Raw genomic sequence first — 137,544 nt, 5'->3', positions numbered from 1 at the left:
TTAATCAATGTTAAATTTTAAACCTAACAGTTGCCCTGTATACCTAAGATAGCGTTGTCATTTTTTGTTTAATTCTAAGTTGCATCCACATGTTCTGCCCCAAATCTTGAGAGGAAAAAAATCAGAATAGTGATGAAACCCACATTTTTCATTTAACTTTATTGAAGTTCCTTATTTTTTGTTGAGTTAGGATATATTTGACAGTAGTGATTGTCTGCTGTTTTCTCTCTGCTATTTTAATGGCTATGCCAGTTAACGAAAGCTAACAATCTTTAATGAAAATAAATACAAGTGCCAATCAAGGTTAAAATCTGTGTCTTAAATTAAGGTTTCTGCTTGATGCTTTAAATCCTGTTTGGAATTGGGGACTGAAGGGTGTTAAAGTGAACAGATTGATTGCACTGACTTAAGATGGGTTTGAAGAGTGGTTGGCTCAGAACACATGGATGTAGCTCCACGTCTGCTTGTGTCATTAAATGAAAAGGTAGGTGCAGTTTTTTGGTGGTTGGTTTGTTTGTTTTTTTTTTTTTCAGGGAAGTAATGGATGTCTGATAATTAATTGATTTCTGTTGAAACAAACAGTTGGAGTTAGCTGCTGATCATGTCACATTCATGCTGATACAGAAGAACTATTCATTATGGGGAAGAAATATCCTTTTGCCCATGAACTATATTTTAATAACAGTGCCTAATAGTCGCGTGAATATTTTTTTCTAATGTGATTAGGAAGCAATTTTCCAAACCTCATGCATCATGAGGCATCACGTAATGGGGAAAACTGAGTACTAATGATACTAAATCATGTAATACAGTTGCAGAAAACGAGTATAAACACAGGAGGCAAACATTCTGATGGAAAGAATTTCTGTGGTGGTAAAAATCTCATCCATTCAAACTGGGAATTACTAAACCCCTTAGTTTCAGACTGTCCTGAAGAGCATAAGGCATGGCAGAAGATGTTCAGATGTAACTTGGGACCTAGGAATGCATGCTTTGTAATAGCATTTCAGCACTTGAGTATTGATTAGGTCTCATTTTGTATCAAGCATGAAGTTTGCATTTCAGGAAAGGGAAATTATGTGGCGAAGCTGGCACAATAGTTACAGCCCTTGCTCAGTCTATTGGTCCTGCTCTCCTAAGAGTTCAAAACTCCTGATTTGTTTCCTCTTTTGTTGAAATGACAATTCTGAGGAGAGCTTTGAAAGTCTGGGTGAAATACAGAAATAAAGTGTCTGTCTCCTGGTTTCTGCCTGAAGATGGAAAAATCTTGTCCCAAGGAACGGACAGCTGGCTGGCAATCCAGTGAGTGGCCCTGCCACAACAGGGCTTCTGCGCTGAGGATTTCATCTTTCTGGGGATGATATGGGGGCTTGCTTGTCCTTTCTAGGTGGTGTGAAGATGAGCGTTTAGCAGATATTCTGGGATGCAAGGCTGCAGTGTTGGTGCTGTCTTCCCTGGACCGCTGCTGTGGTATGTCTGTGCAAGGGAGGTCCAGCTTGTGGGAAGACTGCTGAACTGTTCTTGCAGGGAATGGCTGGGATTAGTGTAGTGAGAAGTTTCTGGAGTGTTTAGCAAGGTTTGCCACCCCTCTGTTCTGAGGCTGACTTTCTCAAAGAAGTCTTAGGGTTTAATTTGCGCTGAAGTGCTTTGAGAGCTGTAAGGAGCGTGCAGCAGCACGTGTTCTGGGCTGGCCTGTCGCAGTGTCTCTGCATGCGGTTGTCCTCTGCTACCCAAGTGCTAAAGACCCTGGGGAGCATCCCAATAGACTTGCCTTGTAATGGATGTGAACAAGCTTAAATACTGGCTGTAGCCCTCATGAGGCATGCTGGTTCCTGTTTACTGTTTGATGTGACTAAAAGTATTAATCTGCAAAGTCTCTGAGCAGAGGGGTTTTCCCTTTCCATCAGAGAGCCTGACAGGTAGCTCCATCTCGATTACGGCTCAGCTTTTTGTTCTATCTGTCACGTTCCTGGGCCGAATGACAGTGGCAAGGTGCTTCTGGTGGGTGCATTTCCTACCTGTGCAATGGGGTTATAATTAATGGATACAGCGAGTCAATTGTGCAGAAGCACAAGCCCAGAAGAGGCAGTCATGTTCCTGCTCGTTCAGCCAACCAACTGTGCCTTGTTACATCACTTCCAATGTTGTTGTAGTTGTATATTTACTTAAATTTGGAGGCATTGCTATATTTCCTTTTTTTTGTTTATTTTGTAATTTATTATAGTGAGCATTTTTGCAGTTTCTGGATCTTTTTATTGCCAAATACCTTGTTGAATCAGCGTGGTGTCTCGGATGAAGAACAACGCAGTGTGTGGCCAGGCAGGTTCTGTGTACTTCGTTTATCATGGGATTGCAAGGTGTGATGCCTCTGACCAAGGAGGTCTCCTGGTCCTGTGTCTCTGTCTGTTGCTTGTGTCTTGCTGCAGGTTTCATTCCAGTGAACTGAGCATGCTTCTAAGGGGCTACCACCAGAATCACAAAAATGCAGTTACTTATCTGAAAGTGTTTGTTCAATTCTCGCCCCGCTGCCCCTGAGTTCTTTAGTGAACAGGTTTGTGTCTCGAATGCCTACCGGTGTACCTGCTGTGATGGGGTGCTGTGAAGGATGGCGAGGGCGAGTTGTGCCTGCTCAACCCAGCTGTCATCATCAGAGCATGAGGAAAGCCTCGCTCTTCTGCCAAGAACAGGGTTGTTACCTTTGCTTTTTCAGGATGAGCTGCCCTCTCTAGCTCCTGGCAAGACTCACGCGCTGGGGCTCTTGAGGTGCCACTTAGCACTCCAGCTAAATGCTCGAGTCTTTTGGGACGACGTTACAGAGGAAACTGGAAACACTACAGCATGGTGTCAGTGCTGCTCCTGCGCTATTAACCGGTTTAATGAGCCTCTTAAATTGTTTTGGGAAAGACCTCAGTCTCCTGCGTGACCTTATTGTCGCTGTTTACTGTCTTGTTACGTGGCTGGGCTGACCGAGCAGCGGTGGCACTGGAAACGGAGCAGCCTGCTGCGAGCACCGGATTGTGGTCCTTCCCTTCCCAGCTGTGCGGTGCCTGCACACGGACATGGGCATTCTGGAGGCAGAGGCTCCTCGGGCCCCATGACAGCAGAGGTGAGTAACCATGAAGCTGTTTGCATTAGTAAAAAGGGTTTCCTTTGCTCAGTGGATGGAGTTGATTAGTGCTGAGATCCTGCGTTCTCCCCCCGGTCTCTCAATCTGCACCTCGCTCAGGTGAACCTGCATGTTTAGTCTCCTCACCCCATGTACTTTGCTCACTGTGCTGCCATCCCCTCTCATTTCCAATTTCACACCGACATGGTCTTGACATATTTATAAATGAACTCTCTGATGTCAATCCACTAAAAAGCAACCTAATATGTTCTAGAGAAATATTTTTTTCTCCTCTGTCTCCTGTTGCTGTGGCAATCTCCTGCTGCTGAGTAGGATGGGTGGGAGAAGCCAGCCTCAGTGCAAAAGCATCCTGCTTCCTGACGTGGTCAGTGCTGTGAAGGGCATCCAGTGCCTGCTGCTGCCTGTCTTGGCAGTGATTTTACCCCTGTATTGTTTTTATATGCAAACCTTTAAGGTTTCTACCCAGAGAAGTAAATGAGAACATGCTTGATTACTCAGTTGGGGAGGTTGAGGCACAGGAGTGCAATCATCTGCCAGAGACTGAGCTGTGCCTGTTACTCAGCTAGAAATGCCCTCCTTCCTTAACTTAGCTTATATTCTGGACTTCAGGGCAACTTAATTTTCCTTAAGGTTTTGCTCCAGGGTTTCAGCTACGTCAGAACTTCATCTACACCTCTCAGCATATACTGCTTTCTTCAGCATTGCCCTCTCGTCTCTTCTCCATCCAGCTGGACAGGCTGAGGCTCAGTCCAGAGCAGGAGACTAAATGACTTCTGGAGAATGAGTTACATTTCATACATTTCAAATTGGCTACATTTTTTAGTTGACTGCAAGAAGCTTGTTGCAAATCCAAAGTAAAAACGTGTTAGCATAAACCATTGGAAGAGAGCATGTTTTCCTTTGCAGTAGGTGGAGAACGTGGGGATGGTCTGTTAATCAGATCTGCCAGTGATCAGCTGACAGATGGCAACTCACTGGAGATAATTAATTATGTGCTCGTGCAGGATGTTGAGTATGGAACGACAGTGTCTGTAAAGATTCTAGCAGAAGGGGTTTGTGTGAGACTGCTCGGAGAGATCCTGAGCCTGCTGGAAAGGAGGATCTCGTCCTCTGAGGTGGAATTTGCTAGCTAGAGACAAGTCCATCTTGCTGGGGGATGACAGGCTTTGTGCCTACCACCTTTGGCTCTCCCAGGGCATCACAGAACTCAAGGCTTGCAAAAGGAAGGAAGAAAAGCTAGCTGATGTCTGGGCTTTGATCTGTGGTGAAGTTTTCTGCCCCCAGCCTGGGGAGAGGCGGAATGTATTAAAAAAAGCAAATGCTTGTAGGTCTGGCCTGTTGAGAGCATTGAAGTAAGGAGTACATCCCTCAACTGAATTTTCTCCTTCAGAAAGTATAAGTTGCTGTGGGTGAGCAGCAGCAGAGTGATGTGGCTGATGGCTGGTGTCACTGAGGAGCTGAGCATCCTCTCTAGCTCTGTGCTGCCTGCAGGGCTGCCTGTTGTTTTGAGAGGAGGCATGGCAAGGGTCGTGTTTGCAGGCAGCACTCTCCCTCCCAGCACACCTCAAGCCCCGAGTGTGAGGGCAGAAGTCAAGCAACCTCTGTGGGGTTTTTTTGCAATGCTTTTCCATCTCAAAATCCTTCGTTCCAAAGGCAGCTGTCTCGACAGGGAGGGTGAAGCACAAGTAGACGTGGTGCTGGCAGGGTTAAGGATGATCGATGAGGGGGGGCCCCCCTCCTTTCCCAAGACTTTGAGGACTCTGTGTACATCTAAAGTCGGGGGAGAAAGGCATCGGTACCATGGATGTGTCAGGCTTGTTCCTGGCAGATAAGTTGATTTTATCGAGTGGCTTGGTGTGTAATTCTATGCAGCATATAGATGTTTGTCTGATGTTTCCTTGGAGGGAAAGCTTTTCGAAGCATCCAAAAAATTAAATTTTCTGTAATGCCGCATTCATTTGGGGAAAATGAATGTGAAGGTGCTGGAAAAATATCAGGCTTGTCTGGAACAAGGGTCCTGCAGAATAGAAGCAGCATTACTATATTAGAAGATGCTTCATTTAGAAGTAATGAAGTCCCCAGCCTCTGAGGGCCCCATTAATTGAACTGACAAGGTTACAAAGCCCACAAGGGGCATACTGGCCGCAGCTGGGAAGGCAGAGACACTTGCAGAGGGAGAGGGTCAGAATAGGTTATTTCTACTGTAAAATGACATCAGAAGGAGGTGAAAAATTGTTCCGAAATTACATTCTTCCACGTGCATTGTTCTAAGGAAGTCAGTAAGGCTGGTTGGTTTGCTTCTAGGTAAGAAAGGGGCTTGGGTCTGAGTTTGAATTTGAAAGGTGCTCAAGGAAATAAAACGTCCTCTGCTCTGTGAATTATCATGCAGGTTTACAGGACCACAGAAATGAATAACAAAAAAAAATAAAATTTCAGGAGACTTCCTGCAGCTTCCACATTCGTAAGGCTGCAAGTCAGCATACTTTCTGTCCTCGGAGAAAAACTCTTGCTAAGAAAGTGCCTCCTTGCAGAACCTGAAACTGTGGTTCCTTTACACCATGCTTTTTCTTTCCCCCCTCCCACCCCTTGCAGGGTGCAAGGACAGGGTATTTGAATGGAGATGTATTTTCTGCATGCAACACTGAGTGTGGAGTTCCTCTTAGTAACTTCATTTTGGTATTAAAATAATTTTCCAGATAACACAGTTTCTCTTCTGAAGGCTTCCAGGCTTTTACAGCAGTAATTATTCCATTTATGAGGAAATTGAGGCAGGGGATTGCGGTTGCTGCAGCCCGTGCTCAGCACTGCTGGCAGAAGCTTGCTGCTTCCCCCAACTTTCCAATAAGCAATAAAACTGCATCTGTTAATCACCCTTCCTTTTCAAAATCCACTTATTTCATCAACACTAACACAAAGTTGTGTAACAGGAGGGTGAGTGGATGTTGCTCACGTTGAGGTTTGGCCTTGTAAATACAGCCTGCTTGCTGGAGACCTGTTGCTGGTGTTAGGGGTCAGTATAAACAGTGTTTAGAGCTTGCTTTTTCAGGGGGAACTTTCTGTTTAGGGATTATTATTTTTTTTTTTTTTTTTACCCTTGGACCCCTTCTCTTCTGCCACAAACTTAACAATATCCTTTGTCATTCTCCAGGGAAGCTTTCAGACTCGCCACTGTGGTTTTGAATTGGCTTTAAATAAAAGGTGTTGTGCTTCTGAAGTGCCCTGCCCAAGGGCTCTAAGAGCGCTCCACATGCAATCCAAACAGCCAGCAGATGAAGCCATTAAATGTGAAGTGCCCATGCACGATTACCTGGCAGAAAGCTTCAGGAGAGTGGTTGTAGCTGAGTCCCACGGGAATAGGCTTTGTCTGAAAAACCACCCTCAGCAGGTGATAACTCTGTTGGAAAAAGTCAAGGTAGGTCTTGCTGATTCATCAAGGTGAGTGGTTTAGTCCTTCATTTCAGTGTAGTGCAAAAGAGGTAGGAACAAGCAGAAAAGATATTAGGGAGGCAGGAGGAAGAAGTTTTAAATGTGCTTCTGTGTTTTCTCCTTCTGCTAAGGCATTGTCTCCCTGCATGGTGGAGCTAAGCCACGTGTCTTAAAGCAGATACATAGCCCTGAGAAGTTGGATTCGATTTCTTCGGTTACATTTCCAGAGTTAAACCCGGTAAGTGTAACTCCTATACTGCCTCGAAGCTCCTCCACCCTTCCATCTCCTGACATCTCTTCAATTCTGAACACATAACTTCATTTTACCTCTTTGTACCACACCAGCTGGAGCAGCTTCTTCCAGGGTGGGAAGTCTTGTGTGCATGCTTCACTGAGCGAGCAGAGTGCTTGGAGATGAATGTGTGGTTCCCTCCTGTGGCTTAGAAGGCTATATCGGTATTTTTAGTTGTTTTTTTTTTCTTTCCCCATCTTACTGAGCTAGGAAGGGAAGATTATGGCACTTGATGATTTAATCAACATAATCTCCAGATAAAACATGCTCATGTTACACTATTGGGAGATATTAATTTATGCTGGTTTGCTTCTCCTAATGTAAATTAAATCATTAGTTTTAAGACCGGATTAGGTGCACGTGTCCCCTGCCTCTTAAAAAGGCAGTTCAGTAGTTCTTAAAAGCTTCTTGGCTTGGCATTTCTTGGGAGTCATCAAATCCCTTCAGCGCAGGTGTCGTGAGGAGTGGAGCCGAGATGCAGTGCTTAAAGGTACAACCACTAGCTCTGTGGTAGCTAAACGCCTCCACGCTGGCAGAGGCCCTGCTGATGCCTGGTGCCTCCTCCTTTACTCAAGTAGTGTTTTGCCAGCTCATTAATCCAGTGAGGAGGTTTTACCACAGGTCTGAGGAACCAACAGTTGCTCCTGTGCTCAAACCTGTATCTAGAGCATCTGCTGTCTGTTGATGGAGAGTTAAGCTGGTCGGTGTGTGGTGGAGACCTGGACAGAGCTTGGTGGTGTCCACATCCCTCTCCCGCTGGAGAGAATGCGGGGACATCGAGGATGGTGTGCTGACTTGTGCTTGGCAATACACCTGAGCAGAGCTGTGGGTGCTGGGTGATCTTGGAAATGCCATCAGCACGTCTGAACTGGCTGAAAATTCCCCAAAAATGTATAGGTGAAGCTCTTGAGTGCGCAACAGAAATGAAAAGTGAAATATCTTTACTGAGATGGGTGGGAGATGTCATAACTCTTTTCATACAGGCAGGGAAACTGAGGCATGGTTTCCCATCACGAAGGGCAGTAGCGGGGTGTGGGGGTAAATGCCTGATGCCAGTGGCCCCTCCTACAGCCAACTGGTTTAGAGCAGAGCGCTGAGCCGAGCCAGCGTTGGCTGCTCCTCTGTGGCTCCTTGTAGGAGCACCCAGTGGAGATGCAGGCTCCGAGCGTTGAGGTGCCCTGTCCGCTTGGGTGGCCAGCAGCTCTGGCAGGGAAGCCAGGCCCTGCTGCTGAGACAGACGGGGACGGCTCCTTGTGACCCAAAGGGGAGGAGAAATGACAGAGGCCCTAGCAGATTTCAGGGCTATTAAGGATGTGATAATGAGCCTTTGCATGCATCATTTTTCAGCACTTCACTCCCCCACCCCCAGTTCAGCCCGTGCATTAACACTCTCCGTCCCAGGAGGACAGTAAACACTCCGCTGCTGCTGTAACTCCATTTGTTATGCATCTGGGCATCAACAGGGCTGGTGCGTGCAGAGGAGGGGGCGAGGAGAGAAGGTGCCTTCCCAGAAAGCTGGCTTTGTTCTCCGTCAGCATAGAGATGCTCAAGGTACAGGTTTGACCAAAAGAGCAATTGCTGGTCCCCCAGACCTGGGTTGGAACCTTCTTGCTGAATTAATGAGCTGGTAAAATAATACCAGCGGGTAAAGGAGGAGGCAGAACGTAGAACTTGCTGCTGTGGGATGCTCTCTTGCAAGTCGTGGCCTTCAGGTTATGTGCTTGCGGAGGATCTCGTGTGAGATGGTCTCAGTGCAGCTGGGGAAGGGCTGTGCTCACTGTGCTGTTCCCTGCGTTTCCCTGGTGCTGCCTTCCTTGGTAGGGTCAGTCTTTTGGTCTGGTTCTGCATGGCCCGTCTCTTGGAGGGTGAAGTCTTCCCCCGCGTTGCTATGCCTCCCCGGGTCCTGCGGGCCGTGTGCCGTACGGTGGGTCCTGGCTGGTGGTGGATGTGCTGGGGGCTGCTCTGGACCAGCTGCTCTGAGCCTGGCACAGGCAGGAGCAGGCAGGCAGCGTTCTCCTGCAGCGCAGAGCCAGCTTGCTCCTGGGGTGGGGGAAATTCCTGATCACTCCTGTGAGCCAGTTAATATCTCCATGGAGGTCAAAACAGGGATGAATCCACGAGGTTATAAATTGTGTGTGTGTAGCTCTTCCTATTATGCTGCTAGATGGCGGTGCCTGTGCGAAGAGCCGGTCCTTCTTGCTTTCTGATTTCATTTTTCCTGTTGGAATATATAGAGGCTTTTTTCTGCCTGAATATTTAGAGGCAAGTGTCTCTCTCTCCGCATAGTAGGCTTGCAGGTGATTTATTGTGTGGTGCTCTAGCACTGGGATTAAATGTTAATGCAGGTGGGCTGATGCAGTCTGCTTTGAACTGGTCAGCTCCTGTAGGTCTGTAGGCATTTGGGCAATAAAACCAGCTGTGTGATACGGCCCTTTGGCACCCTGTAGATGTGCCTGTTGGTGCATTGAGAATTCTCCGTCTCCACCTTGCCACAGGCACCCTCAAGAGGCATCCTTGGGGCTGAACTCTTGACCTTTGGCTAGCTGTGATGGAGGACCCTCTGTTGCTGTGTAATTGTCAGTGTCCAGCTTCTCACGGGCTTAGTTTTAGAGCTGCGTGTTTCCCCTGGGCAATGCTCAGGCTGGGGATGCCTTGCAGAAGGCAGAGATCACCTCCCTGCTGCCATGCCGTGGGACAGACAGGCAGGTATCTTATCGGGACAGGAGACGAAAAGATCCCAAATTGGTATTTGTCGTTTCTGACAATATTCTGTCACGGACAGAGCAAGAGGGGAGCAATATTATTTTTGGTTGGATTGGGCTGTTTTTCCTCTCCTCTCTTACTGCAGCCGAGCCAACTAGACATGACATGCTGCCAAATGCTTGCTCAGGTTTGCTTTTGCCTTAGTGCAGGTTTTTTGCAAGGGGAAGAAGTGCTTTTTTTGTTGTAAAGAAAGTGTTTGTAGTCTGTCATGCTGGCAGAGACCTGGGGGAAAGCTGATATGCAAAATGTGTTTTGACTTGGTTTAATGTCTCTTTCAGGGTGCTGATGCCTCTCCTGTGTCTCCCTGCCAGTCATCCAAGGCTTGTCCTGCAGCTGTGGAGCATCAGGCAGGTCTGTGTTTGGGAGCAGGGACCTTGGTGTCACAGAGGGGTACCAGGAGAGCTCCAGACTCCAGTTCTCAGTCTATGGCATGGAGGAGGGAGCCAAAGCAAGTGGGTTTAAAAGCCGGAGCAGGAGAGGAGGGAATCCCTCCCTTCTAGGAGAGCAGGCATGCTGCTGGCAGCACTGGGAGATGTCAGACCCCACAAATGCTCAGCCATTCCCCCTTTCTACACCCATGCTGCTTCCTAACAGAGAGAGATATCAAATCAAAGATGGCAGGATTATTTACTGAGGTGTTTATTTGAAGTTGAATGGACAGGAATCACATTTCAAAATTGTAGAGAAAGAGCTTTTTAGCTCTCTTCCTTTGTACAAAATAGCAACCGCATCACCACGCACCACGGGGATGTCAGGGCGAATCTGTTTCACTGACAACAAGATTGTTCTGTCTAGACGGGGAAGCATTGCTGAACTGAGTGAGTCTGCAGAATAATTTAAAGCCAAAATACTTTGCAGACATTAAATTTAAAATACAAACTGGCTTGACAGAGATGATGCTTGATGGATAGTTTGTGTGTGGGTGGGATGGCGGCTGGCTTTGGACAGAGCTTGATGGCAGTGACTGACAGATGTCGCTCAGGGTGATCTGGTAGTGCTGACCTGTCACCTTTCCCAAACAAGTTCTTCTACCAGAGTGGGTCCATCGAGGCATCCTGGTGGCCCCATGGAGCTTGGTGTGTAGGGCTCCTTTGCAATATCTTGAATACATCTTTAATTTTGTTGTTCCTAGGCAGCCTGTCCAGCCCTCCCCAGCCTCTCAGTGCCTTGTCCCCGCTGTGCTGCCGACTCTGTTGCAGCCTGACCAGTGCTGAGGGATGCAGGAGCAGAAAGGGGTGTTTGGCGGGGGGGATATGAGGCTTGCATTTGCCATCTGCCTGGGGGGGCTGGCAGCCAGGGCTGTCTGAGACAGAGAGATGTGGTGGTGAGATTGCAGCCCAGCTGGCATAAGGAATTTACTCTCTTCTGGCAGAAAAAGAAAGCTGAAATATTAAAAGCATGGCTCAAAGGCTGGAATGTATATATTTATTTTTTTTTTTTCCCCTTTCTGAGGAGGGCTTCTGCTCAGCACTGCTTTGGTGTTGCTCAGAGAGACGGCAGCCAGTCGGAGCAGGAGGGATGCCAGCTGTCTGGAGGGAGCAGGGAGTGTGGCTTAAGTAAGGGAGGAAGAAGAAGCATGTCTCAGGTGGGCTGATCTCGGGGCTCAGGGTGAATGCTGACACTTCACCATAGCCTTTAGGACTTGTGCTTTAGTCTCATTTGGGTCCTGTTCAATGGCAGGAAATAATTCTTCTCTTGTCTCTGTCTCTATAGATGAGGGCAGTGCCCCTCTGAAGTAGGAGGACATCTTTATATTGACCGCTGTCCTTGGATTAGGGCGGCTGCAAGAAAGGAGGAGCAGAGTGCTCAGCCAAGGCATCTGTTGTCTCTCTTCGGTGAAGTCCTGCTGGCTCCCAACTTGCCATTTCTGGTGAGTCCAAGTGTCCCCAAGAGTACCTGATGACTTTCTGAAGCGGTGGTGGTATGAGGTTTCTCTTGGGGCCAAGCTATTCCATTTGCTTCTGCTGATGGCCTTACAGGCAGGCTGTCAGGGGAGAGCATTGCTGTCTGGCAGCAAGGCATACTGACAGAGATGTGCGATGTCCCAAACTCAGTAAAATTTGAGGCCTCCTATTTTTTTCTGCAAGCAGTCACCAGACTCGGTGTGCCTTCGTGCAGCAATTCAGCTGTCGGGTGGGAGCATCCCAAACGGGTACACTCGCAGGGAGTGCAAGAGGGATGGCTGTGAGATACGGCAGGGAGGGAGAGCTGAGGTCTGTGCCTTTGCCAAGTGAGGAGCTGAAGGGAACCGGTTCAGAGTGTTTAAAGCTTTTCCTACTGTTTCTTCCTTTGACATTTCTCTTCCATGCTCACTCTGTGTTCGCGCGTCTGGGCCAGATTCATCTTCCTTTCCCACGTTATCTCTGAAAGTTCAGCGTGGCGGGGAGTGGGCTTGGAGCAATCTTAACTTTACACCTCTGCAAACCCTGGCAGTGAGTGCTGCTTATTTCTGGTCAGGGATGTACCCGATGCAAGCCTGCTGGGGAGACAGTCACTTGCTCGGGCTCATGAAATGGGTAAGCAGCGTAATGGAGTTTGACCTCAACTCCGACTCCAGCTCTGCCTTGGCTCCTGCATTGTCCCTGGCAGGACAGGGTGGGGGCAGGCAGCAGAAGAGGGCCCTGATGTCGTACCCCCCCACTCCAGCCTTGCCTTCTGCATTCCCCTGCCTGCCTCCCCGCTGCTGCTGCTGCCTCGTGAAAGACCCTGTGATTAATTATACTGCTCCGCAGCCTCCGAGAATTTATTTAGAGTTTTATGTTTGCTGCTGCTGCTTATACAATGGCGAATCTGCCGCGGCTGCGTCCCGAGCAGGTGGCAGCTAATAGGTCAATAAAGTGAATTGCACCATTAGAGCTGTCGAGCTGGGCTGCCAGCAGCCAGGCAGGTAGAGGAGAAAGCTGTGGAGAAGTCAAGACAGATCTGCTTTAGCAGAAATGCATCTGGCTGTGCTGGCTTGCAGGAAATTGCTTGCTTCCCTGATAGCATCCACTGCTTTAGTAGATCAATTTTTCCACTATGGTTTGTTTAGTTTAATCTTTCTTCTCCCTACATCCCATGCTCTCCTAAAAATTAGCCTAATAGGACCTTTTCATCTCAGAGAGCTTTAGAAGTTATTTTCCTTAAAGATTTTCATTGTCTTTTCCTTGGAGTGTACAGAAAAGAGGGGCTGGGGGTGTTGTCAGCTGAAGGAAGTGGAGAACTTCAAACCACAGAGGAAGTCCCCCCCAAAAAATGCTGCCAAGAGCGTGCAGAATCAAGCCCAACCTGAAACAGCTCACCACCACCCAAGCAGATTAAGAAATCGCCTCTGCCTCTGAGTGTCTCGCTCTGTGCTGCTGTCAGGATGGGGGATGGCATGCCTTGAGCAGATAAAATAGTGCTCTACCTGCTTTTCAGAAGAAGAGAACGAGGCAAGTGTGAGTCCCTTGTCCTGCGCAAGGTCTGTGCTCTTGCCTGGAAGGGAGCAGGCTTGTTTGTACGTGCTGCTGATTCATATGCAGTGGGAATCTGTTCCTGATGGCCTGGTGCAGAGATGCCTACTTTGTACCGCTGCCCAGAAGGAAGGGAAGTAGGAGCTGTGTGTCTGTGTGGCCATGCCAGCAAACAGAACTGCATTCAGTTTGCTTTGTGCAGCGTTGTGAGCTGGGGCCGCGCACTGTGTCCTCATGGATAAAATGGGGCTGGAGTCAACAATTCTCCATTGAGAACATGCTCTGGGATGCTCTTGGGCCATGTCAGCGGGATGCAGAGCCTACGCAGGCAGTGGTATCACCTTGCAATGCTAAAGCTGCTACATCCTCCGGCTGATGTACTACCTATGTGCGAGGGAGTGTGTGCTGCCTTTGCGTGCTCTATATTCAGTGCCTCCAGCAGACTGCATCCTCGCTGGAAAGGCAGTTGATATCCTGGCTCCTCCTGTTTCCTCCCTGTTAGTGCCGTACTGTTAGGTTTTAATGTTTCTGCGGAGATGGTTTGTATAAACTGAATCAGGTTGTGTTTATTCTATAAAACTTTGTAGGTATCTTGCACTGGATGTCACCTCCTAGTTGCACGGTGACCAGTTCAGCTTAAGGAGTCCTCACCAATGCCATTCTCTTTATTGCTAGTCCTGCCTGATAAATCTGCTCCCTCCGATATGGCCAAGCCCAGCCCGTAAGCTACACACGTATGCTGGGTGTGCTGTTCAGGAGACAGCAGAGCTTACGCTCAGGAGCTGCTTGCAGGGTTCTCAACAACAGGCACTCAGAACAACCCCAAGGGATGCTTAAAAAGCATTGAATTAACAGAGCTGTCGTGCAGCCAGCCTTGGGCATCCCTGGGCTTTTTCAGCTCTTTGGGAACTAGGGTTCAAGTTCTCCTGCCCAGCCTGGAGGGGTAGAAATTTGCTCTTATGAGCCGAGGGCCCTTGTTGCCCTTTCCCTGACCCAAAGCTGTGTCATTCAGCTGCACATCAGGTGTTGCAAAACCCAGCATTGAAACGGTGACTTTTGATGGACTACAACTTTCCTGAGCGCAGGGTTGCTTTACTAAACTGTCCCACGTGAGCAAGGTTGTCAGATAGCCAGTGGCCTTTAGGATAGAGCAGGGGTACGTGTTCCCAGCACATGGTGCCCCCCATCCTGTCACCGGCAGAGCAGTGGCCTGTGGCATCTGAGCAGGACTAAGATGGGCTTGGAGGTTTGGTTCAGAGATCTTTGTCAGTGGTAGCATCTTCCCTGGAGCTCAAATGGCTGTGGGAGCCAGGAGCTCTCGTCTCACGGAGGCCAGCTGCCTGGCTGTGTGCTGTCTCTGACAAACAGCCTTTCTCCTTCCTCCTGCTGAATTGCTAGTAGTGCTTTGCCTCTCCATTTCAGGTGTGAGTGCCTTAAGGGGATGTCCCTGTGGTCTCTGAGCTCCTGGAGATGTAGATCACAGCTGGCTTCTTGTGGAGGCATGACAACTCCCTGGGCAGAAACAGTCTCCCCAAGCCCTGGCTCCACCATTTGCATGAGCTGGTTTCTATCTGGCCTGTATGGTGACCCTGCCAAACTGTGCAAAATCACCCGGGGACTGCAGGTACAGCCTTGTCTGTGGCTTCCTTCTGGGCAAGGGAGCTTGCTTTTGGCTTAGGGCATCTGATTGAGAAACAGGTCAGATACCAACGTCTGCAACTGCTGCGTCGGCTCTTGCTGAAAGACAGAAACAGTTGGAGAAAGGTCTCCCCCTTTGCCACCATCTCCAGGCAGAAGGGGCTTGGCAGGGGCAGGGGAGCCCTCTGGAGAGCAGGGGGTCCCAGAGCTCCTGGCTCTGGGGTCTGCTGCCATCCTGGCACTGGAAGAGCAGGGTTGGGCTCTGCCCCATCAGTGCCCTGTCCCCTCCCTGGGCCAGCGGTGGGGCTGCCGCAGGCGGGAGAAGGGCTTTGAGCAGGCATTGCAGAACACAGAAAGCTGCCTAACAGCTCCCTTCTGGGGCCACGGGACTCTGGCGGAGAAAGTGACTTTCATAGAGATAAAGGAGACTTCCTTTTGGGTCAAGTGCTCTGGAAATGAATGATTTGGAGATGAAAGCCTTTTTACTTGGGTAGTACAGATTCACTTTGCCTAGAGGGAAGTCTGCCTTGTGCTGGGATATTTTTCCCTCTGGGGCCATTGTGATTGCTTTTGAAGATGAATTTTCAACATACAAAGGAGAAAAAGAAAGCTGAGGGAAAGGAAGTGCTTTAAAAAGTATCAAGGGTTCTCATGGTCTGTTTTAATTTGTCAGCATGTCTTTCTTGCTTGTAACACCCTGTTGGGTGCAGGGCTTGTTCCTCCTCTTCCCTTTGTGACTTGCTCCTTCCCTCTGGCATCTTTGTCAATCCCAGTCTCTGGATTATTCCCCCCCCTCGCCTTTTTTTGTTTTTTGTTTTTTGGTTTTGTTTGGGTTTTTTTTTCCTTTCTAGGCCAACCTTCTTGCACCCAGGGCTGCTTGGCAGAGCAGCAGCAGCTCCTGTGTGCTGCACTAGGTGGGGATCACCTTGTGAGGTGGGCTGGGAGAGATGGCTGAGCCCCCTGAGGGTCTCAGCTAGCAGGGGGAGAGGAGAGACCCAGCCCTTGGCGTCGAGTCAGCAATATGTGTGCTGGGGATAAGCCTCCAAGTAACACAGCCCCGCTCTGGCTGGTCCCCGGGTATCTGAGAGCCAGCAGATCACTACCCTCCTCGTGACTGGTGGGAAGAGATGTGCATCCCTCCCACCCCCTTTGGATGCAGTGGGGTTTACCAGCCTGTCGGGCTCCGTGGTGTGGTACCCCTTGGTGCTGTGCTCAGGTGCTCCCCAAGCCAGACTGAACCGTCCCAGGGATGACTTGCTGTGCCCGAGCTGTACCCAGGGCAGAGACAGGAGAACAGCGAGGTGGAACTCTCTCTGGAAGAGGTATGGAATGGGCTCTTTTCCTATTAGTTTATCATCTGAGGGATCTCTTTTTGAAAACATGTTACGCCCCGTGGACTGGAGGTGTCCAAAGCCAATTCTGGCTTTGGTAAGACTGTGGGAAGCATCACAGTGTCTCACTTCTCTACTTTTTGCTGGTTTCTCCTCCCCTGCCCTGGAGGGATGAGGTGCATGCAGGGCTCTTCTCTGCTGCTGCTGCTTAGTGTGAAATGCTGTAAAACTCAAGCATTGATTTCTCAATCGAAGGTGTCTGTTTACTCCTTGGTCTGGGGCTTTAATGCCTGCAAATCCATCTTTCACTCCCCAGCGGTTTGCTCTAAGATTTTTAAATCGACTGTTGTGCTTCAGAGCTTTGGGAAGGGAACAAATTCAGTCAAGCTAATGTTGCTGGTGCTGGCTTGCTGGTGGGTTTTGAACAAGACAGAAACCAGACAGAGCCCGTGGGGGCTCTTGAGTCTCAGGTGAGACCTTTGCCTGTGCCTAGCTGTGGGGACAGCACTGGTCTGTGGGGCTTTGGAAAGCTGTGAGTCTTCCTTCTGTCCAACAGTGAACCTGGTTCAGCAGGTCTATGGTCTCCAGGCTTTGTGGATTGTAAGCTGAAGTTGCTGTATGTCCTGTCAACAGATGCTAGAAAAACCTGAAGGCTTCCTTTTTTTAAAAACAAAACAACCCCCCCCCAAAAAAACCAAAAAAGTAACACCGTGTTCCCATCTGTGCTTCCCATGTTCTCACAGCAATTGCAACGTTTGCACCCTGTTTTCAAAGCTTTGTACTCTGCTGCTCTTCAGGTGCTGTGTATCTGATGCTCGCAGCTGATGATTGTTGCTGAAATGCAGCTGCTTCTGTGGAGAAGCACAACAGCTTGGGGTAGAAAGGATTGCTGAAGCCCACGACTGCTCTCCTGCAGAGATTGCTGGTGGTGACCTGAGCTGGGAGAGTTGGCTGCAGCTCCTGCCGTCTTCATCATCTCGGGTGGATTGCTGCTGCTGTTTTAACCTCAGCTTCCCCCTTGCTAAAGGAGGGTGAATGTGATGGAAAGCCCTTTCCCGAAGGCTGGAGCCAGGGTTGGTTTGCAGCCCCGGGAGGTGCAGGCAGAGGTTAGAGGAGCGAAGGGGAGGGCTGCTGAAATGCAGGTGACTCCTGGCGCTAACTGTATGCAGCAGATTTATCTGGAAGGAGCTGAAGGAAGCGTATCAAGGATGTCTCAGCTATTCAAGTGAGAAATCAAATTAAACTTTGCATCAAATAGTAGAGCTGCTCTGTGCTAGAAGTTATGTCAAATTCATTAAAGGTTTCTACACACCAGCCCCCCAGGAGTCAGAGGAGAGAAAAACCAGTGCTGTGTGGCAAGGGGCTGTGTTTGCCTGCTCACCTGGATGTGCTAATGATGTGGGTAGAGGAAGAGGGAATTCTTGCTTTAACCTTCAAGAGACCTGTGTGTGGAGCAGGGAGGGACACCCGACTGCCCAGCAGCGCTAGTTCTGTGTGCACTGACAGCAAGCTGGGGATGTGTGTTCATCAGCCTGCACCGAGGGATGCTAGGTGAGGACTGGGGACAGGAGATCCAGTGAACTGGAGGTGAGGAAAACATTCCGGTCCCAGTTACCTGTCTCCTGATCTCTTATTGACAAGCTGGGAGATGGAGTCCCTTGGGACACACGCTGGGGTGTCTGGGAGGCGGATGGGAGCGATCTGAAGGAGATAAAAATATCAGTATCACAGAAGTATGCAGACTCGCTTCTTATCAGGCACGAGTCCACTCTTACTCCAGGCAAGGAAAAGATCTGGACAACACATTGCTCCCTCTGTGGGGACAGATTGCTCGGAGGCTGGCTGGAGCACACACTTGGCATGAGAGCACCGGCAGCCAGGAGGAAGCTGTGAGCGTGGTGGCAGGGGAGTCGTCTGCCGGGAATCTGCGATGCCACAGGATTTTGGCTGCCAACTGCTTTCCCTGCACAGCACACCAGAGGCTCGGAGAGCTCCCAGGTGACCAAGGCACGTCCATACCTGCCTCTCAGGAGTGGTGGGGCATGCTGAAGAGCTGGAAGCCATCGGGAGGAGAGGAACACTGAGATTCATCCACTGCAAATGCTGAATGCCAAAGTTTTCTCTGCCTCATGTGCTAAAGCCCAGGCTTGACTAATGCTATCTGATTTGATTTTTTTCATCCCTGATGCATGTAGTGCCTTGCCTTTAGAAGCACTCAAGCGCTAGCTTGATATTTAAAAGCCATTTGCAATACTGCTGCTCTGCTGGCAGGAGAAATTAGTCTGACCCAGAGATGTACATATCCTGGTGTTGGAGCAGGGGAGCCTGTTAACATGCGGGGGTGGAGGGGAGTCTCCTCAGGTGTTCTGCCTATTGCTAGGTCTGGATTAGGGCGCTCTACCCAAGAAAATGGCTTTCTTCCCTCCTTTTCTGTTGACTTGTAAGAGTTTTTAGGAACTTAAGATGCTAAACCTCAGTTAAGCAACACTTAGTAATTTCTGAGATGTAATTTATTTACAGTGCTCCCATTCACAGTGCTGTTAATTGCTGTAGTTTGCTTTCTAGCCTAGGATTTGAGAAACTGGAAAAGCCTGTGAACATGACTGCCAGGCAGGCAGGGCTGGCTCCCACCTGGGGATATGAGGTCGTTGCTGGGGAGCTGACCATGACCCAGGCACCCTAGCTTTTGCTCCAACCAGTCCCTGTCCTGGGGCATGGGAACAGGCTAAGGAGCAGGAATGCCTGTCCTTTCTTCGTGGCTGTATGAGCCAACCTTCCTGCGGTGTCTTTTGCTATCTCTGCTGTTCAGCTTGGTTCATTTGCTCCCGGTGTGATACGGGTATCCTCATCCTGCTCCGGTCTTGTTGCAAGGTTGAATGAGCTGCCTCTCTGTAGATCTGGAGGCAGAGGTGCAGAAAATCAGTGGGGCCAAGAGAAAATGAGGTACTACATGCTTGTCCTTAAGCTGCCAGCACCAGGGATGGCATCTTTGCGGTGTGATGGCTGAAAGTTTGTTTTGGTTTTTTTTTGTCTGGCATAGACTGTTGCTCAGAGATGCAGGGATGTTGTACTGAAGCTTTGCTGACATGTGAAGCCCTTGTCTAATTCCTCCAAAGCAGGCTCTGCCATCTACCTGTGAGATACCAGCTTGTCCAGGATGAGGTGGGATGTGGGGCAGAGCTGCCCTCCAGTTCTGTGGTCCAGGAAACAGGGAAGACTTGAACAGCTGTGATCCCTCATCCTATTTTATTTCCGCTTCTGAGAACCTGTGGCTGCTGGGGCTGGGTTCTGGCAAGGGGAGAGGAGCAGCCTCCTGTGTTTTGGGGATGGAGAAGCTCTCCCTTCTCCTGTCCATGAGCCGGTGGACTCCATCTTACTGTCTAGACTGGCAGCATCTTTAGGAGAGTCTCCCAGATGGCTTATTGGGGAAAGAAGTTAGAGACTGATCGAAGTACCTCATCCAGTGTCAAACCACTGGCTTCACCTTGTTGTGCTTTCCAAGGACCGTTTGAAAAGGGCAGAATAGAGTGGCTCCCCTTCCCCTCGCACAGGGCTGGGGGACTGCTGGGGGCGAGTGAGTTTGTGTAGGACCTGTGATGAGGTCCTTGTCGTGGTTTGGCTTCAGAGGCACTGCTGTGACCCTGACCTTTCATGCAGGCTTAGACAAATCATGGCAAAGTGGCCCTGCCTTATCTTCTGGAAGGCCCTATCTCCCTGACTGGTACCCATCTCGGCCTGCTAATGGAGCAGTGTGTTCTACACAGTGGATTTAGCCATCAGCCATCATCTCCAGTTGAGCTTGATCTATAACGCCTGTTTGTAGGCACGGGAAGCGTTCAGCACTCCCAGGAGCTGGTGGTGTGTGAAGTCTGGATTTATTAGCCATCTGGAATGCTGCTGGGCCATTTGTTACCGAGGATCTTGCAGGAAGAGCCTCTGCTACAGTGAACTCTGTGCTGTAAGGAGAGTCAGGATAACTTCTGGGAACTCGTGGCAGGGAGTCTTGGCTTTTCAAGTGCCTACAACCAGCAAGTTTGAACCACTGCCCGCCTGCTGTGATGTTCCTTTTGAACATCCTGGTCCAGGCATCCATGGAGAAGCGTGACTCACTTCTTCCTAGGCTGAGCGTGCCAAGATGCTGCTGGAGGGGCTTCTGGTTTTGCTTCTTAAGCCTGACCTCTTCCTTGTGCATTTGGCGATGCCTCGTGAGCAGGGGCTGTGGGGAATGTGCCTTCTCTCTCCATGGCTGACCTGCAGAGCAGGAATCTGGCCCTGGAGCATCCCCTGCCCTTTGCAGGGCTTGTGTTCAGACACTGAGCTGGGCAGCTCCAAAAAATAACATGCAAATGAAATGCAAAGCTGAGGGGTAAGGGCGCTGCTGACTTCTTTGCTGCTGAACTCTGCTGCCTGCAGGAGAATTGTATTCTGGCTGTTGCTTATGTTGTTCTTCCCTGATTAGCCTGGGCAATGCACTGGCAAGATAAAGGCAGGCCATCTCCTCTGCTTGCGCTGAGATCTTATTATGCATTTCCATGAAGTGAAAGGGGAGGGAGGGAGCAACCCAAGTCTCCCAGAACCTTGCCAGCTCTCGGGGAAGCAGGGCTGGTCTTCAGCAGGCGGGTGGGCTGAGGAGGGGTTACCCAGGCGCTAGGAAGCGGAGTTAATGACTCTGAGCCAGGGCACCGGCTTTCTGCTGCCTCCTGGACCGTGTGGGCAGCTGCAGAGCAAGGGCTGTGGATGCAGATGAGTTGGCAGGGAGATCAGGTTGGATGGCAGGGTCTAGCAGGTGGGTGGAGAGCGGGGAGTTTTTCTCCCTTTTCTCCTTGGTTTGAGGAGTCCTCTGTGTGCACAAGCCACGCGGAGCATGCTCTCCTGTGAAAACGGGTGACAGTGGGTGGTAGTGAAAGTGGATGGTCCTATGGGCCAAGGGGTGACAGGGGGAAGTGTCTGTGCTCCCAGGCTCCAAGGTTGCTTGCAGACAACCTTGGAAATGGCTAGATAAGGTCTTTATCATTTCTTGGTTACGGACCTACCCAGCACTCCCTCTCCACCATCCCCGTTCTGCAGAGCTGCACAGTCCCAGCCTCACCTGATCCCAAAGCCCTCAGCTGAGTTAGATGTCCTGACCACAGTCCCTTGTCCTGTCTCCCAGGCCTGAGAGCTGCTTTCAGCCTGCAGGACCCTCTGAAATCACCCAGGAGTAAAGTGCACGTAACCTGAGTCAAGAGTTGGTTTCCTTTCCAGGGCTGAGAGTTGTGCCGCCTGTTCCAGTGCGGGGAAGTTTCCCTGATCATGGACCGCAGTTCTCCTGCTTCATAACACAGTGGTGGAGAGCCCAGCTTTAAATATGGAGAGTTAATGAAAAAGCTCCTCTGAAAACCATTGCACTTTGCAGAAACAAGTGCCTGTGTTGTTCGGGTTGTTTTTAAAACCTCTAACTGCTGTGTTCTTCAGCAGCTTAAGCTTCGTGCATAATAAACCCCTGAAATGAAGTCAGGCTCTTAGGATAGCGTGAGGTTGGAATAAACTGAAAGGAGAGCAGCAAAAGGACTGGTTCCTAACAGTGCTGAGCCATCTCCTGCGATGGGTCTCCTTCCCTGGGGAGCCAGGCTGGTGGGAGGTCTGGGCTTTGCTGAGGAGCGAGGGCTGGGTGTGGGACTGGACCTGTACAGCCACCTCCCCACGGCCTCATTGCAGGCTTAGTCATGGTGAGCGTCAGTCTGGTCAGAAATGATTATGACTGCCCAGAAATCATTAGCACTGTGCCACGAGTACAAGTCCATCCCTTCTGCTTTTCTGCTGCTGGACATATGGGCGCATGGGGAAGCAGATTTCCCATGTAGGGATGATCCCTGTGGAGCTCACGGGGGTGTGCAGGTCTGGGGTTTAAGCCTGAGCCTGAGCTGTGCTGGCTGGTGGCCGTGCTTCATCGCGAGGAAATGAGGGCGTCGCTGGTGCAGGGATGTTTGTGGGAAGCCACAGAGGCGAGGGTTGCCCAGGTCGGGACAGAGGAGCTGCGAGATGTCCCAGGAGAACAAGCGCTGCCATGGCTGCTAGCCCGTGTCAGCTGGCGATGGGAACCTGAGGGTGGCTTCAGGAGGTGGCAGGGTTCCCCCAGCACCCTGTGGTGTTGACCTCAGGCACCAGGAGTAGCAGGAGGCTGTGAGTGCTGGAGCTGCGTCTCTGCCCTCGGGTGTAGCGCTGAGTCCCGACAAACTGTCGGCTGGAGGGTGCCTGGTGACTCCTGCCCCCTGATTAACACAAGGGGAAACAAGGATGACTGGTGACAGGTGGCATTTCCTCAGGGCTCCGTACTGGGCGCGGTGCTGCTCAGCACCCTTGTTGGTGACATGGGTGCTGGGACTGAGCGCCCCCTCAGCAGGTTTGCTGGTGACACCAGCCTGCGCGGTGCGTCAGCGTGCTGGAGGGAAGGGACTGTGACAGGCTTGAGAGGTGGGCCCGTGTGAACCTCGTGATGTTCAACAAGGCCAAGTGCAAGGTCCTGCACGTGGGTCAGGGCAATCCCAAGCACAAGTACAGGCTGGCTAGAAGACAGACTGAGAGCAGCCCTGAGGAGGACTTGGGGATGCTGGTGGACGAGAAGCTCACCACGACCCGGCAATGTGCACTCGCAGCCCAGAAAGCCAACCATACCCTGGGCTGCATCACCAGCAGCGTGGCCGGCAGGGTGAGGGAGGGGGCTCTGCCCCTCTGCTCCGCTCCGGTGAGACCCCCCCTGCAGCCCTGCGTCCAGCTCTGGGGCCCAGCGTAAGAAGGACATGGACCTGCTGGAGCGAGTCCAGAGGAGGGACACAGAGATGATCGAGGGCTGGAGCACCTCTCCTGTGAGGGCAGGCTGAGAGCTGGGGTTGTTCAGCCTGGAGAAGGGAAGGCTCCAGGAGAACTTCCAGTGCCTAAAGGGGCCAACCAAAAAGCTGGAGAGGGCCTTCTTGCAAGGGTCTGTATCGACAGGACAAGGTGGAATGGTTTTAAACTGAAAGAGGGGAGATTTAGATTAGATACTAGACAGAAATTCTTCCCTGTGAGGGCGGTGAGGCGCTGGCCCAGGTTGCCCAGGGCGGCTGTGGGTGCCCCATCCCTGGGGGTGCTCAGGGCCAGGCTGGACGGGGCTTGGAGCAACCTGGTCTGGTGGAAGGTGTCCCTGCCCGGGGCAGGGGGGTGGGACTAGGTGATCTTTAAGGTCCCTTCCAACCCAAACTGTTCTATGATTCTGTGACCGCCTTCTCCCTGTGCTGGGAAGGTGTGAACTGCAGCACTTGGATGGCTCTGCTCTCCATCACACGGGCTCTGCCTGGCTGGGCTGCAGGTGGCCTGGCTGGGAGCTGAACTGCCTTGGAAGATGCTGCTCTGTCCTGTCTGACCTGGGCTCCAAGGTGAGACACAAGCGCACGTGTCAAGCAGTACCCGCTGCTGCTAAATCCCTGCCTTCTCCTTGTCCCCTGTCACAGAGCGCTGAACCAAGCCGTGGTTCTCATGGAACTCATCCAAGATGGATGAACCAAGCCATGAGGGTGTTGCAAAGCTGGGACACCCGCTGTGCTTTTGGGCAGTGGCGCTAGCTGAAACTGCGTCACGTGCTGGAGAAACCTGGGTTCCTGATGGAAGCGGGCTGTAGGTAAATGGCTTTTGTTGGCTTGTTAGATATATAATTCATGTTCTTATGCACATCGGGGGTGCATGAAGCCAGATCTGAATGGTTTATTCATCAGCGGTGCTTGGTTCCCTCATGCAGTGTCCCTTCCCTCCCCGTGGTGTGTCTCTGCAGCGAGGTGGGGGTGCCTGTTAGCTTTGCTGTCTGGCCGGCTCTGGTGCCTGTCTCCCTGTGAGCTGTGCTGGGAGATAGAAGGGATGCAAGGCTGGGGATGTTTGCTCCCCCAGCAGACCCAGGGGGATGTCCCTGGCCTCCAGCCCAGCCCTTGGCATCGCAGGAATGGCCAAGGCAGACCCTTCCCCAGCCACGTCCTTGGCAGTAGCCAAGGCATGGCCCCAAATATCCCCTCTCTCCTCGGCACTAATCCCATTCATATGCTGTCCTCCACTTCTCCCCGGTGAGGCTGCAGGCACAAGAGACCTGCTGCTTCATTTAGGACTGAATTGATTAGCTCTTGCCCTCGGGAGCAGCTCGCTCGGCTTGCACTCGAGATAAGCGAGGCCGTGTCCTCCTGGCTGTGGGACTCCTCAGCACCTGGCAGAGCTGTGATTAGCCTCTATTTATGCAGGCTGTTAAGCAAACACCTGCAAGGCTCAGGGACAGAGAAGTCAAGTCATCTTTGCAAGCAAATAGTCATGTTGCGTTAAACTGAGAACACTGTCCCTTTTTTTCCTTTTATTCTTTTTCTTTTTTTTCTTTTTTTTTTTTTTTTTGTGGTGCCTCTTAGAGCCTGAGATATCTTAAGTCCCTGTGAAATCTGTAGGGCTACAAACCAGAGAGGATTGCTGCAAGCAGCAGTGACACTAATATCGTGTGATATTCTCGCAGCGCTGGGCTGATTGCTGGGGGCACGGCGTGGTTGTGACTTCTGGGGTTGCTGCTATAGCTGACAATTTCTAAACTTGTTCTGCTCTTATTGCTTTCTCCTCTGTTTGCGATTCTCTGTAGCTCACCCCTAATCTCCTGCAATAGACCCGCCCATACAGCCCGTGGTGCGATGGGTAGCGTCAGAGGGGCACCGCGATGTTGAGATCTATCTGAGTGTTAATAAAAGGGCTTAATGCTGAGAAAAGGAAATCCTGCTCTTCCAGAGACCTTGCCAGAGCATCTCATCTAATTAACCTCAGAGGTGATCATTTACAGCAGTGTGGTGTGCCAGCAAAGAGCCCCAAAAGAGTCTCTGTCCCAGTGCAGCTCGAAGGCAGGTGGCTTTCCCTCTTGGAAAGCCAGAGCAGACCTGTACCGCAGGAGGGCTGGAGCAGTAGGCAGCTGAAGTAGCATCCCAAATTGCAGGGATGTTGTTGCATATGGACACATATGCTTTGTCCCAGTGGGATCCCTGATCCCTGGAGCAGACTGAAGGGGTTGGGGTGTGAATAGCAGCGCCTTGGCAGGAGACCTGCCTCATCTGCCACCCTCAGGGTGGTGTACACATGTGCGTGGGAGGGGGATGGATTTCTTCCTCGCTGGGCACTTCCTTCCAGTCCTAAGGAAATTCCTTCAATGAAAAAGCCTTTGCTTGCTTCTTCACAGGTAACTGGAGAAATCCCATCCTCCCAGATAAAGAACATGTCAGTGCTGTTGTTGCCCACCACTGTAACACATCCCCTTCCTTCTGGCCACGGGAAGGTGAGATCTGCAGCAGCCAGCAACCTGCCGGTCTCTCCTCCATTCCCCACCCCACCATGCCCCAGGGTGTTCTTTCCAGTCTGTGTTTTTGCAGTCGGTTTGCCAAGTCCTTTTCATGGTGGTGGTGGGTGGGGATGGGGAACCAACCAGTAAGTAGCTCTGCAGCATACTACAGATAGAAGCAACTGGCAGCAGAGCTCAAGCCTTCAGCTCCACGGCCCCTTGAGCAAATAGCCCGGCAGAGTGGAGGCAGCAGATGCCCATCCTCGCTGCGGGCATCTCCTCTGGGAAAACAAGACTGCCTCCCAGGGGAGCTGTGAAGACCTTGGGACAGCTAAGGGGGTAGAAGTTGGAGTCCCGTGGGGTGAATTTGGGGTTTAGAGAATTGCTTGCCCCTTAAATTGCTTAAATTGAGTATTTGGTCTCATATTTTTTCTAAGGCACTGAGCTTTCTCTTGGCCTCGAGGGAAACATGCTGCTGTTGGATCTGTTTTTCTCCCAAAGTCTCACAGCAATCCTGCCTATAATTTGGGGTCTTTTACGTAACCAAAAATAGCTGCAGTGTTTGTAGCTCTGCAGTAAGCTGTTTATTACTCTTATTGTGCTTGTGTTTAGGTTATTTGTAGACACATATGTTCCTAAAATTCCTGTCTCTTTCAACAGTACTTCCAACGCTGTTCCTGGGCACAGTTCCTCCTTCCCTGTTCTCCCTCCCTCCTGGGAATAGTGAACAAACCCACAGTGCCTTGCCTTTGCCTTCCCTGCTCAGCTTGGTGGCTGAGCTCTGTCTCCATTCTGGCTGCCACTGGAGTATCCAGTGTCTCGGTTTGGCTGCCACTTTACTCTTCAGTTAATTACCCCTTCCTCGCTGAGGACTTCGCTCAGCTGGTTGGAAGTGCAGGTCAGGGCTTTCAGCTGTGATTTTTTTTTTTTTTTTCTTCAGTGTCCTTATCTTACTCTCCTAATGATGCTTCCTTGTGTTTCACAAGAAGTCGGAGGCAGGTACCGTAGTCCTGTGGGAAAGAGGGAAGAGGTGAAGGGTGCACGCTGATCCTCAGTTGTGCCACTTCTGTGAAGTTGCCTTTTGCTGGTGTGAAATCCTCTCCCGGCTGGGGTGTGAAGATGTGGGGTGGAGGGGAGCCTGGATGTTGGCGGTGTAGATGTACCTTGTGCTGCTCCAGCTTCTTGCCATGCAGTGCTGTCAGAGCTGGAGCGTAGCTGTCGCAACTGTGATGACAGGAGCATGACTACAGTTTGAACAAGATGGAAGAGGACCTAAAACTTTCCCTGATTCTTGAATCCCAAGACTCAATTTGCTGCCCCTCTGCAGCGCTGGGATTTTCTGGTCTTGGCAGGCTTTTGTCCATCTGAGTGGTCCTTTGCAGCTCCTGTACTGTCACCCCAAGCCTCAGCAGCCATTTCAGCAGCGATCCAGGTTCTTCTTGTACATGGGGTCAACAAAAGGGTTGCATGCTCTTCCTCGGTGTTCTGCTGGGGTCTTGTTTCCCAGCCAGGGCCAGGGGATGCAGGCAGGGAGCCTGGCTGTGCTCTGGGTGCTGTCCTACCGGGAGCAGATCCCTGCAGCGGTGGTGGTGAGGCTCAGCATGGCAGCAGCTTGGGTGGAAGTGGGGTTTGGGTGAGTTGTGGGGGAGGATAGGATCTCTCGGCCATCAGTTAGGAAGGTGAGGCTGCCAGAGCAAATATTTGCTGTGCATGTGCATCTCCAGCCTCCCTCGTGCTGCAGTGAGGAGCAAAGTCGCTTGTGTTTACCAGGACGTGAAGAAAAGACCTAGCTGTACACCATGGCTGAACCAAGCACAGTGGTGAGCCTGGGATCAGCGGGCTGATGTACCCAGAGAGGGCAGTTCCCGGGAGACGCACAGCTCTGGGTGCCTTCGCTGTCCCACTGATGCTGTGGGGCGGGATGCAGGCATAACCTGGCCCCATAGGCAGGGCTGGTGTGGCCACCTCCAGATCGTGTCCATGGCGTTTAGGAGAGTGAGTGAACACGGAGCGATGGGGAAAGTTCAGCTGTCCCTGCTCTGCCTTGGGATTCATGTGTGGTTTGCTTCAGAGAGCAGGATCTGGTCCCATGCCTGCTAATGGCTTGGAACGTCTGTTCTGCAGAGAGCTGTCAGGGTAGGGAGCAGGCTCGGCTCCGTAGGAGGAAAGACTTCAAACAGCAATTAGCTAACGTTGCCATTTCCAGAGAAACAGCTCTTGGTGTGCCGGACAATGGGCTGCAGGAGGCAAACAGGTTAAAAGCTCTAATTCTGGTAAGATACATTTAGGTGGGCTTTTTTCCTTTCAAAGGAAGGTAGGTTAAAAAGGTTCTGACTTCTTTAAATAGACTTCCCTTTCCTTAACCAGCTAGGAGCTCCATTAGGAGCACTGGCTATTCCCTTCCACCCAGCCAGGGTGGCTGTCCTGGTGCTTGTGACACATGCTGAACACAGCAGCACCTGTGAGGGCAGGTTTCCAGACACCCCCTCAGCAGCAGAAGGGCTGAAATAAAAGGGTCTGTTTTCCCTCAACAGCGATCAAAAGGAAGAAGTTATCTGCTGCTGCTTGCCGGTTGTATTATTTATTCTATTAGCTGAAGCGTAGCAGTGTAAAAGATAATTTAGCCTGGGTTAATGCAGCATAATACAAAACTCATTACCAAGCCAGAACCGTGTTCTCCTGCCACCCTGCACCTGCTGCTGTCCCTAGATGCCTGAAGGTCCCGGGTCCCCTCTCACAGCATGGGCTGGGGCATCGGGGCAGCTGTGGACCTGCAGAGGGGAAATGATGTCAACAAGCTGTGGCTGATGGCAGCAATCAGCTGTGGCTGACATGGGAATGAACGTGGAGCTCATTTCCCAGCACCTACTGCCGAGGCCGCCTCCACCATTGCCTCCTGCTGCCTTCAGTGGCTTTCAGCGCCAAGGTGAGCGCTGCTGGTGCTGCCATCCTGGAGCCGATGCTCTCGCTTAACACGGGAAGGCAGGAGCATCTGTCCCCCACCACTTCCCTGTTAGCGTGCTGCTATGAAGGCAAAAAGCCATCTGCCTGTGGAGGTTGGGCTCCGTGGTCGGTGGTGTTTGCTAATCCAAGAGAAGAGTGCAATGGGAGGGCAGACAGAGGGATGTGCAGTGAGGGATGCAACGTCGTCCTCCGAATTCACTGAAACACGGGTCTCCTGTATGTTGCTTTCCTGTTGACCAGGAGACCAGACCCACTGCTCTTCCACACAATACCAGATCTCCTGACATGCCCTTCTCACAGTTGCTGGAGAGAAGCTCAACATGGGGGTGATGGTCCTGCGCGGTTCCTGCCTGGATGCCTCCTCTTCCTTGTCAGGTCAGTGTTGCCAGATGGGGTCTTGCCTTCAGGAGGAGCCTCCAGTGCCAGGTTCACACTAATTTTGCTAAGCACCTTAACTGCTGAGGACGCTTGCATGACACGGCTGGTTCAAGAAGGTTTTTACAGAGCATGGCAATTTATTGTGGCTCAGCATTTGCAGAGTAACTCTGTACAGTTAGCTGGCTTGCTGGTGTTTGCCCTGGGATCTGTCTGGGGCATCCCAGACCTGCTGGGGGCTGAGAGGTACCTGAAGCTCGATGGTCTACTAAACTTGCTGTGGTGACAGCCTTATCTGGCCCACCGTGGGGTAGCCCTGGACCTTTGGTATGCTTCTTTCCATGATTTCACCTAAATTCTGCTACTTTTCATTGTCAGAAGGAGTGCAGGCAAGGTAACGATCTGGGTGCAGATTGGAGGGTGCATCCCCTTTACCTTGTCACATACTCATGATATTAAGTCCAAGTGCATCACATTCTGGATGTTTATAAATCATAAGGGAAACATATTTCTTCCTTAATCCCCTGAGCTTTTTTAATTCCTTCATTGTGTTAATACGTTGTTTAAGCTGTATGTCAGCCCTTGTTCTTGCTCGCTGTAGAGGAGCTGGCTTGTCAGCACTTTTGTCTCCATCCTTTTCCCATCAGCATCCGAGAGCTTGGGTAGAGCTGCTACACGTTACTTCTGCGGCAGCACCGTGATTGCCTCTCAGCACTGCCACTGTCAGTGCAGACTGACCAATACAGCAGTTCCATGAGTATGTTCTTCCTGACAAGCATTATTTGCCCTCGATAAATCAGGTAGCATACCTTCAGTTGCGAGTAATAAGTGGTAACGTCCTCCTTTCACATCATCTGAAGATTTCTAGGTCTCTGTTTCACCCCAAGGGGCTACCTTGCCTCCACCGCAGTGGGACGCAGAGATGCCTGAGCTAACTCTGAGCGAGGAATTGTGGAGTCCAGAAGCAGCAGGACTGCTTTAAATGAGGCTTTTGCTCTCTGTAATCATCCCATCTTGAGAAGTACAAGATACTATGTCAAGCTGCAGGGCTTCTTCTCAAGGTAGGCAGGTCAACGTTGGCCTTGCTATCTGGGACAGCTGTCTAGCTGTCCCGGCAGCATATGGGCTGTCCGCTTCAGTGGGGGACCACAGAGACACCCACCAATAATATACTTTGCTGGCTGGTTTGGTGCATTATACGTTCTCAGATCTGCGTTTGCCCCCCATGTTGGATGCTTTCTTCCCCCTTGGAGCAGGGGCTGGGCTGGGCAGGCTGGGATCCCCAGCATGGTGTGCAGGGGAGCATGGTGCTCCCAAGGTGGCGTTTACAGAGGGCGAGAGGAGCTGACAAGCTTTTTCACATCCATTGCTTTGGTGTATCTGGGCCTGCCTCCCCATGCCTACCTGTTTTTCCCAAATACCACTGCTCCTGGTTACCTCCTGGCAGCTGCGTCTGTCCCCCTCTTCCTGAAGCGATGCGCAGCTCTGAGCTCCTCTGGATGGATGTGATGGTCCTTCCACTGATCTTCACGTCCATTCCCTGCCGCAGTGCTTGGCCTGTTCTCTCTCTGGTGCTACGAGCCCAGCAGCCCTCTCCCTGTGCTCTGAGCCAGCACAGCCTTGTTCCCAAATGCTGCGGGAAAGCTTCCCTGTCGGAGCAGAGCCCACCCATGGGTGAGATGCTGTCATGCTCTGCCCACGTGCCTGGCAGCAGGGGCTGGATTCGTTTGCTCTCCTTCCCCCAGAGCAGTGGGGAGGGCAGAGCTCGCTGCAGGCAGGCAGAGCCACCTCCTTCCCCCCCCCTCCCCACCAGCACACGCTGTGCAAGGGAGGATGACAAGGCTCCTTTTGTTCCCGTGGGTGGGAGGTGGCACTGAGCCCCCTGCTCCCCCTGTGACTCAGGCAGAGGCTGCTCCGCACCACGAGCTGGCAGGCTGTTCCCGGGCTTTTTGGAGGGGGCATGGTGGGGACCTGGAGGCTGCATCCTCTTTTGCTTCCCAGGAGGGCTGGGAGCGGGCTCCTGCACACCTGCCCTCCCTTTTGAAAGGTGGGGAGAACTTATTGCTGTTCTTTGCGTGGCTTTTGTCAAGTTGAATCTGACAAGAAGAGTGCTGTAACTGCTTGGGTGCTGTTTGCACCTGTCCCTGCCCCACAAACCTTGGTGAGGCTCTAACTGCCCCCTACCACATCCCTTTCCCAGTTCGCTGTGGGGTCAAAGAGAGCTTTGCCCTGGCAGAGGGGAGCCTGTGGCACTGGGTCCTCTTGGCTGTGAGCGGCACGAACAGTGTTTACTGGCAGGTATCCCTCCCTGCGCCCCTGCCTGCCTCGTGCTTGTTCCCAAGAGGAATGAGCTGCATGTGACGATTTCTGAGACGAATCTGGCTCCCAGGTGTCAGGATATGCTTCCCAGCAGAAGGAAAGGAGCTGGAAAGCTGAGCTTCACCTGTGTATAAGTTCTTCCAGGCTTTGCTGCAGCAAAACCTGGCTCTGTGCAGCTGCTCATCAGCTGCCTGCGGTGCCCCCTTCCCTCTGCCATAGCTGGAGCAGAGAAGTGGGAACAAACCTGGGCAAACCGACTTGCAGTCCCTGGGGAAACAGCACAGGGTGGGAAAACGCTTGGGCATGGCTCTGCAGCTGTGCCCCTGGGCTCACAGCCCTCTGAGAGCAGCTGGGACTGACTGAGCTGGTCTGGAGGGCTGGGAGGCGGTACCGCAGCGGAGGAGATGCTGGCCGTCCAAGAGCTGTCCCTGTCCCCGTTTCCCTGAATGAATGTGGGATCCCAGGACGGCAGGCAGCAGGGATGGGCTCTGCTGCCTGCTTTAGCAGCCAGATTGGCTGGAGTTGCCACAGGTTTATCCATCAGCTGTAAGACTGATCAGCCCTGGAGGGACAGCGTGACTCTTGGTCCCTAAGGTCCCTGGGGAGCGGCACTTCTGCAAGCCAGGTTAAAGCCAGCTGCCAGGCATCTGCTTTTTCTGGAGCTCCCTTGGGCATGTGAGGCTGAATCCTGTCCCTTGCCCCTCATGAAGCCTCTCTAGCCCCCGCATCCCCATGCTGCAGCAGCATCCTGCCCTCTGATGTGGCAGCCCAACCTCACCATGCACCGGCAGCTCCCTTTTTGCTTCGGCTGAGCCTTCTCCACCCCTTGCTGGGCTGCCACAGCTTCGCATCCTCCCAGCCGTGTGCTCCGGCCGCTCTGCTGGTGCCTTGGCTGCATGGGGGGCAGCCTCCCCTCGCTCCCTGCTCATCCTGCCTTGCAGGATCAGCCTGGCTGCCCTGCTTATTTGATTTTATTTGGTTTGTGTTGGCCAAGGATGAAGTCGCAGGTATTTCTGAGCAGCGATAGGATCTCACCAGCCAGCCCTCCTTTAATAAGATCCCAGGCATCTGAGGTACCCGATTACCTTATCTCCTCTCTGCAGATGTACACTACTCCCCTCTCTCGCCAAATTGGGAAGAAGCAGCCGAAACGCTGCTACCCAGCCCAGTCTCTAGTAAATGCTACAGCCCCTCTCCGAGCCCATAAATAATGTTGGATGCTAAAGCAAGGCATGAGCGCAGCATCGCCCACTCTTCTGCAGCTCTTGGAGCTGCAAAGGGGAATGTCCCTAGCCAGAGAAGCGAGTGCCAGAGCATGTGTCCTGGCCAAAGTGGCTGCCGTGAGCAGAAAATGTGGAAAAATAAGCAGAAAGTGGAAGGGGAAGGTGGGAATCAACAGCACTGAGCGGAGCCTGGAAAATGTAGAAATTTTGAAGGGAAGAGATGGGATCAGAAACTTCAGAGGAATTTCTAGCAGTGAGGAGGAGGAACTGCTTTTTAGCATGTGATAAAAAAAAGGGGGGGGGGATAGAAAAAAGTTCTTAGCAATGCTATTGGAATTGGGAAAGCAGAGCAGGTGGTGGTGGTATCTGTGGAGAAGGGATGTGCCTTCAGGCCATGTGATGGTGAACATGTGTGAATCTGTTTCCATTCCTGCTGTGTCCAAGGGTCCCGGCAGCAGCGTTTGGGAAGCACACTGGTGGTGCAGGGCAGGCAGGTTCCCCTGGCTCCTGCCTGGGGCTGGAGAGGAGCGAGGAGCGCCGTTCTGGATCGCATACTGCTCCGGTGTGAGCCCCGAGCGGCACAGGGGGCGAGCTGCTCTCCAGGCTGGGCTTTTCTGGGAAACGGTCGATGAAGGCTTTGTGGGAGGCGATATCGTGGCTGACCTTACAGCAATGGGTCTTATTAAAGCACAGGGCCAGCTTAGCTTGCAGCCAGGTCAAGTTGTATTGCAGATGATAGCATTGCTGTTTAGAAAAATACTTTTTTTTTTGGTCCGAAAGTCTTCGAGGCTGCCTCATTGCACCCTGGTACAGAAGCGGGCCTGGGTTGCAGCTGAGTGTTTCCTTCCCCACAGGGCATCTCCTGTCCCTGGGACAGGCTGAGCTGTCGTGCCAGCATCTCCCTGGCTTCCAAAGCCACTTTGGATCTGCCAGCTGATGTTTGGGCAGGGCCAGCCCTTCTCTCTGAACCAGAGTTGCCCCTTGCCCACAGCAGCCCTGGCAGGCTGCTTGTGGTGGCAGGGCTCTTCAAGATCCCTTGGTACGATGCAGATGAACCCACACCTAATTGCTTTTAAAATTCCCAGTTGCTATGACGACTGCCCAAGCATGATGCGCTGGAGTGCTGTCTCTCTGCTCCCAGGTCTTGCGTTGCCACCAGAAAGCTGTGTGTACCTCTGTACGTACATGTACTTTATTCCAGCTTTCAAAGGTGGTTTATAATCCCTTTGGAGCATGAGCAGAGCTGGTAAAGGGTTTACTTAAAAGGTCTGATAATAAGGTTAAGGAGAGGCCACCAGCCGCTCACCCCGCTGCTGAGCACTTCGATGGCTAAATTTAGCCCCTTGAGTCATTATTGAGTCAGTAAATCGGGGGCAGGAAATCTTGATTTCTCTTTTCTCCCTTTTTTTTTTTTTTTTTTTTTTTTAACAGTGATGCGCCCAAGCTAGGCACCAGGTTGGCTTGGATTCTGCCCTAATCCAGCTTGTTACCTGCCTGCAGTGCTTTCCCTGGGAGCATCCCTGAGCCTTTCCAGAAGAAGGAAGAGCTCCTTTCTCTGACATCTGCCATGACGAGTGGCCGGGTCACAGGCAGGCAGCATCGTTTCCCATCGTTAGTGGTCTGAAGCATGGGAATGTCGGTCTGGTTAGAGTCGTCTCTTGCTGGCGAAGTGCTGATCGAGGCTGCGGGCAGGTAGGGCATCCCCGGAGCTGCTTGGAAACACAGCAGTGAGTGAAGATCCATCCAGATGCTCTTCTCCCAGCACGGCGTGCGAGAGTGCTGCAGCACAGCTGGTAGCAGCAGAAGAGCTCTGAAAAAGCCACGTGAGTGTTAAATTAAGCAACATCGGGAGATCCAGGTTTCCTGGACTTCCAGAGCTGCTCTGCACAATGCCCAAGCCTCCTCCAGACTGGCCCATCCCTGTGCCACGCGTGCAAGCAGCCAGCCCTCTCCAGAGGAGGGGCAGGCTCTGAGGTCCCCGGGGAGGCTGCGATGGAGCAGGATGGGCCAGCGCTCAGTGCCGTGCCTGCTGGAGACCCTCTCCCGGGGTGCAGCAGGATAGCAGGCTGTCCAGGCAGCTTCTCACAGTCCCCAGAAAGTAAATCCTGGGAGTGGGGTCCCCACTGCTAGCTGATTGTATTGGTGTGTATTAGACCTCACCGATTGTGTCTTACATGATTTGTTCCTCAGAATGAAGTGTTTTACAAGTGCCGTGTTTAATCACCTTGCAGAAGGCGATGAAGAACTATCTCTGTCCGTGGGGCTGGGAAATAGCTAAAAGGGATCTAGAGAAGAGACCACATCCTCACCCTGTCACATTAGCTGGGCTGGAAAGCCCAGAAGAGCTGGGGTTTGTGCTTGCAGGCAGCCAGGGGTTGGACAGGAGAACTCAAAAGGTCAAAACACACACCAGGCGTGGAGATGTCCAAGTGGAGCAGAGCCCCAGTGCCTGCCCAGGCGTTAGAGCGGAGCCCCAGCTCGCTGTGCTTGCCCTCCCGGGGAGCAGGTGCTGCGGATGCTGCACATCCAGAGCCTCTGCCGGCCACCTCTGCAAGGGCTCCTGAAACACAGCTCTTCGCTTGGGCCCTGGTGCTCCCCTTACTTCTGTTTTTAGTGGAGACACCCCAAAACCTGGCAATGGAAGTATCTTCCCAGCTGAGGGGGGGGGGGGCGGGGGGGCTGTTTCTGGCAATGAGCTGAATCCAAGCAAACTCGTGTCAGAAGCAGTGCTGATGGCACGTGAGCCGAGAGCTGCTCCTGGCCTCTCCGCAGGAGAAGGGAGCGCTGCCAGGCTCTGCACGGGACCTGGCTCTTCCTGGAGGCAGAGGTACCTCTGTTGTTCTTAAGGACTTCTGGTGAGGCACGCTTCTTCCCGGCACCTGGAGATCAATCAGTGGCTTGTTGGACAGTGAAGGGCACAGAGGGCGATGGGTGCTCCTCACCCTGTTCTGGGTGTTTGCACAGTGAGGGTGGATGCTGGGCTGGGGAGCTGCCACTCTTGCTGTCATTTTTTTTTATTCACAGAAGGCAAAAGATGAAAAAAATCAGAGTAATGGCCAAGGAGACAGCATCCACTTGACTTCTCTTGCCCACGGCAGGAGCAATTAATCTAGTTAAGGCATTGCAGCGGGGCGAGACCACAAGGTTACACAGCCCGAAGCCTGTGCGCTCCGGGAGCTGCGGATGGTGCTGGACCAGCAGCCACAAGGTGTGCTCCCCCTCCCTCTCCCTGCCTTGCCTTTGATCTGCTGCCGGGGGGAGCACGAATATTGTTCCCCACTGGGAGCTGGTTGAACCCCAGCAGGAGCCCCAACATTACTAAAGAGGCGCTTGCAGCTGGCTGGCTGACATGGCGGTGGGTGCTCAGTGCTGCCTGGGACCTGCACGGATGAGCAGAGCCTCCCGGAGATGGAGCGGCTTCCCTCAGCTGCGGGCCTGTCATCTGCTCCCTCTTACTAATAGGTTCCCTCCTCTGAGTACTGCTTAAGCCTCCTCTGTGGTGTAACAAACCCCTGAGGTCTGATCCTGCTGATGTAAAGGTGTAAAGGGAGAGCAGAGCGGGCTGTCGGAGCAGGGTGGTGGTCCTCAGGGGCCTGCGGGACATGCATGTCACCAAGGGCATGGCTGTCAGCTGCGTGGAGAGGCTTGGAGCCCTGTGCCGTGGCTGGCAGGTCAGAGAGCCACCCTGCACCGTGCCAGCGTGCCCCTCGTTGGGCTCTGCTGGTTGATGCCAAAGGTAACGAGCACCTTGGAAGGACATTTTTTGCTGGTGGCTGGTGATGCCCCTTTACTAAAGGCTGCTGGATAGGGAAGGGAGCGGGGTCTTGGCATCCCCACCTGGGAGCGTGGTCTTGTCCTCCGGACACGTGTTGCTGGCGGGTGTCTGAGCAGTGACATCCCGGGGAAGATGCTGTCTGCAGCCCTGGGCTTGAGAAGCCACAAAGGGTGGGCGATGCAGTGCAGACGGCATTGAGGGGATAGGTGTCTGCCTCTCCCCCGTTATTTATTATGCCATAAAATCCAAGGTAACATACATCAGTAAATGCTGTGAAGGGTTTCGTGCGCGTCAGCCGTGCGTATGTGATGGAGCAGATGCTCTTTCAAGACAAGGGGCTCTGTGAGCGGAGGCTGCTGTGATTGATGGGGCAGCTTTCAGCTGTCTGCGCCTTCGCTTGGCTGTAACACAGAACTGCTCCCCCAGAACGCCCCGTCACCGCGGGCTGGGAGGGCAGGGTCCCTCTCGGCAGCGGGGTCCCCTCTGGCTGGGTACCTGCTGCGAGGGTCGGCTGCCGGGGGGGCGGGTGGCATGGGGAGGCTGCTCGGAGGAGCTGAGGCTCCCACTGGCCGATTTTCCCAGGGAACAGGACGCGTGCCATCGTGCTTTCTGTGTACCTGTACCTCTGACAGCTCCCGAGCTCTTCAGATGGTCTCAGCCATGTGTGACAGCAGAACTGTCACCAGTGCTGACAGAAGATGTTCCTACATGGAGATGTCCCCACACCGAGGTGTTCCTGCGCGTCCTGTGAAACGTGCAACCAGGTGGGAGAGGGTGACGGTGAGCATCACCACAGAGGGACAAGCCAGCGTGCACACACCCCCGGGACATGAGGGACAAGTCCTACATGCCTGTGGCCCGCTCATGGGTGGAAGCTTTGGCAGGTGGTGACAACTTAGACATCAAACTTGGCTGAACCAGGAGACATAAATCCTGTTATTTGGGATTAGTGTGGGCAATTCGTTTTAAAGACGGACAAATCCCTTGACTTGTAGGTACCTGCTTGTCACGGGAGACATTCCTCATCTCCAGGAGAGCTGCTCCAGTTGAACAGATCCAGCCCTCTCTGGAGAGATGCTCTGGAGTTGCTAATCATTGGGTTTGGGGATTTTTTTTTCCTAACACTTGTGGGTGATTGCTTCCTCCTCCTCCTCCCTTTTGTCTTTTTGCAACATCATGAGGTTGGGAAGGACCATCTGCTGATTTGATTAATGGCCCTTTTCTGAAAAAGCAACAGAGACAAATGTCCTCCTGAATGTGGCAAAGAGAAATGGAGAAACAGGCTGGCTAATTTTCAGCCATTATTTTGAAACCCAAACTCCTTCCCAGTATCAATTTAGCTATTATTTCAAAAACTAATTAATCTTCACTCAGGCAGTTCTGAGAGACCTGTGTTTAGATAATTAACAGCCCATGGATTATGAAAAGTCTTGCTTTTAGGTCCTACTACAGTGCTTGCCTTCAAGAACACTCCTCCTATCGTCCTGCTTACCAACTCCTTTCATCAGTCCTTCTTTTTTTGACAATTAAGAGCAAATAATTAGCCGTGATGGATTTTGCTTGCTTTCCTGCAGCTCAGCTCTGGTTTTTTTGGTCCTTAAATATTATTCAGCCAAGCAATTTTTGTGGTGGTTTTGCAGCTAATTACACCCAAGCAGGGCAAGGGTAACTGCTGTTACCAAGAGGATCTGGAGAGAGAGGTTGTGTATGGCTGACAGAGAAGCTGAGCAATGAGGTGTGAGAAAGGAGATCCTGGAAGGACAGGGGATGGGATTATTTTTTTTTTTTCTTCCCTCTCTCCAGTTTTGCACGATGCAATGTGAACTTGCCCTATGTATTGCCATGCTGGGGCTGGGCTGACCTCCTTCCCTTGGGACTCCGCTGGCCTCTCGCTTGCCACTGCAGCTTTTGATATTCTTGCTGCGCTGGATGGTGAGGCATCTCCGAGCTGTGGGGGCTGCGGGAGAGCTCTGCACAGTGAAGCAAAGGTGATGGGGTAGTATCAACCCAGGGGCAGCAGTGGGGCAGGTCTGCATCCCGTGCAGACCCTGAGCAGTGCCTGTCCGTACCCTGCATACTCCCTGGCCACCGAGAAGCAAATGCAGGCTGGCAGTGCCGGCGGAGCCACGCTGTGCTGGAGACGGCGCTGTGCCCGAGTGCTGCCGTTCATTAAGCAGCCCGGAGTTTGTTTGCTCTTCTGCTGAGGGCGAAGGAGCCGGAGCGGTGCGGAGCTTGGCCTTTCAACCCTTTGTCTCAAAGAGATGATTCTGAGGTTTTCTTTTTTTAATCTTGGGGCCAAACTCTGTTTGGTTCAAGGCAGCTTTACCTGGCTGAGGGCTAGGAGAGTACTGGGGACGTCGCGTGGCTTGTAGGGACACTGGGGACCTTGGGGCATGGCGTTGGGGGGAAGGCCGGGAGCAAAGCTGCTCTGGCTGCTGCCATTCTCATTAGATCTGGCTGAGTCTGCAGCACAGGAATTGCTCTGGACAAGAGGTGCTGCAGAAGCAGCACTTGATCACTTTGGAGGAAACGATGAAGTTTTCTCTCTGCTTGAGTGACCCAGGGGGGAAAAAGATGCACAGAGAGGTGATGCTGGCAGTTCCCTGCGATGTTAAATGGGAATCTGAGAGGTGGCTCCAACAGGTGCCGCTGAGGGCAGTGCGAGGGGGGGATGGACGTTGGGATAAGCCCCTGCAGCCCTTCCCATCTGGGGCACGAGCTGAGCTGCGCTGCAAACGTGCTGGGAGCACCGGAGGACATGCTCAAACTTAGCTTGATGGAGAGCAGCTCTCAGTTTTCCATCAATCCTACACTGGGGTTTCAGCTCCGTAAGCGTTGGTGATTTCTTAAATACAGGCTTGACTTGCAAGCTTAATGTTCGTGGGTATTTAAAGAGCCACCATTTCTCTCTCCTAACAGGACTTTGAGCTGTGTTTCCTGGGATCGTGAGCAACTGATGGATCATCCCTGGTGCCCCTGTGAAACCTGATGCTGTCCCCACGCCGGCACTGGGAGATTTCCAACCAAACCTCCTCGTCTTGGGGTCAGTTCAGTGAAGGAAGCAAAGAGGATTTTAGGTCCTCCCATCCTGTGGTGCCTACGGGCTCGATGTGATTCGGGATCTCTGGAGCTGATGGATGTCTGGGAGAGTTCTCCAAGTCCTGCTAGGCAGAAGAGTTCGCACATCATTAGCACCATTGCTGTGACCAAACCCTGGCTCGGACAGGCGTGAGTGTAAGTTTTGCCTTCTGAAGCGGGGTTTGTATGCCTCGTGCTTTGCTGTGCAGCCTGGCAGGGTTTGCCTGGCCCTGTGCCCCTCAGCCCTGTGCATCCAGCCGATTGCAGTGCAGGGGGAGGCAGGAGATCCCCACCCAGAGCAAAGCCCCAGACACCCTCTCCATGCCCAGGAGGTGGTCCTCAGGGCTGCTGTAGGTTGTATCAATATTCCCTCAATACTGGAGGGGAGGAAGAGAGGAGATGCTTCTGGTTATGAGGACAAGGGTGTAAGAGCACCTTCCCTGGCTGGGACAGCAAAGGGCCAAAACCCTCCCCAAGCCCCTTGAGCCCCTCTCATCTCTGGACTGGAATGGTGTAAAGAGGTTTGTCAGGTTACTCTGGCTTTAAATAGTTAGGCTTGGATTCAGGCTCAAGCAGAAAGAAATAATTCCTGATGAGCTGCTTACTTTTTCAAACAGATGATGTTTGTGTCTGATAAATCTCTGCCGGTGAAACTCCTTGGTCTAGCAGTTTGACTCCTAATTAAATATTTACCAAGACAGCGCCTCGCCCTGCCTCAAGAAATATCGTCCTTTCACCTCCTCATGGCTTTCGCCTCTTTAGCAGTGTGCAGTTTAAGGAGAGCCATTTAAGACTTGGCTCCAATAAAATGGAGAAAAGCAATTTTCTCTCCACCTTTCCAATCGCTCTCCATTTTTCCCCCTCTGTGAATGAAGTTTGCTGGAGGCTGTGGAGCTCCAGCTTCTTGGAAAGCAAAGGGCTTTTGCAGGAGGGCTGGCAATCTCTCCATCAGGTAGGATGCTACCTCCTCTCGCCAGCAAAGAGAACAGCTACCTGGGGAGGGAGCGAGAGCAGCGCAGCTGATGGAGATGTCACCCCATGCATCTGCAGGGGCTGGGGGCTGCTGTGTGGGGTCACCGGTCACCCAGGGCTGGCTGTTTGGGATGGGTGCATCATTCGGAGAGGCTGAGCTTTTGGGGAAAGGGGTTTGGTTTACCCCGATTTTAACTGTTTGCTACACGATATTATTTTGGGTGGACCAAGCGTCTTCCCCTCTCTTGGGGCGGAGGAAGGATGATCTCTGGTTCGAACCAGTCTGAATCGAAGCAGAACAACTATGAAGCTGCTGCGAGGGCCCCCGTGTGAGCTGGAGCCCGTGCCTGGTGCAGCACGGCCGGAGGGCTGCTGGGGGGATGGCCCCTGGGTTGCCCACCACCCCTGTGCTGCGGCTGCCCCTTGGGGTGGAGCGTCTGGACCACCCCATCACCATGGGGACCTGCCTGCATCTGCTGATTGCTGCAGCTCTTGGGTCCCCTGTAGCAGCCATTCGACATCCCCCCTCACATCTTCCATCTGCCCAGCCAGCACAAAGCTGGCAAGACTGTGCTCCTGCATAATCCCGCTCCAGAGCCCGTGGCCTGGGTGACACCACCTGCAAACTGAGGGGTTTCCCCCATCCTCCTGCCCCTCGGGCTTCCTTCACGTAGATAAAGATGAAAATTGGTGGTTTCAGAGCCCCTGCAGCCGCCTGCCCCCCATGCATGTGTGTGCCCCTGCATCTGTTTGCAGCAGGGGCTGCAAGGAGGCGATGCATCTCCCTCGCCCTGCTTCCCCTGCTGGCCTGGCTTTATCTCCTTCCAATTAAATAAGTGCAGACAGTGGGCTTAATAAGGCCCTGCCTATGAAAGATTACTAACGATCTCATTTCCAGCACGTTGTGAATTATGAGGCAGCCTGCAAAACAAAGCCAAGCGGGGACAGGCTTGGCAGCTAATTACTGTCCCCCATGTCCCCCCCCACTGCCACCGTTGTTAGCTGGGCCCCTAATTGCTCCCTGTGCTGGATTGCATTTTGCTGCTGGTTGTGGTTCATTCACAGCTCTCGTCTGGCACTCGGCTGTTGCTGCTTCTCTCTATCCCCTCCCCCCCCCCCACCTTTTTCAAGTTTATTAATGAAAACCTTATCTTTCTGTGCAGATAATGCCAGAAATAATTAGTACTCAGTGAGGTCTGTCAGGCTCTTCTCCTCTCCCACACCCCTTCCCTGATATCCTTCCTGTTTGCAGTTTCCCAGGTGCTTGGTTAGCGCTGGGGATGTTTTTTTGGGGGGTATTAGGGCTTTCTCACCCTGTGCAGCCTTCCTGGCTGCTCTAGGCTCAGGGCTGTGCTGGGAAGTCTCCTCTGGAGGGGATGCTGGGGAGAAGGGGGACAGCTGCATCTGCAACCTCTGCTTAAAATCCAAGTTTTCCTTGCTCAGGGCAAACCTGGTGCACACGGGGACCTGCAGCCAGGTGTGCTGGGTGGGTTTGGTCTCCAGGGTCCTGGCTGGGGTGCAGGTCATCCCTGGTCCCATCCCTGCTGGAAAGCCAGGGGCAGCCCTACGTTGGCATCAGGGGGCTGTCCCAGCTCTTCTCGAGCTCCTTTTTTTACAATTACGTTTATATTCGTTGTTTCTTGGCTTAAATCTTTCAGCCTGATAAAGGATGACAGTGCTTCTCGAGTGCCTGGGATAGCATAAATAATTCCAGTGCTGAGAGAGAGATTTACAGTGATATAAATGTCAGGAGTGAGCCCAGTTTGTATTAATGGCCTTATTAGTTATGTTGCTGTAAAATACTGATACTCCAGTTGTTAAGCAGCCATGGTTTTGCTCTGCAGCATTAATTCAATAGATTGGGGCTTTTTGATATAAATCGTAAAGTCTGCTGAACCCCATTAGAAAATTCTTCATGATATGTCAGAGATCTTCAAATGGCTTTGACTGAGAGAGACCTGGGAATAAAAAAAGCTGTTTGGCGTGTAAGTATGGAGCAAAGACGGCAGGTGCTGCCCCTCCATGCCCAGGCTGCAGCTGCAGCATCCTCCTGTGGGATGGAGATGCTGCGGGACTAGGTGGGTGTTGCATGAGCACCCTGGCCACAGCAGCTCTGGTCCTGCTTAGAGCCACCCTTGCCCTTGGAGGTCTCCTGGCCATGCAGGGACTTGGGGTAAGCTTGAGTTTTTCAGCCAGCGGCTATGGAAACCACATCTTAAGCTGTCCCAGAGGTCCTGTCTGGGCATCTCCCATGAGCCAGAAGTTGACTTGGCTCTATCCCCAAGCTCGGGCTCACCAAGGCATTGAGAGAAGGTCCCTGAAGGAGAGGAAAAGGGGGAGAAGACTGGTGCTTGGCTAGGGCTGGGAGGGTGAAACTGTCTAGAGGGAGAAGATGCCCATAGTGCTGCTCTGATCCCTCTCTGCCCTCCCCTGCAGTGCCCCTGTCACCCCCTCTGCTTTGCTGCTGTAGCCTCCTTCAGTTCATGAACCTGGAGGCGAGCTGACAGCCAGGATCATTGTCTGACCCGTGGCTTGAGGTGTCCATCCTTACCCCTCTCTCACAGAGTTGCTATCCTCCTCCCAGCCCTGTGCTGCTGCAAGAGGTGCCAGCGCTGTCCCCATCACGTCTGTCCCTTCACCTTGCCCCGGAGCCACTGCTCCTGCCATGGCTCTTTTGCAACTCTGCAAACTTTCCACCAGCAATCTGCCAAGTGCACAGGGAGGGAGGGAGGAAGGAGGTGGGGAAAGTACCACAATAATTGAAAATAAATGATGCATTATATGAAATAAATGTTCTGGTGCAGCCAGCTTGCTGCAGCTGATTATTTATATTTTTTTTCTTCCTAGCGTTTGGAGATGCCTGATAAAAGGGGGATTGGAAGTGAAGGAATGGCACCGCCAGACTGGTGGGGCTGTTCTTTCACCCATGGCTTGGGGAGCACCCCGCATCCTGCAGCGATGGCCGGTGGAGCAGGACATCAGTGCCAGACGGGAGTCCAGTGCAAGAGAGGCCGCTCTTTTGGGCTGTGCTGGAGCTCCGTGGGCTCAGTGCCCAGCTGTGACACGTAAGGATGGGACAGGGAAGTCGTAGGGAGCCTCCAGAGGTGCTTCTCTGCTTGCCACTCTTCACATTTGAGGATGTCCCAGGTCTGACATGATGTCCCTATAGCTAATGGCTCCACACACCTGCCTGCCTCCTGAGCCTCCTACCCCAGGAACTGCCTGACCGTCAGCTCTGCACCACCCATAACGTGTCTTCTGCAGGGTCAGCCATGCATTGCCTTGGTGGGCACTTGGCTTGGCCAACGGCGACCAGAGCTCTGCTGCTCCCTGCCTGGGCACGCGCCTGTTAGTGCACACAAAGCAAATGGACCCTCTGCCCGAGGTGGGGGTTCTTTGCAATGTTCTTCTGGTGAGGATTAACTCCTGACACTGCTATTTGTTATGGGAAGAGGTTATGTTTTCCCGGGAGATGTTGGATTTAACCGGCAATGTGAAGCTTTCTCCTGCCTTGGATCCCCCACGTCACTGACTGACCATGTCACGGTTCTTATGCCTTGATAAGACTTACCCTGGATTATTATTTAGCCCCTAATTAATCTTGAGAGTGATGTAAAGGCTTTGAACTGGTTGTTTGAAGATTGAGTGGATGATTTCTGCTCTTGTCAAAGAAAAAGGGATTTGGAGGCAAGAGCCTAGCTCTGAATGATGTTGAGTTGCTCTCGCCAGGCAGGTGGGACTGGCTCCTGACTCCCTCCCTGCCAGCGCCTGCGGGGCCCCTGCAAGGCAAATCCCCTCAGAAATGGGATGCAAAACGGTGCTCGGGAGGGATGCGAGCCAGGATGATGTCTGGCTGGGGACTGGATACGCCCTGTACAAACAGTCAGATGCCAGCGGGAATCCCCCCACGGGAGCTGTGAGGTTTGGGGTTAACAGCCCGGCCCTTTTCTTCTCCCACAAGCGATTTCCCCTCATGTATCTTGTTTGCTTGCAGACTCCTTGCAGCAGCCAGCAGCTCGGTTGTCTCATTAATCACCACTGACAATGGCCACACAGCGTCTGGTGAAGCCAGGACCTTGTCCCCCAGCCAGGAAGGTGTTGGGATGAGCCGTATTGCTCCCTGAAAACTCCAGCCGAAAACGGGGAAAAGGCCGTGTCGCCCATGGGGTTGAAGCTCATGGAAGATGCTCTTTCTCCATGCCAGCCTCTTGTTCCTGCCTGCAGGCAGGCAGTGAGTTACGGTTAGCCCTTGTGAACCTGTGTCTTTTTAAAATGCATCTTTTTAAAATGCATCTTTTCCTTCTCCCTGCTCGCTGGGATCAAGGGCAGCTCTGTGGGGGGCTGGTGGGTTTGTCTGCCGCTGCATTGATTTGGCAAAGGCTGGGGATGAAAGCACCGCAGCCTCCAGCTGAGGCTGTGGAGGGTTTTAGGCTTGAGTTTTCCCGAATTCTGCCCATCGCAAAAGTAAACAAACGCCACTGGCCAGGGGCAGCTTGGAGCTGGAGAGGGTTGGCACAGGGGCTGAGCATCGATCACGGGCTGCTAGGCAAGACCTGACCAAAACCCCACTGGTGTCAGGAGGCAACTCCAACCCTCCCAGCTTCCAAATGTTGGGCCGGGCAGAAAAACCAGCCTACTTAGAAAGCAGTCGTTTGACGTTGTGCTGTCAGACTTCAAATGGCCATCACTGTGGCTCATGACCCCGAGCAGAAATCCTGGTGGACCTCAGCCTGTTTCAGGTCTCGATCTGACCTGTTTTTGTGATGCCCTGAAAATGGCATCATCCATCACAGCCTGTGGGGGTGCAGGAAGGGGAGGGCAGGTTAAACTCCTCTCCCTTACCCTCTGCCGCTCCCCGCCACCACTTTATCTCTCCAGAAGCTGCATTTGAGTACAGCTCACTTTGTTAGTCATTTCTTTTACACAGAGGCTTTTAAAAGTGCCTGGGAACAGCGGCTTGTGTCAGGGAGATGCTTTTCAGTCCAGCGACTGTAATATTTAAGTGCTGGTTAAATAGCCACCTCATCTAAAAGTAACGGGCAAAGAGCTGAAAGCTTGCCGGAGCCGCAGCCTTCTACCTGCCTATTTGAACAGGTCCTACAGAGATGATTTAGGAGACCAGGGTTTCTTCCCCATCAGCTGCCTGGGTCACATCAGGGATGGCATGGCATTTTCCTTGCACCCCCATGGAGCTCTGCTGCCCCAGGGACTCTGTGCACCCCACGGATGATCCAGCTGGCTGATGGGGGCAGTTCGGGGTTGGGTGGCTGTGGCCCACGGGGGTCTTCTCAAATGGGTGATGTGTCTTGATGAGCCCAGGTGCCTCGATGTTCCTTCCCAGTGGAGGAGCAGTCTGTAATGCTGCGGTGGCCCTTCCCTGGCCACGTGGGTCCCGTGACTGCAGTCCCCAGGGGAGCCCCCCCCTGCAGTGCTGGAGCCACAGGGCTGTGTCCTGAGCTGGAGAAAGCTGGCAGAGGGGCTGTCAGCCTGGGGAGACCCTGGCTGGGGATGCTGAGGGTATCCTGAGGTGCCACCACCCCCCCGCAGCCCATCCTGTCATGGTACGTGGTGGCGCTAAGGAAATGGAGATGCTGGGACCCTTCATATGGGTCTTATTTGCTTTTAATCTGATAGTTAAATTGTTTTCTTCCCAAATGTAGTAAATGAGAGGTTTAATCAAACCCAGCCAGCCAGCACTGATGGAATCTTGGCAGTAGAGGAAAACACTGCATTTTTGTTTGTGTCCCACCGTGCTCCCTTGGAGACATCCTGGCTCTTGCAGCAGCTCCTCACTCGACGGCACCGGAGGGCACGGGCTTTGCTTAGCTGTTAATCCAAGTACTGTGCCCTATGTGGGGCCATCACAGCGGGACCCCTGCTAGCCCACCTGCTCCCAGCCCCTCTCCTTGGCCAGGCTTCGCGGTGGCAATGGTGGGACTGTCCTGCTACACCTCTCCTCAACCGCTTTCTTTCCAGGAGGAGGGTCTCGCCTGGTACCCCCATCCCAGGAGTTGGTGTTGGGTTCAAGCCCTCCACCCCAGGTTTCCTATCATGCGTGACAGCACCAGGATCTGCTCTTAGAGCATCTCCATGTCTGAACTTCTCTGCCCAAATCTTAGACATGTTGTGGCCCTTGGTGGGGGAAAAGATGAGCATCTTCCCAGGCCCGAAACAGCCTTGGGCAAGGGTGTGAGTAGGGATAGAGCCAGCGGGCTTCGCTGGCTTTAAAATAGGGAGCAAAGCACCCCCAAACGTCCAGCTGGTCAATGCTTCTGGGAATGAGGGGAGACTCTGCGTTCCCTTATGCATCAGAGCCCTCAAAACCCACTGGCTCCCGGCGCGAGGCCAGCTGATCCTGGAGACGCGGCTCCTCTGCCTCCTTTTTCCAGATGGCTTTTCTCAATCAAGGCTTTTCCAGAAATAGCTTGCATACACCGAGCAGCCGGCTCTGCAAATAGCTCACCTCCCGAAACAAGGAGGCAGTGCGGTCGGAGCATCGTCCCCTATGTCCCTTCCACGCTCCCGACTGCCTTGGTGCTGACTCCAGCATGCAGAAACCCTCTGCTTCTGCCGGGACGCCTCTGCCGGCTGGGAAATGGGGATGTGCCAGGGTCCTCTGTGTCTGGGCTGTCCTGTCCTGCACAGGGGCAGCCCCAGCTTTGCTGTGGGAGCTGACCGGCGGCTTGCTTGGCCATGTGCATCCCGCATCTCTGCAGGGAAGGGTGGCTGGTGGCTTCCAGGGGCAGGGAGGTGGCCCAGGTGACACAGCACGTGGTCCGAATGTCATGGTGGCGGGGCACCACCGCTCCCAGCTGCAGTGCTGCCTCGTGTCCCTTCTTACATGTTTATTATGCCAACTTGAAGGGGGGGGGAAATGCAATTTTTTTTCTGTGGGTTTAGCTGATTTATTAATGGTCTGTAATGCCAGTAATAGCTCATCTATAAATCTGTTCTTAAGAATTTATAGGGCAAATATTCCAGCGCCATACTAAAGACACAACTCATAAATGCCTGTGAGCACCAGCCCAATGGCTCTGGCAGCAGAAAACAGTTATCTGAGGGGAGGGAAAGGCGGCGAGCTCACCCCAGTGGCTTCCACCTGGAGCCTTGAAAATATTTGGAAAGCAAATTATTTCGGGGACTGTTCCCTCCAGCCAGGAGGTGCCTGTGGCCTCCTGCTCCATGCTGTGCTGGAACCGAGCCTGCAGTGGGTGTCAGCACCATCCCGATGCCAAGGCACTGCTCCCATCCCTGCAGGCTCCCAGGCCCGTCCACCCCCAGCGCTCTCCCCAGGGACCCCCGCCATCTGCCATCACCTCATCCCCAGCCCAGGGTGACAGTATTTACCGCTGAAGTGCGCTGAGTGTAATTGCTAATCAGATACAGGCAATCAATTCATCCCCCCGCCGCTGCCGCCTCGGGGAGGGGCTGCCTTTCCCTGCTGAAGGTGACTCCTGCAGGAATTCAGATTTAAAAATAAAGGCGATAATCATCAGAAGTTCATTAAATTAGCATCAGGCTCATTTGCACTTGGGGGGTGGGGGGTGGGGTGGTGGTGGCAGGGAGCAGGACCAGGCAGAGGACATCTCTACTTGCCTCCCCTCAGTCCAGGGATGTCCGCAGGAGATGCCTCCAGCGGGACAAGGGTCCAAACGCTCCTGGGAGCTCTCCCTGATTTACTCCTCCTGTCCCGGGGTTGCTGCAGTCATGAGTCAACAGTGCAGTATATTTAAATGCAAAACACCATTATCCTTCATTAAAAGCTCTGTCATCACCCAGACTGCACAGGAAAGAGTTATTATGCCATTATGCTCCCGGTGACACACGGCTTCCCCAGCCCTCCAGCAGCCACAGCGATGCATGTCGGCCGTGCCAGGTGCCCGTGGTGGGTCGGTGGTGTGTGGCCAGGGGCTGTGCCCTGTGAGGTGGCTGGCATCCGATTTTCCCTCGATGGTGGCCTCAGAGCAGGGAGGCGAGGCGCAGGAGAATGGGGCCTGGGGGGTACGAGGGTACCACGGTGTGGGAGGGATGCTGCTGGCACGGCAGGGGCGGGCACCATGTGTGCTGGGGATGGTCGAGGATGGGCTGAGCCCCCCGAGCAGGGAAGCACCATGGGGGCTTTGTGGACCCATAATTTGTTGTTCCCAAAGATGGACAAGCCCAGTGGAGCCCCGGTGCTGTTTCTGGGAGGAGTTTCCCCTCCTTGGGACAGGGCACATGCAGGAGAGCGATGCCTGGGCTGGTGCCACAGTCCCCCAGCTGTCCTGTGTCCCCCAGCAGCCACAGCACCCACCAGGGACACAGGGTGGCTGCAAAGAAATCACCCCACAGCATCACTCCGTGCTTTGCAGCCCCGTTCTGGGGGCTTCACGTTCGCTCTCCGTGAGACCACCAGCATGCAGGATCCATGCAGGAGCTCCTGTGCTCCTCATAAAATCCAGGCAAGAGCAGAGCTGGCGTTTCGTGTAACTTCAGGTGATTCCCTGTCACCAAGATTTGGAGACACTGTTTCCCTCTTGCTGGAGGAAAAGCGAGTGAGGCAGAACAGCTTTTGTAGTGGCAGGGGTGTTGATTCACGGCTCGTAATTTAATTAAGAAAGAGACGAGATCAAAAGGGGACTGTATTAAAAAATAAATCAGGTAGAGGGAGTGGAGTTCCTTCCTTTAATTATGGTGTGGATTTGTAACAGCGAGAGACTCCATCAATCACAAAGAAAAGAAAAGGTGTCAAGTGGAGAGAAACCTTCCCTGGGTTAATTACCGCTAAGGAAGGAGGAGATTATTGAGCTGGGTGTCAGAAAGCCGATATCGATACCTCCCGGTGGCCGTTCCAGCAGGGCTGGGCAGCACAAACCCCCTTGGACGCTGAACACAGTGATGTGGAGGTGCCGCAGCTGAGGAGATGGTCGTGGTGCCAGGCAGGCCAGGCAGCGGGGGGGCTGGCGGGCGGGGGGCTGGGGGGGCAAACACCCCCGGGCAGGGGCAGACAGCACACAGCCAGGTCCAAGCCCCGCAGTCCGGTTTTCGTGGGCCGCAGGCTGTGCCATTGGCAGCACCGGTGAAGACCAGGGCCGGGCTGGCTGCAGCCCGATTTGTGGAATAATTAATTCTCTTTTGATCATCTGCTGCGTAAATCATCAGTGGCCAGGAGTTAATCATGCATATGAAATGAATCCTTCTCCTGCCTTAATGAGCGCTGAATCGTGACCAGCATCTGTTTACTCCTGACACTTTCATCTTCTTGGCAGTCTGAACAATTAATTGTTTCCAATAATCTCCTTTTTATTCTATTAAAAAAAAAATAGCTGAGAGCAAGCAGCCTTCCACTCCGCACTCCTGCTCCCAGAGTTGTCTCTCTAATCTCTGTTTTTTCAGTCTTAGGGAAAGATTGGTTTTTCGGGAGCGACATGAGGGCTCTGCCAGCGCTCAGTGTGCCCAGGGAGGAGCGAGCTCTCCGTTCTCCCGACGAGGATGATGCTAGTGGCAGGACTGCCTTCCTCGCCAGCCAACTTAGAGGCTGGGCTTTTCATAGCTAATAGCAAATAACAAGCCTGTTTGAACACGGGAGTGTTTCCACCTGCCATTTACCTGGAGCAAACCGCAATTAATCCACCGGTTGCACCACCAACGCAATGTAATTGGATTAATTGGAGAGGTCTGTCCCTGGCTGCCGCCTCCTCCAGCGGTGGGATCCGTGCCCGTCGGGTACCGGACCAGCGTCGCCAGGAGATGCTGGACCAGGATCCAGCCATGGGCACTGGAGCTTGTTGATGGTTGATGGAAATGACCTGCCCACTAATTGGAGTTTATGAGGCATGGCCTGGTTAAGGGGTGCTTGTTAAAAGGCAGCAGGAGCAGGGGGGGCTGCAGGTGAGCTCTGCTGCCAGCCAAGGGGTTTGGGGGGGCTGGGGTGTTGCAGGGGTCAGTGAGCTTGGGGGGGAACCTGGAGGCAAGAGGCCAGGTGGGTGTTTTGGCAGGTGGGGGATGAGGTCGCCTGCCCCATTACCTTGGCTGTTTAGCAGGCAGCAGATGCTGCCCGCCAGCCCTCGGTCACCTTTGCCCTGCGTTTTGGGGGCACACAAGGAGGGCTGCATGTCCTGGGGCAGGTAGGGGCGGCATGAAACCCTGTGGAAGCGCCTGAGTGGGACAAGTGGGGCCACACCAGACCCTCCTGTGCTGCCCTGCTGCCTCTGCAGCCTCTGCTGAGCATTGGGAAGGCAAAATTCCCGTGTTCCTGCTTCCCATTCTGCTCAGTGTTCCTGCTCAGACCCATTCTCCAGTCCTGACACCCAGGTGCCAGCATGGTGGCTCATCTGGACAGACAGGCAGGCAGACGGACAGACAGACAGACATCCTCTCCAGACCCCACAGGAGCCCAGTGAGCTGATGGAGCCTGTCCCCCCGCCACCTGGGTTTGTGCTCGGGGGCTGGATCCTGTGCTGCTGCCCGGGGTCTGTGCCATCAATCTGGCTGCCCTTGGAAAATGCCCATTAAATATGTATATATGTGTGTGTAGGTATTAGAAAAAGCTTTTGGGGACTCTGCCAAGCCTGCTGGCTGGAGGAAAGGTGGGGGGCAGGTGGAGGGTCTGCGGGGATGGGGTGCCCATAGGTACCAGAATCATATGCACAGGCTGTGGGAGAATGCCAGCCCTGCTCTTCCTGAGCTAAATTGGGTCTAACCTGGCCCGGGTGGAAACCAGAGGCCGCAGGGGATCTATTGCAATTGCCCAAATCAACTAAAAAAACCATAAAAATGCCCTTAGGGAAGCAGGCAGCTCCCTATGCCTGGGGCTGTGGGACACCCTTGCTGCCTTTGGACTCCATCCCTGCTAAAGGGAGCTGGGACCCCCCTGCGCAGCCACCAGCCCCACTCAGGATGCTATGGAGGTGAGGCCAGCAGGCACGACACAGCCTTTAGTTTGTTCCTTCCTTTATCCAAGAGGAAGAACAAAATCCCACCAGCTCCTGCATTATTCAGAAAAATGAGGGGTTTTTTTCTGAGATGAATTGGCTTCCCCAGCAGGCATCTGGGGTGAGCAGGAGCTTCAGTGATGTGCAGGGTGCAGCATGCAATGACAGCGCCAGTGTTAGCTGGGCCATGGGGGTCTGAGGAGATGCCCCGGGAAGGACATCGTGGCTCCTGCAAGGGGGAGTGGGAGTCCCTGGCTGAGTGGGAAGAGTTTGCCACAGCCCTGGCCTCATCTGAGCTCCTGACTGCAGCCAGCAGGGAAGAGGACCTCTCCGAGAGCTGGGCACCTGCAGATGCCCCCAACTGCTCTGGAGCCCGTGGGAGGCATGGGGCCCTCACGTCGCCCCAGCCAGCAAATCTCCCTGTCCTCGGGGGCCTGCCATGACCTTTTGGTGAGGGCCAGGAGCCAGTGGCTCTTGATCCATCTTGCAGACCAGCTCAAACTGTGACAGCAAGGTCAGGGAGATTTGGGGCTCCTGGACACGTCCCTTGTCACATCAGTTCCTGCAGCGTACTTGGCTACAATTTAGCCTGGTTTAATTGGTGCTTAAATTAGCCACAAATGGAACAGTGCTGCAGCTGCGGCTGTGTTCGAAAATATATAAAATTACAGCACAGTAAAACATTTTCACATTTCATTAGTGTGTCTTAATGGGAAGTGTCTGCTCCCCAAACTCCCCATTTGTTCTCCAGAGCAGTAAAAGTTTACACATTAGCAGTTGCGATGCCTATTAACATGGCAAAATGTTCCACATGTTTTGCAGGGGCAGCACTGCTCCACAGGGATGGGATGGGAAGGGAAGCTTAAAATTTAGGGGACTGGGTGCTCTCCTGAGGCACCTATAAGCGGCTGGTGGGAGGGATTGGAGCAGGGAGCATCCCGCACCCCAGGAAGAGCATCCTGTGCCCCAGGAGAAGCATCCTGCACCCCCAGAGGAGCATGAGAGCCCTTTTCCCAGGATGGTGCTGCCTGTCCCTCCGGCTTTATCAAAGCTCCAGCTTTCTCACAAGCAGGGTAATGCCTCCGATCCAAGTCAGGAAGCTTTTTCATCGAAGCAGCTTTTTAGCAGAAGCCTATTTAACGCTTAGGCTGACGCCCTCAAGTGCTTTATTTTACAGTATTTTTGTTCCTCTCCATTATAAGTAATAGTCTATAAAAGCCAGAACACAGCACTTTGCTCCCTCCTGCTTCACTCCCCTACAGCGTGGGCAGCCCTGCGTGGCGAGGGCTGAGGAGGCAGAACAGGGCTCCTCTGCTCATGGCTGCTGCTGTCCCAGCACAATAAGGCAGCGGGAAAAAGCAAGAGAAAAAACCCCAGTGAGGGGGGATTGCATGGAGTTAAACTGCTTGTCCCATCAGCGTACCCCAAAGTTTTGTTTTAACTAGATTTAGTTAAATAGCTTTGGGTTTGTGGGCAGCTCTAGTTTGTGGGCAGCATCTTCCCCATCCCTGGTGGGCTTGGGCTGGGGGGCTCGTGGTGTGAAATGAGTTTTGAGGTCTGAGCCCAAACTGAACGGGTGGGGATTGTACCTTGTCCCTCTCCCACCTGGTCCAGACCTCAGCTCCCCCAGGGAGATGGGCTGTTGTAGCTGGGGTGGCTGAGGACAGCTGAGGGGGGCTGAGCCCAGGGGGTTCTTAAAGCCTGAGCAGCCCGGGGAAACCAAACCTCCTCCTGCCCCGGTTTGGCTCATGGGCTCAGTGCAGTGAGGTGCAGCCAGGCACAGGGAGGTGCTGGATGAAGGGGGCAGGAGCTGGCTCTGCTGGGCTGGCTCCAGGGCCTGCAGCAAGCCAGAAATGGGAACATCCAGGTGCCAGCTTGGAGGAGGACGTACATCCTGGTCTGACCCATCCCACCCTCCCCAAGCTAGAGGCAAAAACCTGATGCCTCCCAGCTCTGCAGCCCAAACCTGTGTTGGGCATCCCGAACTACCCCCTCTTGCCAGACCCTGAGCTGGAGGCTAGGAGCCAGCCCAGTTGCCTCCCTTTCATTAGTTAGTAATTACCCCAACAGACAATGGTGCTATTTGTGTGATTGGAGGCTGCTAATTGCCAGCCAAGGAAGGCACTGAAGAGGAGGGCAGCCCTGTGTTTTGCTCTTCCCATCTCTTGGGTTGCATCCTTGGGGCACTGGAACCCTCTGCCTGCAGTTGGGGGCTGCCCCTGGCCACTGCAGCCCAGCAAGGGGCTTTCCTCCATCTGCTCCCAGGCTGGCAAGCTGGGCCCTGCCTCTCCTGCCCAGACACGTGCGGCTGCAGGCTCTGTCCCCCTCCAGCAGCTGCATTTGACCTTTCGGCAGTGGCACTTGGAGAGCAGCAGCGGCTGCGTGGCTTTGCCGCATGGTCCCCGGGGGCCAGCTCGCCGCCACGGCTGCTGTGGCTCAGAGGGGAAAAATGGTATTTTCATTTCCATCCCTCCATCCCCCTTCCCACTCCGGAGCTTCTTTAGAGCCAGAGAAGAAAAGGCCATGGTCTGGTTTTCCTGCTTCCCCTCTGCTCCTGCCTTTTCATTCCGCTCTTTCCAGCAGCTGCAAATGGTTTTGCCTGTGAACGCTCGCACTTATCTGTCCCCGTGCCTTTTCATCTTGCGCTGCCTAAATATCAGGGGCTGGGCGGCTTCAGTAGGGGAGCAGGAAGGAAAAAGTGCTTTTGTTGGAGCAGGTGCACGGGTGGGCGAGCTGCAAAGCCCTCTCCTGCCGATGGCAAAGCAGGCACAGAAAGCCAGGGTGGGAGATGCTTGATCCTGCTGCTGTGGGTATCCCTGGGGAAGGGGACGCAGGGGCTCAGCAGGTCGCTGGTGTCCGTCTGGAAATGATGGAGAGGCATCTTGGGACTGCTATGAGGCAGCCAGGGCCTGGATGGGGGTGTCCTGCATCCTGGGGTTAACACCCTGTGCTGGTCCTGCTCCCATCCTGGTGGTTTTTACACCCCAAGCCCACAGGTTTCCCTCCTCCCTCCCCAAGGGAGGAGGCGGGCAGCGGGGCCAGCCAGGAGCAGCAAAAAGAGCCATAGATCAGTTATTTCCCACCAGAAAGATGATTCACGCCCTCTTGCAATGGTTTGACTCTGCAAAATGCATTTACTGAGTTAAAGATGCTCTGGCGGCAGCATGGGGCTGCTTGGCCACCTATCACCCTCCAAGTGCTTTCTCCAGCTCGGCAAGCGCTGCACTTTGTCCCACAGCTGTTGCTGCTTCCCTGCCCCACCCTGCCTTTCTTGGGAAAAGCAGCTTGGATCCAGCCCCGCTGAGCACCTCCTAGCCCCTCCGCCTGCGCAGCCCCATGGCTGGACCCTCTCAGCACACATCTGCATTTGCCACAGCATCCCAAGCAGAGCCATACATCACCTTGCAGGTTCACATCTCAGTTATTTTAAGCAAACCCTTCTTCCTTCTCCTCCTCCTCCTCCTCCTCCTCCTCCACCTCCTCCTCCTCCTCCCTGGCCGAAGCAGGCAGCCGTCTTGCAGCATGTGGTGGAGAACCCCCCCTCCTGCCAGGCAGGGCTGGCTTAGTCAAGGGAATAATTGGTAGGTGCTTCTGAAGTGCTGTGAACAGAGGGCACTCAGAGCCTTTGTTTATTGACTCTTGAGTGATAATGAATACTTCCAAAGATAATTATTGATTTTCTGCATTTGCAGTAAACCTGTTTGGCTGGGGAATGGGTGGAGCGGCACACGCCAGCTCTGCGTGGAGGTGGGAATGGGGCAGTTTGGGCAAAACCAGGCTCCGGCTCTTCCCACCAGCTGCAAGCCAAATAAGAAAAAAAACCCCAACGACCAGCCTCAACATTGATAGTAAAATATCTGTGCAGCTCCAGGACAAACCCAGCTTTCTTCTCTCTACTAGGGGAAACAGATTAAATTTTAATCCTAGTTAAACACATTTTCTCCTTTCCCTCCCCTCGGGTACCTATTGAGCACACAAAGCTTCTCCCCGCTGATCACTTCTTCCCTTGGCCCCAAAACTCGTCCTCCTTGACAGCGGCTGAACACCCACAGCAAGTGTTCACCCAGAGCAGGGACCGCTCTCTTTTCTCCATCACCCCCAGAATCAAAGCCGGGGGGTGGGAGTGGATGGGGACATCGGACCCTTTAAATGTGGGAGAGGATAAAGCAGGAGAAGGCAGGGCTGGGGGTCCTGAGCATCCCCGCCTACCTCTGAGCCAGGTAGGTCCCTCTCAGGTTTCCCAGGGGGGTTCAGGCCCCAGAAGGGGGGGTTGTGGGTTGAGTGGGTGCTGGGTGTCTAATTGTGTGGTGGGGGCGGTTACAGGGCTGTGGAACGGGGCAAAGCTGGTGGTGCTGGGGGCCTGGCAGCCTTGTTTGCAGCCCCCCTGTGCAGGGTGGGGGAAGCACAGGCTCAGCCCTTTGTGTCATTAAAAAAAAACAACACCAAATCACGGAAGAAGAGCTCTCTAAGAAAGAGGGGCTTTTTTGTTTGGTTTTTTTTGTGGGGATTTTGTTGTGGGTTTTTTGGTTGGGTTGGGGTTTTTTTTTGCTTTGCAGGAAATCGTGCAGCTATCCTCCAAGTCCTAGTTTCCCTCTTCCCATCCCAGGACTCACTCTCTTTGCTACGGTTCCTTGCACCCGTTCGGGTGCAAGCATTGGAACCTGGCAGAGCCCCACGTTATCACTGGGGCTGTAAATAACCCGGCATAGCATTTATTGCAGTGCCCACAGGGAGAGGAGCTGCCGGCCGCATGCTGCTGGCAGACAGCAGGCCCACAGGGTGGCCAGCATCTGCTGGGGCTCTGAGGATGCTGTTTCCAGAGTATGGCCGTGACCACCCCGAGGGCTCGGGGCAGGGAGGGCAGGGGGGCTCCCTCTGCCCCATGGCACCAGCCCCAGGGCTCCTCACAGGGGGCTCAGGTTTGGGCAAGCATTGGCAATGCCACGGGCTAATAGATATGCTAGAAATGTATGGTATCACTTCTGCTTATGATATAGTGCTTTTTCTGGGTATCTTGTAATGCTTTTTCAGGCTGTTTATTTATGAGACAATTTATTACAGCGCAGTTATTCTATAGCAGGGAAGTCTATTCCTAGGAGCCTCCGTTAACTGAGCCAATTGCTTAATTGGCTCACTGATGTTTCCACAAGGTATGCCAGGAGAGAGGGTTCTTGTTGTAATGATCACATCCTTCCTCCTGCCCACACGCCACCCGTGCTGCTAATTTAATAGTGAAAACATTTATTATTCCTTTTATTTGGTAGTTAACGTTCGGGTGTTCAGAGCTGTTCCACGATTGATGGTGGAAGGGGGTGAAAAGCCCTGGGGTGCACTGAGGACCCCAGCTGCAGCTCAGGGTGGTCAAAGTCCTCCGGCAGAGCCCAGGGAGATGCAAGGGCTGATGCTTTGCAGGGTGTTTGGTTAATGAGCCACAAGCAGAGGGCTGGGCTGACCATGCCGGCAGGGCTCCTGCCTAACCCTGACCCTGTGTTTGGGTCACTTGCCAACAAAACAGAGCAAGACCAGGGCACGTGCGTACTTGTACCTGATCTCTCTTTGATGAGTTTAATGTGCTCGGAAGGGAATCGGGCTCCTAATGAATAGGCTGTTATGGGAAAGGCTGGAAGGGCCAGAGGAAATCCAAGCTGGGATTTGCTTGGGTGGTGAGCGCCTGTCCCTGCCCATCTGCAGGAGAAGGGCGATGGGGGGGTGGGTGAGGGCTCCTGCTGGTGGGTGCTCGCTGTGTCTGCTATGGGTGCTGTCTGCACCCTCCCCCAGCTGTGCTTCTGCAGCGTGGCTACTCTAGACCTCCCAAGCCCCTTTCCCTGTTCCTTCTGTTCTGTCCTGCCATTTGCTAGCCGTGGCAGTCCCTGGAGGGTCCCCACTCCGACATCTCCTGTCCATGGCATGTGCAATGTGCCCTGGGCTAGAGCAGGGCTGTAGCTCACCGCTGGCCTTTCCTGAGCCGAGCACAGTGCCTGTCGCCTCTGCGTGGTGTCCCGGGGGGAGCAGCCTCCCAGCGAGCATCTCTGCCGTGCATGAATGTCGTCCTTTCCTATCAGGCTTTTTAGGCAATGTCTGGCAGAGCTGACAGCATTTCTATAAAGCCCTGCTGGCTCCATGCCTGCTCCCACTGCTGCCACTTCCCCAGCATCCGTCTCCAGCCGTTCGTGGCCTCGCAGCACAAAGGCCGCCGCTGCCGGCCAGCGCGTGCCACCGAGGCTCTTGCTTTGCAGCTCTTGGCTTGGGGATGCAGCTCAGGGCTGCCTGCCCCCAGGTACCAGCGGGGCAGAACCCTGGCAGTGGGAGAAGAAAGCAAAAAGGGAAGGAGGAGTTCGACAGACAATGCTGTCAGAATAAGCCTTCTGCTAATTTTGCATTTATTGCAAGAAAGCGATTAAGTTTCTCCGTGATTTCCATTCTTTCTCAGCTCCCACCACCTATTGTTCCTGGCTCCATTATCCCCCCGTTGCTTACATAAATGTATCATGCGGGTTTCCAAGGCACAATAGAGAGAGTCTCATTCATCCAAGGTCACCAGCTTTTACTTGCGCTTCAAAGCCTCTAGTAGAAGGATTTTCTCCTAAAGACGTTTTTATTGTACTCGGTGCAGAGGCTAAGGGAAATCGCACCGCTGCACTTGTGCTGCCCCAGCCTTTCCCTCTCCTTCCTCATGTGCTTGGTCCTGGCAGGTCAAATCCTGTCCTGGAAGGTGAGGAACTGTTTTCTGAGCTGGTTGGGACCCCACTGCAGGGTTTCCCAGCCTGTTGCTGCCCAACCCCACTGCTGGGGCCAAGAAACAGCGTGCCCCGTCCCTCCACTCCAGCAGTGCCTGTTAAATGGAAAGGGGGGGGAAGAAGGGGTTTCTTCCCAAATTTCCTCCCCATATGGATCTCAGTATGGACCAGTTACAGAGAGGTCTCCATGGCCTCCTGCTGCTTTCTCCCTCGGCCATCCCAGCTGGTACTCTAGGCTCTCCCTCCGCCTTGCCCTGGGCCAGCAGCCAGGACTGGGCAAACACAGAAGCCCCCAGCAGCCTGTGTTGGGGGTCAGAGGGCTTGTGGGGGCCCAGGCTGGTGCTCTGCCCTGGGGGGGTTGTGCCTCGCAAAGGGCAAGGCATGGGGGTGCCCGCGGCCCCGCAGCGAGCTCAGGTGGCTCCGCGGCTGGGGAAGGTGATGGCGGGGATGGAGCACGAGGGGTCCTGGGGGCTGAAGACCCCGGGGAGGGACGGGGTCTGTCAGCACGGGCGGCACACCTGCCCGGAGGGTCCTGGCCCCCCCGAACCGGCTGCTGCGGGGCGACCAGCCGGTGTTTCCCACGGGGGGAAGAGTGAATCCAGCCCGAGGAGGGCGGCCAGGACCCCCGCGGAGCTGCCCTGCTGCCGCCGGCCGGGCTCGCCGCGGCCCCGGGCGCCGCCGCCGCGGGAGGCGGTACCAGGGAGGGGTCGGCGGCGGGGCCCGGCCCCTCTCCCCGCCTCGCCGGCACAAAACGGGAGGCGGGGGCGGCCGGGCCGCACAGCTCCCCGCCAGCCGGGGCAGCGGCGGGCCGGGCTGCCGGCAGCGAGCGGGGCGGGCGGGGATGTAGCGCTCAGCACCGCGGAGAGCGGCGGGGCCCGGGGGCCGGGCGGGCGGGGGCCATGGCCAGCGTGCAGCAGGGCGAGAAGCAGCTCTTCGAGAAGTTCTGGCGAGGCACCTTCAAAGCCGTTGCCACCCCACGACCCGAGAGCATCATTGTGGCCAGCATCACGGCCCGCAAGCCGCTGTCCAGGTAAGGGCTGCTGGGGTACGGGCGGTGGGCTCAGGGACACCCCCGGATCCCACCTCCGGCTGAGGGTTGTACCACCCTGAGCCTTCTCCCCACCCTCACTGAGTACCCCCCGTTAGGAGGGTCTGCAGTGTCTCCTCCTCCTGCCCCCAGTGAGAAGCTGGGGGACCTGGGGTGACTGGGGGGGTGGGGGGTGGCTGGGCCCCCTCCCTAGGCAGGTGCTGTGCTGGAGGGGAGCAGGCTCGGGAAACTTTGGCTTGGTGGTGCTTGAAGCGTGGAAGCTGGCTGCCCCCCGAGGCGAACAGTGTGGGCTCCTGGAAAGCTCTAGCTAGGGCTCGGGGGTGGGGGTGGGGGGTGGGGGGGAGGCGGGCAGTGGTGGGGGTCATCAACCAGTAAGTGTAGCCACCTCCATCACTGCTCTGCAGACCCCTGGGCTGTGTTGTTCTGCTGGTCGTCTGGTCTCTGCATCGCTCCTTCACCAGGCACCCTTGGGAAGGCGATGCCTGGGGAAGGGAGCAGTGCAGTGGGGGAGCTAATGCACCCCAGGGCCATGCAGCCCGGAGGCTCTGGCTGCCCAAGGACTGGGACAGCTCTGCAGCTGGTGTCCCCCAGCTCCCAAAGCTGAGCAGTCTCATCTTGGCACATCTGGTGCCTGCCTGCCCTGTCCCCCTGCTCCCGGGGAGGCCAGTGTCCCCAAGATTGCCAGAGGCAAAGCAATGGCCAAAACCTGTGAAATGGGGTGAGGGGGCTGCTTGTACCCACCGAGCCGCTCAGCTGGGCTGTCGCATGGGCAAGGATCTGTGCGGCTTCCCCACAACAATCCGCTCTCTAATTTAGACCAGTTTGATTTTGCTGTCTCAATATTGGTTAAAAATATCCTCTTGACACTGTTTTTATAAGGAAAGGAGGGTTTTGCTGGTTCTCCTCTCTCTTTGCTCTGTATTTCCACTGCTGGCTGCTCCCCATCTGGTGTGGGGAAAACACCAAAGTTTCATGAAAGTGATGGGTCTGTAGAGGAGAGGGGCTTGATCTGCGGCGGGCTGGGTGTCAGGGGTCCAGCCTGGACTAAAAAGCAGAGAGCTCACAGGGAGCGAGCTGTTCCGGCTGCCTCCCATGCCAGCAAAGGCTGTGAGCCACAGCGGTGATGGGGACGGGGGTCCTGCTGCTCATGAATGGGGGTTCCGCCGCTCATGCGATGTGGGGGTCACTTCTGCCCCTGCAGCCCAGCTGCCCGAGTATGAATTCTTCTGATCTCTCCAATTGCCATTAGTCAGGGTAGGAAACTGGGAAAGGCACGGCTTAGGCTTCCAAAGGAGAATATCGCTTCCACGGGCTTCAGCTTTGTGGGGGAGAGGAACCACCATGCCTTTCTCCTCCTCTGTGTTGGGCTACAGTGGATACCCGAAGGGGCTGTCAGCGGGCTGGGTGCTGGCTCACACACACTCTCTCCAGCCTGAATGTGCCGGAGTGAGCCGTGCTGCTTGAATATCTCACGGTGGGAGATGTAATATGGCAACAAATTAGGGCACGGGGGAAATACAGCAGGCCTGAGGACCAGGAATGATGCAGGGCTCTAAACAGCAAGTTGGATTGCCATGGACATCCTGGTTGGGCTGAGCATCACAGCTCGGGGCGTTTGCAGCTCCATTAAAAAGTTAACGAACGCGCGTGCCTCTCCATTTCTCTGGCAATGCCAGCTCTGGTAGGAGAAGAACTGTCTGTGTAGGGGTCAGGAGCTCTCAGCACATGGCAAACCGGACCTGTCAGCTCAGCTTTGCTGCATTTTGCGCCTTGGCACTGGCAGATCCTGCACAACAGGGTCCCCAAGCCGGGATGTGGTCCGTGCAGCTGGGCGTGATGCTGCCAGGTCCCTGTGTCGGTGCAGCCCAGCTCCTTTTGTCTCCTCGCAGCGTGTGCCACCAGTCAGGGCCAGGGGATATTCCCCACGGTGCTGCCATCTGCACCGCAGCCACTGCTACAGGTGTTGAGCGGGATCAGCCCCAGCAGGGCTCTCCCTGGGGTCTGGGGGGCCCTTGCTGCACTCGCCCCTGCCCCTGTGCCACGGAGGGGCCGCTCGGGGGGCTGAAGCCAAATGCTGGGGGAGAAGAGACACCGTGGTCCCTGGCTCCTCTCATCAGGGCTACCAGCTCGGCTTGCACCACGCAGGACACTGCAGGGAGCCAGAGGCTGCTGTCCTGGTAGGATCACACCTATGAGATGCCAGATCTCACATCCCCAGGGGCCTTGCAGCAGGTCCCCTTTGGAGTGCACAGCCATGTCCCCAGCACCCTGAGCCTCCACCATGGCCAGAGCCAGAGCTGGCTCCTGCTCCTCAGCTGTGGGGAGAACGGCCCCAGGGCTTGCAGCAGCTCCTCTTGCAGCCGTCTCAGTGCCCGGCTCTGCTCTGGGTTTGTTTTTTCTGAAGGTTTTGATGTGTTGCTGCTCAGATCGGCCTTTCTTCCCTGACAATACTCCCAGCTAATTTAAGAGCAAATGACTGTGGTGCCAGCGAGCAGGAAATGGGGAGACCAGTTAGCCAAATGAAAAATTAAGATGACCATCTGGATTTCTGTTTTCTCCCACACTTGACAGCTGGTCCTCTGCAAACACTGCAGATCTCTGCCCTGGATCCAGCCCCACGCTTCCCACAGCAGTGGAGGTGATGGCATAGTTTCTGGGCCAGCACTGCCCATCTCTCCAACAGTTTTGCTGGCTGAGCCTGTGCCCTCGTGGAGCTCAGCTGTGGCATAGGGGTCCTGCTGGGAGCTCCCACAGTGGGCATAGCCCATATCCATCCCTTCAGGGTGCCCTGGGCATGGCTAAGGGCTCTATCCTGCATCCTTGTGGGGCAGCAGTGGGGTTCCCCAGGCCAGAAGGTGATTTTTTACTTTTTTCCATTTTCCCCCCACTTCTAGCTGGCTCTGCCCTGTACCCCACCCCTCGCCACCACCTTGCTGCTGGTCTTGGAGATAAAGCCTCTTCCATCTAAATTCTCATCAAGCTCTCTGGGAGGTTTGGAGGGTTAAATCTCTGCTAAACCCATGGCTCATCCTGGAACAAAAGAATACATTAATCTTTTCCCTCCTGGTCCTGCTGGGGCTGGGGGGGGCGGGGGGGGGGGGGCGCATGTACTCTGTCCCCTGACACAGCTTTGCACCCAGAGCAGGGCTCTGCCAAAGTAAATGGATTATTGACCAGTTTGCAGCATGAAAGGAAAAAGCGAGGTGATGGGGAAAGGGGCTTTTCCAATTAACCTTTCCCCAGCAGGGCTTGGTGGGGCTTTGTCGTGCAGTCCGGGGCTGTGCTTTTGCAGCTGGGGATGAGGGACTCGGTGGTATGGGGAGGCTGGGTTGGGGCTGCCCTCGTGCTTGCATTTGCAAGCAGGTTTCTCCCGTGCATGCAATATTCCAGGGTGGGATTTGAGGAGTCTGTGCGCCCAGTGGGCTGGGGATGGATAGGATGAGGGACAGGGTCCCCCACCCTGCCCCAAGCCCCTCTGCTGAGCCAGGGTGCCCTCGCTCCCTCTCGCTGGTCCATAAGGGTGCTGCAAGGCCCCCCTGTGAGGGGCTTCAGCTCTTGTGACTAGAAAATGCTCTTTAAACCTCCCATGACAAGGTGCCATCAGTCTCTGCCCAGCCTGTGGGCATGGGCATTACTGCCACATTGTAGCCTCGGCCCCACAGCGGGGATCCCCTTTCCCCCCTCTTGGCTGGGCTTTTGCCTGCATCTCTTCCCTGGCCATGACCTCAGCCACAGCGCGGCGGCTGGGAGCCCCTTCGCTCGGCAGCCTACCTTCTCCCAGTGCTGCTGCATATTTCATCAGCACCTTTCTGCTGGGGAACCTGTGGCTGTCGGGGACAACCAGGCTGGGAGATGCTCCAGGGTGCCCCTGGGACCCGGAGCTGGTGGCAGTCCAGGGGCTTGCAGGGTGCTTTTGGGGGTGTTTGGGTTCCCTGTTCGCACACCCCCAGCCACAGCATTGTGGCTGAAACTCAGCCAAAATCCACTTCTAAGTGAAAAGCAAGCTCCTGGGGCAGCCGGTGATGTCGGGTGAGCACCAGCAGTGCTGGGGGAAAGGAGGTTCCTGCTACCCTCACTGCCAGATGGTCTAAGTGGGTCACATCAGGGCAGCGCAGGGGATTTGTGCTTTAACCCTTAATCCCCTGGGATGCACGGTGCATGGAGGGGGAGGCAGGAGTGTGTTGCTGAAGTGGGATTAAGTGCAGTTTCACTGCCTGCTTTGCTATCGTGGATCATCTCAATAGACGGATCTGGGCAGTGCTGCTGCAAACCCGCTGGGGCAAGGGTGGCAGTGTGTGTCCACCGGCTATGCTGGGACCAAGCAGGAACAGCCATCGTGCTTCAGTGCCAGGGGGTCACAGTACCCTCAGTGGGGGCAGAAGGTGGCTGCAATTCCCCCCCCCCCCCTCCCAGCCTTTGCAGTGATTTATGGCCCAGCAGCGAGTCCCTGATGGACTGCAGACCAGCTATCCCCCATCCCAACCTCTGGCTTCCTGGCTACATCTTGGTGGCCCTGATTCCCACTCATCCCCAGCGGGCTGGCAGCCCTTGGGCATCAGTGTCAGGGTGTGCTGCTGGGGAGGGAGCACGCGCTGGCAGTCCTGCTGTGCTGATGGCCCCCCACTCCCGTTAATCCTCCCCCTTGTTGGTCGGGCATCTGCTCTGCGGGAGGAGGCGGCGGCAGGGCCGGCTGCGCCAGCCGCCTGGCTGCCATCTGCTCCCCTCCTGCTCCCAACGAGCCCAAGTGCTAATGAGCCTGTGGCCCCAGCCCAAGCGGGGGGAGAAGGGCTTAAAAAGAAAAGCAGAGGGGGAGAAGAAAAGCCCCTTCCTCAGAGGGGCTGTCAATAGGGAGGCTTTTGTCTGTCCCTGCCCTCCGGCTCCAGCTGGACGCTGTGGAAGCCGGGAGAACTAATTAGGTAGCTCGGGAGCTGCTGAGAGGCTGGGGGTGGTTGAGCAAGGGGAAGAGCTGAGGATGCCCACAAGACCCCCTCGCTGCTGCTTGTAGAGCCTTCATCATCATCATCATCCTTTCCCCCAGCCCCATCTATTCGTTTCTCCACTGGACTGGTGCTGGAGACTGTATCCCTGCTAGCCTCCCTGCTGGGGTGGGGGACAGCTCTGTCCCCAGAGCGGTGGTCCCATCAGTGTGCCAGGGAGGTTCCTGCCAGGGTTGGGTGGGATGCAGCGAGTGCCAGGTGGCACGGCTGGGCTCAGCACCCATGGGTGCTTTAGCTAGGCATGCTGTGCCCCAGCATGCAAGGATGTACAGGCACATAAGGAACGAGGGAAAGGGCCTTTGGAAGCCCCTGTACCAAACCCAAGTTCATGGACTGGGCTTTCTTAGAGCCACTGGGGTACCCCCAAAGGTGCTGCATCTCCCCACTGTGCCCATGCTGCGGTCATATGGGGTTTTGTCATCTTCACCTAAAAGCTCCCAAAAGTGGCCACAGGGCTGAAGGTTGTCCCCAGACCAGCACCACAGAGGACTGGAAACTAGAAGGGCAGGGGGAAACGTTGTAGGCCCCAGGTCTGAAGATGCTGCAGGGGCTCAGCTGTGGATGCCAGATTTGTGAGCACAGCCCTGGCCGCTGGGTCCAGCGCCTTGGGGGGCTGCACTTGGGGGGCTGTGGGGTCCCCTCCCTGCCAGGCTCAGGACTGTCCCAGCACTTGGATGAGGCTGTTTCACAGAGGAGCTGAAGTGCAGAGCAACAGGCAAGAGCAAAATGTGGCAGTTTAGGGTCTTGTGGGGCCGGGACCATCCCTGCCCAGCTCAGGCCAGCCTCCATCCCTGCTTGCCTCCTGTCCCCGGCAAGGCAGGAGAGCAGGGCTCTGAAACCCCATGCACTCATTCACATCCTCCCTTGATGTCCAACTAATAAATATTTAGGGCTGTGAGGCCTTAAATAATAAAAAGCAGTGATGACCCTGATGCTAGGGGTTGCTAAGGAGCTTCTGCACACCACTGGGTCCTGTGGCCACTCTTGTCTCCTTGCTGTCACCATCCTGCCTCCACCACCCGGGGCAGCCCATCCTGCTGCAGTTTGTCCCCAGTAAGGGGCTCTGCAGACCCTGCTCTTGCTGCATGGGGGGAGTCCCAGGATTGGGAGATTTCTCCTTTGTGAGGGCCATGGCTGGAGCTGAGCCCTTCTCTGCTCAGCCCCATTACTATCCCTTCCTGCATCTCTGGATCTGGTGGCTGGACCTTTCCATGCATCCATTTTTCTATAAGATGAACTTATCAAATGCAAACCCCGCATCACTGAAATGCAATAATTTCATGCATGACCACCCTTTCCTTTTCTCTCTCTTTTTTTTTTTTTTTTTTCCCTCCTTTTCTCCCTGCGGCCACTGAAACCTCTTCATCGTTGCAAAGCCTGACCCAGGCCAACAAATCCCACCTGCATTAAAGCCATGCAACACTTCGCAGGATGCTGGGTGCTGCAAAACTGGCTTCTCCATCAGCCACTCAAGCCGAAAGCGCTGACGAACACTGGGAGTTTAAAAATAGCAGATTTTTTCACATGCAGCGGGAGCACTTTCCCTGCCAGTGCAGTGGGAACTGCAGGAAGGGCTTAAAAAAAAAAAAAAAGGTGGGGAAAAAAGATCACTTTAAAACTTTGTTGGTATTTCAGGCCAGCTGAGATGGATGCCCAGTCTGGAAGCAGGGAGGTTGGGGCTAACCGCTTCACTGATGACCTGTTTAACACTTCATGTTTAATTTATGTCTTGTAATTAAAGAAGAAACAGCTGCTTCTGTCACCCAGCCCCAGCCAGGGGCTTTGCGGGGGGTGGGGGTGGGGAGAGGTGGAAGTTGGGGGCACTGGGGAAGGCATCTCCTCATTTGTGCCAAGTGGGTGCTTGGGTGGGCAGAGGGGTCACAGGCAGTGTGGGCAGGGTCCTGCTGTCTGTGGGGTTGCTCTGCTCTCTGCTCCCATCCCTGGGGGCAGGGGAGGCTGAGACATGCTGGCAGAGGCTGTAAAGACTTTCACGCTGTTGGATTCTGGGGTTGGGGTCAGATGCCCATCTCGCGTGCAGGTGGCTGAAAATGCTCCGAGACCCACAGGGCATGATGAGAAAAGGGGTTTTCTCTGCCACTAACACCAAATTCCAGCAGCGAGGTAACTTGACGGTACTTTGGTAATGGGCTGGTCGTATTGAATTTGTTTCTGAGCCCATGTGTGCTAGGGAGTGTATGTGTTGGGGTACGACCAGAATAGAGCGGGGTGAGAGGCTGTGATTTTAGCTACATTATTGTCAGGATGAAGAATTAGCTATTGCCCAGCAAGAGAAATATTTTTGCATTAAGTGAGATTTCACAGTTAAAGACCACCTGCTGAATTAATCTGTGGGTCAGCTGGAGCTGCTGTATAACCAACTGCCTGCCAAAGCAGTGCATACATATCACCAATGTATAATAGCATATAAATATATCATAACTTATTCTCCACCGCTCCATTGTCTGCAGCCAGCAGAGCAGCCCTCCTCTGGCAGAGTGGCCGTGGCCATGGCCATGGGGAAGGCAGTTAGGGCTTTGGGCTGACTTACCTCTGAGGTTGGTGGCTTAATTCTGGGAACCTATTGCCTGTAAAGCATTTGCCCCATTCAAATCCCCCCTGCTTTGATCAGAACCCAGCCAGGTTTGTTATGATGAGGAGAAGCAAGACAAGCGGGTTCAGCGCTGCTTCTTCCAAGGGATGATGTTTTTATCTGCCAAAAAACTCCAAGATAGCACCGTGCAGGAAAAAAAGCAACCCAAAGCAACTCGGTGCCCGTGTTTCCCCTGCTGCGTGGGGCAGGCTCCGTGGTTATCTGTCTGCCGCAGCCATCCGCCCCATCACTGCCTTTGTCCGCCCATCAGCCACGCGTTGGCCGAGTTAATAATGAAGGGCGATGGTGCCGGGCCACCGGAGCGGAGCGGCAGGCGGACAATGCGCGCTGGGGAGAGGGGGGTGCAGTGGGGTCTGGGTGGGCACTGCCGGCAGAGGAGGAACAGAAGGAGCTGCTGTTCATCACTGAGACTGGGCGTTTTGCAGCCTGACCTGCCGGGGTGCACGGACTGATGGCCCTAATCAAGGAGGCTGTGCCTCCTAATCGAGGATGGATGTGACCTCCTCTGGCCCAGTGTCCCTGGACCCTTGCTGCCCAGGGGGTCCCTGTGCAGTGTTGAGCTCGGCAGGACACAGGACATGTTGGCTGCACCTTCCCCCTGGATCCCAGGGCATTGCCAGACGTAGGGACTCGGTGGCCTGTTCTGTCCGATAGCTGGAGAAGTTGTTGGCACAATTTTGGACTGGTCCTTATGCTCTGCCAAACATTTCCCAGGTATAGTTCAGGAGCCATTGCAAGTAAAGGATGTCTTTTGGATATTTTGGAGGGTTTGGGGGATGTTTTGGAGAGTCCAGGCTAGCAGATGCAACCGTTTCATGCTCCAGGCACATCCCTGCCCTCGGGTGTGCTGGAGCCATGTGGCTGTGCCCGGTGGCCAGGCCCCCAACCCCACCCTTGCTGTGAGCATGGAGCAACTCAGCACCCCTAGGGACAGAGCTAAAGGCACACCACCAGCAGCATGTGCCAGCAGCAGGTTTGGCTCCCAGTATTTATTGCCTTGTGGCAGTGGTTACTACCACATTGCCCTTGGGGGCTCCCCAGAACCCATCCCTACAAGGATGCAGGTCATCAGCGTGGGAGCTGCCACCACGGAGGTGGGTGGGTTAATTTTGCAGTGGAGGCTTGTGGGCCAAAGAGCTGGCTGCTGGCTCTGCTGGGCTGCGAATGCCACCGAAGGCAAATTCATCCCTGATTAATGAAAACTGAAAAGCAGGATCCCAAGGACCCGCAGCTCGCCTGCTCCCTCCCCACCACGGGCTGTTGCTGCCAACCCTCACTCTGTGCTGCTGCCAGGTTTGTCCTGCACAGGGCAGAGGACACGGCGGGTCTCACCTTGCCTTTCCACAGCAGGAAAGCAGGCAGCGAAGCCTGTGGCCACAGCCTGCACCCTGCCTGCAGAGCCAGCACTGGGACACGGCCACCGCCCTGCTCCCCCTGCTCGCCCTCCCCACCGCATTGGTATTGATTTGACCTGAACTCCCTTTAACGTGCTGTGATTTCTTTCAATTAAGCTTTGAGTGAAGCCTCTGTGGCGTTCAATAGAGCCAGCCCCAGCATGGTGCCTAGACCAGGGCAGTCCAGAGGGAGATGCTTGGGGATGCTCCTGCATCCCTGACAAGAGCATCCCTCTGTGTCTTACTTTCCCCATGTCCCATGAGGATAATCCCACTGCTTAAAGATTGCTTCTTGTCCCCCTCTGCATTTCCTTGCTCTTTCCATCCCCTGGACTGGTGGCTTTGCTACCACAACCCTTAGGACAGATTTGCCACATCATTGTCTGGTTCACCTTCCTAATGTAGACGAGTGCCAGACCCACATGGTCCCCCCTGCTCTGCGCAGACGCGGCCCCACTTCCAATCAGACATGAACTGAACCTGAGCAACCCTCATCTTCCCATCCCCAGCAAAGCCGCCTTGCTTTCCCCTTTCTCCTTTGTGGTTGTCGTCTCCTCAGGGATGTACTTAGCCGAGTTGGAGCTTGGTGTCACATTGTTTCCGGCAAACTAATGGGCAGAGTGCTTGTTTTCAGAGATTGTATAGAGCAGAAATCCCTGCCCTTCATCTCCAGCTGCAATTACCGAAGCTGAGTTGATGCAGTTGATGGTAATAGGATGGTAACACTGTCTGAATTTGTATTTAATGCTGATTCCAAGGGTCTATAATTTTCATCAGCACCACATGACTTTTTATAGAACAGAAAAATGTGAGAGCAGTTAATGAGCTGTAATTCTGGAGAGCTTCTGCCTTGATTGGGACTAATTATTTTCTTTATAAAAATAATTAACAATCCACACAACCTATGGAGTGAAAGGCATGTGGCATTAATTAAACCATGCAGTTTTTTCAACGCACCTTTATCTCCTGTTTCCCAGCACACCCTGGACAGACTGTCGCGTTGCACTGTGGAAAGCCAAGCTGGACACAAGCTTGCATCGGGGCGAGGGCTCTTGCAGGTCAAAAAGGGCAGGTCCTGAGTGAGGGGGCTGCATCCAGATCCCACCTTCACAGCCTCCTAGCCCTGCATGTACCATAAAAATCCTCATTTGGGTAGGAAAGGCTGTTTTGGTTAGAATAAGGTGATGGTTTTCATGTGTGGGCTATCTGTGATGGGTGTGGAGGGGACAACTGGGGTGCCTCTGCTGTTGCAGCAGAAGAGCAGCCAGCAGGACCAGGGGGGTGGGCACAGGGGTCTGCACTGGGTGCTGTCACTTGCCGTGAGACATCAGAATGTTGAGATGGCTGCTTTGCACAGGCCAAGCCCTCGTCCTCCAGCGCTCTGAGATTCCGGGATGAGTCCCAGCTGAATGTGTCCCAGCATCGATAGCGTGCGAGTCTGTGCGTGTTTAGACACACACTTACATAATATATAATTGTTAACAAAACTAATTCCTCTATTTTCCTGGAGGTATTCTGAGAACTAATGAATATATTTGCATAATCTTGATTTTGTTTATGAATAATTCTGGATTATCTGAATGTGAATAGCACCGGGGCTTTGTCGTTCTAGATTGCCTTTCAGCTCAGGATAGCAAAGCATTTTACAAATATTAGTTCAGCCTCACAAATCCGGGCAAGCAATAAAATTATTATTACACCCAATTAAAGATGGATGTGCCAAAAAGCGAAATGATTCTATCCAGCCCTTCCTGGCAGGGTGTTCCACACGGCCCAGGAGCCCATGGACCCACCTGCATCCTCCAAACCTTCTCCCTAGGGAGCAGCAAGACGACAAATATCTCCCCTTTCTTTTTTGGATGATTTAAAACAATGTTCAGAGTTGCAGGGTGGTGTGAATAGTTGGGGACAAGACCTGGCAGTGGAGAGGGAGGTTTCTTTCTGGCTTTGACCTCCAAAGAGCCCTGGGTGCTGCAGCACCGAGCACCTCAGTGCTCATCATGAGGCAGGGACAGCACAGCCATACCAACCTCTCCCTCCTTGGAGCACAGTGGGAGGAGAAAAGGCCCCGTCTTACCTCCCAGAAACTCTCCTTAACTTAAAACCCCCTCACCAGTCCTCCCTGGGCAGCTAGCAAGACCACTAAGGTGTTTCCCATGGGACCAGGGGTGTTATGAGGAAGGAGGATTGGAGTCAAACCAAACCCTCCCCACCCATGGAAGCTGCAATTCAGGAATTTCCCAGCTCAGCTGACATAGCAGATGCAATACAGGGAGACAAAGCGCGCTTCTCACCATAAAAAGCCCCTGGCAGCATGTAGCAGGGGGGTTAAAGCCCACTTGCCCCCTCCCTTCCTGGGCTGGGAACTTTGCAGGCTTGTGTCTCCAGCAGGAGAAATCTGTTGCTGAATTCCCTTCCACAGGAGCTAATTGCTGCCCGAGGGGACACCTGCTCCTCGTGGCGCCACGTGGCCCTGGCAGTGTGGCCCTGGGCATCACGGTGGGATGGATGTTCAGGAGACAAGTCCCAGACAGGAGGGTGTCCAGGGACCCCCACTCACCTGACCCCCCAGGCAGACTGGCTGCTGCTCACAGGTGCACGGGGGGTTGGCAGAAAATGTTATCCTCAGCTCCTCTAAGTCTGGCAGCCCCACGGGGCAGAGTGGCACCAGCTCCGCCCTGCATGGGTGATGCCCCTGGACACCCAGGTTGGGGACACCTATTGGGATGCACCCGTGGGTCTGTCCTGGTAGGGCTTGAGCATTTTTTAACGTCAGAGTCATTTCAAGCTGAGCCCTTGACATTGCTGTTCACCAGCTGCAGGCAGGCTGGCATACCTGTGTCCTGGCACACAGGGTGGCTCAGGAGGTGGTTTATTAATGGGGTGCAGTGACCTGAGTGTCCCCGTCCCCAGCCTGGATCGATAGGGCAGCAGTCTTCCCTGTGCTCTCCCTGTCACCCAGAGTTGTTCCCAGGGCAGCTCCGCAGGCGGGTGGCAGCTGTGTGGACAGGTTGGTTTTCTGGAGTTATCTGAGTATTGGGACCTCCAATGTGTTTCCTCTCTTCTTTCAGTGGCAATTAAAAAAAAAAGCCAATTAAGGGAGAGGAGGAAAAAGCTTTATGTGAGCGGCAAAGGGAGCATTGCTGCTTCAAGTGAATCCTGCCGTCTCCTTGCTGCCTCCAACATGCCTTATTACTAATTCATTTTTAAAGTGATCTCAGCGCTCCCAGGAGCTCTGGGTAACTGTGTGCTTACAATCCCCTATTTGATTAAAATTTAAAGAGCTATGTTATCGGCAAATACACTATTTCACTGCTGTTCGCCATGCCAAACAGCATGGGGGTTTGAACAAAGGAGGGAATTGGCACATCACAGAGAGCACCCGTAATGACCAAGCACTGTGGACGTGGCATCCCATGGCCCAGCCCTGCCATTGCTTGGTGGCTTCCTCATTAAAGTGAGAGCCCAGGCCCACCAGGAGGATAGTGATCTCTAAAGATCCCAGATTAACATGTGCAAGGGACTGGAATCTTGAGTGCGAGCATGAGCATGGCCCCATCCATGGCAGCCAGCACTGAAGCAAGGTGCTGCTGCAGGGGCTGGGCTTGAACCTGGGGTGATGCAGTGGCACAGGGGACACTGGCGGGGGGGTGGGGGTGGTTGGCACTCTGAAGCCTGTCAGGTATGAAGGTACTCTCCAGCCTGACCACATTGCAGATAGTGGCAAAGTATTTTTTTTCTGGGACATCCTTCAGCTTGTTTTTTTGTTAAAACCCTCCTTAAAATGTTAAGCATCATCTCCTGGTGCTCCTCTGCCTCTAGCTCCCAGCGTTGTGTTGGGAAGCCCCCACCCACAGCTGCTGGGCTCCCTCCCAGCCCATGGTCCTGGCTTGAGTTTGTCCTGCGCTGCTCATGGGTGAGTGGTTAATGAGAAATTTGAGCTCAGACCCAGGCTTTTCCTAATCACAAGCTCTATGACAGCTTCTTAGGATTGCCCTCATGCCTAGTTGTCAGCTCTGCCCCCTTCACGGGGAAGCAGCTGCCCCCATGGCTGCTCCAGGCTGCCTGGGTGATGATGGCAGGGACAAAGTCTGGGAGTGCAGTTTGTGGCCAGCCAGGAGGAGAGCAGCCGTGGGGTTGTGGCAGGGTTTACCATAAGCTCTTGGCCCCAGTCCCTCCTCAGAGCAGTCCCTGCCACGTCAGGGTCACTCAAGAGTAGAGTCCCTCAAAATGTGCATCAGGGATGTGCAGGACTGCTGTGCCATGGTGCAGCGTGGCAATGTTGGCACTTCTGGCTGCATTTGCAGGCACTGGGGACAGCCAAAACTCCTCCTTTCCTATTCTCTGACTGAGGATAAAACTGACACCTTTACGGACATGGGAACCTGCAGGGTGTTTGTCTAAGGAGGAGGATTTGAGGACAAGAAAGGCACAGGATTGTCCCCCTGAGAACAAGCCTAGCCTGGCAGCATGCAGGTGCTGACAGGCACAAAGCACCACAGGGACCTCCGAGCCGGCAGCGTGGGAGGCACAAGATGCTGTACAAACCGCTTGAGATGGGGCAGCAGTCCAGGTTTTCTTTAGAAACGGTACGACCGCATGCCATATTTCTTGGGTTTGTCTCTGCTGTCACTGGCAGGCGGTCGGCAGAGCCATCCCGGATTGCTGGCAGCGAGGGAAGGTGACGCCGAGCCCTGCAAGGTGGCCGGGTGCTCAGGAAGGAAGGGGACAGGGGTCCTGGTGGCCCTGGAGAGGAGGAGAACCAGCTGTCGGGAGCAGGGAGAGGCTGTGCTTGTACCCATGCCTGATTCTACCTAAGAAAGATGTTCCACACTTTCCCCCGTAGAGTTTTATGCTCCATCAGGGCTGTCCACCCCTCGCTGTGCAGCGGGAGCCACCGCTGCTGCCAGCTGGTGCCCGGGACAGAGCCCTCCCGTGGGCTGCGACCCCACAGTATCCCCCAAAGCATCTGGCACTGATCCTGCGCTGTCTGCTACGGGGACCTCCTCCATCAGGGAAGCTCCTCTGTTCTGGTTCAACCATGCATAGCAAATCAACTGCTGGAAAATAAAGAGCCAAGCTGCTTTTTTGGCCTGGGATGTGATAAGAGCGGTCGTTAAATATTTCGGGAGTCCAAGAAGCAAAAGCAGCCGCTGCCACACACAGGCTTGCAGCGGGACGCAGGGTTCCCGGGAGCAGGAGGGGGAGGCAAGTCACGGCTGGCAAAATCAGATGAAAAGTGCATATTACAGAATTGTATTTCTCTTCTGTGTTTAAAATGCCTCAAGAAAACCACGCACTTTTCTGCAGCTGGTGCCTCTGCTGATGCACGGAAAAAAATAGAGGGGAGAAGATTAAAATTGAACTGGCTTGGAGTCTGTGTAATCAGGGAAAATATCTCGGTGATTTGCTATTATAATTTTCAATAACAAACTGCAGGGCTCCTGCTGCACTAATAATAACAGTTTGAATCAGGTGGGGAAAGAACCTGCCATGGGGTGTTTTTGTGCATGTGTTTGTGGGAAGCACTTACAATTTTCGCCATCTCCTAATTTTGAAGAGGTATTTTTAGTGCATATTTCAAAGAGCTTTACGTAAACACATCTGCTAGAGTTTTTGCTTAGAAATGTCTTTACAACCTTTTTTTTCTGCCCCCTCCCTCTCCAGGAACAGGCAAACAGTTTGACCATTTTCTTTTTCAATCAGACGAGCAAAGCCAGAGAGCAAGAGAGAAAATAAAAGGGTCATTTTGCCAGTGCCAAAAGGCTTCTCAGCACAAAGTGGTGGATTTTTGAAACACTGCGAGCAGCTCAGCCCACCCTTGCCGGGGTCAAGAGCCCAGGGCAGAAGAACATTGTAGGTGGCCGTGGTGGCAGAGAGCTGCCCAGACGTGGGACAGCAGGGACACCAACCTGCTGCCTGCCCCCTCCTGTGCAGCCAAAACCTCCAGGTTGGGAAAGGAAAGGAAAGATGGGATATTCAACCACATGTCCGTGCACTTTCAGCATGTTACTCAGGAGAAGCGATGACACCATCCCTGGTGCAAGAGGCTGCAGAAGCCAGTTTCTCCCACTCCCCTGCAGGGCGGTGCACCTGCCACAGAGCATGTGTCCTTTCACGGGCTGATGTTCCCAGTCCCCAGGTGGGGCATCCATCAGTTTAATGCCAGTGAAACATTCACAACTAACAGGCTCATCAGAGATGCTTTAACCTCTTTTGTTTTCGTGGCTGGAGCCGCTCCTGCCTTTTCTACCAGCAGAGATTATGGGAATGTGCAGGCAGTCAGGGCTGAAAAGGGCAAGGCAGTAAAGTTTCTGTATTGTTTTTCCCAGATACTCTGTCCTGAGCTTGGAAGTGCTGTCGGTGCAGGTCTGCCGGGCGCAGTCAGTGCTCGGGGCCTCCGAATTGCTTGTGTAGGCTGCTGGGTGTATCCAGCACCCAACCTAGCTGTGTGTGCAAAGTAAAATAAATGATAAAAAAAAAAAAGGCTTGGTTAGCATGATCCAGCCACGCTGTGCTTACGCTGCTGCTTGCAAAGCAGCTGGAAAGGGCAGAGGGGCTGTGGCAAGGCCACCAAGGGCTGGGACTGCTGGAGCCCATCCTATAGAGTCAAGGGACAAAGCTGCTGCGGGTGGGGGGATGGCCTGGTGGCAGCATCCGGCAGATGGAAGGTCACTGGGAAGGCAATTTTCCTGCCTTCCTCTCCTCTTGAGATGAGTTACTGCAAGGGAAAAATATGATTGATGAAAGCTTTGTGGCAGGAGACTGCTGGGGGGCTGGGGCAGAGAAGCTTGGCTGGGACACAGGAGCCTGAGGGCAGGGGAGGGCAGCAGCTGAGGTGCCAGCACGAAGGGATTTCAAGTGCACACCAAACCCGCACTGACTGCATGTCACTGCAGGGCCAGGGGGGACAGGTGTCGCTGGGCTCAGCTCCCAGTGAAGCGTGCATCACCAAGTGCCACATTTCATGGCCTGATGAGATGGCACTTGGCCATGGCACTGAGCATGGCAGCCCAGAATGGAGGAATAGGGATGGTTTGTGAGTTAGCTCTGCTCTCCGAGGCAGCAAATACCTTGTGCCTTTGCCCCATCTTCTGTGAAGGGTGCCAGGATCCATCCTTGGGCAGGAAGGGCAGTGCAATCCTGTGCGGGTTGATGGAGGTGGGGTGGGGTGGGGGGGAATATTCCCCCATGGATGGGCTGGTTTAAGCCCCCAGGACTCCCCCGTGGATCTCACCCATGGCTCTGGAGGCCACAGCATATCTTTAACAACTTCCACAAGGAGTCTTTGCTGAGCCCCACACATCTCCCAGGTCTTGGAAATGCTCTGTGAGACCTCTCTGGTCTTGCATTTTCCTTGGCATCTGTAGAGAAGTAGCCTTATCCTGCCACCTGCGTGCACGGCCACCTCGGGCTGTGGTATGACACCAGGTACAAAGCCTCCTGCCAAGCCTTTCCCCAGCAGTGATGTCCAGTCCCAAAGGAAGCTGTTGCAGAGCATGGGGGGTGCAGCACAATTAACTGGCCTCCTTGGTGCCACTACAAACTGGTGGTGACATGCCAGCCCCGCCCCCCCCGGGGAAGGGAGGCAGGATGGGGTGGCATCAGGCAGTGGGGCTCTGCAAGGCACTGCCAGCAGCAGGGAGCCCAGTGGGATTCAGAAACACAACTGTGCCTTTGGGAAAAGCTGATGGGAAGCAGTTCAGGCAGTTTGCAAAAATAAACAGGGACACCACCCACCTTGCAGCTGGGCTGCCATCAGCCACCCCATTCTCTTCCAAATGGCTATAGTGTTTCAGGGTGTTTTTAACCTTCCTTCAAATTAGGAATATTTGGGTTCTTTCCCACCAGTGACCTTTTCTGCCTCATTTTTATTAGGGTAGCAATAGATTATTTCCCTCTGCTGTCAGTACATTCTGTTAGGGAAGTAAAACCTGGGACAGCCAAAATGCAGAGGTGGGCTGGCTGGGTTGGGAAAAGCGGTGAAAGGCTGTGGTGACGCAAGTCGAGGTGGACTTAAACACTATGTCTGCGTGGCTGGGTTCGGACAAAATGGCCTTTATTGTTTATACAAACTATTTATATATCTTAGACAGTACAGGTGGCAGACCCTGATAGGTTTTTGTGTCCTTCTTCTTGTTTGCTATTTGCTGTTGCTGTAGGTGCCCATATGCTGCGGTTCTAAGTTCCGATTCTTCACACCCTGTTTACATACCTGACAATTTCTGGCTGTCTTAAAGGTACACAACTAAGTGTTTGAAGTCAACTAACTTGTCTGCAGACCCGCTGCAGACCCCAACAAAAGGCTTGGGCTGGTGGGAGAGGTGAAAGCCCCATGTGCCCGCTGCTTCTTTGCCAGCCACTGAAAAGATGGCAAAAATTGCCGTGAGCCAAAAACCCCTCTCCTGGACTGGAGACTGCTGCAAAGGGAATGGACAAGGCAAGCTGTCCGTGGCAGGAGGCTGCACAGGGCATGTTTTGCTCTGAGCTGGCTGCAGGCAGCCCGGCGGGTGCCCTGCTGTATGGGGTCTCTCTGTCACCAGCAGGGATGCCGCTTTTAGACAGGTCTGATGGATAGGCTGGATTTCTGCATGGGAGAAAGAAAGAAAAAAGAGAAATGAGTGCAAGCAATCAAGTCGTCTAACGGAATTGGAGAAACCTGGAGGGCAGGCAGGACGGGTGGGCAGCTGCCTTGTCCTGGCACAGCTGCCCAAGGCCAGGAGCATGTCCTTAGGGACAAACATACAACTTGTACATTGGGAAGAGAGGCTGTGGTCCTTGCTCTGATGGTGGAGCAGTGTTGCCCTCCAGCAGGGCAAACCCTGGGCACCCTTCCTGCCTCCTCTTCCTCCTGCCTGCTGTGGCACATGTCTCTGCGGGCAGCACATGCCCTGTGCTAAAGTGAGCCCCATGCTTCCAGCTGCATCATCCTGAGCATCCTCACTGCCCTCCTGGGGGCCGGCTCAAGCAAAGCACCCGCAGAGGCTTTTTCCTTTCCGCTGCAGGTGGGGACCGGCAAGGGAAGGTGTGATAATCCTCTCCTTTGAGGCCACAGTAATCGTTCGCACCAAACTGCAAGCACTTTTATATTAGTCATGAAAGACAAGAAAGACAACAACAACAACAAAAGTTTATATATATATATATATTCAATCAATGTCTATGGAGCTTACCACAAGGGGATTACCAGCCAGTTTAGAGCGTTAGTGATTCTCAGCATTCATCAGAAGAGAGCATTCAGCTGAATTGAAGCCAGCCTTTGATGGAATTGGAGAATAATTATTTCCATCAATAATTACTTCCAAGCCCAGAAGAAATGGTTCCTAGCAAGTGCGTTGCAGGACAGGAGTCCTTGGTTGCCTCAAGGCCAATATGTTTTAACCCCAGGACCTGCAAATCCCATTAATGGGAGCAGGGGCCAGGATGAAAGGGACATCACCTGCCGTGCCTGCGTCCCTTCTGCAAGGCAACAGTGTCCCAGCGTGCTGCCAGCCCGGGGAGGAACCCTCCTGCCTCCACTGCTGGAGCTGGTCCAGCCCAGACTTTGCACAGGTCATTAATTTGGGGATATATTTAATGGATCCTAATGATTGAGCCTCAGAAGACTGTTCTTAAAAGGGGTTCAGGAAAGGCCACAAGCTAATTAGCTCACACAAAGAAAGCAATTAACCATGTAGCTTCCCGGATGGTTAAAAATAACATAGACGTTGGGAAGCGACCGAGGGATTTATTACAAGCAGAGTAATAGATTTTTAAAGCCAGAGGGACCATCACCTACTGCATGTCCTGGGCCAGAAATATTTCACCCAGCTTCCTCCCACTGACGCCTGTTGCTTGTATTTGGCTAATGCGCATCCTTAAATGTTCAGGCATTACAAAATGGGCTCCAGGAAGGAATCAGTTGTTAGAGAAAGTGGGAGTTCATTGAGAGAGAGAGAGGGACGACCCCTCTTCTGCAGGTGCTTCTGTGCCAACTCCAGCCCCAAAAAGTGCTGCTCATGGCTGTAGCAGGCAGCAGGATGTTCCCTGGGGCATGCAGGACTCTGGCCATGCCTAACCAGGGCTAACCTGCTGTTTTAGCATCATATTGCTCTTTAACCACCCTCCTGGTCCCATTTAACCCCTCAGACGTGTAACATGCACCTGGCCCCAACCCCTTGCTCCTATCTCTGCAGACAATGTGTGATGGTTGCGATGATCTCTGCAGCCAAAGCACCCTCCTGGCATCCCTCAGCCACTGTGGCTGCAGGGCTGGCAGTGGGACATCCCAGCCTCCCCCTGCTCCGGTGGGGTCCACATGGCCCAGGGGTTTCAGCATGCTGCTTTCCAAAGGCAGGAGGTAGCTTGGGTGGCAGACACAGCAGTGGGACCTTGCAGGGCTGACCTGGGGATGGCTAAACCCCACAGCCCATTCCCGAGATTGGCTTCAAAATGAGAATGGGAAGAAATGGGGACACTTTCACTGTCAGCTAAGCCATCAGTACCAACCCACAGCCAGGTTGGGCTTGGACATGTTGATGCTTGCCTTATTCATTCAAATCATACTCCGGATGACACCAAAACCACAGCATTCTCAGCACCCCTGCCGGGTACAGTTTATGGCTTTCCATTGATCTTTCTGTTCTTTGAAATAAACATCTGTAGGGCCTGGAAACCTACTTACTTTGCTCCCAGGTGTCTGAACTTAGGCTCGTTTGGGTTTGTTTTCTCCATTTGGCTTCTTTTCTCCATTTCAGCTTGCCCTGCCCAAGCCCCAGCATTTCTTAGAGACCTCTCGCTCCAGGCTTTCCCTGCCCTTGCTGTGCTCCTCGCCAACTTTCACAATCTCCTTAGAGGTCCTGCAGGCACTTACCTAGCCCAGGTAGTTCCCCTTAGCTTTGCTACACCATCCCAGGTTCTCCAGTTTGGGCTTTCAGCAGGACCAGGTGTGTTTACTAGCCCAGCACCCTATTTGTAGGAGCAGGGAGAAGGACTGTTCTTTGGCTGCCATAAGTTTGTTTCCATCTGAGTACTGGCAAGGGGGAGAGGATGAGTGGCAAGGTATTAGCAATGCAATAGCAGGTTTCAAGAATGGCATTTGAAATGCAAAAGCTTTTTTTTCTACCCGAGTGCAAGACCAGTGCTGTGTCTGTAAAGCTGGTGAGCTAAAACCCACAATACAGAGGAAGATGTCTACAGGTACTGGGCTTGATTAGCTACAGCAGTCCCTTGCTGTCACATTGGAGCCAGACCCTGTGCTGTCCCTGCGGTATGGGGCTGTCCAGCTGCTCCCCGGCCGCATGATGCTTGCGGCATCTCTCCCTGAAAGCTGAGCACAGCACACCCACGCTGAGGCACAGCTTGGCTTGGAAATGGGATTTTTTCAGAACCCTGTAAAAGCAATTTGCACTGTGGGCTCAGGAGGCCTGAGAGCAACCTGCAGCTCTCCTTCACAGCAGCACATGTCCTACCTGGGAAAAGGAAAGGGGATTCCCCAGTACATGGAAACCTTCAGCCAACAAGCCCAGCTAAACGGACAGTTCTTTATTGTTCTCTTTGTCTCCTCTTCCTTCCTCAGCGGGACGCTCAGCTGCCTGCCGTACCCTGCAGAGGACAGATGTGCTGAAAAGCTGAGTGGCCGTGCAGTCAAGGAGGCCTCCACCACCAACGGCTGTGCGAAAGGGAAGGAGAGGCGAGACCATGCTCACTGCAGGTCGCGCAGGTAGGAGCCAGGGCTGTGAGTGCGGTCACCCTGGAGCAGAGGGATGGCAGGGGAGGCATCTGTGACTGTTTACTCAGCCCCTCCAGGGATCTGTGAGACCTGGGGCTGGCTTAAATGACTTTGTGAGGGTACAGCAATTGTATGAAATTGTATGAAACCCCCATGCATGTTTGCAGGGAGAAACCTGCAAACTTGCAGTTTGCTTCCACTCCATGTCTTGCTCTTACAGTCTCCTTGTGAGTAGCCCTGGCTGGAAGACAGGTGAGCTGGCAGCATCCCTGTGGGCTACTAGGTCTGTGGGGTACCTCTGGCTGGGCATCACCCTCAGCAATTCCCTTCTCCCTGTGCCTAGATCAAATCAGCAGCATCAGCTTCATTAGGATACAGCTTTGTTATCGGTTTGTCATTAGCCCCTGACAACTTGAGAGGTGAAAAATGAATGAGTGTTGTAAATGAAGCAGCTAGGGTCTCTGATCCCTGCCTGCTAAACTGCCTCTGGGATTAAAGTCTCTCTCTTTGGTTAAAGATGCTGGAAATAGCAAGAAAGTGTGTTTCATATCTTCAGATTTCAGGCTAACCAGAACAATAATCTAAAGCGTATTTTTAATTAGACTTTGATTACAATCGTGGAGAAACAATTAAAGTGAGATCAGTGCAGGGAGAAAGTTTACACATCAAAGACAAAAGGCTTTCTCTTGGGAGAGGGAGAAGGGCTCTAGAGAAACTGCCTGTGGCCACATGGTCCAAAGTTTCTCCCTTGGCCGCAGCAGTGCCTGGCCATAGCTCTGGGCCAGGCAGGGCTGAGGGACACCCAGACCCATTTGCTGGGGAGCCCAGATCTGTGCCAGGGGAAAGCAAATGGGAGTTGGGGTTCAGCATCTTGATAACTGAGGGGCTAAGACCAGTGTTCAGGTCCCTGGTCTAGCACAGATCCTCTAGGGTGCCTTTGGGCAGATGTCTGAGCTTGGTGATAAGGAGTCATCTTGGAAAACACGTTTCTTCTACCTTAATGCAGACAAAGGATGCATTAAGCCCCAGGTGTGCCATACCCCCTAGTAGTGCTCCTGCTGGTTGGTGAAACCCTTGGGAAAAGAAAAAGAGTGAGAAGGAGTATTTGGGTGCTCTTCAGGGCTGCAGAATGGTTGCACCTTGGATTTACTGCACCAGAAGCACTCGGCTATTCACAGTTCACAACCAAAGCATTAGCATACAAGTGCTTCACTTAGCAGAGCAATTAAAAAAAAAAAAAGTGCATTAAAAGCATTAAGCAAATGGCTTTTTATGATAGTGTAATTTTGGTAGTAATTCAAGCCCTGGGTGAGCGAGTATTGAGGGTCAGTGGAGCTTGAGAATCCCCCTGAAAGTGACGTTTGCTCTGCATTAGGACTTTTACTAATGATGTTTGTTCTTTCTGCAGAAAACTGCTCAATTTTTGACCTGTTTCTGCAGCGAAGATCCCACAGTGTTTTCCAAACACGAGGCTGCCCTCACACACTCCCTGCTAGCAGGGCATGGCGTGAGGGGACAGAAGCACCAGCCCAGCGTCCTCGTTCCCAACAGCCGTCTGGCAGCAGCCCTGGGGAGCTGGCTGTGCTCCCCACAAACCTAGGTCCCGGGGCCATTTGGGGATCCACAGACAGATCTGGGGATCCACCCAGGGATCCACAGGCTGTCGCCAGCTGTGGCTGGCCTTACGAGCGTTCGCGTTGGTTAATGAGTAGCCACAGAGTATCTGTCATATTTTCAGCCCAGTGCTCGGGATTAATTTAACCATGGTATTTGCTTTTCATTGAAACATAATGTGATTCAGCATCATATGTTTAAAAAAGAAATTAATTTGCAGGAGGTTTTTATTTTTTCAAGGTTTAACAACTGTGTAAGAGATGCATATCTCATTAAATTACCATAGCATCTCAATATATATATATATTTCTAATCAATTACTATTTAACATATGTCAAGCCTTTTATTATAGTTAGATGCATCTGGTTGCAATAATTATTGTATGCAAATTAAATGCCAATTAATTATTTAAAGCATATTTACAAAGAGCAACAAAACCTATAAATCTGTTACGGAGTCGTTAACCTCAGCAAACACGTTTTAAATAATCAGCCGGCGTACAGTAGCTGTCTCATTATATCTCCATTAAACCCATGGAGGAGACACTTCGTTTAAACTGTGACCAAATTATTCGTTAGAGGGTAATTAGGCACTCGCCTGTGCCCTGGGTCCATGGTGAAAGCTGATCTCTGTGGCCTGGACTTCCCTGAGGTGGGGACAGCATAGAGCTTATGTGAGTCCCACGTGAGCTGATTCAGGGAGTTTTGTTATTTTTAAAAAAATTATTTTTTATTTTTATTATTTTAAAATTTTATCTCCCCCTCCAGCCCCTCATGCGATGGGGAGCGTGCACCACCGCCAGCCCGGGGGAAGAAGAAGAAGAAGAAATCCAGCCGCAAGAAGCGAAGGAGGTGAGGGCGGCCATGGCGGTGTGTGGGGTGGGAGGCAGCACGAAGCCCTCAGCCGTGAGGGAGGCGGGAAATGGAGGGCGGACACCCCGCAGGGAGGTGTGAGGGGCTGGCATCCCACAGGCCCTGCAGCCATTTTGTCACCCTCCCTCAGGGGGCAGCAGGGGCCGCGCCCGCACCATGGCCCCTCTCCGGGGGCGTGCGGGCAGGGGGAGGCTGAGGGCAGCCCCGCGGTCCCTAACGGCCCTCCGCCTCCTCAGGTCTCCCTCATACAGCCCCTCGCCTGTGAAGAAGAAGAAGAAGAAAAGCTCCAAGAAGCGAAAAAGAAACAGGTATTTTTTTTTTTTCCTTGAAAATGTGATTTCCCGCTGGCAGCGGTCGAGAAGGCGGGTTGCACGAGGGGTTGGAGGTATTGCTGCCGTCCGGCCCAGCACCAGGGGGCAGAGAGAGGCCTCAAACTGCTGATCCTTAATCATGGCCACCCAGGGCAGGGCCCCACTGGGAGGTGAAAGCCAGGCAGCCAAGGAGGAACGGAGCCGGGGTCCCTCCGTGTGAGGAGAGCACAAAATGGGGTGCGCCCCCAGCGCTACCCGATAAATACGAGCTGTCAGCATGTGGGGGGAGAGAGGCAGGCGAGCCAAATCAGCGTAAGATCTGCAGGGCCTCGGCCTGCTGTCCTTGCTGCCCTGGTTCACGTGGCTCCCAGGCTCTGGGACACCAGTGGGATCAGCACTCGGGGCTTGTGCCAGGCCCTTCTCCCCCGTCCCACAGAAAGCGTCAACATTTGGACCAGAAAAAGGCTCAGACCAGCTCCCCACATCCACACCTCAGTCCTCGCTCCCTGCCCCATGTGACAACCTCCACCTTCCCCTTCTGAAGCCCATTTTTAAAGAGCACAATTAAATTTTAAGGCTGCAAATATGCCATTGTTTTCTCTCAACCGTTAAACCAATATTTGAAGAGAACAGTGGATGCTATCTCCCTTGGAAAGTTCATGTATTTATAATCTATTGAACCAAAGAGAGAAGCTACCAAAAATGGGTTGCAGAGAGGAAAGTTGAGCTTGAATCTTAAAGAAAAGGAAGGAGGAGAGAGAAGGATAGAGGAACTCCTTTAAAATACTTCTTCCCATGGAGGGATTCTCATGCTTTTCTATGGATACCATCTCCTGATGGAAGTCCTGGGTCAGATGTTCTTTGGCTTTGGAACCTCAGTACCCATTTATGTCCCTGCAAGCCAAGCATAGGCTGCAGCTGATCCCGAAAAGTAACATGATAAACCATTAAGCATTAGTGACCAATGGAGGCTGTTTCCAGACACCTGATGGCACTTCAGCTACAGATCCCAACTGACCTTGCCACAGGCCATTTCATGGCCCTTTTGGGCAGGACTTGAGGCCATGTCTTCTGCAGGATGTTGTGCTCCAAGCTAAGATGAAATACAGCAGGCTGTGCAGTGTACTGGGGCCAGGCCTTGCTGCATAGAAGTGTCGTCGTCGTCCCCCCCCCCCCCCCCCCCCCATGCTCCCAGGGTTTTCTATGAGGGCCACCAGCACGGTGGCTCTGGTGTCATCCCAGGAATTCTCCAGGAGGCAAGACAGAGGCATGGTGCTGGTTTGGCTGGGAGGCTGCTCTGGAGTTATACAGAAAGGATTTTTCCTTTGCTACTTGGTCATACAGAAAACCGGGGAATAGCGTGGGGACGCAGAGGTGAGTCTAAGTACAGTACAAGACTATGGAGGCTGTAGCAGAGAAAAGGGACCCACCAGGGACAGGGGGCATATCTGATCTCTATAGAGATCTCAGTTATCCTGAGGATCATATTCAAAATTATTTACAGAGTGTGCTAGTCACTTCTACCACACCAGTTTTTCAGGTACACTCTTGCCAGCTGGCTAAAGGAGAGGCAGGGCCATTCTGCCCAACTGGTATGTGAGGTCTTCTCACAGTGCTCAGTCTAATGTTGGGCCTAAGCACACTGTCTCTGATTAAAATTTCCAATTTTGTGAGACCCTGAATTCAATCTACATATTTGTGTCTTACAGGTTATCCTCAAAGAAGAGAAGACACAGGTAAGGGTTGAGCAAGCGTGGGTGGTCCCTTAGAAATAGGAGTTTAATGGTCTCTTCAAGATCTCAGAAGGCTGATGTTCACTGAGTGGGGGCAGAAGACACTTTTTTTTTTCTGTGTCTCCTTGTACAATCCCCTTCGCTGCCCCCATTCCATGCGGTTCTGGGGCTACCCTCTCCCTATTCAGACTGATGTGTTCCTCAGACCCCACAGGAATCAGGTCTCCAGCCCAACCTGTGCGATCAGGCACATAACTGGAAAAGACCTTGTGGTATAACCTAGTCCCTGGCAACCTCATCCATGTTGTATCCATCCTGCATCTTGTGTCTTCATTTCTCTTATGATTTAATTTGCAAACAGTACAGCATCCCCCAGCAGTGCCCATTTTTGAAACATTCAGAGTCAATGGCTTTCCAGGTGTGTACTGGAAGAACTCTCCTGATTCCAGTACGTGCATGTACAGTATCAAGAAGTATTAATTTTCTCTGTGAGAAAATGCAAAGTCACCAGGATGACTGATCCCTTTGAGGATCCTTTTTGGCTGAGCCCATGAGCCACATTTATCAGCAGGCACTCAGACCCCCTGTGCTGCGGCAGAATCATTAATCACTTTCATTTTTATTGCACGATCTTGGGCAATCTAGTTGTAACATTGACATGTGATTGTGCAGCTTTTTATCAGAACAGAAATCTCCGAATTAATTAGCCATTTCTTATTTAGTTCTTCAAGCCCCAAAAGTAAGAGAAAGGAAGAAAGAAAACACAAAAAACAGTAAGTAGTGATTCATTGAGTTCCCTGCCCTGCCTGTGCAGAGCTGTGGGGCTAGGAAGTGCTTGATATGGTGGGTTCCCTGGAGCTAACACCGGCTGCACGGCCCTAAGCAATTCTCAGGCTTATTTCACAGCTAAAATGAGCAATTCTGGTTTTGCTGGAATGGAAGAGGGTTTGTAGAGGCTGGGGATCTTTCCCCTCCCTCTCTTTTGTGTCACCTCATTCAGTATTCTGACACAAGACAGTCTCGTTCATCCGGTCCTGGGCAGAGACTCCAGCTTTTCGGATGAGGGAAGCATGAGAGGATGAACTCAGATCTGCAGAGAGCAGCGCCCCACAGCCTCCACTGCCCAAAGGGCAGGCTGGCACGCTTACTGAGAAGGGCCTTAGCTCCTCTGTGTTTGCTGCTCTTGGAGGTTACAGTAGGGGCTACTTTGATATACATCCAGCATGCAGAGGGCAGTGGGGACTAAGAAAGAGAAGGGATTGTCTGGAGGTAATGGAGGCTGTAAAAATCTGGTGTTGAGGTTCCCATCTTTCCTGGAGTGTTAGCAGAGCACAATCCTTGTCCTGTGGGGCAGGCAGTCAAGGGGTATGGTATAAAATGTGGTTCCTGGGGGCTGGAAGGCAGACTTCTCTGGTTTTCCCTTCCTTCTCTGCCTTCTCCTGGCAATTGCAACTTGTGGCTTCTCACCTGCTTTCAGAGCAAGGAAACAGTTCTGGGGCTGAACCCTGGGCACCAACCCCCTGGTTGGCTTTGCTGGGACTTGGGATACCCTACTGGAGACAGAAACTGAGCTAGCAGAGAGAAATCTGGTGGTGTGTTTGGTGTTAATAGGACCCGGCCTTTAATTCTTCCCAACGCAACCTTTAGCTCTTAGGCAGAAAGGAGGCAGAGGAACAGTAGCCCCTGACACTGCCAGTGTCACCCCAGTACGTACTGGGACTGAAGAGACTGGGAATCCACGAGGCACAGAGCATGTTGTGGTGCCTGCACAGGCCATCTCTATTGCACGCAGAAAGCCCATCTCCTTTTCTGAATGGTTTTTGCATGTTCAGTAGCACAGCCACTTTTTTTTTTTTTTTCTCCTCCCCTCAAACTGTGCTGCTACACACCTAGAAATCTCAGTGGTAAAACTGGGGCTTCCTAGGTTGTCAGTAAAAGCAGGCATCTCCCCACCCCAACACAGCATTGGCCAGTAGCCTAACAGTGTGGTTAAAACAAAGATCAGATGCCCTTCTGGCCTGCACTGACCTAGGGGAATGAGAGCTGCTAGAATTGCTCTCCAGGGATAAACCAGGCAAGGTGCTTTAGCCCTCATCTTTCAGCTCACAAATCAGAGCTGAACCACTCCCGGTTTCTGCAAACCTTATTGCTCCTGGGCATGGATCAGATAGATCCCATGAGCCATCTCAGATCAGGATTTTTGTATAATGATGCTGCTTTGGCTTATCTTTGGGTAGAGCAACTGGTTATCTAAATCTCACAGGACCGTTTTTTCCTCCTGCAGAAAGGGAAACTCAGACTGGAGGGACTGATGCAGAGGGTGAAAAGCAAACATGGGGGTTTTCACACAAATCCACCGTGTGAGGGAGAAATGTTCAGTGTTGCTGATTTCAGCTGTATGGAAATAGGGAAGGAGTATCCTAAAATGTGAAATTTTTAAAAATATAATCATTGGGTGTGAAAAGCATCAGAGAAAACAGCCAGGCAGAGTTTAGGCAATTACCCTGGAGGTTGCCCTTTTGTCTTCAAGGAAATGCTGTTCTCAAGCTATTGATTTGCTGAGGTTTTTATAGCAGCAAATTGCTAAATGCTGTCCAAGCAGGTTGTATTAGTGCTGTCAGTGACTGGTACAGCGTGGCCATGAAACCAGCCTGTTCCCACCAGCTAACCCATCATTAGCTTTGACTGCTGGCACAGCGATGCCAGCCTGAGTGGAGAGTTACCCAACCAGATCCAAAATGACTGTTGTGGTGGGCAACAATGAGAGGGAATGGGCACAGAAGGTGACAGGTAGCTTGCCACCCACAGCACCCTGCTCTCTGCATGCAGGACTTCAGCTGTTGGTGCGGGTAACAACAGCCCTTAAGTAACAGGGCCAGATAATTCATCAGTAACATCCTGAATGGAGCAAAGGGAAGCACAGCGGGGCACTTAACCTGGGTCGCTGTGCACGGTTTGCTGGTAACTGTCCCATGGCCCTGCCAGAAAAGGAAGCAGCAGTGACTGGACATCTATAAGAAGACAGGTAAAATGGTCCTGCCCCTCAAGCAGGAGCTGTGCATAGGGCAGGCTGGGTTAGGGAAGGTGTACTTTGTTTGCATAGCAACCTTAAGAACTGCCCACAGAACTGGCTAGACCCTCCTGCCTAGAGAGGGTGAGGCAAGCTGGCTGTTCCTGAGTGTGCTGAAGTATTTGGAGCCTGTCCTTTAACAAGGAGCCTGTGCTACTGAGAGAGTTGGAGCTTTGTGATGGGTTGCCCGGATGGATGGTGCCCCCCCAGCAGGGTTCTGAAGTGGGAAGGTCCCAGGCTGTTTCTTGGTTGTCTTAGGGTAGCCTGCAGGATGAAGGGCAAGCAGATGAACGGACAAGCATGTAGCACTCTAAAGTCTTTAAATCAGGAAGGACTGGTGCTGCCTGCTGTACTCCTGCCTGCTAGTCCGTAGATCTTCCCCAAGCAGGCTACAGAGCCAACCTAATAGCTTGTAGTTAAAATGCTGGCATAGATCTCTGTAAGATGGCTTTCCTTAATGTTGGTGTAGCTATGAAGGGATGGAGAATTTCTCATGCCTTGGTGTCCTGCACAATGTTTCAAACACCAATCTCTTTGGTTTAAAATGCAGATCTCCTTTCTGATTTGAATGTTAGTGACTTCAGCCTCCAGCTGCTGGTTCTTGCATGCCCCCAGCCTGCTAGCCTAACGGTGGTTTTCCTCTCTGCTTCTTAAAGCTCACGTGGGCGTGCCCGGAAATCTCATCGCCGTCGCCACTGCCACTCTCGCTCAGAGAGCTCAGACTCCCACTCCCCCAGCTGCCGAAGCAGGTAACATCACTGCTCCCTGAGCTGAGTGTCCTGCAACACTTCCAAGGACATGATTGCAATAGTTTCTGTGACCCACAAACTCGCTGTGTGGAGCCACGTCCCATTCTGGTAGCGGCTTTGTCATGTACTGGGGGTTGAGCTGCTTGTGGTCTCGGCCGTAGAAGGTTTTGCCTCAAGGAGCAGTGGCTGCAGCTTTTTGGTCTGGCAGTCACTTCTAATCCCCATGGCTGATGATCAGCCCATGACAGCTGATTCCAGCCTAGTCTCCCTTCCCCAGCCCAAGGGCTCTGTACTGCAGATGTCCCAGGAAGCCCTTAAACATGGTCTTAGCAATGGAAATATATTTGCCCATGGCAATCTATAGCCACTGCCTTTGACCTGATTAAAATTTCTGTCCTGTGGATGACAGATGCATCCTGGGGCCAGCTAAGTGGATGCTGGTGCTAGAGCCAGCATCGCTGCAATAGCAAGTTGCATAGTTTATACACATCATGAGTTAATGTTTCACGTTTTCTGAAAGCACTTGGACAAACCACCCCCACTTTCCCACTTCGCTCCTCCTAACTACCGGGCATTTTCTTGTGAGAAGCTGATGATCAGTGGAGGGAGGAATGCAATCAGTAATTGGAGGGGTGGGTGTTCATGCAAGAGTCTGTCTTCTCTTGGAGGTGTATTTCCATAGGGATATTCAAGGCTGCGTGGAAGTATGGCTTGCCTTGAGCCACCATAAAATCATGAATTTGAGCTGAAATTTGAGATTAAGGGCCAAAGCCTGGCTGCAATATATATATATATATATGTATTTTTTAGAAGTAGAAAAGCAAAACACGCCTTTTCTCTCCACCATGACCCTATAGAGCAGTCATGTAGAAGACCTTCTCCCACACACAATGGCCTAACACAGAGTTGCCAAGGGTTTGGATGGAGCTGGTAATGGGCACTACTGCAATACTGAGGAATAATGGTTTGGCTGTTCTTGTCTTCTGGAGGCACAGAGCCAGGTCTCGGGAGGAAGGGCATAAAGCACAGCGAAGACACTCCCGGTACCGTTCAAAGATCGTGGCAAAGCGAAGCTCCTCTTCAGAGGTTCAGGCCAGCCAAAAAGCCAGCCAAACCCTTCCGCTCTACAGCTTCCTGTCTCCTAAGGAAGTAGTAAGTATTACACATTGTGCTTCTTTGCTTGAACTAGCCACGGGAATCTGGGCAAGAAATCTGACATGAAATTTTTATAACTCAATTATAGCAATGTTAGACAAAGTTGGTTAAAACTGTATTATTTATTAATGATGCTGTTCTCCAGTGTATTTAAAGTCATTCCTTCCCTCAGCACTTTCACAGCAAGGGTGGGGCTGCAGAGGGGAAAAATTTGCAAAGGCTGTAGCCTATGAATAATGAATAGAGGACATTTAACAACAACAACAAAAAAAAGTGGCCTCCAGCAACGGTATTTTACAAGGAATTTTTCGTTATTCAGTCTTTGCTCAGCTGGATGTGAACTTAATTCACTGGTCTTCATGTCCAAAAGTTCAGTCCTTCGGGGGAAGAAAGGGAAACAAACATATATAAAATAAACATTTACACTTAATGAGTTGGTGATTATTGGCAGGGATGTTTTCTGACTGATTATCAGGATCCTTCTAGGATCACTGTTGCTCTGAACTGACAGGCCTAGGGGTCAAATTCGGAATTTATGAGCAGCTCGCATTGATGCTAATGGGAACTGCATGGGCAGCTGAGGGTAAAATCAGGCTCAGTGCCTTGGGATGTTTTTTCATATATACGGAAACAGATGATATAATACATGCCTTAGAATTGAGGGAGCAAGAGATGGAGAGAAATATTAGATACAGATTGATATGAAGTCTTCCTTTTCCATGGCACGTTTCCCCTTTGTTCCCAGTAGCTGCAAAGCAGAGGTGTGATGCTCTTTGATCGTGGTGTTAGTATCCGATAGGCATTCTGGAGAGATAAATCGCTACATAGGACTCAAGGTAGTGCAGAATCTGGTAGTCATGCATGTGGATGTGTAACATTAGAGGTGTCTTGAGTGCAGAGTCCTCCAAGCCCCAGAGTGGTATATAATGGGGAAATGATTTTTCTCCTTTAGGCCCAGTCATGAATTGGAAATAGCTCAGCCATACACAGTAGCTACATCAGATATGAGAGAGATAGTGCCAGCAAGAGGAGAGATTTTATCCACTCACACGCGTAGACAGGATTCTGATCAAAATACACAGAGATTATACGTGAGTACAGACAGGCACAAGCTGTCTCTCGGCATTATAGATATGCATATTTGCTCTTGCTATATACATCTACTGAGTGTGTAGTGCACATGTGAGTCATTGCTTATAAAACCATATAAGGTAGAATGAATAGCTGAAGCTGCACACCACACTCAGATGTGTGTGTGTGCATGTGCGCATGCAAAGAGAGAATAACAAGGTATGAAGCTTTTATGGCTGTGAGCCTGGGGTGTTGCCCTCTGTCATCTTGGGAAGATAGGAATGAGTTAAGAGCTCCTCCCAGAAAACAACTAGCCAAAGACTGCATTATGTCACTGGGGTCTTTTTTGGTTCAAGCTGCATATTTCACATAAATGTTTTCAAGTCTGAGCCTGGTTTTTAATTAGTACTAGGCTTCCTCTCTCTGAAGCCAGGCTCCCTGAGTCCTGTGAGGCCGACTGCCAGCTGTTCTGTTCCCTGAGCAAGAGTAAACTCTAATTTAAAACTGTAAAAGCTTTAAAGTGAGCTAAACTCGAGCATGCTGCACTCCGCTTCCTACTTGTTTCACTCAGGGTAAATGAGCACACAAGCTGCAGGGCAGGGAAAATCAGAGCTTTGTAGTTACAGATGCAGGGGGTGAATGCAAAGTACAAGTCACAGGCCCCTGATGCATCCTTTCTAGTAAGGGTTAATAACAGAGGCAAATATTTCAATGACTAAAAGGCATCGGTACCTTTACTATGTTAACCCACTAATGTCCTTTTGTTCCCCAAAATAAGTTATGTGCTCTTGGGACATCATTCAAGGGTACATTTAAGCACTTGTATAAATTGAAGCCTCTGGTTAAGTGCTGCCCCTGAAATTTTTCTGAGTAAGGTCATTAAATATCATGTACTCAAAACTGGCAAGGGAAAAAATAGAACGGGAACTTTTAGTCTCATTTATTAATGACTATCAACAACTCTTTGATGCCTCTCCTTTTTGCGAGTTAAATGGTTGCTCTATAAATAAGCTTAGTTCTGTCAGACTCAACTTTTAGAGCAGCCTGGATGTGCTATAAAGTGAAAATGTGCTTTTGCAGAAAATGTTGGTCACAAATCAAAAATAAATTACTGGGAAAGATTTTGTGGAAAATTCCAGAATTGGGATTAAAAAATGCCATGTTTGTCCTCTGTGGGAGTTGGCCTGTCACAGTCCCTACCCTTCCCTCTGGCCTGGGCTTCCAAGCCAAACCATCCTTACCTAGGGAGATCAATCCATTGTCACATCCCCAAAGGAGAGGGATTGTCCAGGGAAGATCACAACCTGCAGAAGAGACCCAGAGAGACAGTACACAAACTCCCATGAGGTAATTCTATAGCACTTTGAAATCAAAGATTTTGCTTTTTAAGCCAATTTTTATTCTATATTCTTTTTATTCTGAAAATCTGAAGCATTTTGTGGTACATTCTGCCATTCCCTCCCTGCCCCAACCCCCTCCCCTTGGTTTGTTTTCTCTCTTGTGTGCTGGAACAGCCACAACTTCTAACTAGGTCTACCTGTATCTTAGGAGGGATAAAGCATATAAAATAATGCCTTGCCCATGCATCTACCTCGCTGCTTCTTTCCCTCTTGCCTTTATGCATAAGTTGATGCACATGCATGCAAACACGCAGAAACACTGCAAAGTTCCCTGCTACTTTTCTTTTTGGCAGTGAATTTCCAAGCTTTTCCCTCTCATTCTCCCTTTAATCCTGTGCAGCCGCAATAGCCACCTATTGAGAATAGGATTGTGGGTCTGTGCCTCAGCATGCAGAGAAACTGTGGGTAGTATGCAGCATCTATTTTGGAACAGAAAACCCTTAACCCGCTGCAGACACTTTATTCCACAGCAACACAGATGTATTACATGCCACTGTGCTTTCAGTTGAGCAGTGCAATATAAATACCTGCAGGGTATGAATCTAGTTGCCTTTGTTGTACCTGATGAAGATAACTGCATGCTGCATACACTTTCCTTGCCAGCTCCTTTACTTCAACTGAAACCCATTTACAATGTCACAAATTATCACAGGCTTGAGCCAGCTTTTCAGCAAGGCTCAGTGGGGTACGCTTGTTCCAAATGATGCTGTTTGTCTTTGGGCTTATGTGTCTGCAGAAAGGTAGAAGTGGGGAAATCCAGTGCAAAGGCTGGGACAGTGTGTGTAGGAGGGCTCAGGAAATCTTATAGCAGACCTGCATATTGGCTTGCTGTTGCTTTGTTTTCTAGCCTGGGTTTTGGTTTACATAGGAAAAGGTATTTTTTTGACTGTTAGGCAGCATGGTTTTGACAACAAACAGGGCCCCTGAAGAGCAAAGAGACAAAGCCTTCCATAAATATGTTAGTTGTTATCTTTTTCCTTTTCTCCCCTCCCAGCCAGGGGATTGAGGTTACCTCTGGTTATTGTCTGGCATATTTGCGGTGCTGTGCTGGGACGGCAGGGAGGCCAGCAGCCTGGGGTGAAGGAGGGATGCCTGCAGTCATGGAAAGGCTGTGCTGTACGTCAGTCACGCACCAAAGGAGGTGGTTTGCTCTAATGTAGTGCCAGCCTGGCCTGAGCTGAGGTGGGGATACACTGGCCTGCGTTGTGCGATACTGGCTGCACCCCAGCAGGCTGAAAAGCTCTTTGCAAAGGAACAAACCTTTGCCTGGCATTCTCAGGAATTTAACCCCAGCAATGGATCTGTGAGCCAGGCTGCTCAGCAGTGTTGCCGTCCAGCCCCAAATAACCCAAGCTCTGACATTGCAGGGACAGTTGTGTCACTGCCTCCATGCTCCTGGACTTAGCTTAGGCCTTGTGATAAAGAAAGCCTTACCCTGAACTCTCCATGTAGCGAAAAAAAAAAAAAAAAAAAAAGAGTATTTTTCACTCAATATTCCTTGAGTCAGGGATTCGTAATTGTGCAGAAAGGGGTTATATTGTATTCCTACAGCACGGGTATTGTTTGTACTCCCTTAGTAAGAGAAGTTGGCTTTTCAGCTGGGGCAAATCGTCAGCAGGGGTGAGCCCACTTCCCCCAGGTGAAGGCCTACGCCCAGCCCTCTGCTCTGGAAGAGGGGGTACCTCAGACCAGGCACACAGCCTTGCTCCCCTGAGCAGCTCCTCTGGGCAGGTGCTGCTCCCCACGCCGGCAGCTCCTCAGCAGATGTCTGCCAGGCCCTCGCCGAGAGCAAGGCTCGCCAGGGTCATTGATGCAAGTGCTTTATTCCTTTCATTATTACAATGCACAGAGAAAGAGAGAAGGGGAGACATTATGCACCTCTGAAAAGGAAATTAACTCCACTTTGAAGTGAATTGCAGAACAAGAGAAAAAAAGACCCAAGAAAAAAATCCTCCAACTCTAAGTGAGGCTGTGCCATGCTGCTCATTGATGGGTCTCAGTCCCCTTATGGCTGAGAAAATATATAGTCGTCTCTTGCCTCAGGGCTGTTTGCAGCACAGTAAATGGACTTGTTTGGTTTAATTGGAAGACAAGTAGTGATTGTATTTTTGTAACCTATTAGATTGCACTGTCTCTTGGTCTAGGATTGCACTAAAAATTAGTCTGGAGTATCAGTGAGGGCCTCATTTCTACTTCCCCTTCATCTCGATTACATAATGATTTGGAAAAAAAAATCCAATAAATATATATCTTGAGTTCCCTTGGGAGCAACAGTGGGTCCCCTGCTGAAAGCTGAAGGAAGCAAAGTTCACCAAGACTATTTAATTACTTCTTAGAGAGGGGGGAAAAAATCCAAATGTTCACATAGAGAAAATTAGATTCATGAAAGAGCAGACTTTTTTTAAGACACCCTAGAAAAATAAAAAGCCATTAGAATTCAACTGAGCTCTGCACAATGTTTTCAGATGTGACGCTCTGTTTCCATCTCATGTGGCTGGCATGCCTTTCAGAAGCAGTAAAATGGGACCAGAAGCAAAGCCGAGGTCATCAGATAGGGAATTTATCTAGGCAGACAGGCAAGTTGAGTACCTTGAGACTTGTCCTGGCTCTTGCCACAGGACAGAGATCTCCCCCTGAGCCCTTAGGAAGCTACTGGCTGCAGCCTGGTGCCCCAAGGTGATGGGGTTGGGAAGCTGCTGTGCACCCCCCCCGGCACCTGCCTAGCCCCAGCCAGACCCTCCAGCCCTCACAAGAAGTGGCTTCCATATTTCGCTGATACCCACATGTTGCCTCTTCCCAGAGTGCTGCTACCAGAAATGTTGAGCTGTGGAGGAGCTTGTTGATCCCCCGGTCATTTGACGGATTTTGTGATGTGCTGACAACAGTTGCTACTTTGAAGGTAGACGTCAGCAAAGGCAGAGTAAACCCATGCAGCCAAGGTCCCAGTGGCAGCGTTGAGAGCTGTTTTAGAAATGCCAAGGAACTGCTGTATTTCTTGGCAGAAACAAAGGCCTTTTGGTTTAGACTGGGAAGGAACAGAAGCAGTGTTTGCGTGTGCGATGCTGGGGTCAGTGTCCTGCAGAGCAACCGCTGTGCCCCCTCCAGACTTTTCCTACCTTTATAGCCAGGGAGTATGTCCCATGGTAGTTTTGTGCTTGTACATATTAAGTGGCCAAAAGCTGGTTATCTTCTGGTCAGGGTTCAAACCTAATGCAAGCCATAGCCTGTCTTAAAAAAAAATAATAATCTGGTGCCATATTTTAAAACACGATCCTGTATCTTCAGCAATGTGGTTGGGGAGAGTGTAGTGGTTCGTAGCGAGGCCAGTTCTCTCAGAGTTCTGGACGTGGCATCTGGGTTTCAGAAAGAACCGGTGAAAACCAGACCCAGATACCTGGCTGTCTTATTCTCCTTTGACCTTCCAATTTCTACTCGTGTGAGCAAGGTCTGGTCAAGAAGTGCTAAAGCTGAGAAGTAGCAAGGAGCAGTACCAGATGCTCAAATGAGGACTTGTGATGTGTGTCTTCACTCACTCCTACTTGGGAACACTTGGGAGATGTTTCTGCTCTGTCCAAGGCTTCTGCATTGAAGGTGCAAATTGGCTAGTGAGGAAGGATCACTTCATTTCCCACATCTGCTGCTGGGGCTCCTGGTGCCTCTGAGTTAGAAGTTAGTATGGGGTGAGGATGGGGAGTCTCCAGCTCCAGTATGGATTTGTTGGAATGAACTAATTCCTGTCCCTCTGTCCCTTATCCCAGAAGCAGTAATGCCTCTCTCTCTGGCAACATAGGAAGCACTTGGAGATCCTCCAACTCCAGGCATTTTCAGAGCGTGAAGATGTTTTGGGCAGTCATCATTCCACAGCCCGTATGCTGAGAGCCACTGCATTTGTTGGTAGTTCTGCTCTGCTTTGAGTCTCTGCTGTTGTCTGAGTCAGCTGTCCCTGTCCCAGTTAGCACCTCTTGAACTAGGTCGAGAGCAACCTCCACGGGGACAGAGATCAGATGCCACAGGCAGGAGGGTGGATGTGAAGGCACCACCTGATGGGATGAAGGAGGTCCATGTAAAAAGTGACACGGGTGAGGTCTGTAGACCCTCTGTGTAGGAGAAAGAGCCCTATCCCTATACCAGCCAGTACAGAGCTAAGCTCTCCAAACGGACTGTCCCTATTCCTGCTGTGTGACAACTGATGTAGGTCTCCTCGGCTCCGTGAGGTATTGCCAACATTGCAATGTGATTTTCTCAGCTCAGGATACCTCAGATTTGTGAGGGCATGTCCCAGGTCCCCACTGTGGAGAGCATGGCACAGAGGGAGGTCATTATGTGCCCCAGAGTGTGGTGTAAAGACGAGTGCAGGTGTTTGAGGGGGCATGGCTTGCTGGGAGCATGTTGGAGGACTATCCCAAGTAGGGGGGAACTAAACTTCTGTGTCCACATTCTAAGGACCCTGGACCAAACCTTATGGGCGGGAACAAAGAGAGCAGAGCATCTGAGTGAAAAAGGAGGTGGCCACACAAAGAGTGCAGATGTGCCAGGTCTGCGTTTAGCCCTAATTCTCACCCCATTGCCAGGGCAGACATTAGTACTAACATAGCCTCACTCCCAGTACCGAAATGTTCCTGGACCGGCTCGTGTAAATGCCTATGGAGTTAAAACTGAACTATAAAATACTCAAATGATATAAATCCCCTTGGTGGTGCTCAGGGACCCAGACAACAGCCCTGCCCAGAGCAGCCTATGTGGGTTTGGGGTCCTTGCTGACCCTGTGGGGTTCAGCAACCCACTGCAACCCAGCTAGGCTTAACCCTCATGCAGAGGCTGGCAGGAGCAGGGCCGTCGTCCCCTTCCTCATAGGTCTCCAATGCAGCACGGGGAGGGATATTCTTCCTCCTCTACTTTATTTTTTTAGTTCTTCCTTCACTTGAGTTCCCTTTGTCACTTCCATGAAACCCAAGGGGATTTAGTGCAAGCTGCGACTTTTCAGCACAAGCGATCCAGCCTCCAGGAACAGGCTGGACAGCCTAATTTAAAGCAGAAGGAAACAAAAATGAATAATAAGTGAGACAAGCAAGCAGACAAAAAGCAGTCATGACATTTGCATAAAGGAGGCAAGTGAACAGTTGGCAGTGTGGATTGAAGAGAGGGTTTATGTTTTTTTCATGTAATTTGAGACTCTAATGATGGACTTATGTTGCCCGCTCTTCCTTTTTTCTTACACCTTACCTACTAAAGGAGGAGTTCTTGATGGGTAAGTGGATGCTATCCGCAAGACACCAGGGAATTTGAGGTCACTTGAGCGCATTAGCTGTATCTTCTTTAGGGGGTAAAAAAGCACACAAAGAAGTATCTGTATACCTTTTTATTTCCAGGGGAATTTTCTTTTTTCCCCTTCCCTCTTTTTTCTTTTTTTTTTGTTTTGTTTCAAAGTGTTTATTTGCCAGTTTTTACTTTGTACAGAAGCCCTTACATTTTATTTTATTTTTCTTTGCTTATTTTAGTGACATTCATACAGCCTCTTTATTACAGAAGCTTTAAAAATCCACTTATTTAAGATTTTGTTTCATTTTCTTTCGTTTTTTGTTTCGTTTTCTTTCCAATGATTATGCAGGGGGGGGTTATGTATATACCCTTTCCCCCCACACCCCTTTAAGGTTAAATAAGGGCTTTGTCCTCTGTTATACTTTTTTATTTAATTAGTTATTTTGATTTTTTAGTTGCCCGTTTACTTTGTTGAATTCTTTTGTTTAACATGAATCGCATGCTGATACTCTTTGCATGATCTCTAAATCTTCCCGTTATCATAGCAGGGGGAAAAGAAGTTTCTTCTTACTGTGGATTTCTTTCAGGGATATGTGCTTTTGTTTTCTTCTCCTCTTTCTTCTTTTTCTTTCTCTCTCTCTCTTTCTTTCTTTCTTCCTTTGTTTCTTTCCTTTTGTTTCAGTGCATCATGATGGTAAAATTTCTGGGTTTATTTAAAAAAAACCAAACAAACAAAAAAACCAAAGAAAAAACAAAAACACCCCCCCCCCAAAAAAAAAACCACCACAGTTCAAACAATGCCAAATGGCTTTTTTGCTTTCAGATCTCTCAGTCAGGGTCTTCTGCTGACCTCTTTACCAAAACAGACAGCTCGCCTGGCAACCTAGCCAGCCAGAATGGAGAGTATCATGAATATGACTCAGGAAACGATACTTCCTCCCCTCCCTCCACTCAAACGAGCTCATCCAGGTCAAAGGACAGCCAGGAGAAAAGAAGTCTAGTCCATGATGGCTTTGGCCATGCCTTCTCGTCCGGGAAGCCCAAACTGGCCAACAGCGATAACAGCTCTGATTCAGGAAATTCCTTCACCAGTTGCTTTTCCCAGACCAAGGGAACAGCTTTGGAAAATCTGTCTCCAGATGCCCAGGGACAAGACCGAAGGTCAGTGATTACCAGTAGCTGCTGCTGGCAGCCAAATACCTGGTACATTGTTGCTCTGTATCTCCTGCCTGCTTGCCAGTTGCTGTGGTGAGCAGTCAGGGAGGTTTTTGTGGTCTGGAGGCAGTTAGATATGAATTAGACCCACGGTCTTGCCAGTCTGGAGCCCAGAACTCAGCAATGACCAATACTGTAGCCTGAGGAGGATGATGAAAACCTAGCCATCATACCCCTGGACATGGCTTGTGCTGGCTTTTCTGGCATTAATGTGGCTGATTGCAGGGTTTGGCCCCAAGCTGAGCTGTGTCCTGAGCACATCCCTACTCTGCTGGGCATGACTGTGTCAAATAAAAGAGTCACTGGCCCTTCTGGTCAAAATCTGAAAGGTACGTCAGGGGTTGCTGTGCTAATTCTCCCCCTCTGCTTACTGTGGGGAAGGGAGGCTGGGTTCATTTTCACTAAATCCTTTATGGACTGTTCTTTCACCTGTCCGATGAGCCAAATGCAGCCTGCCCCATCTCAGCTCATTCAGGACTGGTCCTGGGTGACAAGCTAGCATGTCCTGCAGGTGGGGAGCACAGAGAGAGGCAAGTACCTGGCTGGCTGCAGGGTAACACAGCAGCAGCTCTGTGTGTGGGGGCCACAGAGCGTCAAGGCTGGGGACAGGAATCAAACCGCAATCCAGTGTTGCAGGTCATCATCAGGAGAGGGGAAGAGATGCCAGCCTCCATAACTGCCTCCCATTCCTGGGGGTTTGCCAGGTGATGCTGGGGATGAAGACAGTGAAGTGCAGTGGCTGGTACCCAGGGCTATGCTCAGACAGTGGTGTTAGGGACCTCTTCCACCTCAGGTCTTAAAGGCTGAATGTTAGAGCCAGGATGTGGTCTGGAGGTGGGGGCAATGAATGAGAGAGGAGAGGGAAGCCAGGGGAATTGGTGTTAGAAAGAACAAGCCCTCGATTTTCAGTCAGAGGGTAAAACGTTAGGGTTGTATATAGTTCTCACGTTGTGACTCCAGTGGGATAACTCTGCCTTCATATGGGTGGAGCTGGGATTGCAGTTGGCCTTGGCAGTCTGGAGGCTGCTTGCTGCTGGGCTGTAACCCCATTCGTACCCAGGGTGCTTCTGGGAGTGGATGAATTCACGCAGCCCTGTCCAAAGGCAACATGCCCACTTGTGCTGCTCCACAGCCGGGCTGGAGCACAGGCTCCTGCCCTGCCATGCTCTGGCTTTCCCTTGCTCCAGCACTTCTCACCTCGCTTCCTGCCCAGGACCTGCACTGCTCGCTGGCCTGATCCAGGCTCTGCCAACCAGACACCTCTGGTGTGTTGGGCATGAGGCAGAAATGCTGCCCCTCACGCCACCTGAGACTTCGTCCACAGCCCTTCCCTGGCACAGACTGGAGGGTGAGCTCCAGGGTTCTGACCCACACATGCAGGGTCTCTTGCAAGAGCAGCATGGGGAGCTGGGAGGGTTTTTTTTTTATCCCCAGTTGGGAATGGGAGGATGGGAGTATTTCTTGGCTGGAGCACGGTGCTCCCCTTAGCCAGGGAGCATAGTTCAGCCAGAGCTTGAATGTCTATCCAAATATATGTTCACAGAGGGTGCCTGTCCTTGTGTCTCAGCTGCTCGGAGGAGAAGAAGCAAAACTTCCTCCCGTCCCCAACGCCCAGCTCCCTGCTGAGGCCGTGCTCCCGCAGTGAGTCGTACACCAGCACAGGCAGATCCTCCCCTGGCTCCAGTCGCTCCCGCTCCTCACACCGCAAGGCCTCTCCCAGGTACTCCCGAAGTAGGTCCTGCTCTTCAGAAAAGAGGTAAGGCCAGTTAAAACAGCTGTCTCTGTGACCCTGGGCAATGTCTAACTATTGCAGGCTTGCAGGCTGCTTGCAGGGGGAGGTAAAACAGTTTGGGGGGTGCCTGGGGATCCACATGGCTTGGCGTGAGTTGGCCACTGAACTGAGCCAAGACCCTGAAATATGGGGCAGCTCTTCCCCACCATGAGCTGACATTCAGAGGTGTCTGGTACAGCCTCACCCTTCAGTATCTTTAACTCTTCTATGGTTCTTGCCTATCAGCAGGTCGTCTTCAAGTTCCCCCAGCTATTCCTCCAAATCCTGCAAAAAAAGTCCTGGGAGCAGGAGTTCAAGACCTCGTCGGAGCCCCAGTTACTCCCGCTACAGCCGTAGCAGGTACAGCTGTCTCCTCATGTGATATCTGCTGTCTCACACTTTCTCACTGCCTCCATCATTTTTTTGGACTCTAGCATGCTTGCTGGCCCCTGCCAGGCCCACACTGCTCCTTCAGCTTCCTCACTGGATGCTTTGGCTCTCAGCACTGGGCTGAGAGAGAGCAGGGGGATACAGGGTAAGACATATGGCAGTGTGTTATATTGGCCTTCAGTCAAGTAGAAATTTATTACCATTTATTGCCCTACAGCTGATGCTGACTGCAGAGGGGATGAGCCTTTCCCTTTCTGTGAGAAAAGTGGATTTCCTATAGCCAAGGACTGCCCTGCCAGTATTGATTCAGGGAAATTTCCTTTTGGAAATTTCAGGGAAACACTTTTGGGGGTAGGTTGCTGGGAGGGAGACCTGGCTTTGAAGCATCGTGGTATCTCACAGTTGGAGAATGTGGCAGGTGAAGTAGCTGTTCCTCCACTCCGAGCCCTTGTGGGGGACATGCTATGCAGCCAAAAGCGCACAGATGGCTGCTGGGTGATGTTCGCCAGGGCCTCGTGAGTGGGAGATGCTCTTCTCTGTCACGCTGGTGTAAATGGTGGGCAAGAGCGTTAGGCTCTGGTTGTGTCTGCCCACGGCTTTCATCGCCCGAGGAGCCCACGCCAGCCAGCAGCCCCAGCAGCAGGGCTGCAGCCCTTGTCAGAGAGGGACCTTATTGCTGTAGGGAAAGACACTCTGTTTTTCAGAGTCGTGGGTCTGCCAAAGAGTTGTCAGGCCCTGGGAAGTGCCCCTGCTGCGTGGGCACATGCCAGGTACCTTCATGCTGGCACTCACACGCAGGCTTGCAGAGGGAAACACAGGCCAGGCAACTCTACTCCCTCCACATCCCATTGAAAACACACATCTCCCAGCTCAGGCCTAGAGATGGCTTTGGGCAGATTTTTCTGGTAACATTTCTGCTGCTGTGAAAATTTTGCAGCCTTAAAACATTACATTACCGGGCTCTGGTTCTTGCAGGCTGTGGCAATCCCTGCTCTGGTGTAGAATATTCCTGCATCTGAGGATCAGACCATTGACCTGTAGCGCGTTGCTTTGTAGATGACATTGAGCAGGGTGTATGAAGTCAGCTACACTACATGGAAGGGCCTGTGCTGACATGCATGGGAATTTAACAAAAGAGAAAACCATAGCAACACCGGCACTCCTTCTGGCAAGCCATGCAAAGCTGCACAGCCTTGCAGGGATACCAGGGCCCTCTGCTCACGTGGGGCTGGCTGGCAGGGTTGTTCTTGCCTGCTTCTGCAGCATGACCAGCAAGAGCAATTTTAGTTAGAGCTAAATACAGAGTGCATCCACAGACACAGGTATGTGGAAGCCATCATAGCTTGGCAGCACAGGGCACCAGGAGACACTGCTGAAACCCCCAGACTCAATTAGTGTGTGTTTGTGTGTCCAGCCAGCTGGGTGTTTCTTTGTCCAGCTAAGCAAGTGTGTGCAGGGCTGATGCCACCAGAGCACTTTGCTTAGGGTGGTCCCTTTGGGAGCTGAGTATCCTCCACTCATCTGTGCCTTCATGCGTGGGTCATTGCCTCCACATCCAAAACCCACCCCACAAAAACCCAGCAGTGACCGTTTCCAGTCTGTGCCTTCCCCAGAGACCGTGAGCGAGAGCACAAGTACAGCTCCAGCGAGAAGGAGTCGCACAGGGAGCGTGACCGGCAGCAGCGGCGACGGTCCTATTCACCTCTGAGGAAACGCAGGAGAGACTCTCCCAGCCACCTTGAAGCTCGGCGTATTACGAGGTAAGGGGATGCAGTTTCATCGTTTGGAGACAGGCTCAGCTGCACTCCCCAGGGGGACATGGGCTGTCCTTGGGTCCCAGCTGCTGCCAGCAGAGGTTTCTCCAGGAGACTCGTTTCCCTGAGCCTGATCAGCAGGCCCTTCCGCCCCTCCTGGAGCTTGGGGATTTCCAGCTAGAGATACGGGGCAGATGGAGGGGGAGGGTCTCATTTACAACAGCTGAGGAAAAAAGGCAGATGAAGTTAGAGCAGGCACTCACCTGTCAGATGCCAGGGACATTCCCCCACAGGCTTTTTGTTTCACCCTCTCCTGTGGTAGATGTCCCACACTGTAGAGAGAGTCAAATACTGGCTCTAGCCTTCACACCGAGGGCTCTTTGGGACAGCATCAAGCAGCTCCCAATCTGAGACTTGGTGCTTGGGACATTCCCTGGGGCTTGAATCCCAAGGCCTGTCAGCAGCCTGATCTCTTCCCTTTTTTCTTTTAAACAAATACAATCACATTTTTGGGGAGCGCTGTGCAGAGTAAACACTTTTTGGATATTTTGACAGTAAATCTGTCCTTGTGTTGCTGGTAACCCACATCTCTCTGTCCCCACAGTGCCCGCAAACGCCCCATCCCCTACTACCGTCCCAGTCCCTCCTCCAGCAGTGCCAGCAGCTACTCCTCCTGGTACAGCAGCTTTAGCCGCTCCCCAAGCCGGAGCCGGAGCTACTCCAGCTACCGGACAAGCCGAAGCCGAAGCTGGAGCAGCAGCAGCACCGAGGGCAGGAGCCGCAGCCGGAGTTCAGGCCCCAGGAGCAGCCGCAGCAGGAGCAGGAGCTATGACTCAGGAGGCAGCTCCAACAGCCTGCGTCGCTAGGGAGTGCCGCTGACGGCTTACGTGCCATGCAGGTGTCACTTCTAAATTCCTGGCATTCTCCGCTTCCTTCCCACCTACCTGGCCATCGTTAGCAATCATCCCTGATACTGATGTGGCAGTGCCGGGTCCCCCTTCCCCGGTTCAAAGTAAGAGCCCTCCTGTGCCTGGTGCAGTCCCTTTACCACCTGTCAGAGTGGGTGGATCGGTCCCAGCTCCCCAGGCCAGGGCTTGGAAGAAAGGTTGGTGCTTTACAGAGGGCCTGCCATGACAGACCTGCGCCATCCTCCCATCTCCCCATCACTGCTGCTCTCCAAAGCACTACCAGCTGCTCCAAAGGAAAGAATTCAGCTCCTTGCTGTTCTGCCAAACCAGGAACCAAGAAATTAATTTCTTTTGGAGGGAGACACCCAGTTAGGTAGGAATTTGCTGGGAAGCTTTGGTGATGAGTGGGGGTGACCTGTCCCCCCCAAGGCAAATATCAAGTCCCTTGGGTCTCTCCTCCAGAATTTCTGCCCACTCTGCAGCAGGCCTCTTCCATGAGAGAATGTTTATTTATTGCAGGTCAGCCAGTCCCTGCTATAAATAGAAGGCTAGAAATCCCTCCTGACGTAATTCCTGAGGGAAAAACGGCCATTCCCTCTCTTTCTCCCACCCTTTCTACTAAGTACCAATCGTCTTTCTCAGGGTGGTTTTATCCCCCCCCCCCCCTCCAGCACTGTGGCTTGTTTGCAAACAAACTGCTGCGGTCTGAAGCAGACTCGGGGCTGGTGGCGTACAAGGGAGAGGGGAGCTGGCGTCATGCTGTGCTCCGAGGGCCAGGTGACAGTATGGGGGCAGGGGCCGTGGGGTTCCCTTCTGGGAGGAGCCCTCTTGCAGTTTGTGTTTAGGTTTTTCTAAAGGGAGCCTTGCCCTTGGAGCGCAATGCTGGTGGGACTGTGAGGAGATACGGAGGTAGCCACGCTCTGCGGTGTAGTGAGAGCACGCAGCATTAAAAGGCCATTGCACAAGACGAGGGACCCCAATCCCCCTTCCTCATAACAGGCAGCAGTTTTCCAGGAGGATTTCAGGAAATCATTTCTGCTTGAGACCCTCAGGCTCCCCTGAAGGCAGCATTGGCAGGCGCAGCAGCCCCGTCGCCTGGCCGGTGCCAAGCTGCAGCAGGGTACACTTGCACCACAGTTTGTTGCTGGGAGGACAGAGCAGTGCAGGGGGACAGAAAGGGCCCCCCACTAATTGCCTGTTTTTCCAAGGAGCTGCAGGCAGCGGCCGGAGGGCCCTGCCTGCCTGGGCAGCCCTGGGGCTTTGTCTCCCTGCCGGGCCTGCCAGCCCAGCTGCCTGCGCAATTACTGTGTTTTGCAGGGTAACAAAGGCTTCTCCCGGCACAGGCTGAGCTGGTGCTGAGGAGTTTCTTTCTCTTACAACACCTGGGTGCTAAGAGACGCTAATTTGGGTTTAAGACTTCCCTCCCTCCCTTTTTCCATCCCCTCCCCTTCCATCCTGCATGATTATTAACAAGTTTGGGCTTAATGAGTCAAGGAGGTGTGTCGTTTAAGTGTCACAGAAAAAGGCTAAGTGGAGCCAGCATCTGCTGGAGGAGGAGAGAGGACAGAAGGAAGTACAACCCTCCCTGGCTAAAGAGTTACCTGCAGCCCCCCTCATGCTGCTGGCAGCAGGTGAAGGGGCAAAGCCAGAAGCAGAAGGCTGAGTGCCGTGCAGTGTTCTGGGGGAGCTGGATGATGGCCTTAGCAAGCATATAAACCTGTTATCTGCTGGAAGGTACAGCAGTGTGGGGTGTATTTCCATCTGGGTGGTACGAGGGAAAGGTTAATGCCAGTGATCCCTTTTTCCCAATATTCTTCCTACTGCTGGTCTCCCTTGTCCTGTGCCTTCAGCCCCCAAAGCCCCCCCTTTTCCCAGTCCCTCATCCCTTGCCTTGCTGTCTGCAGGTAATTTGAGGATAACGGTGGTCGAGGCAGAGCGCTGGGCGCTGGTGTGGTCAGTGGCTCGGTGGGGACGTGTGCCTGTCTACAGGGAGGCCACCTCGTACAAGAGAGAAAAGCATTCCTGGTCAAGCTGAGCAGACGCTGTAGGGCTGTGGCTGAGGGATCAAAGATGGGGTGATCTTGCAGTGGGGTGCCACTGCCTTCCCTCCTGCACTGGCCCGGGCAGTGGCCCCATAGCCATCTTCTGCAGTGAGCTGCCTTCTTGTAAAGGGCTGGCAACTTCACATTTCTTCCCCAAAGACTCTCTCCCCATTTGACATTGAAACGCCCCATCCTCCTACTCCCTGGGATGACCCGAAGGCCATGGTGGGAGCCCAAACCCCAGATCTACCAGTGTTTCAAGAGCAGCCTCATGCCCCTTAACACCCCCTAACGCACACGTGCGTCTGTAGCAAGGAAGCAGTGAGCCAGGAGGTCGAAAACTATGAGAGAAGAGTGGCTTTGTGCAACTGGTGTAAATATTAGACACAACGCTGACTTGAGTTCCTCATGGCTGGGGACGGATGATTGAAGGACCGCATCAGGGTCAGCAGCACCTGCCGGCCGTGGGACAGGAGATGACTCTGAGTGTTGCATGAGGCTGATGGCGGCTCTCGTACCCGTCTAGCTGATCTTTGCTTCAAGGACTGCCTCTGCTCGTACAGTCCGTGCCAGCTAAACGCTCCTGGGGTTTCCTGAGCAGACTTGTGTTGGAGTAAACCTCTTAAATTATTTATTTATTTATTTATTTATTATTATTATTCTATTTTTAATTGTATGTCAGAATGGATGCAGGTGGTCACTGTTACTAGTATTTATTCTTTTCTCTTTTTTTTCTTTTTTTTTTCTTTTTTTTTTTTAACCAATAAGTTATTTTTGGATCTCTTTGTTTGAATGTATCCATGCCACTGTTCTCATGTAAAGGTTTACAGCGCCGGTCCCTCTTGGTGAGGTGGCTGGAGGAGTGACGGTCACTCCTACTGCCAGTGTGTCCCTCTGCACTCTCTGGAGCAGGGCAGAGAGTTGCAATGGACAGAGGGATGCAGGGCAGAGCTGTTTGTCTGTTTTCATCTTAAAATCTAGGGTTTCCCATTAGATTTGCGCAGGAACGTGATGGATGTGACCGTAGAAGCGGGTCTAGGACCTTATGGAGGTGACGGCGAGGGTCTGCTCGCTGGCCAGCCGAGTGACAGGGTGTTTGCAGTGCTGCAAGGGGAAGTTTCGCCCCGGTCCGTGCTCGTGCTGGCTGGGTGCCAGCTGGCTGCCGTTGCTGTTTCCCTTGGCTCCGCAGCCAGCACACAACCCGAAACCGAGCTGCTCTGCACAGGCACCGCTGGTTTCCCTGGGAGGATGCCGTCGCTAGGACTCCCCTGCCATGTTTGTCCCTGCGCAATGACCCACCCATGGAAAAACTAAGGAAATGAGACCGTGAGAGAGTGATCCGTACTGAAGATGCTTGCAAAATCCAGCCTCTGGTGACAGGACCTAACCAAGTCTGTGTGTGTATGTGTACGTACGTGTAAGTGCGTGTATATGTGCATATACATATGAGTTTCCCTCAGTGGTGGTATTTATTTTTTAACTTATTTAAGATCTTTAGTACAACTTGGAACATCACCCTTCCCATCAGTGGACAACTGGGTTTTCTGTTGGTTTGCGTGAAGCCCGTGAGCTTTTCTGTCTCTGTGCCTTTTGCCAGCGCTTTTTTTAAATTCTGTGTTGTTTGGCTCATTCATTGCTGTTACGGATTTTTGCTCTGCGTTGGGCATCTCAGATTGCTGCTGGTGCTCTCTGCAAAGGGCAGTGTTTGCCTGGTGGAAAAGCAACTCTGTCATTTCGGTGTTGGTGAATCACTGCTTGCCTGCAGTTGGCCGCTTGAGGGATGCCCGGGGTGGTCACAGCCTCAAGGCTTCAGGAAAATAACTTGGCCATTTTTTGGAGGCCCTGTCTCAGAGGGCTTTGCTTTGCTCAAACACAGAGGCTCCTTCTCACCCACAATTTTGTTTCCATCCCACAAGCGCCCCAGTTGCCTTTCCCCAGCAGAGTGCACGCCGCCGCACCCACTCCCAAATGTCCCCCTGACCCCAGAGTCATGCTGTCGGCTCTCCCTGCTCCCTGGACCTGCCTTGGCTCTGGGTGTCACACGAAGCAAAGTTGTCCCACCCCCCCAACCCCAGCACTGGGGCCAGGCTCCAGAAAACCCAGCACAATCTCTGCAGGTTTGCTGGAAAGCAAAGATAAGGGATATCTCAAAGCACTGTTGCGTTCTTTCTTTTCTTCCTGGGTTATAGCACTCAGCTGTGCTTTGCTTTGTGTTCACTGTATTTTTTCTCAATGTTTTTGTTATTTTCGGGGACTGAATTTGTACCAAACTTGTCTGCAACAGCCAATCACTGTTATTTTGCTATGCATTGTACGTATATTGAACAGGCTGAGAGGACTTAGCCTCTATTTAATATTTATTTCTTCTATTTATTGAGCGTTACTTTAAAAAAAGCTATTTGGGTCTTGCCATTGAGTCCACGAAGGTAGGAGCCTTTGAGGTGTTGCCGTATGTGTTGGAGAGAGGTTATCAGAGAGGTGAATTACTGAGGCTGTCACCTGCCAGCATGGAGGCATCTGGCAGACAAATTAGGCTCATTTGGAACTCAACTGCCAGTGATTTAGGGAGGAACCTCGTTTAGATGGAGATGAGCGAGGCAGGGGGAAATTCTTCATCTTGGACCAGCTTCTATTGACAAATCACAACCCCCTGGAAAGGTGCTGGTGTTCGGAGGTGACAGGCCAGCTGTGGCAGAGGAAAGAACCTGCTTTTCCTCCTCGGTACCACACAGGGCTGCTTGGATCACCAAAGATCCCCAGAGATCTCTGATCTCCCACTGCTGACCCACTCTTGGCTCTCAATGGTTGTTGGGGGAAGGGGGGACTTGTAGCCCTTTCATCGATGCGAGGAAGGGGATGCGGTTGAAGTGACTTGCCCATGGTCTCTACCAGGAAGCAAGGATGTCCACCCTGCTCCATCCTGAGGCCCTCATCCTTGTGTCATGTCCTACTTTGCCCCCTTCGCCAAGCTTTGTGCCAGAACCAGTAGCTTTGCCTGGGTGTGAACTTGGGAAAGGTGGCCAGGGCAAAACTGGGAAGGTCTCTCCTGTCATCTCCGACATGATCCGGACCTTGCTGCAGGCATCCTTCCTCAGCTTTGAAAAAAGCACGGGATGTGCTAAAAATCACCACCTGCCCCAGTGCCACTCCACCAGCGCCGCAGCCGTTGGCCTCTGCACCCGAGTGGGAGGTGTTGGTGCTCCACGGGCTGGCGGAGGGTAGACGTGCCTCTGGCATCGACCGGCGTGTGCCCATCCTGCCGGGCGCTCAGCCTTGGGGCAATCAGGATATTTGTTTGAGAAAGGGATGGATTCAGGTGCCTAAGTGAAGACTCTGCCCTTTAGTGTCCAGTGGGGGTTTATTACCTCTTTACCAGAGAACAATTCTCATGACTTTTGCTGCTACCTGGAAGTTTGCACATGATTGGGAGGGTCTCCGAAGCACTGGTAAATCTGCTGTTGTAGCAACAGCTTCATGGTCAAGCATCCTGACTTTGGGGCTGTTGCCTAGAGATCAACACCCTGAACCTCACCAGCCCGGGGGCAGCTCTCCGCCTTCGAAACCCAGGGGATGAGAAGAAGGTTTAGAACAAAAGCCAGGACGTGAGAAAAGCCACGAGGGAAACAGCGTCTCAGTTTTCTCACCTGGTGGTTAATTCCTTACCAAATGACACCGGCGCATCTGTTCATTTGACTTCGTTGTAAAACTCCCTTTGCTCTCCATCGAAATGCATACTGTACTCTTTAGTCTTCCTGGGGTGTTTGAGTTGTTAGCCTGGTTAGAAAAAGGGTTCCAATAAAGGTTCGGACAGTATTTCCTTCTCATTGCAGCCCCATTTGTCATGTTCCTTTTGGATCCGACTGCGTGCAGTGGGATATTTTGGGTTGTTTCAGCTGCTCCGCAGGGAGAGGCATGTGCCTCCGCTCCCAGCTGCCGAGGGCTGGCTCCTCGGGGCGCAGGCTGAAGCAAAAAAAGTTGTGGGCTAGTATTTCAGGCAGCACTCCCTTCCCTGCTGGGCCAGGCTTTCGCTGCCCTTTGCCAGGCGTTTTGGATCCTCCCGCCCTGTTCTGGCACCAGTAACCCCAGCCAGAAATGCGGATGGCTCCCCATGGAGGTCGCTGGGCTCGGCAGTGCCCTCGCTGGGGCTGTGCCCTTCCCTGCCCGCAGGGTCCTGCTGCAGTCACCTCACCCCTCTTGGTCAGCAACAGGACGGTGGGGACACTCGGGCACCCCAGGTGATGCCCCTCACCCTGGGTCCTCCCCTGGACTGGCTGGAAGAGCCATGGGGGAGCAGTAGGACTGGACCAGGTCCGCAGGCTGATCCCCACAGGGCCCAGGTGGGCACCCAGGAAGGCTCGGGTTGCACCGCAGACAGACGGGGCAGCGGCCCCGTGTCACTCGGGGAAGAAGGGAGGCTGCAAGGCTGCCTCAAGCTCCCCAGAGCGGATGTCATGGGGCCGGCTTGGTGCCGGGACACATCCAGGAGATTTGGAGTGACAGCAGGAGCTAAATTGGGATGGCCCAGAGAGGGCAAGAGCCGGCGGGAGGGGACATGTGACTAATCGGGATAAACAAGGCGACAGGGAGGATTCCTGACTGGGGAGGGAGGATGGCCCGGAGCTACATGGGGAAACGCAGGACTGGAGATGTTAGGAGGCTCCTGGAAGTACAGCAGGATCGTGGGGCTACCTGAAACCTCCTTGGGGCTTGTCCCCTCTCCCTGTGGGCCAGTGTTTGCCTGAGTGGGTGCAGAGCTGGGTGCTGGGGTGATCCCGCTCCCCAGCCGAGGGGACAGGTGCCCAGCTAAGCTCAGGCTCGGTGTGTGGTGATGTTCTCCAGGACACCCTGCTGTCACCCCCAGGCAGCATGAGCCCCCAGCGGGCAGGGGCAGCCAGGCAGGACAAGGGTATGGAGGGGCTCAGCCTCACCCCTGGCAGCTGCCTCCCTGCACCCAGGGGTGCTCAGTCAGCACCTGGGACCTCCCCAGGCATCTCCAGGCACCCCCCTCGGTCCCCAGGGAGACCCCTGCGATGCCTGGCTGTCCCCATGCATAGGGGGGGCAAAGGATCTGAGCACAGGGGAGCAGCCCTGCCCCGTGTCAAGGAGAGGCAGCTCCCTCCCCCAGCAACGCCGTGTTGGTGCAGCGTGATTAATGCTGTTGGAGTGACCAGCGGCTGAATTGCTGCGCGGCCTGTGCTGCATTAAAGTCTTCCTGCTGTAATTAGTTCCATCAAGTCTATTAGAAAAATTGCAGATGCTGGAGAGAAGGAGCATGAGGCAGAGCCAGGAGGGAGGACGCGGCATGAGGAAGTGGTCCTGCATCAGCATGAACCTCGCTGATGACATCCTGTCCTCCAGCGCATCCCATCCTCTGGTGCATCCCATCACCTTCCCGAGCTGTGCCTGGACCACCTCCACAGGGAGCCCCTCGTTGCCACCAGGTTAGGGTTAGGGTTAGGGCACCCTGCTTGCGTGGTCGGGACGGCATCGCCCGGGTGGGTGCTTGCTGGGAGCTCACAGCCACTGCCGCCGCGCCTCTTCCCACGGCGCGCTGCCCGCTCCCTGCTGCTGCCCTGTAATTAGCCCGGCTGCCACGCGGCTGTCATTAGCACCTCACCCTGCCTGCGCACGGCGATTGCAGCAGGGTCGGGGCATGTGGTGGGGCGAGGAGGAGGAGGAGGAGGGTGAGGAGGAGGTGGGTGCTAAGCAGCACCGCAAGGACCCTGCCCATCTGCTGCCTGGGGTCCCTCTTCTTCCCACCTTTGGGGGCCATTTCTCTGGGTCTGACCGGTGAAGGTGGCTGAGGAAGCAGAGCTGGAGCGGGACACCCCTTGGAGCACGGCTTCCCTCGTGCATCCCGCAGCCCCTCTCGCACCCGGGCTCTGTGGGCAGCCCTGGGCGGCCATACGCTCCTGGCCACCAAAGGGGTCCATCCCCTGCCCCAGCATCCCCCCAGCATCCACGCGTGGGGTGCCACCGCCCTCCCAGCGCCGTGCCAGGGGTGCCACCAGTGACCCATTTCCTGGTACAGTGGGCTGCTTGGTGGCACGGGGACACGTGGCTTTACAGTGAGGGGAGCAGCTTGGCCCAGCCCTGCTGAGGGGTTATTTTTAACGGGTGACACTGGGGTGAAAGCAGCCAGCTCTGAGCTTGGGGGCTATTTTGGGTGGGTGGACTGGGTGCAGGGTGGTGGGAAGGGGCGGTGGGGGCCGGGGCAGCTGCCAAAGTGCAGCAGCCAGGGTCCTCGGACTGGCAGGAGAGGTCAGCTGTGCAGCCCAGATTCTCCACGGCTGTTTCATCCTCTCCAAAATACTCGGCTGACAGGGCAGGAATTGCAAAACACACACCCCCTCCTCCCAAATCCATATAAATAGCGCTCACCCGACGGCTGGAAGGTTACAGAAGTTTCTCGGCTCGGAGCTCAGGCATTTATTGCAGCTCTCGCCCGGGAGTGGCAGGGAAAGTCGCACATAAAGTGCTTGGGAGCGAGAGGGGAGAGACAAGCTTTTTAATCTTGGGATATTCGGTTTTATTTTTTTTTCCCTCTTCTGCGAGAAGTTTTATTTTCCTCTCCCCGTTCCCTGGGATCAGAGCCAGACAGGAAGCGTTTTCTCGCGGCCAGAGAGCTCCCTCCGTCCTTCCTGCGCTGCTCCGGCTCCCAGTGATTCAGCCCTGAATTGATTTTCTCCGTCGCCCTTCACCTGGTGCTGGAGAAGGAAGGGACCACCCCCGCGGCGCCCACCCGCAGCCGCACGCCTGCATCCCACCTGGGGTGGATGCGTCTCCTCCGGGACGGGCTCCCCGGGGAAGTTTGCATCCAGGAGCAGCCGCACAGAGGCTGAGGCTCCGCGGGAGAGCCCCAGGGACGCGCTCGGACCCCTGCGAAGGAAGCCATGGCCGACAGCCAGATGCCCTTCTCCTGCCATTACCCCGGCAGGCGCAGTGTCCGTGACCCTTTCAGGGAGCCCGGCTTGACCTCGCGCCTGCTGGACGATGATTTCGGCATGTCACCCTTCCCCGGGGACCTGACGGCGGACTGGCCTGACTGGGCTCGGCCCCGGCTCACCACCACTTGGCCGGGTCCCCTGCGCACCGGCATGGCCCGTGCCTCCACCATGGCCCCCGGCTACGGCACCCGCTTCGGGGGGTACCCCGAGAGCCGCAGCCCCGCGCCCTTTCCCCGCGAGCCCTGGAAGGTGTGCGTCAACGTGCACAGCTTCAAACCCGAGGAGCTGACGGTCAAAACCAAGGATGGCTATGTCGAGGTATCAGGTGAGAGCAAAGGCACTGGGGAGGAGGAGGATGGGGCATGAAAAGCAACTGGGCCTGCCCAGCCCATGCTGGCTCAATAAATTGCCATAAAATGCAAAAATCACCTTTACTTTAAGCCAGCAGCAGCAGCCCCAAGCTTGGGAGCAGGGCCAGGGCTGCGGCAGGGCTTTGGGGCAGCCCCACAGGCGGTTTGGGGGTGCCACGGGGGACCCAGCTCACAAGCTGTGGTGGTTTGCTGCAAAAATGCAAAGGACGAGCCTCCTTTGGGGTAAATCTCCCCACTTTCTGCCCTGGCCGGCCAGGGAGGCACCGCTGTGGGCTGTGGCACCCTGCAGCGAGCTGCCAAGAGGGGCCCCAGCTTGGCTTGGTTAATTATAGCCGGGGTGAGGCGCGGAGGGAGATTCCCTTTAAAGGGGCCGAGAGAGAAGCAGCTTGTGCTGGGAAGCAGGGGCAGCCACACTGCAGTCCCCCCCCACACACATCCCCCAACCCAGCCCCAAGAGGCTCCGCCTGGGGACAAGAAACCAGAAGCCATCCCTAAAAATTCAATTAATGATGGGGACAGTGGGTGCGGGGGGCATCACATCAGGGGGGGCCACCGGTCCCCAGCCCTGAGCATCCCTTTAGCCCAGCACCAACATCCCACATGGCCCCCAAGTGCCCCGGGCCAGGGTCCCCAGGGAGGGGCTGGGGGCTGCCGTGCAGCATCACCCTCGGTATTTATTTGGGGCTTAATGGCATCGCAGCAGCAAAGCTGCAGGTCGGGGAGGGGAGCTGGGCAGCTGCCAGTGTGGTCTTAACTTCAGAGATGCTCCAGGCACAGGACCCTCAGCCTGACAGCACGATGCAGGGAAGCCCATCCTGGGGAGAGGGAGAAGGGGGGGTGCTGCCACCTCCAAAGGTTTTATTATGTCTGGGGGCTGTTTTCTTAAGCCCCAGCTCTTGGCAGCCTGTGAGACCCCAGACTCTCACTGGAAAGATGGGTGTGCCATGTCCAGCATCTCCTTCCCAACATAGGAGAGCCCTCCCCAGAGGGAAGAGTTGGCACTGGGAAAGGAAAGCAACTCCTCTGAAAACTTTCCTGCTGGGTTTTGTTGTTGTTGGGGAAAAAATAATCTCCTGGTGAGGTGGTGACGTGGGGTGTTGCCCTTCCCTGCAGGCAAACACGAGGAGCAGCAGGTGGAAGGAGGGATCGTCTCCAAGAACTTCACCAAGAAAATCCAGTAGGTACCAGCCGGCCCTAGGGCACCCACCTGGTAACACAGCTGAAGGAGCTGGGGTGGGGGGGGCTGCCACGTCCCCTCAACCAGCACCCAAATGTCATCAGCCTGCTGTGGGACCCTGTCGCGGCGGCGTGGGCAGTGCAGGGATGCCACTGGCAGCAATGCGCTGAGCTTTGCCAGTCCCTGCGCCCCAGCTCAGGCATGCAGGGACTCCAGAGCTGGTTTTTACCCCAAAATGTGCCCTCTTGCAACATGTGCCCGGCTGGTTCGGGCCACACGGTGATTTCCCGAGGGAGGGAAAAGAGATGGAGGTCTTCTTCTGGGTGCTTTGCCAGCCTCCTCCAGGCCTGGGGCTGTGTTTGGAGCCGGCCGGGGTGCAGGGAGCAGGAGGGGTGCAAGGAGCTCCACTCCCGGTGCCAGCACATCCCCAGGGGTTCAGCAGGGCATGATGGGCTGACACCATCATTGGCCCCAAAATACACCCCTATGTGTGACTGTATCTATCTGAATGATGTCAGTGAGATTGCTATCGCGTTGACTCACCGCGACAGCTCGCTTTGGCAACAACAACTGGCAAAGGGCAGGGAGGCGAGGCGAGCCCCAACCATGGCGCTTCACCCGTGCTGGGGGGCTCGTGGGGTTACCGGGGAGAAGCAGCAAAGGCCAGGGCATGGGGAGGGTTTCCTCAGCTGGCGGCAGCTCAGCTTTGCTTTTCCATCCCGAAGGAGCCCTGCACATCCCGAAGTCCCGTGGGAAAGCTGGGGGGAGCACCATGCTCCCTCCCGCTCGCAGCTGCAGCGGCTCCTTTTACGGGCAAGGTTTGCGGCTGACGCGGGCTGCGGCGCGGCGATGATTTACTCCTGCTTTGCAGAAGTCTGGGCGGCACAAGCAGCGGGCGACATCCCGTCAAACACATCTGCCGGGGAGATTAAACAGAGCACCCACAGGGGCCAGACAGGCCAGGAGGCCGCTTTAAATATCCCTGGCACATTCCCGGGTGCTACAGTAATAACACTGCCTTTGCTGAGCCCCGCGCCGGGGCTGCTGGCTCGGCATCGGTAGTACCCCATGTGGTGGGGTCCTGCCTGGGCTTCCCAAGGGCCGATGTCCACCAGGGATGCGGCATGTTGCGAGCTGCAGCCGCCCTGACCCCCCCCAGCTCCTAAACCAACTCATCTTCCCTTCCCTCCTACAGGCTGCCCTACGAGGTGGACCCCATCACTGTCTTTGCCTCCTTGTCACCGGAGGGGCTGCTGATCATCGAGGCGCCCCAGATCCCCCCCTACCAGCAGTACGGCGAGGGTGGCTGTGGCAGCGAGATCCCCGTGGAGAGCCAGGAGGCCACCTGCGCCTGAGCAGCCACCTGTGTCCCTGCCGTGCCCCGGCATCCCTCCTCCCCTCTCCCCTCTCCCCCCGGACCCCTGCTCCCTGGTCCCCTGCGGCGCGGCATCTGGACAGCCTCCGGCGAGGGTGATGGGTGCTGCTCACAGGGACGGCAGCACCCGCCACCCCACGGGGGGACCAGCTGAGAGCTGGGGCACCCATGCTGGGTGCTGGGCCACTGTCCCCGAGGGCTTGTAGCAGTCTGAGGTGCCGGTAGAGATTCTGTGCCCATGGGGCCGAGCAGAACGGATGTCCTCATTACAGTTATTTTTTTGCTCTGAGTTGCTCGGATGGGGTATTTATACCAGTAGCAAAAAAGGGCCCTTTTTTCCCTAAAATTGACATGGAATCCCATAGCCCTGTGTCTTTTCCTCCTCCGTGGGTTGTTGGGTTTTTTTGAACTACATCTCTGCAAAGGACATGTGTCTGGCAGCAGAGCTTGACGGCACGGCCTCCGTCCTGAGAAACGCAAACCGTCCGTGTGTTTTGAACATTGGTTTTGGGGTTGTTTTGGTTTTATTTTCATCTTTTTTTTTCCAAAGAGGATTTGTGCTTTTATTTGTCAGACCTGAGGAATAAAACCCAGTTGATGTTCTTAGCCTCTGCTTGTCTCAGCTGAGCCCAGTGGGGTGGGCGCAGAGCTGCGGGAGGGTGGTGGGGAGGAACGGGGGGATGCTGCTGCATGCCATCTCCTAGCCTGGTACAGGATCCTGCCCATGGGGGGAAGAAGGGGATGTTTGCACTAATGGGCTGCTGAAGCATTTGCTTGAGCCTTTTCCGCAGCCTGTGAATGCCAAGTCCCAGCGAACACAGTGCTAAGGAGGCACTGAGCCCCCTGAGGACCACGGGCTCATCCTTTCCTTACCCTCTTGAGGGGTTGGGAATGTTTTTCCTGTTTGGAGATGCTAAATCAGCCTCTGAGCTGGGCAAGTCAGGTTTGTACCATCCCCATATCCATCTCACCCTGCCAGCTCCGCACTGGCAGCTCCACAGGGAAGCAATTCCCAGCTAATTCCCCAGCAGAGGCACCAGCAAACGGTTTCTGCTGGGCTCTGGACGGTCTTAAAACCATTCTCTGGGGCGAAGCACCGGGTAAGATTTGCCAAATTGCTGCAGTGCCTGGGGTTGGTAAAGCAGAGGTGCTGATGGGCAGCCGGAGTTTTTCCATTGATCTGTGCAGCACCTGGACAGGGCACCCGGTTTTCCATCTCACCAGGACCTCCAAGTTAAAAATACAACCTCACATGCTCTGTCAGGGATGCGGTTACCAACAACAGCCCATCACGTGCTGTAAACCCGGCCCCGGCACTCGGGGGCCACCGTGGTATCCACACTCTAGGTCATGGAGGGGAACCTGGCTCTTGCCCTGGTTTTATGTGGTGTATTTTATTTTCAAGAGTTGTTAGGGAGCCTGGAGCCCCAGGCAGTGCACAGCACCCCCACCCACGCCTGTCAGCAGGAGCCAGCCCTGGGCTCAGCCACCACAGCTCCGCCAGGCACGGCTGTGAGCACAGCAATTTTTATGAATAAAATATAGTCCTCGAAATGTAATACCAACACCAGGATGGAAAGCAAAAAAGTCATGAGTCACAGATCCAGCCCTGTGTCCCCGTGCTACTTGGAGATGTCATGCCTTGTGGGTGACACCTCTTCAGCACAAACTGTCCATCCTCTTCCTTGCTACTTCAAAGGATTATTTTTTTCAGTCTTTGGAGAAAGCATCCCCGGTCTTCCAAGCTCACTGGGCTCAACCCCAGTTCTGGCCCCAGTGCCCCATCCCCCCAATGCACTTTTCATGGGAAGGACCCCAGGGGAAGCACAAGGGTCCTTGGGGCGACCCCCAGGCTGCAGCACCTGGAGCGAGCAGCTGGATGTGGCCCCGCAGCATCCTGGACCATGCACCACATGAGCAGGAGATGACGGCTCCCCTGAGCAGGTCTGCAGGCACAGGGGACCAGATGCGACTCTGCAGGGAGCTGCGGGGTGGGAATTAGCTGCAGCTGAGCCCCTCTCCCACCCCAGGCTATATGGGGAGGCCCCCAGGCAGCAGCTGCACTGGTGCTGGGATGATGGGAGCCCCCTGCTCACCTTTGGGACTGCAGCACAGGTAAGGGCTGCTGCATTTGGGTGATGGTTTCTGGCTTTCTCTCCCGCTGATCCTGCATTCTGGGGGAGGATTATTTTTTTTTTCTTTAATCACTCTCTGTTTTATTTGGTTCTGCTTTCTGATGAATTCCTTAATAAGGTCTTATTGAGACTGTTGTAAGATGCATTAGAAATAATTTCTTAATGGCTGAGGTTGGCATCAGCAATTAGCACTAAGGACCTCTTACACAGGCAGCATGCTTGGACCTGTGCAGCCAGCAGCTTCTCAAGCTGTTGGATTGTCTGGAGTATCATCTACTAATGAAATAATTGTAAGTGTTGTAAGTGGCGATCTGCTTTTTTTTTTTTTTTTTTTTTTTGTGAAGTATGACCCAGTTATTGAAGCAAAGGAGGTTTGTAAAAAAGTAATCCCTACTGCAAAGGTCAAAAATAAGTTTGGAAATGTTGGAGAATTTCTGCAGCAGCATCTCCCCCTGTGACTGAGGAGGATGGGGGGGAGGTGTGTGTTTCTGGGGTAGCAGGGTGCTGCAGAACTGGGGCCAGTGGGGAGCGGGAGCTGTTTGCTCGTCCTCAGCCTGCATGTGAGATAACAGCTTTTAAGACATAACACAATGCTGTAATGGCCACTCTGCCAATTACATTACATTTCATGGGTTTGTAGCAATTACACTGCATCAGGTGGTGTCATAACACATTACGATTTATAGCTTCATATTGGCTCTAACAGGGAGATGCTGTGCACGGGACGTGGCCAGGGCGAGCATGCCCCCAGGGAGAGTGGGCTTTCCATGGGTCCAGCCCTGGGGCTGGCTGAGGGGGCTCGGGAGGGACTGAGACCCTGGGCTGTGCATTTTGGGACCCCTCCTGCACATGGGAGGAAGATCAGGATTGTGTTTATCATCAATTCCCCTTGCACGGGGCACCCTGGTCACAACACCACCTCTCTGCCGGCCCTGTCAGAATCATTCTGGGAGGCTGGTGCTCCCTTATTTCTCCTGGAGCAGCATTAGATTTACCAATATCCACCTCGTTTGAAGCCAAATGATTTTTACGGATGAAGGAGGCAGAGGAGCCATCCTAATCAAGCCTTTCAAATCCTGCTCTCACAGCTGATGGTGCTGGCATGGGGTTGTGCCCCCGGCCAGGGAAGGGAGAGGAGCAGATGTTGGAAAGATTGTATTTTTTTCTTTTGAAGAAGTCAGTTCTGGTAAAATACACAATCACATCTGAAAGGGGCTGGTGTAATTAAGCAGTCGGACGCTGGGCAATTTGCATTAGGCTCTTTGTTGCCACTGGTGCCAGCCCATGCCTTGCTGTTCAGGCAGCAGCAGGAGCAAGGAGGATGAGGAGTGTGCCTGCTCCAGGGAGAGGAGATGCTGGGAGTGGGGCTGAGCTTGGAAATCCAGCAGCTTGTGATGCATCTCAGGACCGTGAGCTTGCAAGCTCAGCTCTAAGCCCTGGCAAAGCTCTCCTGGGCAGCTGGAGGGAAATGCAGGTGGTTCACATGGACTTGTTGTTTTGGAAAAGATTTTTTTCTCGTTTCTTTGCAGTGGTGATCCCTCCTGCTGCACAAGCTGGTGGTTCCCAGTGCCGCAGCCGTGGAGCGGGGACGGGTTGTTGTAGGAAACCAGCCTGGGGGGACCTGCCACCCAAACTAGCTGCTGCAGACGGGGTGAAGGACACGAAGAGATAAGCATAAGGTCACCCAAGCCTTGGGGGAGCTGGCTGGGTGGCTCGGCGGCAGGAGGCTGAATAAACCACTTGGCTGTGCCCGGCCACCTGCCCTGAGCCGCCGAGGAGGCACAGGGGCTTTGCCAGCCCCCAGTGGGGCGGGGGCCCGCGGGGCCGAGCAGCTCGAGTGCTGGTCCCTACCCCACCGGGGCCGGGCTGGGTGAGCACGTGGCTCCTCGCGGGGCACTGGCTCCTGGCCTGTCCCAGAGGATTTATTTTCCTAAAATGGAAGCAAAATCTGAATTGATTTATTTTGTTTGGCAGCATGTAGAGCAGGGTAAATAATCCACAAGGAGCATCAGAACTGCCCAGATACACCAGGCATCTCCAGAGGTCTGGTTTCTTCTCCTAGAAGAACTGGGTTGGTCTCACCTTCTGAGTGCCCAGGTCCTGTGGCAGGAGCTGGCTCATGTCCGGTCAGGGCTGTGGCCAACGGTCAGCACAGCAGCTCCTGAGGCTTCATCCAGCTCCGCTCTGGGCAAGCATCGCCCGTGGCTCGGAACGTGCTTGCTGGCTCACCCCGTGGAGATGCACTTGATGTCTCTCGCTTGCTCCTGGCACACAGTTAGGTCACTCTGCGGGGGTCCTCAGGTGGCCACAGAGACCCTGTGGCTGGCTGATGGGGATGTTGGCGCTTTACAGCCACCCTGGGAACCTCTGCACAGCTCTGAGCTGCATGTGCCATGGGCGTGCAGAAGCTCAGCCTGTTCTCCTCCAGCATCCTCCTCCTCGGTTTCCCCCTGCCGCAGTGCTCTCCTCACCCCTCCAGGCCAAGTGCAGCTTTCCAGCCTCTCACTTGGCAGCTGGTTCTTATTCCTGCAGATCACCTAGCTGGCTTTGCACAGGGAGGCTGATATTACACTCCTGAATGTTTTTCCTTCCCAGAGCATCCCTGGCTCCCCGAGGGTTTCTCATTTTCTCACACAGACAGGCCCCTTCGTTACAAGCCAGTCCCTTTTCCCCTAGAGAATATCCCATAACCATCCATGTGTCTCTCTGCTAAAGTCAAGGTCATTTGGGGTTTTTCATGTTTCTCTGTGGGAGTTTCCCTTCTGTTGGAGACTTTGTTGTGGTTTTGGTACCTACTTGCAAAGCAAGTATCATCTGCTTTAGTTTGGATGTCTCCAAAGAAAATACTTTGCCACACAATGGCTGTGGGGCCAGAGAAGAAAAAAACTTTTCCTCTAATAAAAAAGCCAATGTCATAGGAATAACCTGCCCTGGCTGCCAAGACACCCCTTCTGTCCTTTTTAAATCGAAGGCAGAGAAGTTCAGCAGGAGTTCCTGGCCGTGAACCTGCACGGCCGCTCCTGGGGAGCCAACAAAGAAGATCCTGAAGCTTTGCCCATCTTAGCAGAGAGAAGGGGAGGAGAGACCTCAGTAGATAAAGCAGTGCTGGTGGGGCATCATGGCATCGTGTTTTGGATGCTTCTGCCCACACCCATCTCAGGAGAGGGTTGGGCGTGCTTTGAGGCTCAAGCCTGGTGACCCTCACCAGCAGCACGGACCCTGCTGGGCGGACTGTGTGTGCGACGGTGGTGCTGGGCATCACCAACCCCTTCATGGAGCCACAGCCACGAATTCCTACCCTCGAATAGTGAGCTGGAGCAGAGAGGCAGGGAATTTTCTCTTATTTGTTTTCTTTTGTCAGTCTTGAAACCCTGTTGCAAAGGCTGCTGGTAATTAAGGGCTGTCTTGCCATTTAGGTGACAGTGCTGAAGTGCAGCCTCCTTCTCCCAGCCAGATGCTCCACAGCAAACCCATCCTGCAGGGGAGGCAAAGCTCATCTTCGTTTTCTTCTTTCGGATTGCAACAAAAAGCTTCCTATCCAAGGCAGCCTTGGAAACTTCTCCTTATTAAAAGATCTCTTGAAAATGTATTCTAGCAGCTGAGGAGGGTGGTTATGAAGCACAAAAAGCCTGCAGAAGAGCTCATTAAAACAATAAATCACAACTAATTAGAATAAATCAAGCTAAATCATCTCCAGCATGAAGGTAAAATGAGGTGTGAGTGAGTATTTTTAATAAGGCCGGTGCTAATCCCAGGCTCTTCGTTGCTGCAGCAATGAGCCCTCTGCTGTGGCCAGGGCAGAAAACAGACCCAGACAAAGGCAAGGGGAAAGTGGAACTAATGGGTTTTTTAATTGTTTCCCAATCTGAGCTGCCCGTCCCTAACTGCAGTGGGTCTGGGGGTAGCACAGCATCTGCAGGGGCTCACAGAAGGGCAGGCACAGGTTGAGGCACTTGGGTTTGCTCACTTGGGGTTTTTTTTTTCCCTCTTCAATTTGCTCAAAGTGGCTGTGGGGTTTTGTTCCACTCTGTCATACCACTTCATCACACGCAGCCACAGCTAAATGACTTCTCTGCATAATTAGCAGTGAGATCATCGTGACCGCCTCGGCTCCGAGTCATTTCTCCTCCTGTCTCCAAAGAGCTGCTCAAAACAAGGGAGAGGAGGGGGGCGTGGGGGGACGCAGTGGGATGGGTGCCCTGCCCTGGAGATGGGTGCTGGAGGGGGACATCTCTGGGATGCCTTGGATTCCTGCACCAGCTAAGGGAGGTCTGGGAGATCTCCCTGCCCTCCCCAATGGTGTTAACACTCGAGCCCAAGGTCCCAGGGAGCAAAGACCAGCAGCACCGGTCTGACCCGTGCCAAGGACAGGGGCACTGGGGAAAACCTTCTGCAACGTGTTAAATGTCTATGTAGGACATCATTGACCAGAAGGTCTTTGAGCTGCCAAAGCAAAAGGTTTCCTGCTGAAATGAGTGAATTGCTTCTGAAAGCACTTGGTAGTGGGCTCAGCTCTTGGCAACGTGGATCCCAGAGCCAGCATGGGCACTGGTGCCCCAGTCAGGGCCAGCAGCAATGCTGCTGAGACACCATGGCTTGAGCCTTCCTGGCTGCTGTTTCCCTCCAAGGGATGAGCTCTACTGCCAGTGCTGGAGAAATGTATTAGTTTCATTAAGCTTAAATGATTAGCTCCAGGCCTTGATAATGATACTTAATGGATCTAATATTTTTTTGGCTATTATGCTGTTGTATACAGCAGTGTATATCATTAATAACCTTCTTTAAACCTCCTTGCTTTCACTGTCACTAATTATATTCAAGCCCTTCCTATGCCTAAGCCCAATTAGCTGCCTATAAAGAGGCTTTACCCCGTGAAGAACGCCTGGCTGTGCTGGGAGGCAGGTGCTGAGGTTTTGGGATACTGGGCAGGGGGATGCTTTGGATATGGCTGCAGGAGCCACAGGTGGGACCTCACGGGGTGGTCAGGACAACCATGGTGGGTGCTGCTTCCTGCAGGAGAGGGTGGAAAGCTGCTTCAATTTGCTCAAAGTGGCTGTGGGGTTTTGTTCCACGCTGTCATACCACTTCATCACATGCAGCCACAGCTAAATGACTTCTCTGCATAATTAACAGTGAGATCATCATGACCGCCTCGGCTCTGAGTCTCTGTTCAGAGCCCCTTTCCCTGTCACCCCCTGAGTTTTGCAGCGAGGGTTAACACCAGCCAGGGGTGTCCCCTGTCCTGCGTTTTATCACCTATTGGTGTTTGAAAGGAGATGATAGACTCTAGGTGAGGGTGGTGAAGTCAAACATTGCCCCCTGTTTTTCCCACGGGGTGATAATGAATGCATCGAGGACTCCATTTTCTCAGGGAAGGTGTAGCTTAGCCTGGGACTTACCTGTTGCTGCCAGGTCAGCCTCATGCTGGATGCAGATCTCCAAACTCTCCCCAAAACTTGTCATTGCTCTTGGGAGAAGCAACTTGGGAGAAGCAACTTGGGAGAAGCAACTTGGGAGAAGCAACTTGGGAGAAGCGGCTTGGCTGCTGCTCTGCTCCTCCCTGTCTGTGCCTCCTTCCCATCCCCCTGCGAGCTGATTAATCCATTAAGATTAACCTCTCTTTAACTCCTTGATTAGCTGCATTTTAAAACTCCATTTGTTTTCTTTTTTACATCAAGCCAGAGCCAAAAAAAGAGGCCAATTTGCAGCGATACTGATTTACTGCAATTTCTGAAAATCAGGGTGAATGCCAGGAAGGCGTGCTCAGCATTTCAATCCTCCCTGGTGGGCTGTGAGAGGCTCCGTCAGGCAGGAGCCAGCTTTGGGAAGAACACCACGGAGCCAGCATTCACCTGAGTTCCCAGGGCTGGTTTCTGATGGGATCAGTGCAAACCTGGAAGATGCATCCTGCATTTCAAGGACTGAAAATGTCCTGCTTTGTACCTTAGGGAAACCGAGGCACTCATGAAGCGACGTGCGTGGAGTAGAAAGGCTGATCCTCAGCCCTTCGAGGGCTTTCTGGTCCCTGAGAACATCCATTTCTCTGTTGGAAATGTCCTGCACTTCCCTGAGCAGGCATTTCTCAGGATTGGGCTTCTTGCTTTGAGGTCAAACAGGGTGGTGGGGCCATGGTGTGGCCTCATCCAGACCTGATTTGCCAGCTGTAGACCCAGTCTCGGATTTACCGATCCTGAGTTTAGCCTGTGACCTTGGTGAGCTGCCAGGCCCCTCCGGAGTCCAGGGTGTCTGAGGACAAAAGCTTTGCCCTTCTGAGCCAGGAGCTTGGCTCAGTGTCCCTCCAGCTTTGCCCATGTTGCCGAGGCAGCTGCCACCTTCTGCCATGCAGGAGCCGTGTGGGAAAAGTCACTAATTGCTTCAAAAACAAGCAAACCCACTGGATTTAAAACCAAAGTTCCCAAATGCCCCCCTTTCCAGCGTGTTGCCTGGGAAGGAGCAACTCCTTCTCCATGCCCAGCCCGGGGCTGCCCCGGGGTCCTGCCCTCAGCCCCTCCGGCACCCCAGCAGCATGAGCGATGAGGGTGATTGTGCACCCCACTGCTGAGCCCGGGGATGCCCAAACGCAGGCAGCAACGGGGATGTGGCGGGGTGAGCAGAGCTGTGTAGCTGGTGACAGTCCATGGGGGTGACTCTTTGGACTCCCCAGGGAAGGAGCAGCTCTCTGCTGGCTTTAACCCTGGCTCCCTGCCCCGTCCTTCACCCCTCGCTGGTGAAACGGGGGCAGCCCTGCCCTGCACGGGGGGCACTGGCCGGTGGCCACGTATCCCTTCTCTCCCTGGGCACACAGATCATCCCCTCGATGAGCTGGCTGCTCTGGAGTTGCTCCTGCTCTATTTAAGTGATCGTTGAGCTGGAAGGCAAACAACACTGAGCACCCACTGACCTGCGCTGACCCTTCCATTCATTCTTCGGTTGCCTCCTCTGGCTGCGCATCAATGTCTGAGCGCGGGTGCTCTCGGGGGTGGTCAGCGGGACTGGGGGGGAGCGGTGTGCCGGGGGGCACGGGGCTCTGAGGAGCTGCTGAGGAGGGACAGGGACAAACAGCTTTCACCAGGATGGAGGAATTAGCTGAGCTGTGTATCGCTGGTCATAGGAGTTTGCTCTGTGATTAGGGGGTCTGCTTGTGCAGGCAGGGGTTGAGGCTCTGGCCCGGAGCTCAGCAAAGACCTGACCCTCTGCAGGTCCCTCTCGGGCTGGGAGTCTGCCCTGGGGCTGGGGTGCTGGAGGAGACTGCTCTTTCTGGTACCGAAGCCCCTCTCCTATGGAGCCATGTTTTGGGGTCGGCTGTCTGCAAAGGGCAGCTTTCCCTGCAGCGGTTTGTTCTGTCTAAGGAGGGCTGAGGGCAGCAGGGACATCACTAGAGCCATTCTCCTCTTCCAGGCTGCCTGCTTGCAGGATATTTATACAGACCTGTGAGATTTCTCTAAGGTTTTGGAGTAGCTCAACGTGTTTCTAAGCTATTTTGGGGCACATGAGTGGGAAATATAAGTCATGGACGTATGTACCTGTGTGCACCCACATGCGATAGCCTCCAGCCAGGCAAGCAGGTTCACAGCTCTGCAAGGGAATCTTCTTCCCATTACTGAAGCAAAACGAGGCAAAACCAAGCAGAGGGCTTCGCACTGTGGGACTGCAGCACCTGAAGCTGGGGTCCCCTGCATGGGTGGTGTTGGAACTGGGAAAGTCTTTTGGGAGCTGTCTGTGAGCTGTCACAATATATCATAAGCCGCAGTTGAGGTTTAAAAAGCTTCACACTGATGCACAATTTAGGGGAAGCATCTTGCATTTCCATAGCTATACAACAAGATTTTCTGAAATTGCAATGATATGAGAAAATGTCTTTTAAAGTGGCACCCAGATGGTGGGGGGAAATTGTGCTGTTTGAATTCTCTTCAGATAAATTGAGGCTAAAGGGATGTTAAACATTTTATAGGTTTTTTTCCCTGCCCTTATACCACCTGCTACTAAAATGAGGAATCATCAAACGGAGCAAGTTGGATCCTTATGGCACACTGCTTAGGAAATGGCTTCATCTCAATCCTGCATCTGATGGCAATTAACACTGACCGATCCCGAACCCAGCAGGGTCAGGTCTGGGCTCCTCACTCCTCCACAGAGGTTGTAGGGGCTTGCGGGATGTGGGCTTCTCAGGGCCTTTGTGTGACCATGGTGTGAGTCTGGAGCGATGGGGACAGGCTGTTGGACCCGCTGGAGCACCAGCTCTGGGGGTGTGAGGGAGGTGCTGCTCAGCCAGCCCCAGGGTAAGCCTTACCATAAAATCAGAGCCCAGGTCAAGCCAGGCAGCCTTTGTGCCAACAGACCTCCCCACCTGCTCCCCAGAAGGCAGCTCTCAGGACTGGGATTTTTCAGGGGGGTTGCTCAAACCCATTTCTAAGCAAAGAGAAGGAGCTGTAGGCAAACCCAAAGTGTCAGGGCTCAGCCTTGGGGTTTGCAGTGTGAGTGAGACCATGCAATCGTAGAACGGTTTGGGTTGGAAGGGACCTTAAAGATCACCTAGTCCCACCCCCCTGCCCCGGGCAGGGACACCTTCCACCAGACCAGGTTGCTCCAAGCCCCGTCCAGCCTGGCCCTGAGCACCCCCAGGGATGGGGCACCCACAGCCGCCCTGGGCAACCTGGGCCAGTGCCTCACCACCCTCACAGGGAAGAATTTCTGTCTAGTATCTAATCTAAATCTCCCCTCTTTCAGTTTAAAACCATTCCACCTTGTCCTGTCGATACAGACCCTTGCAAGAAGGCCCTCTCCAGCTTTTTGGTTGGCCCCTTTAGGCACTGGAAGTTCTCCTGGAGCCTTCCCTTCTCCAGGCTGAACAACCCCAGCTCTCAGCCTGCCCTCACAGGAGAGGTGCTCCAGCCCTCGATCATCTCCGTGTCCCTCCTCTGGACTCGCTCCAGCAGGTCCATGTCCTTCTTACGCTGGGCCCCAGAGCTGGACGCAGGGCTGCAGGGGGGGTCTCGCCGGAGCGGAGCAGAGGGGCAGAGCCCCCTCCCTCGCCCTGCTGGCCGCGCTGCTGGTGATGCAGCCCAGGGTATGGTTGGCTTTCTGGGCTGCGAGTGCACATTGCCGGGTCGTGGTGAGCTTCTCGTCCACCAGCATCCCCAAGTCCTCCTCAGGGCTGCTCTCAGTCTGTCTTCTAGCCAGCCTGTATTTGTGCTTGGGATTGCCCTGACCCATGTGCAGGACCTTGCACTTGGCCTTGTTGAACATCACGAGGTTCACACGGGCCCACCTCTCAAGCCTGTCACGGTCCCTTCCCTCCAGCGCGCTGACGCACCGCGCAGGCTGGTGTCAGCAGCAAACCTGCTGAGGGGGCGCTCAGTCCCAGCGCCCATGTCACCAACAAGGGTGCTGAGCAGCACCGCGTCCAGTACGGAGCCCTGAAGAATGCAATGGCTGGAGCTGTACTCCTTGGAAAGTCACGTGCCAAAGGATGCATAGACCCCTAAATGCAAGATCAGAGCATCTGGCTATAAATGACTCCAATGCCAGCCATCCCCCAAGCTGAGCTGACTCAGGGGCAGGCTCTATTCCCCTGGTTTCGAGATGACGCTGTGGATCCTCCCCAGCATGGCTCTGCGGGGCAGCAGGCACTTCCCTCGCAGGTGTTTTTCCTTTCCCCCGCTCCCTGGCATCTACAAGCGAGCAGCATTTTGCTCCTGAGCTAAATATGTCACTTTGTCTTGTAGCGGCTGCCAGGTTTTAAAATGCTGGCAACTTGCGAAAGCACTGAGAGGACAAATGCCGATAATTACGCACCCGTCTTTACTCCAGGAAGAATTGGGCTTTGTGGCTTTTTGTTGTTGTTTTGAAAGTAAAATTAGTGTGTTTACCTGGTTGTTTACTTAAGCTGTTAGTCATGGCAAAAACCCACGTGCAAGCTGGTTTGTCTCCTCTGACGGGTCTCGCAGGCTGGGGTGCTCAGGGGAGACAGTGAGCAATAGCAGCAAATATGCAAGCCTTGGTTGCATTGCCTCTCAGGAGAACGTGCCAGGGATGACAGGAGAGCAGTGCCTGGGCCCCTGGGAAGCCTTTCCCCTGTCCATCCTCCCTCCTGGCTTGTGCTGGCAAACACTAATGGGGCGAGCAGCCACGGTGCCCGGGCAGCGTCTGCGCTCAGCGTCCTCTGACCATCTGCTGGGTCAGAAACTGCTGCTTCGAGCCCCAGCCAAGCCTGGCAGCTGCCCCTTCAGCCCACCTCCGGGTAAGCTTTTTTTAACATATGCTTTTAAAAATTATTTCCAGTGTTTTCAGATTCGTTACAGCAGATGGGTCCATCCGGCAGGCAGGGTGATGCTCCTGATGGGTGGTGAGACATCTTTTGTTCTTAACACGAAATGGACGTCACTGGCAGGGCATGTTGCCGTGTTTTTTTCCAGTGTAGCGCAGCACTTCTTGGCTGGGATCTGGCTTAAGTTTTGGGATAAGAGATCCTGGGCGAGATCCCAGCAGTTATTTCAATGGACTGAGCCCGCGGGGAGCACCTGCTCGCCAGCAGCGTGGGCTTTCCGACACCCAGCAGAGCTGCAGAAAGCCAGGAGGGCTGAGGCTAGGTATTTTTAAACAACCTTGGCCGGGCAAGCTTTGCCAGAGCACTCTCTGTTCTTGTTATCTCCTCCTGCAATTACGGAATGATTCAGTGACAGCTATCCTGTGGTTTAATGCAAGAAGTTTCCTGCAGGTGAGGTGTGTGGAACACACGGCAGCGCTTTCTGGTACAATACGGTGCTGTCTTGTGTTATCACAGCTTGAGATGTTCAGCAAATAATCCAAATCCTTCCTTCAAACTCCGGGTTATTTTGGAGGGGGCTAGTCATATTATCTATTATACTCACGAAAACAGATAATAATAGTAATACCATTTGGCGGAGTGCTGTTAATACAACAAGGCTGTCACTTGTCACCAAGAATGCTGTGTGTGGCAGCCTGTTAAAAAAGAAAGGCAAAACAAGGCTGGCAGCAGCCAGCCCCAGCGCATCACCGTTGCTGCCCGGGCTCTGTGAGTGCGATCGTGTTTCCCCCGCGCCAGAGCCAGCGAGGATGTTCTGTACTGCAGAGCTATGCTGGCTTGGCTGGTGCAGCCTGTGACGCGCTCGCCGGCAGGGTAGCAGCGACGTCCTGGCGTGCTGCGGCTTGTAGGGACACTGAGAGCGCTGCCCCAGGTCTCATGTTTGTGAGTTGTCTTGTTTTTGGCAGAGATGTTGACCCTGAGCTAGGCTGAGCCTGCTCTCGCCGCCTGCCCGCCTCGCTGCGTGAGCACGCTCCCTCCCAGATCCAGTGCTGCTTAGAGGCTGGTCTTGCCCAATGGATCCCAGATTTCTGTCGGGGTCAGCGGATGTTAAATCCATCCCATGGGATGTGCAGGACGCAGGAGGAGTGGTGGGCATGTGAGGCCCTTGGCTCTTCACCCCAAGGGATGGGCAGATGGTGCACCACACAATGCCCAGGCACTGCCGAGACTGGGCAGTACCGGCTGGGGGCTGGTGGTACCAGGCACTCACCTTTCCCTTCCCACTTTCCTTTAAATAAGGTATTTAAACATAAAAGCAATGTGAAGACAGGCAGTTACACATCTGGAAATGCACCATGAATATAAGAGTATGAGAAGGTTTCTGTCAGAATTAACCTCCCCTGCATTTGCTCCACAGCAGGCCATAAACTTTCCAAGGTCATGAAAGTCTCTTTATTTTTCCTTTTGGGGAATTTCAGCACTAACTCAGGGCACGCCTCACCCAGCTGCCATCCTGTCCACTGGGGGCTTCAGATCCTGTGCATAAGCAGAGCCTGCTGTGGGCAGGAGGATGCTCACAGCATCCACGAGAGCGACGGCAACCCCCCTGTCAAGCCTCCACAACTTCAGCATTTTCTTTATATAATGGAATGGGGACCAGAAAGCTCTGCCCAAGTGAAGCGTCTCTCTCTCAAATCATCAGGTTATTTTTATGTGCATCTATATTTTCTTATGTGTGTGTAAATACCTCTCCCACACACATACTTTTATCTCAAGGAGTGAAATAAAAATAGCTGGAGATTGAAAGAGGAGCAGGCGAGGGGGCGGTTGCACTTTTGGAAGAATCTCTTCAAGGTTCGGAAGCAGCGAAGCCGTGGTGATAACGTGATCTGACAAAACCTCAGCTTCTCCGGGCCTGTGAGGAATGGTGTTGATGAAAGAGATCTTAATGACTTTCCCTCTACATTTCAATTTATTTTAACAAGCCGCAGCCAGGAGTGCAGGCTCAGTGTTGCACTTGAGGAGGTCTCGACAAGCTCTGAGGAGCCAGCTGCGTGTGTGCTGGGAATTGCAGCTCAGGGGCTCGGAGGAACGACTCCCATCCCGCGGATGCCAGGATGGCACAGAGGGATGGCCCACCTCTCCAGGCTGGTGGCAGCACCCACTTTACCTTGCCCGGCCACAGAGCCCATCTGCTTCCCTACACAAATCCCAGACCCCCTCCCCTGCAAGCCCAGGTCAGGCAAGTTGCAGGGGGAGATGCTGTGGGATGCTGGCGAAGAGGAATGTGCTGCAGCTTGATACAGATGTTGTATAGACTCTTACTTCATTTTTTTTCTCCCCCTCTAAGTAGGACAGCAGCAAGGAGAGTTTTCTTAGAGCCTGAGCTCTGCAAAGGGGAGGAAGAAATTTCCCTAGGGGATGCAAAACGGGGAGGGTTATGCGATCTGGCAAAGCTGGTGCTGCACAACCCAGAGCCCTGCGTGTCCTGGCTTAGGATCATTTCTTGTCATTGCTTCTGTTTTTCTTAATGATAACAAAAGGAGGATTATGAAATAATTTGTAGTGGGAAGCCACGTGGCTGGATGGTAGCATGCATGGGACGCAGTGACGTTTCTCCAGGCTGGGCCCCTCTGACCCTCAGCACCAAATGGCCAGAGCTTTCCTGGCAGGATGGGACGCATCCAGCGCCCATCGCGGCATCGGAGCTCAAGCTGCACCAGCTGAACTTTGGCCGAAGCAGAAATAAAAGCATCATATCTAATAATACCTGGGCTGCACCCTGCTCCATGGTGAGCCTCTGCCAGCTGCTGCTGGCCAGCTGGGGTGGAGCAGCATCACAAGTTGCCGAGATGCAGCGCTGTGCAAAGCCACCACCCCTGTTCTGGCCACTGGAGGCCAGGTCCCGTGAGGAATGCAGGTCTCCCCTTCCTCGAGGGCCTTGTGGGGGTTGGAGTAACCAGGCTCAGCACACGCAAAGCCTCCTCCACTTTGGGAAAGAGCTGGGAGGATTTCCAAATGCCGCCGCTTAGCAGCTAATCCCCACCATCCTGGTAATGCGCTGGAAGTCGATCTGAAGAAAGTTCAAGGCTTGCGTCCCTATAAATCGCATCGCTGGTTGCCCTCCCTCTGTACAGCATCTCCCGGCTGCTGACAATGTCTGATCTGTTAATCCCCCGCAAGGCCGATGGTGGATGTTGTGTTGAGAAAAGCTGAATAAATTATCATTATTTTTTACCTGTAACCTCCCTGGCTCCTGTGACACCCATGCTGTGACCTGCCATGGCTGGCACGGGGACTCGGGCAACCCCCAAATGCCTTCTGCAAATATTTGAGCCTTCGGTGCTCCGTGCACGGACCTGCGCACCGGAGCAGTTTACAGGTAATGCTTGGCAAAGGCACGTTGTTTTTAAAGCCATCTCTGGGGAGGCTGGCAATGTCCCACAAACTTCTTGCTGAGCAAGTTCCTGGCAGCCACAGAGGCAGGAGACCATGGTAAAGGGCAGGGTGGCCTTTGGTAGCAGAGCATTGCCCTGCCCTGTGTTTTGGGCACAGGTTTGCTCGGTGCACTGAATGCCAGCACAGCTCCGGTTGCTGTTAGCAGGGCACGTCAGCAGTTTGGCTCAGCCGCTCGGCACTCTGAGCCGTTCCCTCTGTAGCAAAGCTCTTGGCAGCACAAATTTAAGTCATTTGGGTTGGGTTTGTTTTTTGTTTGGTGTTTTGGTATTTTTTTTGCAAACCCCACTTTCTCAGCAGCACCTTCTCCCGTGGCAGAGGGTGAAGCCCTGCTGCGGGGGGAGGGAAGCGGGTGACGGGTGGGTTTCGGCTGTTTCGGTGAGGGGCAGCAGCCTCTCGCCCCTCTTCACCCACGCTGCGTCAGCACCGTGAAGACACTTCTCACTTAAATGGTGTGTGCCCACAGCTCCTCTGAGTCACACTTGTTAGCAGAGAGCTCGTAATTCTTCAGTTTTTCAAGTACAAATGTCTTTGGAAAAGGGCATTAAATAAAACACTTGACTGAGGTCCCGGCGGTGACTAATTCCCGTGGTACGTCCCGCTCCAGCGTTAATCCTGCCGAGCTCGCTGCAGGCTGGCAGGTTTGCAGGGATTCTTGCAGGCGGAGGAACAAAGGAAAAGCCGAACGTTGCACCAGAAGAGCTCGAAAGGGGCAGGCGTGGGCTGCAGCGGTGCCACGGTGGGGATAAACCCCAGCATCCTCCTGCTGGGTGCCGGCGTTCCCCATGGAGCACTTGGGTGGGAGCTGTGCTCTCAGCCCAAAGCAGGGTAAGGCCCAAAGCGTGGGGTGTATCAAAACCGACAGCTTCTGCCCAAAAGTTGCAGAAGAGGTTTGAGGGGAGGAAATCCATGTCCGTGGAAGAGCCTGGAGAGGATTTTGCCCCAGCAGGGATGTTCCCTCTCAAGGAGGTGGCACCTCGGAGGACTCAAGGCAACTTTTACAAATCTGCATTTACAAAAATGCATTTGTAAAAAAAAAAAGGCAAAATACAAATCTGTATTTGTAAGCATATTGCCTCCAACCAAATTAAAACTGGCAATCCCAGTGCTCTGCTGAAGAAGTAACCCTCCCAAGCACACCTTCCCTGGCACACTGTGAATACCCTATACCCAAACCACATGAAAACCCCCAGGCTGCAGCAGCGATGCTGGGGAGAACCAGTAAGCCCCCTGGGACCCCACTGCTGAACCATGACCCCAATAAACCTTCCCCGTGAGTCCATCTGGGCTCAGAGGAGATGGAGGAGCACAGATCTCCTGGGGCCAGCATGGCACTGTTGCTAGGGCTGACCTTGCCATGCAGCCGGGGCCGAGCGCTGCCGTCGCCACCTTTGCAAAACAACCCTGGCTTTGTTTGCTGTTGGGTACCAGCTGAAAACACAGCCCTCAGAGGGGACTTTCACAAGATTAAGCAGCTCTTCCTCCAGCTTTGCCTTCCCCCTCCTTACCCTGAAAGCCCTGGGAGCTGCAGAGCAAGAGGCAGCCTGTGCGCCCCGCCGACGAAACGGCTGCAGGACTGGGCATAACTAATTAGAGCCTCTATAAAATGACATATATTTCCACAGATGGAAAGCTGCTTCCTCATTTTATGGCTGTTTCAGTTATCTCAGAGGTTGCATTTGCATTCCCGGCTTTGTGAAATACCCTTTTGTTAACTACTTTTCATATACTTTTATGAAGTCGGCCACTGAAACGGGCTCATTTATCTCGCCAGTGACAAGCTGAGAGGCTTGCCCCAGAGCTGCGTGCCAGATGCCAGGATTGTAAAATAATGTTTGGCTTGTCTGGTGTTTGGAAAGGAGACAGAAGGTGCAGGGCTGTGAGAAGAAAGTCCCAGGCTGCGAGAGCCAAGGTCTGGATCTTGACAATTTCAACAAAAATGTCCAATCTGTTGCTTTTGGGCAGCTTGCAGGAGCTGGGGAGGATGCTTTTGTCAGCGGCCATGGGATTGGACATCTCCATCTTCATCCGATGGGAGCAGAGTGTGAGCATCCAACCTACTTGAGTTTTATCAGCTGCATCCCCCCTCCAGCAGTGCTGGGCACGCATGTGTCCCTGCAGGCAGGGAGGGCTCTTGGGGACACCCCTGCTGCACGGGCCAGCACAGCAGGGGGTCCCCAGGAGTCCCCCCTGCCCATGGGGAGCCTGGGGACACCCCAAAGTTGCTGTTCCAGCTAAGCCTGCTTCAGCCATGCTGTACGTTTACCCTCCATTAGCAAGATCACGAGCAACAGCAGCACTAATCGATCGCCATCGTTATTGCTATGAAATGTTTGCAAAATCAATGTTTCCTCTCTAGCATAAACAATCAGGGGTTTTGCTGGTCAGCTGTTTTTCAGGCACGTTTCTACCATAAAGACTGTGAAATGCTAGCTAACTGCAAAGTACAATGCAACAGATTCCCTTACTCCTGGCAGTGCAGCTGCCTTCTCTCCACGCAAGGTTCTGGAAGCGCTTGAAGCAAGCTGGCACACCTTGGTGTGCGCTGCCATACAGCGGGGAAACCTTCCTGGGCCATTTTTGTCTGTTTAGGGAGTGTGCAAGATGCCTGGGGACGTTCCTGCAGGTGATATTCCCATTAGCCTTTCTGTTGCACCTACCGCTCAGGGTGCTGCTCACCTCCCCGCTGCTCCATGCTGGCCACGGATGCGTGAGCATTTCTAAATACCAGAAACAGGGCAAGGAATTTGGCATGTGCTGCTGGCAGTGTGGGATTTGTGCTTTCAGCAGGTTTTGGTGTTTTGTGCCTTGAGGTCAGCACGCTGGGGCCACGGAGCATGGCTGGGTGGGCTTGGCTGCCCCAGGGCATGTTCCAGGGACCCCAAAGGATGTTATGTTGAAAAAACGGTAATTCTGCCATGGGTTCAGCCATCCCTCCATTGCAGGAAAATTATTTTTGGTGATGAGAAGCCATACCTTTAAACTCAAACTTTGAAAATTCAGAGCACAGCCCAATTGTTGGGGGGGAAATAAAGTCCAAAATACATAAATCTCTTTATTTTCTGCACCACTGAGTCTGTATTGGCCTGTTAGTTGATGCTCCTGAAGGTATCCGCTGGGATGCAACTATTATACATCCAAACTGTCACAAATGAAAACGCTACTTTGAAAGACAAAGGGTAATTTATTGAGAAAAGGGTGTCATTTAGGTGGAAGGATGGAAGGAAGAGAGACAGTCACTGCAAAGCTGCCAAAGAGAATACCAGATCTGCTGATAGTCAGGGAACAGCTTTGAATTTCCAAGGCTGTCCTTGAGGGATAAGAAAATAAAAGCTAAGGACAAAAAAGAAAAAAAAAAAAAAAAAGTCTTAAATACAGTGACAGCAAAAACCTGAAGGATCACAGAGAAAAATGGGACTTTCTCCTCCCTAACAATAACTGAGAAAAAGATAGGAATGTAATTTGTAAAAGCTGTTAAATTGCCACCAAAAATTGTAAGCTGGATGGAGAAATGACACGGAAGAAAAAGAGAAACAAATGCATACCTGTCGTTCCTGGAGCATTGCTTGAAAATGGGACTAGATGATGGACAGGGTGGAGGAGAAATGGAGCTGAGGAAGGGAAGAGCTGGGAGAACCCACCCGGTTTGGCTGGAGATGGGAGCTGGTCACCGCAAGAGCTTTACCCGGGAGCTGCTGCGGGCTGTGGGAGGGCAATGGTTTTGCATGTCTCTAAAAACACAAACCCATAGATCCATCTTTTTTTGTTTGTTTCTGAATAATAGATCATCCTCCCTGCCTTGGAGAGAGCTTATTTATACAAAAACGGCACCGAGGAGCCAGGCCTGGCCAACTTGCTCCTCTCGGAGCTCAGGGCTCCAGCAGGAACTTAATGCCAGGACGGGCTCCCCACTGGCAAACTTTGGGGGAAAGGGATTGCAAACGGTTTGGAGAAAGGCCTGATGACCTCTGCAAAAGCCTTGCCCCAAGGCTTGCACTTGCACGCTGTGCCACTGGGATGAGGCATCTGGGCACAAACGGCAGGGTAGGGAGACCAGAAGAGATGGGGTACCTCCAGCACCAGCAGGATATGGCCCTGCACAGGTCCCCTGTGAGCCCTTCCCAGCCCCTGAGCATCCTGACAGAGCCAAACGCACTTTGGTTATTTTAAGTCCATTAAAACAAGGATCTGCCGGGGAAGCGGAGTGCGTTTTGGGCACAACTCCAAAGCATTACAGCATTAAAGCCTGCAGGGCTGGGTGTGGGATTGCTCCCACTGTGCCCACCTCAGTCCTCAGCAGCGCTTGCAGCATCTGGATTGACTCAAATTAAATAAGTGGAGTGGGGGGGGGACGGGACGGACGACGTGTCTCAGCTGGGACCCGAAGGCCCTAGCAGGCCCCAACCTGCTGCAGGCAAAGGCTGAGCAGAGGCTTTTCCAAATGCAAACCGACCGGCAAAACCAATCAAGCACCATTTTCCAATGCAAAAGCATCGCTGTATGGATGTAGCAGCACCTAAGCATGAAGGCTGCTTCAAAATGCCACTTTCATATTTTTCACACGGTGATTGTCCAGCAGATATTTCCCCTCAAGTCCCCGGAGCTGAAATCCCGGTGCTAGATGAGATGTCACTGCTTGTATTAGGGAAGTCATTGAAACTAGTTCTTTCTCAAACGTTCTACTTGAAAACACACTCATACACCCAGGTACAGCAAAAGCAGGGTCATCATTACAAAATTGTGCTATTTCTCCTGGCTGTCTCAAAGACAAGGTCTTGGAATATTTCTTTTCAGCTGGAAACATCTATGATTAAGCTGCAGCCAACGAGAAAAGTAGCAGAAATTGCATTTCCAGCTCCACAATTTGGCAGGTTGGTGGGTGAGCACCTCAGGCCTGGCCCACCACAAGGGTGGGATGTTTTTGGGGAATACTGCAGCCTGCAGAAAAGATAAAGCCAAGAAGGAAAATGAGGAGGGGGGAGCCTTCCCAGCTGCAAACGTCCCCCGCAGCCCCGAGGCTGTGGAGCCCCGCTCTGCCCTCTCATGTCTGGTCACATCACTCTAAATGCAAAGTTATAATAGCAAAGTGTTGGACAGATAAAATGCAGTGAAATAATAGCAAGGGTGATGTTTTTTCAGGGTTGAGAGGAAAGATGGGGAGGGACAGAAGGAGGGAGGGAGGAGGTGTTTCCAGTTACCCCATCCCTTTGGAGAACTCATGGAATTCAAATGCTTGGAGCCATCGTGACAGGCTAAAACCCCAATCTGCTGGAAATCACACACCTCGGATAATGCGCCGCTGCTGCCGATCGTCTGTGTATTTTCGGGCTGAATAGATATAGTATTAAACCCATCTTGAATTCTCATTTGCCGCCAGTTACTGTTGTTTGACAAGGTTTGAGTGAAATTTGAAAGGCTTTTACTGGGAACGGCCCTAGGAGGAAGGGTTGATGGCATGTTTCACAAGGGTTGAGCAAGGCTGGGTGCTCAGCACCTTGGTGCATGGCCCTGCACATGGCTGAGTACTGATGGGCTGGTGCACGGCCACGCGCAACGCTGGGTGCTGAGCTGCTGGTGCACGGCCCCGTGCAAGGCCGGGTGCTGGTGCGGTGGTGCACGGCCCCGTGCAAGGCCGGGTGCTGGCGCGGTGGTGCGCTGGTGCACGGCCCTGTGCAAGACCGGGTGCTGGGCTGCTGGTGCACGGCCCCGCGCAAGGCCGGGTGCTGGCGGTCTGGTGCACGGCCCCGTGCACGGCTGGGTGCCGACGTGCTTGTGCACGGCCCGGTGTTCATGTGCTTGTGCACGGTCCCGCGCACGGCCGGGTGGGCGCTCAGCACCCTGGCGCGCGGCCCCGCGCGGCGTTTCCCCGGGCACCCGCGGCCGTTAGCTGTCCCGCCGCGCCGGCGGTTGGCGCCAGGTCTCTGAGGCGGCTGAGGAGAGGGGCCGCCCCTCGCTCCCCGTCGGCGCCCTGAGGAAGGAGGTGGGGGCGCCTTAAGCTGCTCCCCAGCGTCTGGGAGGCGGGAGGCCCTCGGCGTGAGCACTGCGGGCAGGGGAGGTTTGTGCCGTTGTTAAAAACAGGTTTAAAAGGAAGCTGTACTTTTAACGAGACCCTTCGGAGGGAGGTGAGCTGGCTCTGGTTGTTCCCCAGGTGACTGAGTAGGTTTTAGGGGTCCTGGCCCTTAAGGATTGGTGTCTGTTGTTTGAGGGTCTGCTGAGGGGAATGAGACCTCATGTAGTGTTAGCTAGCAGTTGGTTCTTCTGCTGGGCTACCCATTAGAAAAAGACTTGCTTCATTGGGCAGCAAGTGTGTGTCTTCATGACAGGGAAACTAGAGCTTAATAACTTAAGGAGTAAAAACACCAAGGTGTTTCCATTCTGGAAGGATGCCAGTACCAGATGTATCTAAAAACTGAGAGTTGAAGCACCTGTGGTACCAGACCCACCTAAAACCAGCAGACTCAAGGCACCTGTGGTACCAGACCCACCTAAAACTAGCAGACTCAGGGTGCCGGTAGCTGCTGAAGTGTTGGATCCTTGAGATTTTGTGTGCATTCAGGCTTTGCCTGGCTTTGCTCAGAAGTATGGAAAGGTCTTGGCCAGAAGCAGAACAGTTTACAGAAGCATTGAGCCTCTAAGAGAACAAGTGTTCTGGGAAAACTACCATAGGAGGCAAAAGCATTTCACTCAGGGACATTTCACCCCCGTTGGGAAGCCTTATCAGGAGCTTGGAGAGGTTCTTTACACAGACCTGAAGAAACTCAGCCTCTATGCTTTGGGGCAGCTTGCACAGGTAGGCCTGACATTCCTGGTTCTACTTTAAATAGAAAAGCAGGGAGGCTATTCTTCTCAGTAAATTGCAAGCCCCTGTTTCCAGGGAAAGGAATCATTATTTCTGTTTAAAGAAATGTTTGAAATGGTATTCCATGCCTTCCTGTGAATAATCAAAATTTGATACAGTATTTCATGATGGTATAGAGCATTTGTAAATAAAGCGGGACTGCTTTGATGTGTGTATTGTGATTTTTGAACTGGCTTTTGAAACTGGTCTTTAGAGTTCTTGATGAGAGTGCT

At 53.1% G+C, this 137,544-nt stretch overlaps 2 protein-coding genes and 1 long non-coding RNA gene across 6 annotated transcripts; all 3 read left to right on the top strand.

The window, feature by feature from the left end:
• The first annotated feature begins 6,554 nt into the window (after positions 1 to 6,554).
• Positions 6,555 to 47,795, top strand: LOC106631544 (uncharacterized). The gene is made up of 7 exons (XR_008731555.1): positions 6,555 to 10,060; positions 11,061 to 11,193; positions 11,322 to 11,478; positions 28,520 to 28,654; positions 29,515 to 29,715; positions 38,891 to 39,205; positions 42,869 to 47,795. It is a non-coding gene; the product is annotated as an uncharacterized LOC106631544 (long non-coding RNA).
• Positions 47,796 to 58,493: 10,698 nt separating this feature from the next.
• SRRM4 (serine/arginine repetitive matrix 4) lies at positions 58,494 to 108,569 on the top strand. 4 transcript variants are annotated; one of them, XM_027813985.2, is made up of 13 exons: positions 58,494 to 58,701; positions 79,279 to 79,422; positions 81,813 to 81,896; positions 82,154 to 82,225; positions 83,938 to 83,964; positions 84,684 to 84,734; positions 87,688 to 87,780; positions 88,770 to 88,932; positions 97,489 to 97,826; positions 99,448 to 99,636; positions 99,898 to 100,011; positions 101,655 to 101,801; positions 102,400 to 108,569. In XM_027813985.2, exons 1-13 carry the CDS (start codon positions 58,571 to 58,573, stop codon positions 102,659 to 102,661), a joined length of 1,815 nt encoding a protein of 604 aa, XP_027669786.2. In that variant the 5' UTR covers positions 58,494 to 58,570; the 3' UTR covers positions 102,662 to 108,569. The 4 variants fall into 4 exon arrangements, with proteins under 4 accessions (XP_027669786.2, XP_055556845.1, XP_055556844.1 ...); XM_055700870.1 differs by having other exon boundaries at positions 58,495 to 58,701; positions 99,424 to 99,636; positions 99,901 to 100,011; XM_055700869.1 differs by having other exon boundaries at positions 58,495 to 58,701; positions 99,424 to 99,636.
• A 2,576-nt stretch (positions 108,570 to 111,145) lies between these two features.
• HSPB8 (heat shock protein family B (small) member 8) lies at positions 111,146 to 115,221 on the top strand. Its single transcript, XM_005445283.3, has 3 exons — positions 111,146 to 112,017; positions 113,177 to 113,240; positions 114,436 to 115,221. The coding sequence occupies exons 1-3, from the start codon at positions 111,639 to 111,641 to the stop codon at positions 114,593 to 114,595; spliced, it is 603 nt and encodes a 200-aa protein (XP_005445340.2). The 5' UTR covers positions 111,146 to 111,638; the 3' UTR covers positions 114,596 to 115,221.
• Positions 115,222 to 137,544: the final 22,323 nt, after the last annotated feature.

Source organism: Falco cherrug, chromosome 1 (genome assembly GCF_023634085.1).
Source record: "Falco cherrug isolate bFalChe1 chromosome 1, bFalChe1.pri, whole genome shotgun sequence".
Classification (NCBI taxonomy): Eukaryota; Metazoa; Chordata; class Aves; order Falconiformes; family Falconidae; genus Falco; species Falco cherrug.
This window is presented reverse-complemented; position numbering and strand designations above follow the sequence as displayed.

What these genes read in the sequence shown, in the direction of transcription:
- SRRM4 (XM_055700869.1), top strand. Translation starts at nt 58,571, where the DNA reads ATGGCCAGCGTGCAGCAGGGCGAGAAGCAGCTCTTCGAGAAGTTCTGG. An exon ending in AAGAAGCGAAAAAGAAACAG is followed by an intron (nt 82,226 to 83,937) that starts GTATTTTTTTTT and finishes TGTGTCTTACAG; the next exon opens with GTTATCCTCAAAGAAGAGAA. An exon ending in TCCCCCAGCTGCCGAAGCAG is followed by an intron (nt 87,781 to 88,769) that starts GTAACATCACTG and finishes TGTCTTCTGGAG; the next exon opens with GCACAGAGCCAGGTCTCGGG.
- HSPB8 (XM_005445283.3), top strand. Translation starts at nt 111,639, where the DNA reads ATGGCCGACAGCCAGATGCCCTTCTCCTGCCATTACCCCGGCAGGCGC. An exon ending in TGGCTATGTCGAGGTATCAG is followed by an intron (nt 112,018 to 113,176) that starts GTGAGAGCAAAG and finishes CCTTCCCTGCAG; the next exon opens with GCAAACACGAGGAGCAGCAG. An exon ending in AACTTCACCAAGAAAATCCA is followed by an intron (nt 113,241 to 114,435) that starts GTAGGTACCAGC and finishes TCCCTCCTACAG; the next exon opens with GCTGCCCTACGAGGTGGACC.